At 48.2% G+C, this 141,032-nt stretch overlaps 4 protein-coding genes and 1 pseudogene across 11 annotated transcripts in view; 3 read left to right on the top strand and 2 right to left on the bottom strand.

Moving 5' to 3' along the window:
- Window positions 1-3,164: 3,164 nt before the first annotated feature.
- Window positions 3,165-3,694, bottom strand: LOC311589102 (large ribosomal subunit protein uL5-like; annotated as a pseudogene). Its single transcript has one exon. The product of its transcript is annotated as a large ribosomal subunit protein uL5-like (transcript).
- A 10,538-nt stretch (window positions 3,695-14,232) lies between these two features.
- Window positions 14,233-78,339, top strand: GATA4 (GATA binding protein 4). 3 transcript variants are annotated; one of them, XM_084767112.1, is made up of 8 exons: window positions 14,233-14,488; window positions 38,456-38,995; window positions 42,389-43,492; window positions 73,614-73,783; window positions 74,604-74,729; window positions 74,941-75,028; window positions 76,486-76,640; window positions 77,565-78,339. In XM_084767112.1, the coding sequence occupies exons 3-8, from the start codon at window positions 42,880-42,882 to the stop codon at window positions 77,745-77,747; spliced, it is 1,335 nt and encodes a 444-aa protein (XP_084623238.1). In that variant the 5' UTR covers window positions 14,233-14,488; window positions 38,456-38,995; window positions 42,389-42,879; the 3' UTR covers window positions 77,748-78,339. The 3 variants fall into 3 exon arrangements, with proteins under 3 accessions (XP_084623238.1, XP_084623240.1, XP_084623239.1); XM_084767114.1 differs by lacking the exon at window positions 38,456-38,995; XM_084767113.1 differs by lacking the exon at window positions 14,233-14,488 and having other exon boundaries at window positions 38,288-38,995.
- Window positions 78,340-83,795: 5,456 nt separating this feature from the next.
- NEIL2 (nei like DNA glycosylase 2) lies at window positions 83,796-96,990 on the top strand. 4 transcript variants are annotated; one of them, XM_084767728.1, is made up of 5 exons: window positions 83,796-84,134; window positions 86,910-87,049; window positions 90,876-91,219; window positions 93,356-93,552; window positions 95,936-96,990. In XM_084767728.1, the coding sequence occupies exons 2-5, from the start codon at window positions 86,912-86,914 to the stop codon at window positions 96,247-96,249; spliced, it is 993 nt and encodes a 330-aa protein (XP_084623854.1). In that variant the 5' UTR covers window positions 83,796-84,134; window positions 86,910-86,911; the 3' UTR covers window positions 96,250-96,990. The 4 variants fall into 4 exon arrangements, with proteins under 4 accessions (XP_084623854.1, XP_084623853.1, XP_084623855.1 ...); XM_084767727.1 differs by having other exon boundaries at window positions 84,054-84,178; XM_084767729.1 differs by lacking the exon at window positions 83,796-84,134 and adding an exon at window positions 84,380-84,471.
- A 3,361-nt stretch (window positions 96,991-100,351) lies between these two features.
- Window positions 100,352-126,660, top strand: FDFT1 (farnesyl-diphosphate farnesyltransferase 1). 2 transcript variants are annotated; one of them, XM_084768268.1, is made up of 8 exons: window positions 100,352-100,585; window positions 110,374-110,471; window positions 111,579-111,762; window positions 115,987-116,115; window positions 118,562-118,753; window positions 122,816-122,992; window positions 123,792-123,944; window positions 126,081-126,660. In XM_084768268.1, the coding sequence occupies exons 1-8, from the start codon at window positions 100,487-100,489 to the stop codon at window positions 126,300-126,302; spliced, it is 1,254 nt and encodes a 417-aa protein (XP_084624394.1). In that variant the 5' UTR covers window positions 100,352-100,486; the 3' UTR covers window positions 126,303-126,660. The 2 variants fall into 2 exon arrangements, with proteins under 2 accessions (XP_084624394.1, XP_084624393.1); XM_084768267.1 differs by lacking the exon at window positions 100,352-100,585 and having other exon boundaries at window positions 110,059-110,471.
- A 3,102-nt stretch (window positions 126,661-129,762) lies between these two features.
- CTSB (cathepsin B) overlaps window positions 129,763-141,032 on the bottom strand; it is a 20,939-nt gene continuing 9,669 nt past the window's right edge. The window contains exons 2-10 of the mRNA XM_084768269.1: window positions 138,860-139,010; window positions 138,250-138,335; window positions 136,641-136,764; window positions 135,854-135,972; window positions 134,052-134,137; window positions 133,666-133,809; window positions 133,084-133,200; window positions 131,073-131,201; window positions 129,763-130,645 (exon numbers count right to left, since the gene is read on the bottom strand). Coding sequence (XP_084624395.1) covers window positions 130,548-130,645; window positions 131,073-131,201; window positions 133,084-133,200; window positions 133,666-133,809; window positions 134,052-134,137; window positions 135,854-135,972; window positions 136,641-136,764; window positions 138,250-138,335; window positions 138,860-138,985 — 1,029 coding nt within the window. The 5' untranslated portion in view covers window positions 138,986-139,010 and the 3' untranslated portion in view covers window positions 129,763-130,547. The remainder of the gene's footprint in view (window positions 130,646-131,072; window positions 131,202-133,083; window positions 133,201-133,665; window positions 133,810-134,051; window positions 134,138-135,853; window positions 135,973-136,640; window positions 136,765-138,249; window positions 138,336-138,859; window positions 139,011-141,032) is intronic.

Here is a 141,032-nt window from a genome sequence, read left to right on the forward strand (position 1 = left end):
ACCTGCCCAGATACTGGCGTTTTTATCTACAGATTCATTCGCAGGCTTTCTTCAGCTTTATCTGTGACTTAGGTGTGACCAAATTGTCTTGCATGTGCAAATGCACAAGTGCGTACGTGCGTGAGTGTGTGTGTGTGTGTGTGTGTGTGTGCGCGCGCGCGCGTCGCTCTCTCTCTCTCCCTCCCTCCCTCTCTCTCTCTCTCTCTCTCTCTCTCTCTCTCTCTCCAAAGACCTGTGTATGAGCATGCCATGAACAAATGCCACAGAGAAATGGTGACTTGAACTCCAAAGAGGAAAAGAAGGAGGTAGCAGCAACATGATTAATGTATTTCATAATCAGCCCATAGCCGCCGACTGCTGTCTATTCCAACAAACTCTGGCCTGCTATCCGTCAGTCCTAACCCAGGGAGGGCGAACCCCAGGGCTGTCCTGATAAGATGCAGTAACTGCGGTCAATCATCCTACACCTCTGGACTCAGTTTCTCCATTTGTGAAGGAGAGAATTATATCCAGCAGTTGCCCATCCATCAGGACGATGAATGATCCACATTACGCCAAGTGATCCTAAGACAGGAAGGCTGGTGGATTAAATAAAGAGCTACAAAGAATCATGCCCAAGTGAGGCTTATTTATGAAGTGCCTCGTGAAGGCAACAGATGACAATAGCAAGGCTCCTCAATCAGAAGAAGGGAGGAGGGAGGAGGAGGGAGGGAGAGAGAGAGAGAGAGGAAGAGAAGAGAAGAGGAGAGAAGAGGAGAGAGGAGAAAGAGAGAGGGAGGAGGAGGAGACACATACAGAGAGAGAGAGAGAGAGAGAGAGAGAGAGAGAGAGAGAGAGTGGAGAGAGAGAGAGAGAGAGAGAGAGAGAGAGAGAGAGAGAGAGAGAGAGAGAGATGGAACTTGACCAAGACAAATTTCCTCACTCTAACCTCCCTCCTGTGATTAGTTCAGTTCAAGTGTTGGGAAGAATAAATCTGGTAAAACACTGGTGACATCAAGCCTGCATTCAAGCCAAAAAAGTGACACTTGGGGGTGATGAGGTGGATCACCAGGTACAAATACTTGCTAAGCAAACCTGGAAATCTGAGTTTAATCCCCCAAATCCACAGTGGCAGGAGAGAACTGACTGAAAAGTTACGAGCAAATGCACACACACACACACACATGCCCTCACTCACATGCACATACCACAAAAACATAATCATCTTCTCATTATCATAAATAAACAAAAGGCTTTATAAAGTACCATTTGGAAAGAAGATTTAGCAACACAGAGAAACAGTGGTAGGAAATGTTAAAGCACCATCTGAACACACTATTAAAGTTTTTATACAAGTTCTCTCTGTTTTGTATGCAATGTGGAAGCCTACATATGTGAAAATGTAAACCATTCGGCAGCTCTCACCTACCATATGCTTCTGTTCCTACAACCATTTCCAGAAGGAAACCACTTTAAACATAGTCTTTCCAGACCTTTCGAGACACAAGCCTGGACCCATGTCTCTGTACTTAACAGTCTGCTCACTTAAAGGAGCCAGCGGGAAGTCTTGGATGCCACACTTGCACTGCCACTGTAGCAGGGCATATACTTCCCACTGGGCCTCCAGGAGACATGCATGAACATATGTCTTCAGGAAGACTTACTCCCAAGAAGTCACTGACTCAGCACGGCTCCTTTTGCCCAGCCTCTAAGTCATACATCTGTGTGGTAGAGGGAGCTTCTGAGATGCCAGATATCAATGCATGTGAAGGACCTGATAAAACAGGAGTTATGGGACAGTGGGGAGAGTGGGCACTGTGTCCACCCTTTTGATACATAGAAGGTATTTCTGGAGTTCACTGCTCTGCATGACCCCACCAAAACCTGTATTTGTGAGGCGTTGACAGTTTTGATTCTGGGTCAAATAATTTCCTGATGTAAACTTTGGAACAGACTACTCAAGGCAAGCAAACGTATGCAGGACGCCATATAGATCTTCACTAAAGCCATTAGCAGATAATTCCATCCCTTAACCGCCACCCCCCAGACCACTTTCACATCTAGGGTTGCAATCTTAGCAACCAGTAAATCATATTTCCTACTTATATTGTATGGAGGGTAACGTTTTTCATATTTATGTTTAAAACAAAACAAAACAAAACAACTACACTATTGAAGACTCTTGTGTGTGCGCGCCAGGGACCAGTGCAGAGACAAAAACTGTATGTGTCGCTTTAACAGAAATGACTCAGTGAAGGGACTGTTGAGTAGCATTCTAGTTAACTATTATTTTAGAGTTGCTGTGAGAGACACCATGGCCAAAAGCAACTTGGGGGAGGACAGGCTTTATTTCAGCTCACCCTGGCAGGTCACAATCCATCACTCAGACACTCAGGCAGGAATTGAATCAGAAATCATGGAGGAGCTCCCTGGCTGGTCCTCATCTGGCTTTCTTATTCAGCTCCAGAGCCCGTACCCAGGGATGGCTCAGCTGGGTCCTCCCGAATCAACCAACAATTAAGCCAGTTCCTCATAGACATGGCCACAGGGCAATCTGACCTTGCAATCCCCCAGTGGAGAGGCCCTCAAATATCTCTGGGCTGTGTCAGGTTGACAGCTGAAGCTAACTAGGACACCTACATTTTGAAGAACTAAAAAGCCAACATAATAACCCTGAGATATCATCAGGGCAGAAACCCAAAGGCAAACGTCACTCCTGGGGTTGTACAATCCATAGGAACCACTGAGATTATTAGCATTTGGACACCTAGAGGAGAGCCTGGCAGCTGACCCCACACTGCTGAAGGAGGCGTGATTGACAGGTGGGGCCTGCAAGGGTAGGAACAATAAGATTCAGCTGCGGTGTGTTGCCAGGACTTTGAGGCTAGACAAGAAGCAAGAAAGAGACAGGAAGCAAGAAAGAAGGGCTCCCGGCCCCCACTGGTGCTAAGTGCGACGTGTGCTTCATTCACAGTCTGAACCACACATCCCAGGGCAGACGAGAGAAAGGTGGGCCTGAAGCTCAGAGATTAGAACTTAAACTTGCAACCAGCGCAGATTAATATTTTTCCTATTTTGCTTTCTTTTTTCAGTTGTTGTTTTGTTGTTGTTGTTGTTGTTGTTGTTGTTGTTGTTGTTTGGTTTTGTTTTTGTTTTTGCATTTCTGAGAAATTTTTATTGGCCATTTAGATAAAATGTATTTGCCAGGAAGGATGGTCCATCCCACCGCGCTTCTGCAGGGACCAGCGCATGGCCTCCTCTTTGCTGATCCTGTGCTTGGCCCCAATGCAGCCTGATCCTGCGCCTCTTGTCTGCGATGCTGAAACCTGGCCTACCCAGCACCACATAGAAGTCCGGGCCGTAGATGCCAATTCTCGGATCATATTTGAGGCCCAGATCAATGTGTTCTTGAATCCGGACCAAATTTTCCAGTATCTGAGAAGTTATTTTTCTGTAATTCATATTCCCGCACCTTCAGGCCTTTCTCCAGAATTTCTTCTGCTTTGGTTCCACTGTGCAGTGAAGAGCGATCTTTTCATTTCTCCTGATGCCGAAGGACCTGGTGGTGTACTTGGCTTTGGGAAATACAGGTGTCTGGCCTGTGAGCTGCTCCAACACCTTGGCTGCCCAGGTCAGTCTGTCTCTGCTCTCTGCCACACAGATATTGAGGCAGAGATGGCGGGTGCGAAGTTCCCGCATGGGGTTCTCCTTTTCACCTTGACGGAGAACAGAAGAGAGACCTTTCAGTTGGTTTTTAAAAATAGTATCACTTTGTAGCCCAGGGTGACCTTGAACTTCCGGCCTCCCAAGTGCTGAGACTGTAGGCATGCACCACTGCACCTGACTTCACACTTCTAATTTTCCCTTTCATTTTTCCTGTGGTATCACGTTGGCTTGCACCTAGAGTAAAGCAGTGGTGACATCTTTCTTTATTCCTGCCAACGCTGAGGGTGAACCTTGCACTTTTCTCAGCCTTAGATCATCCACTTAATGTTACTGTTGACTCAGGTCAGACACTCTTATCACACTATAAAACTACACTCTAATTTCTTCTCTTATGGGGAGGTTTGAGACAGGGTTTCTCTGTGTAGCCTTGGCCATGCTGGACTCACTCTGTAGACCAGGCCAGCCTCATACTCGCAAAGAACTGCAGGCCTCTGTCTCCAGGACCTGCAAGTGCTGGGACTAAAGGTGTGTGCCACCACTGCCTGGCTCTAATTTCTACTAAGAGGTTAATTTTAATCAGGAAAAGATACTAAATTTTATTACATGTTTTTCTATTTTGTTTCCTAATATTTAACCACTTGGCTTTCAAGAAATAATGAGTATTTAGCATTGCTGTCTTAATTTTTAATACAGTGCCGATTTCAGCTTGAGACCATCCTGTTCATTTAAAACTGTTACATTAGCCAGGCTCATGCCTGTGACCTCAAAACTTGGAGGATGAGGCAGAAGGATTGCCATAGTTGCAGCTAGCCTCCGTCTCAAAAACAAAACAAAATTGCAGGCTGGACATGACAGTAGCGTAGGCCCTTAATCCCAGCACTTAGGATGCAGAAGCAAGCAGATCTCTGTCTGTCTGAAGCCAGCCTGGTCTACATAGAGAGTTTCAGACTGGCCAGAGTTGCACAGTGATATACTGTCTTGAAGAAGAAAAAGAGGAAGAGGGGAAAGAGGAAATAATTTGTGGATGAAACTCAATGGTAGAGAGGCCTTATACTTGAGTAGCATGTACAAGGCCCTGGGTTCAATCCACAGCAGGAGAAAAAAGTGGGTGCAACAAGAAAGGCCCCTACAGTTAAAAAACTTAGGGGTCTGGAATAGAGTTCATCAGTACAGCCTTGGATCCCATCCCTAGCATGAACAAAGAATTTGAATTTATTTTATGTTGTCCTTCATTTTAAAAACTCAAACCACACAACTGCTACTGTCCCGAGGATCTCTGAGTTGAGTCAAGCTTTAATTTTGTCCCAGATTCAAGGGATCAGCCCACCATCTCCGTAGCCTTCTGGCTGCTTTATAAAATAAAATGTTCCTAGTAAATTCTCAGACCAAGGAGCTTCGTGTTGTGTTCCAGCGACAGTAGTGGTTACATATGTCTATTTGAGATAAGGGGATATAGGAATTGGCACACATTGTATTAGTGCCCAATTCCTGGTTAGAGAGTGTGCAAAACTTGTATAGGAAGTAATCATTGAGGCTGGAGAGATGACTCAGCAGTTAAGTGCCTGCTGTTTGTACAGAGAACCCGGGTGTGGCTCTCAGCACCCACTTACAGGGGCTCACAACCAGCTGTACCTCCAACTCCACAGAATCCAATGTCCTCTTATGGCTTCCTAGGGCAATGGAGCGTGCGCGCGTGCACACACACACAAATAAATATATGTATTAAATCTATTTTTAGATATAATAGTTGAGGAGGCTTGAGAGTACATGGCATCTGCCTTTATTATCTTTGAAACTTCCTATGAATCTTTAACTATTACAGAATTTAAAGATTCATATACATGTAGACATATGCATATGTATATGCCCACCGGTGGTGAGCCAGCAGCCAGCTGGCTTTCCTATGGGCAGAGCTGCAGGAGGAAGGGTGTGTGAGCTGCAGTAAGAGTCTACTTATAACTTAATAGCACATCTTCTTTTAGTGAGAAATAGGTGATGGTTAGGGATTGGAATGGCATGCCTTTTCCCTTTTAACATATAAAACCTCAAGGAAATGCTTGGCCTTAAACAGCTGACCTAAGCAGAAGGAGGTTTCAGTCTGCTCATTAGTGCAGTCATCTCCCATGAGTCATTTTTGTGTGTAGCCCCATGTTAGTCAGTATTCAGTCTGTTTTAACTGTCAAAATTGATTTTCAGATTAATCTAATAGGGGTTGAGGTTGTAGCTCCATTAGTGCTTTACATGCACAAGGTCATGGTTTGATCCCCTAGTGCACGCGCGCGCGCGCGCGTGTGTGTGTGTGTGTGTGTCTGTGAGAGAGACAGACAGACAGAGACAGAGAGAGACAGAGACAAAGACAAAGAGACCTATTAACAATGTAGTTCATTTTAAGGATTCCAAATAGGCCATTGATGCCCCCTGAAGATGTGCAGTCTACCAAATTTACAATCCCAGTGGACAGAATGATCTTTTAAAAACATTAGTTTATTTTTATTTTATGTGCCTGAATGTTTTATCTGTATTTTGTATCAGAAGAGGACATTGATCTCCTGGAACTGAAGTTACAGATGGTTGTGAGCCATCATGTGGGCTCTGGGAATTAAACCCAGGTCCTCTGGAGGAGCATGCAGTACTCTTTTAAAAATGAAGCATTTCTCCAACTCTAACAGATGGCTTTTTTTTTCATTCTTATCTTTGGTTAGAGAGTCCAAAAACATTTTTGTATTGATCTTGAATTTTTTCAAACATAGGACACTTGATCCTAAGCCCCAGAAAATGACAGAGAAGATTCCACTACTTGAGGACAGCAGAGAAACCATGTGTGGAGTGCAGTGCCACCACCCCTGTCCCCCAAAAAGTTCTCTTGGTCCTTAACAAGGAAATTTCCAGATGTTCTTTGCCCCTGAAGACCTTATGTTCCAAGAGAAGTAACCAGATAAACCCAAATGCATAATTGGTTCATAAACACATGAGACAAGAGGCTGCACGCTTTCGTGGCGCTGCCTTTGCCTTGGAAAGACACTGGCCTGACTAGGACATCAGTAGAGTGGGATTAGTGAGATGCTGGTCTGGTACCCAAAATGGAGGGGCTGGGAGACTCCCAGGAGCAGGTTCAAAGGAACGTATGAAAAAACATCTGCTGCTCAAACGCATGGGCTGTGGGAAGGATCAAAGAGGATAAGAGATGGAAACACTTGTAAACTGGTGGCGGCTGCAGCACAGATAGCTGCTCATATTACTCATCTGAAAGTGTGAGTAGAATATCCCAAACCCAACGAAGAACATGGTGGGCAGATCAGAGTCAGCCCTGCACAGGCAGAAGACAAGAGTGGGAACCAGAAGCTCTGAATGCAAGGCCTTCCTGCAAAGTTAAGGCCAGTTAAGGAAGCTGGGTGCATGTCAGTGGTACAGCCCTTGCCTGGTATGTTAAGGCCCTGGGTTCTATCCCCAACACACACACACACACACACACACACACACACACACACGCATTCACACAGAAGGCATTTAGTAAGTTCAGCTATGAAGTGTACCTCAAAGCTCATGTTTTAGGGTTGGCTCCCACCCGATGGATCTAATTATTGAGAGGTGATTGGCACACAAGGACTCTGATATCATCAGTTGGTCTGTTGAATGGATGCCTAATTTGATGGCGTCACTGGGAGGTGACGGAAAGTAGGACAGGGCCACACTAGGAGGAAGTAGATTCCTGAGTCCTGGAAAGACATACCTCCTCTCTCCCTCTGCTTCCTGGCTGCTATGAGATGGCCACCCTGCTTCTGTGACCTCTCCATGCAGTGCCACAACACAGGCCCACAGTGGCCAGGTCAAGTGGCCGTGCAATGAAACCAAGATCCAGAGTAAACCATTCTGTCTTTTAAATAATTCCTCAGGAATGTGTCACAGCTGTGAAAAGCTGATACGGGGAGCACACACAGCGCAGTGGAAAGCTGGTGTGAACGGCCCCTAGCTCCAGTCCTGGAGTCTCCAATGCCACTGAACAGAGGCAAGGAAAAGCTGGTGGGACTTAACGTGCATCTTAGAAAGCCAAGGCAATGTGGAGTCAGACTAACAACGCTCTGGGAAGTGCTCTAACCAGACACCTGGGAATTTAGATACGAAACTATCCGTGAAGATCCACTGAAGCACAGCCCAAAGGGACAGACATGTTTGGGATTTAGACATTGGTGCTGGCTGCACAGTCTTGGATGCACTAACACCATTGACTGCACTATACATGTTAAAAGCATAAATCATTATCTCATTTCTACAAGAGAAAAGAAGGAAGCAAGGAAGGAAGGAAGGAAGGAAGAAAAGAAAAAAAAGAAAACTAATGCATAGTAGGCTAGAGCCAAGAGATGATATCAGTCTGTGCAAGGCAGGAATACGAAGTGGAGTCAGAGCCTGACCCTGTCCTCACCTCTGTGCGTGCTTCAGGGACTTTGGGAAATTACAGAATCACTGAATTCTTCCTGAAGCACAAGAGCCAATAAAGTGCCACACACTAACTGAGAGTTAGTCTCTCAGGGCATCCTGGTCTCACGCTGCAGCCATGTCAGCATGCCACAGATGACTGTCAGCTACAGACAGCACTGAGCTCCTGGGCCTACAGAAGTCGTGACCCACCGACACTCACCTGGCTTTCCTGCCTTGGACACACGTTGGTGTAGGTTCCTGCAGCAGGATCCCCAACATCAGTGCAAACCTTTTTGCTATGGCTACTACCTGACCAGAAGTACTTGGGGGAGAGGTGGTTCCGGCATACAGCCTAAGAGGGGATGTAGTTCAGCCATCGTGGTGGGAAAGGCACAGCTACAGGGGCATGAGGTAGCTCATAAGGTTGCGTCCCCAGCCAAGAAGGAGAGAGAGAAAAGGAAGTAGGATCAGGCCAGAAAAACCTTAAGGCCTCCAGCGATCCACTTCCTTTAGCAAGACTCTACCTCCTCGGTGTTCCACAGCCTTCTGAAGCAGAGCCACCAGCAGGGAACCAAGTGTTCCAACACACGAGTCCGCAAGAACACTTCCCATTCAAACCACAAAACCCATCTTGCCCACATATAATATTCATAATAATAACCCTACTGTCAATGTTTTTAATGTCAGGAACCACAGACTATGTGAATCTTAGCAGGAGCCCTGAGAAATAAGAATTATTACTGTATAGGGTGGTGGTGGTGCACGCCTTTAATCCCAGCACTTGGGAGGCAGAGGCAGGTGGATCACTGTGAGTTCGGGGCCAGCCTGGTCTGCAAAGTGAGTCCAGGACAGTCAAAGCTACACAGAGAGAAACTCTGTGTCAGAAAAAAAAAAAGGAAGAAGAAGAAGAATTATTACTGTACCTATTTTATACTCTTGAAAACGGAGGCTTAAAGATATATACACTAATGCCAGACATGATGGTGTACAGCTTTAGTCTTAGCACTTGGGAGGCAGAGGCAATCAGATGTCTGTGAGTTTGAGGCTAGCCTGGTCTATGTAGTGAGTTCTAAAATAGCAAGAGCTATGTAGAGAGACCTTGCCTTAAAAAACAAACAAACAAACAAAAACAAAAAAGATTTCCATTAGTGAGCTCACACAGAGGAAGAAATGGAATATCTGGAGGCTGTCTCTGGAGTCTAGCATAAGTGTGAGACCTTCTAAGGAAAGGCTAGCCCTGTCAGAGAATGAAAGAGCAAGAGGTTAGAATAGGTCTCCTTGTGCTGCCTACACTACTTTACTTTTCTTGGTTTTTTGTTTTTTGTTTGTTTGTTTGTTTTTTGTTTGTTTGTTTTTTTCGAGACAGAGTCTCTCTGTGTTAGCCTTGGCTGTCCCCTGGACTTGCTTTGTAGACCAGGCTGGCAATCAGCCTGCCTCTACCTCCCAAGTGCTGGGATTAAAGGCATGTACCACCACACCCGGCGCCTACACTACTTTTAAGCAACGAACATAGAACATTTTGATAAGATAAGCCAATAAAAAAGTGTGTGCTCATATGTGTTCACAGCTGTACTTGTGTGTCTATATGCAGGTGTGTTTGTGTGTGTGTTTGTGTGTATGTATGCTGGTGTGCTTGCATGTGTGTTGAAAGAATAAGGAGAAAGAGCTTCAGATGGGGCTTCTTCTCTACGTCCCTCTGGCCACTCACATGGGTTTTCATCTGGTCTGCCTAGGACTCGTTATATAAACCAGGATGGCCTTGGAGCCACAGCAATCCTCCTGCCTCTGCCTCCCAAATACTAGGATTACAAGAGACCACCACCACACCCACTCAAATGTGGATCTGCGTGACTTGCGCTTTGGTTGGTATTAGTACCTACAGCTCTGCCAGCCTCGTGGCTCTCATGCCTGGATTGTCCCTCTGGCCTAAGGGGACAAGCACAGATTCAAGTTGCCTTCACTGGAGTTAATCAAGATCAGTCAGTCCCATCACAATGTCATCTAAACTTCACTAGGCAATGGCTTTCCTTCTCTCTTCAGAATCAAGCTGGTCTAACTATGGCCATAGACCCACAGGCTAGACCGAAAGATGGTCAAGTGTCAGGCCCTCACAAGATACATTTTGCAAGTTCAAAGTCATAGGAAACAAAATCATGCTTCTTTCTGCTTCGCAGCCTAATGACTTGGTGTAGAGAGAAATTAAATCACAGATGTCATGAACAGCCCCAGGTTTCCTGACCCTTCTTTTCATAGCTTGGTCTCAACCTGGCTAAGCAGCTGAGGATGACCTTGAACTCTTGGTCTTCCTGCCTCTACGTCCCAAGTGCTGAAATTACAGTGATCCACCACATCCAGTCTTTGTGGTTTTTGTTTTGTTGTTTTGTTTTGTTTTTAAGAAATTGGAGCACAAAAAAAAATGTGTATTTTTCCTGAATACTGGAAGCCCTGCAAAGGCTATGGAAAGCCCAGATTCCTGTGGTCACATGGAGATGGCGGGGCTGACAGTTGAGCCTGGGGGCTCTTGCTAGTGCACTACAATGCCCAAAGTTTCCTGTGGGTGTTCTCTCAGATCTGATGCAGTTCTAGAAAGAACTTCACATCTGACCTTCTTGTCTACAGAGCTTCTCTCTTACAGAACTCCTCAGAAGGCCTGCCGTCTCCCCTCAGCAGGATGCCAGCTGAAGTAAGTACATACCACTGCTCCCAAGATGGAAAGGCAAGACCCTCTCCAATTTTAGGTCAAAACTCCATAAAAGGCAGAAAGTATTGTAGCAGTAACTCACAAAATGACACACAGAATTACCATCTGGTTCAGCATCTCCATTTCTGGGGATCTTCACAAAAGAAAGGAAAGCAGAGTGCAGAACAGACACGTGTACACAAGCAGAGTGCAGAACAGATACGTGTACACAAGCAGAGTGCAGAACAGACATGTGTACACAAGCAGAGTGCAGAACAGATACATTTACACAAGCAGAGTGCAGAACAGACATGTGTACACAAGCAGAGCACAGAACAGATACGTGTACACAAGCAGAGTGCAGAACAGATGTGTGTACACAAGCAGAGTGCAGAACAGACATGTGTACACAAGCAGAGTGCAGAACAGATACATTTACACAAGCAGAGTGCAGAACAGGCGTGTGTACACAAGCAGAGTGCAGAACAGATACATTTACACAAGCAGAGTGCAGAACAGACATGTGTACACAAGCAGAGTGCAGAACAGATACGTGTACACAAGCAGAGTGCAGAACAGACATGTGTACACAAGCAGAGCGCAGAACAGATACGTGTACACAAGCAGAGTGCAGAACAGATACGTGTACACAAGCAGAGTGCAGAACAGATGTGTGTACACAAGCAGAGTGCAGAACAGATACGTGTACACAAGCAGAGTGCAGAACAGACATGTGTACACAAGCAGAGTGCAGAACAGATACGTGTACACAAGCAGAGTGCAGAACAGACATGTGTACACAAGCAGAGTGCAGAACAGATACGTGTACACAAGCAGAGTGCAGAACAGACATGTGTACACAAGCAGAGTGCAGAACAGATACGTGTACACAAGCAGAGTGCAGAACAGACATGTGTACACAAGCAGAGTGCAGAACAGATACGTGTACACAGTGTTCGAGCACTGTCACTCTCGGTGGCTAAAAGTAGCAACATCTTCCCTGAGAAAGAACACACCAAAACCAGATGGTCAGCCATGAAAACATGTATGCAAGTAGCATTAAACAGGCTATGCAGGTTGTACTTATTATTTAGGAATAACAAAGATAGATAGATGATAGATAGATAGATAGATAGATAGACAGATAGACAGATAGATATACACACATTTGCATGCAAAATCAATTAATGAAAAAGAAGCCATGAATTTGAAAGAGAGTAAGGAGGAGTATATGGGAGACTTTTGAAGAAGGAAAGGGAAGAGAAAATGATGTAATTATATCACAATCTAAAAAAAAAAAAAGTAAAGGAAATATTTTTTAAAAGTTGGAAACACCCCAAGTAGCCATCAGCAGATGGATGGAGAAATTGAATGTGGTCTGTACACATGGTTTAGCATCATTTGGCCCTAGAGAGAATGGAAACGCTAGCAGCGCGTGCTACAACATGGATGAGGTATAAGGACACAGTGCCAAGTGACACCTATGATAGATAGGTGTCTGTGGTCACCAAACTCACATAAGCAGTATAGTCAGAGAGGCGTGGGTGTGTGCTGGTTGAGTGCTTATTGTAGAACCACAGGCTAGACTACAGAATGGTGGAGTTTCAATTCCCCTCCCCGCTCCCCCCTCCCAAAAAAAAACACTTAATAACTCCGGGGTTTCTTATACGAGGCTGAGTCTGATCCCTTGTAACTCCATCACTCTAAGCATGACATGGTGATGTATGCCTATAATTGCAGGTGGTGGCAGGATCTGGAGTTCCAGGTCATGCTACTTAGCATGTTTGAAGCCCAGCCTGGTCTCAGAAAGAAGAAAGAAAAAGAGGAAAGGGAGGAGCAGGGATAGGAAGGTGTGAGTAAGGCAGGAGGATTGGATGTCCAAGGCCAGCCTGAGCTACATAGTAAAACCCTGCCTCAGATCAAAACTAGGGGACAAGAGAGATGGCTTACAGATTAAGAACATTTGTTGTTCTCCCAGAGGACCAGAGCCCCGATACCAGTGGTTTGCAACCACCAATAACAGATACACACTTGAACACGTAACTAAAAACAAAAATAAATCTTAAAAAATAGAAATAGGGTGAAAGCAGGCCTGGGGTGGAGTTAAGTGGTAGAACTCTTGAGAGAGAGTCTGGAGACAGATATGGTTGTGCATAAATGTCCTTAATGCCACTGAATCCTGCAGTTTAAAGAAGTTGAAGCAGTAACTTTTGTGTTGTGTTTATTTTATAATAACAACAGTACAACCCACGTGACCAAAGCACTGCGCTGGTGACAGCCTGCTAGACAGAAAGCCTGTCCCCCATCATGAGCAACTCACTCTTCGGGAATTTTAATGACCTGACGCTTTGGGGAGTTTTACGCGAACATCTTCCTGTGAAATACTTTCTGCAAGTCATCTGGTAAGGGCAGCACGTAGAGACAGAGGGCCGTAGTGGACACCTTATTCATCACTCTGAAAATATTCATAACAAACTTCTTGGAAGGGAAAGGCAGTCCTGTTTCTCTTACATCTTCCCCTTTTCTTCCAGGCCTTCCCTCACCTCTCTTTCTCTTCAGCTTGTATTTTTTCCTGATGGATTCCTCCCCCTCCCCCTTCCCCCTCCCCCTCCCCCTTCCCCCTCCCCCCCTCCCGCCACCCAACCTGGCTTTTCAGTCCCAGGTTTTTGTTCCACATTTGGAGACCAGTAATAACCTGTCTGGATTCTTCCCACCAATCAGGGACTGTTTCAAGGACCCCAGGACTCTATGAACTGGGAAATGCATTAGCATTAACCTATGAAGGCATTGTGTTTATTCTTCTTGTTACTATTAAGACGGTTCCTCTGGGAGACACCAACTCCACAGGGGCCATCTACCCTGAGTAAAACCAGAGAGATCTGTTTTCCTGGTTCCCACGGCTCACTCTGCATTCCCGGGTCACTTGGGGGCCAGTGGCAAAGGAGTCCCACATCCCTAGAAGTATTCAAGCCAAGCAGACAGTCACCTAGCAGAAGATTCCTGCTCAGGGAGGGAACAATCCTCATTCTCTTCCTGTGCTAAGAAGCCACTGCTCATCACCCGCTTAGGACTCAACTGACGGGGAGTCCGATGCGATGCGGGCTCCGCCCTCCTTTGCTCCGTGACTTGGCCACCTCTTGGAGTTCATTCGCCTCACTCAAGGTCATGATCTGCACGTAGGAGGATCTGCTGCCCCTAGTGCTAACAAACAATGCTCTAAAATGTCCACTGCTTTTCACTGCCATACAAGACAGAAGAGAGGGGACTCTGCCCACCTGTAGGACCACTTTTCTAAGGGCAGCTCTGGGGTGCAGCAGCAGGTTCGGGGGAGGAGCATCTCCCTGTAAATGGTGATGTCCTAGGAGTGTTCCATCTGTGTGAAGGCCTTCTGCAGCCTCAGCAGAACCTCATTAAGGTAGATTTGTTTGTTTGTTTTTTTTAATATATAAAATAAAATAAAATTATCCAGCCAGGGCTTTATGCCTTGCCAGGGCTTACTTCCACTTCCACACATACCAACAAGAAAAAGCCAGCCACAGGGACTCGCTGAATTAATGAATCACTTCTCTTATCTATTTTTGCTGTTATCTAATTCTGAGAGGAAAGCTGGGAGCTGAGGGAGACATAAGCAAGCTCACAACGTCTCCCTCCCACCCAGCTGAAACAGGCTGGAATCTCTGGGCCTACAAGCTGATCCAGTCACGGGAAAGCTGGCCTCCAGCAAGCCTGGAAGAGCTTCCACCTTGGGTGAGTCACTTCCAAATGGCTCTCCCGGACAAGGGAAAGCCAGGAGGAGCTGTTGAGGGATGGAAGCCATAGGAGTACTGTGTGTGTGGCAGAGAGGAACCTGGGAAAGGGGGGAGGGAAAGGCTTCCCAGTCCAAGGCACCCACCCAGGCTTGGTGCGGTGAGAGGTGGGAGTTCTTCAGCCTTTTCCTAGAGGAAAAAGAATGGATTTTTTCAAAGACAGCCTGCTGAGGTTCTCTCTCTCTCTCTCTCTCTCTCTCTCTCTCTCTCTCTCTCTCTCTCTCTCTCTCTCTCTCTCCTTCCGATTCCATCTCTGTTATTCTTTCTTACAGTTGGCTGGCATTTTAGTTTCTCTATTTCCTGGTTCACTGCCTGACTCCTGTAGTTGGAAATTACATAGGTCCCCCCCACACTAAGGAAACCCTGGGGAGTGAAAGCAGTCTGACAAAAAGCAGAGGCCAAACAAGATTTAAGCTAGTGTTATTTGGGCCTTTTTTTCCCTCCAGCAAACCCAGATCTCATTGCTTTCCCTGGGATTCCCTATGCCCACCTGTGTCCTTTTAAGAACCACCCTGGAGAACTGAGGTTAGCCCTTCCCGGCCATGGCACAGGTGCACCTTGGATGCTTTGGGCCCCCGGAAAGTCTGTAGAAGATCCCCAGGGGCTGCACTGGTTTCTGGGTGAATGGCTCTTTCTGAATTTGCACCTCCTTTTCTTTGCTCAAGCAGGCCAAGGGTCAGCCAGGCGCTGTGTGGGTTTGATTTTTCATTGATTCTAGGGTCGGACTCCAGTGGGATAGAGGTAGATCCCTAAGGTATATGGAAGCAAGTGTGTCTTTTTTTTTTTCCCTGCTCACTCTATGGGGGGAGAAGCCTGGGCTGTTTGTTGCTTTTGCAGCTGCGTCAAACCTACCTCTCTTTCTTTCTCATGACAGGGGTGCTGGGTGGTGCACTTTGAATCCTATTTGTGGCAGAGAAGCTGAGGAAAGGGCTGAGCGAGAAGGCAGCGAGGAGGCAGAGGCAGTAGGCAGTAGGCAGTAGGCATCTTTGAATAAGGAGACCCCAGGCCTTGGAAGAGTGGCAAATAACCCGGGTTCTGCCAGGCCAGCAAGGTAGAGAGCTAGCTGTTCAGACCACCTCTGCTTGCTCAAAGGTTGACAACAGACATCTGGGCAGATTTTAAATAGCTGCCTTTCCTGCTCTTCTGGCGTTGGGCAGGATTTGATGTAAAGTGTCTAGGTTGCTCTGGTGCGGGACACATTGCCTCTGCGATGAGGTTGTATTCCCCTGCAGCTAGCATGAACTTTCAGCAGTAAACTAAAAAGCTGCCTGGAAACTTACAGGCCCCCACTTCCCCTGTATCGCAGCACCTCACTCAAGTTCCTTCTATTTTCATTCCCCTGTATACTCTCCAAAACTAAAAGAAATTTGAAGAGTTAGCTGGGGAAAGAATGGGGAGGGGATGCTTATATGGATTGGGGAAAAAAATGCTTATACTGTACACGGCTCCAAGAATTCTATGAGTTATGGTCGTTTGCCGTCCTTGTCCACACTGTTGTTATTGCTGTTTAGTGGTTGCAAGCGGTTCGTTTCTGCTATCTTTATTTATGATAAGTCAGTCTTGGATAAAAAGGTATTTGAAAGTCTCCTTTTAAGGGCTTATTGCCACCAGTTTCGTTCTTCTAGGAACGGGTTCCGAGCACGGTATTTGAATTTTTGGATCACATTTAGAGAGGTCCTCAAGACAGTTTTCTGCGATTGGCACGGGAGAAATATTGATGGGCTGCTCTCTCGGCCCCTGTTGTGTCTCTCGGGAGGGCCAATCAAATACCCATTTCCAAAGGCTTTCTAGTGCTGGTTCGTTTGCACAGGAAAGGAAGTCACGGTTTGCACCAGTGAAGTCTGGGGAGGTTCAGAGCTGGGAACTGCCCAGAGAAAGGGGTTCTGGGCTCCAGCCATCAATCTCCAATTGTCTAAACAGAGCGCTAAGTGGAGATTCGAGGCAATTATCCGGATAATGGGGGAGGGGAACTTTCACCTGCATTATCTGAATCGAAAGTGTGGTATAGGGGACAAATCCTTAGTGTTTTTAGGCCCTGGAGGTTCTCAGCGATCTAGGGAATTGGGACTGCTTTTCCGTAAGTTCTGGAAAGAAAAAAAAAGGGAGATCTCTAGAAAGGCTTGAAAAGCCATCCTGCGGCGGGGGGGGGGGGGGGGGGGGGGGTCGCCGCGGGACTCCAGGATCTCGAATGATAAAAGCCCAGAGCGGATCTAAGGTCAACAAACCCGGCGGCGTCAGGCTTGGGCCGAGGGATGGCAGCTGCGGGGAACTTCGCTCCTGCAAGTCAACTAAAAGAAAAGGAGCTTTGAGCTCCGATTCCGTGCGGCCTGGGGAGGGAGTGCAGGGCGCAGCCGGGAGAAGCGGCTGTGTCAAATGTCAGTCTGTCACAGAAAAGCTCGCAGGACCTAATCTGTGCCCGGGGGAAACTTTGCACGGTGTGCAAACATCCCCACAAGTTAGGCTTCGAAGGAACAGGAAGCGACGCTCTTTAAAGGAGTGGGTGCGATTTGGGGAGGGAGATGGAGACTCTCAAATAATATGACCGCAGAAAACGCCTCTGCACGGCCCAAAGAGACAGAATTGTCCCCAAATGAGAAAAATTACAAAGAAGAAAACTATATTAGTAATGTTGCCAAATTAAATCCTTGTTGCGTGGCAATAGGTGGCTCACAAACTCCTTTTGCATCTTTGTTTGGGTTCTTTTTTCCCACTCCCTGACCAAGGAAGAGAAAGATCGACATATGCCCAAAGAGGCTTGCATTAGCCACTAAATAACTCTTTTTTCAGAGAAAGTCTGCCCTCGAGGCGCCCAGACCCTGTCTCACAGCCCTCGGGGAGCACGGCCATAGAACCTGCAAACTGAGCTGCCTGGGGTTTGCTGGACCTCCCCACAGTGGGATGAGCTGTCGAGGCAAAGAGGAGCGAAGTGGCAGCGGCTGAGCAGGTCCCTTCCGCGAGGCAGGGAGGGCCCCCCAAACGAGGTTCGTTGCCACTTTCCCGCGCCAGTCTCACCGCTTAGCTCTAAGTGGAAATTTTGAGGCCCAATTGCTCGGAATGCGTTTTAACCAGTCTAGCCCGTTGGCGGCTCAAGTCCCTTGATTAGGGGGCTGGAGGGAGTGGCGAACGAAGGCAAAGCGGCTCGAGAATACTAGCGGGCCCGCTTCCTCACTCTCAGGCTTAGTGAGCTAGGAAGCTTGGTCCAAGAGCTAGGAACTCTTGTGACCAGCCTGGGCCACCGTGCTTTGCGCCCCAAACTCCTTAGCAGAACAAAGCCCCATGGGCCAGGTATCCTGGGACAGCAAGAAGAGCCGGCATAGCTGCGCCTACGGTCTGCAAACCCTCTCCAGGGGTCGCGTGTGAAACCCACGACCTTCTTTCCTTTAGCCGTTGTCCACACTATTCAACGGAGAACCTCGTAGGAAGCCTGGCCCCCATGTCTCCCTAGTTTGCTACTGCTGACGTGAGGACCCTAAAAAATGTCCATCCAGAATTGTTCGGTGGCAGCCCGCTGCCACAGAAAGGAGAGAAGAGAGCCGTAGGTTTAGAGGTGATTTAGGTCTGTGGTCGAGCAATTGCCAAGCTCGCCTCTCAAAAGTGTCCCCCAACTTGATTAATCTCAATACCCCCCATGGAAATCACACAGCAGAGGGTCTTAGCCACGCCGGGCTAGAAGCCGCTTTACGCATATTCATTTCCGCCTTTCTCCAGTCGATTTTGGAGCAATACAGAGGGAGTCACGATTAATACTTTAATATTAAGATTAAAGTTACAGGGCGGGATAAGCGGCCAGAGAAACTGGGCCTAGGGAAAATTCCTTCAACTCGCTTCTCGCGTCCGCAAATCAGAGGACTCTTTGGGAAGTCTGTGTCTCTTGAACTCCGCCGAATCTGGCTTTGTCTAGGAGAGCGGGATGATTTGGCATCTGCGTGTCGCCGCCTCCTCCAAGGGTCAGGGAAGGACATTGTCCCACTACTACTTTCTCCATTCGCTCCCTGTTTCTTATGAGAGAACTCGATCTTTGTGAAATGCCTGAGCAGAGCACCCCAGTACCTTACAGTAGCCAAAAGCTGGAATGGTGGCTGCAACCCGACTTCCACCCCACGGTAGCCCTAAGCAGCTACACGCCAGGCTCAGTGCGGCTGCGTGGGTGGGCGCCAGCGCCAGCGCCAGCATCCCTCCCAGGACCTAATACTGTTGTTTCGTTAGATACCAGAAAATGGTGCTTCTGCCTCCGCTTCCGACTTGTCATTCTTAGGGATGTATTTATTCATTCTGAGACACTCTCCGTTTTGCTTGGTTTTCCCATTTCCGGTTTCTCATCTCCCCCCCCCCACACCCACCCACACCCACACCCCTTCCTCTTCTTTCCTCCTTTCTCTTACTCTCTCTTCTAACTCTTAACCGGTTCCCCCATTCTTCCCTATCCCGCCCCCCAATTCTCACTCTCCTCTTCTAACTCAGGTCCAGAATTTTCCTATTCTGGCTTAATAAAAATTGTCTTCTTCAGGCCCGGCATGGTAGCCCATGCCTTTAATCCCAGTACTCAGGAGGCAGAGGCTGGTGGATCGCTGTAAGTTCGAGGCCAGCCTGGTCTACAAAGTGAGTCCAGGACAGCCAAGGCTACACAGAGAAACCCTGTGGTGGGGGATGTCTCCTTCACACACCGCCAGAAGTAGTGGTGCATGCCTGTAATCCCAGCACGTAGGGAGTCAGAGGACAGCCAAGCCTACATAGAGAAACCCTGTCTTGGAAAAACCAAAATCCAAACAAACAAACAAAATTGTCTCCTTCGCTTGTCCCGCTTTCTTCCAATTTGGCTCCTTTTGTTGTCACATTCACTTCCTGCCAACTGCCTCCAAATACACACCGGCTGCCTTTGCATTCCCCCAGGGATTTGACTGGGTCCTTCCACTTTCAATGGGACATCGCTGTCGTTAATCCTTATGATAAATTTGTTTTTAATTTTCATGTGTTGCTCTCTTGCATTGGAGAAATCAAAAGCCTTCCCATGATGGATTATTATTTCCATTTCCATTTCTGAATATCGAACTACAATGTAGCTAATTCGTTTTTTTCTCTTAAGGAGTTTCTGAAGCTTCTATGATAGCTTTCCAAAGGCTCCATGTATGATTTCCCGGCTCCCTGTCCCCCTAAAATTTGGGGCCAGATGCTTTATCCCACCACGGTATTTATTATGGCTTCCCACTAGCACAGGAGATTTTTACAGGAAAATGATAGAGAGAATAGCCATTCTTGTTCACCAGCTAAGATTGTATTTGCTTTCGGTTAGATCTCCGTGGTTCTATCAGGGTAATGGCAGAACAATTAGCTGTTCCTTGTAGATAAATAATGATTTTAAGTGCTTATTGTTTGCTTTATGTGGAATGTATTGCTAGATCATACATGAGCATTTTTACAGAATAGTCTTGATAATGGATGAGTCGTGCTCTCAGAAATTGACTGGAGGCAGGAAAAAAAATATCCTCTGAGTCAAGAAAAGAAAAACATTTTCTCTTAAGAAGGAAGCAAACAAACAAACAACCAGTAACTCCTAAAACAAACCTATAACAAACTTTTAAAAACCAAGGTTATTAGCCCAGCATGGTGTCTCCCTCCTTCAATGACAGCCTTTGTGGAGGTTGAGGCCCGCAGGGGCTGCTCCACGATTTTGAGGCCTGCCTGGGTTACAGATTAAGGACCACCCCCATCTCCAAAACAAACAAAAGGGGAGAGGAAGAAAGGCTACTGATGAGTAGAAATTTGGCATAGGAAACTCAGAAGGGACACCAGGCAGGAGGAGGAACACTGTGTCATCTCTCGTGATTTGAAACAGCAAAATTAAAGAAAGTTGGACCCGATACTAGGATCCTTAGACTCCGATGCTGGGACTCTTAGACCCCGTTCAGACAAATCACGAAAGGCCACTCGGGGAGAGGATGCCTCAAAGGGATTCTGGACCCTTAACGCCGCCACCAAACAGAATCTAAGAGTTCCTGTGTTGGTCTTACTGTCTAAACTACACGCAGATCCACGTGACCAGGAACTGTGGGGAGGGGGCTCTATAGAAGACTTGGGGTTTAGTTCTGGGGAGGCCAAGTGAAAGGGTCTTGGTGTTCCGCACTTTCTTAGCAACGTCTCTGGGTTTTTTTTGTTTTTTGTTTTTGTGCCTTCCTGGTTCCCCGGTCTTCGACCACTACCACCACCACCGCCGCTGGGGCTGGCTTCGACTCTGATAACGGAAGGGCTGCTATCTAATCTGGTCGGCAGCAAGAACAATCCATTAGCCCTCAGTATTTAGCATTCGTCCGGGGTGGGGGAGGATGGAAAGATTGTGCTGCTGCATCCCACTGCAGACTGGGTTGTGTGCCATTGGGGATGGGGGGGGGGGGGAACGAATGAAACAAAACTCTCGCCAATGAAACTGTGGTTCTGGGTACCGATAAGTCATATTTTCACCCATTACCTTACCCCTTTGAGTTGAAGGGCTAGTTTGTTCTTTTTTAAAGGGATCACACTTTTTTAAACACTCATGCTAAAGACGCGGTGAGGTTCCATTTTCCACCACGGTTCCTTGAGGCTGCAGGCACCTGAGTCTATCCATTCATTCATTCATTCAGCAACTCGTTCATTCATTCAGCAAACATTTGCAAAGCTTCAACTTCATGCCAAGCATTGTGCCTTGTACTGACAGGTTAAATTATTTGCCCAAGATGAGGGTTATGCTGACGACTGGGGCGGGACCCTAAATCAACTACTGCAATCCCATGACTGAATGTTTCTCCCCCCCCCCACCCAAGGCACACAAATCAGAGACGTGGGGAGTGGGAAGGGCTCCAGAGGTTATCTTGGTCAGCCTTCCATTCAATGCAAGAATTCCCTCCCCAGAATGCTAGGGAAGAGGCCCCTTACTCGGCCCTCCACCACCACCACCACCACAGGGAGCTAAGCACGGATTTCTGGGGATCCCTCCACCCCACCCACTTTGAAAGTAGCGCAGCAGTCCAAGGTCCTCAGCTGAGACACAAATCTAGGCTTGTTCTTGCCTAAATTCAGAGTGCCAATCCCTTTCTACCCCTGTGACTTTGAGCTCCCCCTGCCTTGTGCACCAGGAGCCAGAGGCTACAAATACTCCCACCCAAGTGCCACCGCTTTCCTTCTGTCTTGGAAATGGAGATTCCTGGATGGCTGGCACTGCCCCCTTGAGAAAGCTGACTTTCTTCAGTTGCCCACAGGGAATGGATGCTGCCAGGTCAGAGAAAACACTGGGCAGTAGCCAATGTCCAGAGCCTGGATCTAATGTAGCTCAGTGACAAGCTAAGTAACCTTGGAGAAGTTATTTTTGTAGCATATTCTAGAAATAAGATGCAAGAATGTGCTCAGTAGCTGAGCCTGCCACCTTTTCCAAAGATAAAATTGATCTCTATAAGTAGTCTAAGGTTACAAAAAACAATTTATGGGCAACAAAGAACATTCTGGAAGCTTTCCCGCCACTTTACTGGCTAGTTATCTTAGGCAAATTACCTAAAATCTCTGTGCTTCAGTTTCCTGTGTTTTAAAGTCCTTCTAAACTGAAGCCTCTTTGGGTTCCCAAAATAGTCAATAGTTGAGGGTAAAAAGCATTTGGCTGGACATTAATAGCCTCCTTGTTTTTTCTTTCTCTCTCTCTCTCTCTCTTTTTTTTTTAACTCTCTAAACTTATGGCTTACAAACGCTTCAGATATTGAATATGTTTAATAAGAAGCAGACATTTTCCTAAGTTGATGAACATATCTTTGACTATCTTATCCAAAACTGAGTGCTGTGGGATGCACTGTAGAAACCGTGGCTGAGGTCTGTTGGAAGGCAGCAGGTCAGTCCTCACGCAAGTCCCTGCGGTTCCTTGCCTACAAGAAAATGCAAAAACTTAGGACTTGACAATCCCACCTCAGAAGTTTAGTCAGAGGAACAAAAATTGATAGCAGCATGCATTATAAACATTTATAATTTATTTTGTAAACTGCTAAAGTCATAATATGGTTATTGTTGTATTTTCTTGACATATTCGGTGCTAAAGCAAAGTCTCATGGTAGTCTTTTATCATTTTTCTAATTGTTTGCTACCTATGGTATTCTGAGCCCCCTTTGTGCTAACTGTGTGCTTACCACTGAGCTCCAACTATTAAATTACAATGGATTGGGAACCACTCCTCAGGATATAAACTCCCTTGAGAGGCAGAGTGAGGAAGCATGTTTGGAATGGTTCTTTCTAGAGGAGTGGATATGAGTGGGGTTCTGTTGTTAGACTTTCTTCATTTTTAAATGAGTTATGATTGTGTTTGTTTCAATTTTGGAGGAAAAAAAAACTTTCGTGAAAATAATGAGGAGGGCTGAGCAGATTCTGAGTGGGCCAGGCAAAGGCTGTATAGGCCCCCAACTCAACTTGGTCAGACCATACAACAGTCCTGGATACTTCCTGCCTGCTGAGGTTGCTGCCTGAGGTGGTGATTTCTACAGAGCGCCTCCCCTCCGCCTGCAGGGAGGCTTCCCCCCCCCCCACCCCGGCCCTCCAGACAGTCTGAAATCTCTGCTGCAGCCTTGAGTTTCTGAAACTGAAAGCATTCTGTTCTTGTAACTTTTCTTCCAACTCACACTCCCTTTGCTGGCAGGAAGGTCTGAGGATGCCAGCCAGGTGCTGGGCCATCTGGGAAGCCAAGTTGGTTATCCCAGTCTGGGAAGAGGAGGAGAGGGTGCCTTGGGGGCTAGGGGAAGTCAGACTTTCAGCCATGGCCAAGAGGCCAGAGGTGTTCAGAAAGAAAGACCTTGGTGAAAAGCAGAGAATTACAGCCAGGACTCCAGAGACCAAAAGCACTTCAGGGTAACTAAGCACCAGGTGCTTTTTTTTTTTTTTTTAACCTTGAAATCATCTCTTAGCAATTTTCAGAGTCTGGCAGTCCTGTCATTCTGTAGTCAAACCATGGGAGGGAAGAGGAGAGCAGTGACAAAAAGAATGGGCAAAACCAAACTGCAGTGCAAACCCTACTTAACTAAGGGACGACGCTTCAAATGATCTTATAGCTGTTGCTTGAGTCAAATTAATGCTTGCAAAAGATGAAGATACAGGCAGCAGGTTAAACCCTTTCCTGGTCCCTTAATTAGCCAGCTGTACTGTAACACGCTAGGCGGTGTCCTAAAACACCACACCGATCTTTTTCTCCAAGTTCGGCCTTGATTCTCCCCGTGAGCAGATGATTCCTACAGTACTGCAGAACTTCAGGTTTCCGCAGTGTGGCTTCAACTCCATCTCGGTTCATCTCTTCCCATCTCTGCCAAGGGAGGCAGGACCCAGCCAGACACTGCAGTCATCATGGTCAGGCCCTCCCCTCTCCACAGCACTGGCATTGGGGGGGGGCGGGGGGGGCGGGGAGCTGTCTTGGAAAAAGAGTCTCACAAGGGCAAGGTCCAGACACTTTTGCTGACATCCCAATTCTGTCCTGTATTTGAGGAAAGAATCAAATCCACATCAGAAAGTGGGCCGTTTATATAACCCTGTTGTAGCAGAGCTGCCATGCCAGCAAAGGAGACCAAGAAGTGAGGAGAGCAAGGCCAGGTGGGGTTGTATCTACCCAGCCCTTGAGGAAAGCAACAACAAACAACAACAACAACAACAACAACAACAACAACAGAACAGAAAAGAGTACCTCATGTCTATATTTCAGAGCTGCTGGGTCTGTGAGCGTGACCCTGGCTGCTGTTCTCACTAAGGTGCCATTTAGCATTCAAAAGTGTCTCTTTCTATCAAATGGCCACAGACCTCAGAGAAGCTTCCTAGGCATTCAGTGTTTGTGTGATATTAAAATCATTTTCACTTCTAATCCAAAGAGAGCAAAGGACAATCAAAGAGCCCCTCTCCTGGCTCTGTCCGAGGGACTAGCCCCCACCCCCTCATCTCAGCATTGAGAATGCTACTGGCACTTCGGCTATCCAAGTGCTTCCAAGAATGTGTCATATTTGCCCCTCCCTGCAGCCCTCTGGAGTAATCAGTGTGGGTAGTACTGTGATGGTTGAGGAAACTGAGACTCTACTCGGGGGTTGTCCTGCCAAAGGTCGCATCACTAATAAGTAACAGAATTAAACTCTAATGCTTGCTTTAACTACCCCCAAGCTGCCTCCCCGCCCTCCATGATGCCCGGGATCAGATGGCCCTTATCAACTGCTTTGTAATTGCTCTAATAGGGATTATCAGGATCCCTCATTTTGCCTATCCCAAAATCATGCAGTTAGAGAACAAGCACAGCTCTAGGTCCTTAGGGCTGGTGGAAGCCTGCCCCGCCCCATCCCTTCCACAGGCGCGGCCTAGAGGGTTAAAGTGATCTGCCAAAGGTCAGACATGTGTAAGTGGAGAGTGACCAATATCATTTTTAAAAATTAGTCAAAAGAACTGCCTACCAAGCCCATTTTTATGGCTTATTTTAAGCAAGTTAATGAGTATACCAGGCACAGCTTTAACTCCCAACTGGGTAAATGCTGACACTCGTTTATAGATTGAGCAGATAAGTAGCAATAAGGAATTATTCATCTCTCATTTATCACCTAACCTCTGCAAGTACAAGTTATAAAGTGAAGCCAATAGCAGTTGCAGCCCCCAACACGTGGGAGGTGAGAACAGCTAAAACTGCACAGTCTACAAAGCTGTGCGTTTATAGTGGCCGAGGCCCAGGTGGTCCCCTGAGATGAGGAAAAGGAAAATAGCCAGGGATTTTATGTGCACTTCACAAACACGTTTTACTTATATTTTTGGTTGTGAGCCTAGCCTTTAAGGGCTGAGCCATCTCTCCAGCCCACAAACAAGTTTTAAAAATTAATCTTTTGGGGGTACGTATGCCATGTCACACACATGGAGGTCAGAGGTCACCTTGAAGGAGTCAGCTCTTCCTTTCCACTACGTGAGTTCTGCATATGGAATTCAAATGACCAGGCTTGGCAACAAATGCCTGTACCAACTAAACCATCTTGCCAGCCCAGGCATATTTCTTATACAGAGCTCTTATTTGGTTTTCATATGAACTCGGTAACTAATTCACTCTTCTAAGTGATACTGAGCACCTATTGCATGCAGAACACTGTGAGGAGTTGCATTATTAAACACCAACTGTTTCTGCTACCTTTTAAGTTTAATGAGATAGAAAGCACATACCTATAATCTCAATCCCATGAGCCTTTGGGATGACCTGCTTGTATAATGTCCCGGGTCAGCTGGAGTCAAAGGAAGGCGTGCCTGGGAATGAACAGGAGGAAAGAGAAGGCTGCCTGTCAAGTCTAGGGGAGACACAGCCTTGTGACCAGCCCTCTATCCCCAACAGAGAAACATGAGAGGAGGCTGAGTGACATCACAAATAGAAATGACACCATGTGGGGCTGGAGAGATGGCTCAGTGGTTAAGAGCATCAGATTGCTGTTCTAGAGGATGCGGGTTCAAATCCCAGCACCCGCATGGCAGCTCACAACTCTCTGTAATTCCAAGATCTGACAACCTCCCACAGACATACATGCAGGTAAAGCACAAATATATATAAAATAAAAAATAAATGTATTTTAAAAAAAGAAAGAAATGACACCATGAATTGATAGCCTCAGCCAAGAACCTAACCCCAAAGGCCATGAAACACCGACAGCCTGGGAGATCGCTGATGGAATCTGTCCGTTCATTGTTATCACATTTGGACATATGTTGAAAAAAAAACACGAATAAATCAACCGACAATTTGGGGAGGTGAGCGCTAATGAATTTGCACATGCTATTCAGGAAGCTAGCTCGCTTCTTTATTTATTAATATTTTATCAGTCCCAGTTCACCAATGGTGGACCTCAGGCCAAAAGTTCAACATCAATAACAGAGAAACCTGCAAATCCAGTGAGTGACTTTGCTCCCAGCAGCAGTAAGACCCCCACTTCAAGGCACCGCCACCATGTGGCTTTGTTCACTGTTCAGTGTGGGGCACTGTTCATGTCTTCAGGCATATGACCACTGACTCTACTGGAACAAGAACAGGGAAGAGATTTACCAGAAACTCCAGACTCCCTTGGCTCAGCAAATTCAAGCTACTGCGTATGCAGATGGTGAAAATACAAGTGCAGGGCGTGCTGGTAACTACATGGGGCAGCAGAGATCCACTGGGCCTGTCTCCGGTAACCCAGGACATTGTGTCACCCATGGATCAACAGTGAGAAGGAAAACAAGGCAGGCCCGGATTACTAAGCGCTAGTGACCTCCCTGTGCCCAGTGCCTTTTTTATGAGCACAGGAATCTACATTGATCCACAGGACTGGTTGGAAGAGAATCTAGAAACATAACGCAGGCCCAATATTAGAATGGCTTGTCCTTGGTCTAAGGTGGCATAGGATGCCCATGAGCCTTTACCAAGTCACCAAGCCTCCACCTGCCCACCTCCATGCCTTGCTGAGCAGATCACTGGGACAACTGTCTGTGAGGGATAAAAGCTAAACCAGGTTCCCTGGCCTTCAGGCCCATGTCCCTCTTGCCAGCCCTTTTCCCCTGGGCATTACATTAAAGTAAAGAGTATTCGCTCTTGGGATTTATTGAAATGAGAAGCAGGTTGATGACCACTGAAGACCCCCTAGTCATGGCCAGCTACAGGGCTAGCTGTGCCACCAAAATTTCAGTGACTCAAAAAAGTCTGTTAACCCTTTGGACGCTAATTACATTGTTTGGATTGGACGGAAAAAGCCAGGGTCCTGTCAGAGAGGCTGGCCCAGAACTGATCAGTGGGCCAAAGTATCTGGGATCATGTGACCATGACTAACAGGAGACTCTGGCTCAGTGGCATTGTTCCTCCACGAGCCTTTCTGAGCTGGCATACAGTGAGAGAGACCCTCAGGGTTGTTTCTGCTACACCTCTGACGGTGGAGGGTTGCTGGAGTTGAGGAATGCTTGCTCCAGTAGAGACCAAAGAGACCTTGCTGTCTTCACCTGCGGATAGACTTGTCTTTAGTTACTGGCCTATCTTATCTGTCATCTGTCATTGTATACACACGCATGAACAATAGTCATTGGTGTGGTGAGGGCTAGGCATCCCACGCCGCGGAATCAGCCTTGGCCGGGGGCGGCGCTGCAGAGCGGGAAGAACCGAGGCCAGGGCTCACTGGGTCGGGAAGGAAGCGAGGCCGGCGAGCGGGGCGCCAGGCTCGGCCTCCAGCGCCCCCGAGCCGGGCCCGGGGGCGCGCCAATGGGGCGCTGCCGGCGGCCGGGGGCTGACCTCGAGCGCCGGCGAGTCTGCGCCCTCCCACCGGCCTGCACTCGCCTCCCGCCGCCTCGGGTTAGGCGGCGGCGGTCAGCACGCACCTCATCAATAAGACCTGACAGGCCGCCGGCTCCGTAGCCATCCATCATGCCTGGCGGTGAGGGCGCTGGGCACGCGGGGCGGGAGCCACGGCCTCCGGGAGGCTCGAGATGCTCCGTGCTCGCGCCGCTGGGTGGCAGGCAGCGCTATTCTCTCTGACAGAGAATCTCCCCGTTCTGCTCCCCAGGACTCAGATTGCTTAGAAATGATCTGCGCAACCCACACATTGCATAGGTGGGGAAACAGAGGCCCGATCCGGTGCCGGCACATCTGGGGCCTCACGATTGTATCGAGACTGAAACTTGAGGCCAGCCTTCAGCTCCTCACCTGGGGGGACCCAGGTCACAAGCCATCCGCCACGCTGGCACTCGGTCCAGTCGTGACCTACGTGTGACAAGCGGAGTGGTCTAAGCCGCTTATCAGTAAAACACCTACACATTAAAAATAATACGTTTCTGGAGCTGGAGGTGCAGCTTAATGGGTAGAGAGCTTGCTTGGCATCCCGGAAGCGCTGGGTTCTATCCACAGCACCCTGCACTTGGCCAGTGGAGTCAGGAGGATAAGAATTTCAAAGCCTGGACTACATGAGACTCAATTTCAAGGGAAATGAAGAATTCTTTGAGTTTATTTAGCATTTCCAGTTTCGCACTCCTTTCCTCCCACGAAAGGGAACAGGCTAGCCCCTCATACTTATCTGTTCCTTATTCTGTTTGCAGGACTCGGTTCCTTACTGATGAGGACAGGTCGATGGTAGCAACTTGAGTTTGTCCTCACACCTGCAAAGCTAGCGTCGTCGTCTTCCCTAGCGCACAATCAGTCTCACCCCACCACAGAGAGCCTCACACCACAGCCCTGATTTTATTATTCAGGCCTTCGTAAGACAGTTAGAAGCTGGTGTGGCCCCATAGGGAGCCTTTCCTTTTCTCCCCTCTCCCCTCAAATGTGGATGGGCCAGGGTGTTTCAGCTACAGACCCCAGTACCCATTTCACTACTCTCTGTGTCTCTGTCTCTCTCTGTGTGTGTCTCTGTCTGTCTGTCTGTCTGTCTGTCTGTTTCTCTCTCTCTCTCTCTCTCTCTCTCTCTCTCTCTCTCTCTCTCTCTCTCTCGTTTTTTGAGACAGGGTTTCTCTGTGTAGCCTTGGTTGTCCTGGACTCGCTTAGTAGTCCAGGCTGGCCTCAAACTCACAGCAATCCACCAAGCCTCTGCCTCCAGAGTGCTGAGATTAAAGGCGTGTGCACCACCACTGTACGGCTGCACTACTCTGTTCTTTTCTTTCCCAGCTCACCTTTTATTTCCCCACTGCTTGGTTAGCAAGCCCTCCAGAGGCTTGGATGAAGTACCCCAGCCCAGAAACTGACCAAGCCAAGACCGCTTCATTTCTAACAGGGGACACAATGTTTTGTGGAGCTTGAGGTTGTCTTGGATACAACTTTTCATAAACTTCCCCTGGGTGTAATGACAGTGGCAGGGCATCCTAGCACAAGCAGAACTACAGACCCACCTCGGGAGGCAGGACATCGTCTTGTACTGGAAAAGGCTGAGCTCCCAGTGGTTTTTTCTTTGTCTTATTGAGCACCCCTAGCAGGTAGAAAACCTGTTAGGCCCTCAAGCTTTGAACTTGCCTCACACAGAACTTGGCTGCAGGGGTGGGAAAAAAAAGAGTCTTGCTGACTGTCCAGGCTTCCAAGCCCCAGTGTACTTCTCCCAGGTAGCCCAGGGGTTGCTGGCTTCGGGACTTTGGGGAAAGTGAGTCTGCAATAGCAAGCTTCTCAAGCGGCTAGGGTAGGATCACACCAGCTGCTGTGTTACCCTCTTCTGTACAGTCTTCTATGAAATATGTGTGTGAGGTGTGTGTGTGTGTGTGTGTGTGTGTGTGTGTGTGTGTGTGTGTGTATTGGATGTCAGTGTCCCCCTGTAGCCAGCTCTGTGCAGACAGGATAAGCAATGGGTGAGGACCAAGGCCAGAGTATGCATCCCTTAAAAAGAAGCCCAGAGCTTTCTGTGTATCTAAATCACTCTTCTGGAGTGTTGCAAGTGGGAGTCAAACATGTACCAGGGGTGTAAAACTCCCTGGAGACCGCGAACAAGGCAGAGGGGAAGAGGCACTGAAGAATTTTATCTCGCCTCCTGAACACTCTTTCTTCTGTTTTTTACTGTCAGATTTATTGGCATATGCTCTCTAAATTGTAAAGTTATTCCTTTTATTGTCTAGAGTGCTCTGTGTGTTGGCAAAGACCAATACAATCACCATGTCGGAACAGCCTGAATACTGCTCCTAATTTTCTACCTTTGATATACCCTCATGTGATGCTCCCTCGCCCTGTGGCCCTGGCTGACTCTGATTTGTCTTTAGCCACTACGGTTTTGTCTTTTTCCAGAATATTCAAAAGAATATATATTCAAAAGATATATATATTCAATATATATATATTCTTTTGAATCTTCTTTCATGGTATTAAATGCATTTCAAATTATCCATGTCCTTGGGTGTAGTTGTAAATCATTTACTCCTGTTGCTGAACCCTATCACATCACACAGTTGGACGTACAGTTTGTCTGTCTCCCACTTGAGCTTCCCAGTTTGGAGTAATTATGAACAAACTTGTAGGTTTTTTAAAAAGATACCAGTGATACCTTTTGGTCCATGAAAGAAAACACTGAGAAGCTGGGCATGTGGCTCAGCTAGAGCATGTGTGAAACTCCGAGTTCAAAGCCAACTCAGATAAAAGAAACTGGATGAAGCAGCCCACCCTGGTAATCCTAGGACTCTGAAGGTAGTAGCAAGAACATCAGAAGTTCAAGGTCATCCTCTGTCCTCAACTACATAGTACATTTGAGGCCTCCCTGAGCCACGTAAGATCTTGTTTATTATTTCTTAATTAAAGGCACACGCCTTTAATCCCAGCACTCATGACAGAGAGGCAGGCAGATCTCTTGAGTTTGAGGCCAGCCTGGTCTTCAGAGCAAGGTCCAGGACAGCTAGAGAAACCCTGTCTCAAAACAAACAAACAAAAAACAAAACAAAAACAAAAAATAAATGCATAAATAAATAGAATAAAGAAAGCTCATCCTACTCCATGGTGGCCCTGCTTGACAACCTTCAAAAGAGGGAGCAAGAATGGCACAGTCCCTAGCAAAGGCAGCTAGTGGAGGAGAGTGGGGGAACTAGCTTTGGAGCAAACTAGTCCCCCCAGTGCATATTCAGAAATTAATCTCGCTTAACTAAGGGCATATGAAAGTCACTAGCTGCTCTGTACTTCTCCACCCCGCCCACTGGAAAGCAGAGTGGGCATCAGGAAACGGGCATCTCTGGCAACATCCTGGGGGGCAAATTTGGATCCTGTCCCTCTCCCCAAGGAAAGGTCCTACTCTCTCTGTTGAAATGGGAAGAAGAGGCTGCTGCCTGGAGCTGGGTACTTTTCTCCGGGAGCTGAGTGCCTGGGTACCCATTTCACTCGCGGTTTCTTCGCTCCTTGGCTATTCTCCCTTCAAATCTTTGCGCCTTAGAAATTTGTCATTCTTCGAGGCCAGCCTGGTCTACAAAGTGAGTCCAGGACAGCCAAGGCTACAGAGAGACCCTGTCTCGAAAAACCAAAAAAAAAAAAAAAAATGTCATTCATTAGCTTCTTTGGGGAAGAACTCAAGTTTTAAGGAGAGTGCACCCTGTCCCTCATCTAAGCAACGAAGGAAATGTTGAAACTAGCCATGAAGCAAGTGCCAAGCTTCTGTCTGAACTGATTCAGTTCTGAAAACTGTAAGTGCCCAGTGGCAGCAGCCAGAACCCTAGTTCTCCGGAGCGTGGAGCCCAGTTCTTCCGGCTCGGCTTCACGCTCCCTTTCTACCTTCTGTGACCGCAAGGTGCCGGCTATTTCCCGACTGAGACACGCTGGAGAGGAGAAGGAGCCGCCACTCTAAGGGCACGGGCTGCAGTGGTGGAAAGTGGATGGACGTGCGCTTTGTTGCTAGTCCTTCAGTGGGAATCAGGGCCAGCCTAGAGGTGAGCGGTCTCTAGAGGGGACAGAGTTACCTCCAGTCCGCTCGCTCCGCCCCGCCCCCCAAACCCTTTAGCTTGGTGCCGGGCCAGAGTTGGAGCTGGCGGTTCAGACGCTGTTTTTGCACTTGGGCTTCGGGCTTCCTTGACCCTTTCCTGTCTCTCTGGGGCCGCCACGTAGCGGCGCCTGCTTGGGCGTCTTCTCTGGCTCCGGGTCACCTCTGGCTCTGCACGGGTGAGGTGAAGGGTGCTGGGGTCGGCAGGCGTTCTTTCCGGCCACCTCGGGGTGAGGGAGGAGCCCGCCTGTGAGGAAGTAGGTCCAGGCTGGTGCTGCCCCTGGAGTCTCTTAGGGTCTCCCCTGGTGTGTGCTTGTGCTGAGAGTCCCTCAGGGGGAAGTGCCGGTGTCCAGTTGTGGAGTCTGAAAAGAGAAGCCCAGCAGTCCTGTATAGTCTTGTCCTGGGTTGGTTCCCTCCCTTAGCACCTCTGGCTGGCTCTGTATCTTTGTGTGTCTGAAGACCCCACCACCATGTCCCCACACACTGTATCTGCCATTTGACATTCTATTTGATAGATAGAATTTTATAGACAGATCCTTCATTTTATGGGAAGGATCTAGCCAAGACAGCCCCAAGTTTCCACCCCTGGAAGTTCTGGGCACAAAACAATGTCCAAGAATAAATAAAATGCACCCCACCTTTTTTTCCCCCCTCTGTGCAGCCCTGGCTGTCCTGGAACTCGCTCTATAGACCAAGCTGGCCTTGTATTCACAGAGATCTGCCTGCCTCTGCCTTCTCAAGTGCTGGCATTAAAGGCCTTCACAACCACCTCCCAGCTGTACTCCATCTTCTTTTGGCTTTCCCTAGCCTTATAAGCCCTAGACCTCATACCTTTCCTCCCCTCCCCAACTGCTGGTCTCTGCCTGCTTTATTTCTGTCTCTCCCCATTTCTCTCCTTCCTCTTCTGTCTGTCCTCCCCACTTTCCAATTTCCTCCCTGTATTGGTGTCTGACAGTCCCCTTCCCTCCAGGATGTATGGATCTGGGCCTTTTGAGGTGTCAGAGCCATGCACCCAGCAGCACCCCCTCGGTGGGCTGCCTCTCTAAGATCTCACCACCTCCCTGCCAGTCATGGCTGCATTGCTGCCTGAGCTGGCTTCTCCAACTGGCTTCCAGGATCCATGCGATCCACACCCAGATATCAATTCTTTTAGCCCATTTTAGGGAATAATCTAGATGGTGGGCAATTCAACATTATAGATCTGTGCAACCAGATCTGGATTAGTACTCTGCAGATGTGTCTTCACTTGGCCCCAGGGACCTCCTCTGTGACCAGGTAGGAAGGCCATGTACCTACCACCCGTGGACCAAACCATTTTAAAAAGAGCTTTGTGCTCCCCCAGGAGCACCAGAGATGCAATTAGCAGCCCCTATTGCCTGGTGGTGCGTGGCTTTAGGAGGGAAAAAGGCAGAGCCAGGGCAGGGCAGATCTATGTGTTTAAGGTCAGCCTGGTCTGTATAGGAGGACTCTGCCTCTAACAAAATAAAACATACAGACCTTTCTTGCAAATTCAACTATTCAACAAATACCCATTGAACACTCTCTGCATATCAGTCTTGGTTTTCACCTCACCAAGCGTACTTTCTTGGGGATAAGGGTTATAGGTCATGTGAAAATGTGTGCCAGAAACTACAGACAAACGAATTTCTAACTTCAGGAACAAACGACCTATGGATAAATCAAATGGATGTTTAATAGCACCGTTGGGAATTAATTGATGGTGCTCTGTTTCTGGGTGTTGTGCTAGTCCTGGGTGACTTCAACAGTATGAATGAGGAAGAAGGAGGTCCCACACATGAACGAATGCAGTGCTAGGTCACCAAGAGTGATCTCAGAGGTGGCACCTTAGATCTCCAAAGAGACTGGCCCCTACAGACAGCAGTCTGAGGCGGTAGTCTCAGGAGCCATTGGCCACGCTTCCGGGGAACTCCAGAAGTAGGCAACTCCCTTTTTCTACTTTCCTGATGGATGCCCTTCCTTAAGGAAGGGTAAAGGAGTCCTTGGGGGAAGCCATGGGCGAGGGCGGGGGTGTCAGCAAGTCTATTTCAGGACTACAGCTCTGGGGTCCCAGACCCGATGGCAGGCGACCTTGCCAAGACTGGGACTCCTGACTGACGATCATCCTCCTCACCGGCAAAGCCTTGGCGTTGTGTACAAACTCAGCAAAAAATTTTACACAAGGCTTTTCAGAGTTTCTTAAATTATGAGATAGAAACAGTTTTGTTCTGAATTGATTTTGAATTTTTAAATGTTAGACACTCTCGATAAAGGAAATGTAGAGATTAAAAAAGCAAAATGTCTGTTACAAAAAGTATTTTATCGCTGCTTTTAGAATATTAAGAAGATACCCAGATCTAGCCAATAGACAGGACATTCTCCACAGTTGAGTGGAGATTGGGGACTGACTTTCACACGAACTCTGGTGCCACATATTTGACCATGTCCCCTGGATGGGGAGGCCTGGTGGCACTCAGAGGAAGGATAACAGGCTACCAAGAAGAGACTTGATACCCTATGAACATATACAGGGGGAGTAGGTCCCCCTCAGTCACAATCATAAGGGAGGGGAATAGGGGGAAAGCAGAAGGGAGGGAGGAATGGGAGGGTAGAAGGGATGGGATAACAATTGAGATGTAATATGAATAAATTAGTTAAATAAATAAATAAATAAAGAGTATTAAGAAGATGAGATTGGAGACTCACACATTTTACAACCTAGAATTTGAATCCCAACCTTTCTGTGTGATTTTTAAAATGATGGTAACCTTTGTCTTCCTCATTCTTGATTCACAATGTTGTTTCCCAAAGAAAAATAAGATGGGAGAGTGACTTGTAATTTAGAAATGACTGTAAAATATGCCACTAACTGGCCTCCAGACTGGAAACTCCAAGACATCTGTGAGGAAGGTACAGCTTCATTTTGTAACACTGAAGAGTTATTTAGAGCAAGGCTGTTAGAAAGGGTTACTTCCTCAAGATCCAACCCTGGCAAATGTAGGGCTGCTTCTGGGGTTTGTATGAACGGGGAATTCATGTTGGCCCAGGGCTGAAGGAAGCGCGCAAGTGTGCATGGGGGGGGGGGGATAAAGAAAGAGAGAGGGGGAGGGAGAGAGAGGGAGGGAGGGAGAGGGAGGGAAGGAGAGAGAGAGAGAGAGAGAGAGAGAGAGAGAGAGAGAGAGAGAGAGAGAGAGAGAACAAACACCCACGTGGCCTTTCAGGTTAATTGGTTCTTTATTTTTCCTTGAACAAGATGGGATGCGACCAACTACTCCGAATTTTCTGATTTGAGCCCCGGTGCTTGTGAACAGAATCTCACAGTGGTGGCTGACAGTCATTGAGGGAAAGGAGGTGGTGTCTGTGGTGCCAGGCTCCGCTGGGGAGAATGGAAAGACCCAGTAAGGGCAGGGCACAGCATTCGCTCAGTGCGGGTCACTTTGCACGTCTAACCCAATACCTTTGCAGGCCCACAGAGGCGCAGCTGCATCCCGGGTGTGCGTTCTATGGGACCAAGGTGAACTTCTGTAGTCTTCTCTCTGGCTCCCGTTTCCGATTACAGGACACTGGAAATTGTCCAAGCTCAGGAGCCTTTCCGGAGTTCGTTTTTCTCTCACTGCATGGCTTGAGAGTTGATTCCCACCAAACTGGGGGGTGGGAGTGGGTGGCATCTGCCTCCAGAAAAGCTGACAATGTGCTATCAATGTTGTCCAAATTACACAAGTCCCAGAGGGCGTACACTGGTGCCCAACTTGGTGGGGGTAAACCTCGCTTGGTCTCTGTGTGAAGTCCAACATCTGCTGTTTATTTTTTTCCTTCGAGAGTCCCAATTCTTCTGTACGTTGTGTTCAGCCTACAGTTTCGTTTCTGTTAGCTTGGAGATAGGCTTAAGTCTCCGGATCCTTCATGGAGGAAGAAATGAAATTTATTCTTTCATTCTGCAAAGATTGTTTAGGAGTTCTGCTCACCTAAGTCAGTCTTATTGCGGAAAACCTCAGACCTATGGCTGGGTTATTAGGTGCTCCAACCTCCACCCTGAGCAAAAAGATCTAAGAAGCGTGAAGGTGAGCCTGGTCCGTTCTGCCCATAGACCATGGGAAATGAGCAGCAGAAAGGGGGGCGTGAGTGAGCTTGGGCCACCCTCACCGGGCTATCCCAGTGACACCCTCCTTTAAAACAGCTAAGTCTGGACTTCAGTGTGCCAGGGCCCCCTCCCCCAGCAGCCTCCCTAGTCTGAGCGGAGCCTGGGAACTTCTAGAGGCTGCCGATAACCACCCCCCACCTCCCCAGCTCCAGCCTGTAAGGCCTTGAAATGCTCCTCGCTCCTGGCAACGCGTCGAGGTCGCCTTGGTCCCTCTGTTTCCAGCAGAGAAAAGGAGCAACTGAAAGGCGAGAGGCAAGAGAGGGAGGAAGGGAAGGAGAGAGGGAGGGAGAAAGAAAGAGGGAGGGAAGGGGAGAGGGAGGAAACGACGGAAAAATCAAAAGCGCCCAAGAAACAAGTCTGGTTTGACTCCCAGCCCACACACCGGGCGAGAAATTTGGTGTGTGGGTCCCAACGGGTGGAGGCTAAGTCACAGGAAGCTGAAACAAATGTCTCTGTCCCAGGCGCCTTACAGAGTCAGGGGATCGTCTTGGGCCTTGCGCTCTGAGCTCTCCGCCCAGCAGGAGATGCCTGCTGGAGACCTGGAGAGGAAAAGTGAACCAGGAGATCCCTGGCTGTCTCCAACAGCAAGCAAGAGCTAAGAATTGTTGGTGTGCGTTGTTAAAAGACCCACTGTTTAACAACCACATTGAACAAAGCATCCCTAGTTGGGGCATCTTCTTTGTAAAATGTTAGAACCTTTCAGCTAAGGATGGAGAAGGCTAGCTGCAGGACACCACCTTGCTAAGGCTCCTCCAGCAGAGAATGGCGCCTGGCAACAGCCAGGGACAAGGCCAACTCGGAGAGGTATCATACGGCCGCTCCCTGAGACACTAAGCCTCGGCTTCGGCTTCGTGTTAACAAACAAAACTGGAAACGCTAAGTCTGACTCACAAGCTTAACACATTTTAATCTATGAGGATCACTATATGGAGGGAGAGACCGAGATACACAGAGAGACAGACAGAGACAGAGACACACACACAGAAGGAGGAGAGAGAGAGAGAGAGAGAGAGAGAGAGAGAGAGAGAGAGAGAGAGAGAGAGAGAGAGAGAGAGAGAGAGAGAGACCAAGACTTTGCTTCCATGGAGCAGGGGTAGCTGAGAAGTCCTTGAAAATAAAGCAAGGATCACACCATTCTCTGCGGTCCTCTGAGAGTCTCAGATTCAAGTTTGTCCAGGGAGGGGATCTCTGATGCCCAAAGACAGCCCTTGGGATGCCCAGAATATGGTCCCTAAAACTTTACCAGACCTCTAACTTGCAGCGCCTGATTCTGCCTGGCACTGTTTAGGATGGGTGGGAGACTGGAGAAGAGATCCCAGTCATGGAGCTCAGCTTCTGGGATACGAAAGGACTTAAGCACCCGGGGTGCGTGACTCAGTCCAGAGCGAAGGCCTTCAGCAGCTCGGCACCCTTGGCGGCCTCAGTTTTCTCTCCTCCTAGTCTAGGGCCGCTCTCGGCCTTGGGCTCCTTTGGTTTAGAAAAGAGAATTCCCCCCACCCCACCCTACCCCGCGCAGCCGCCCTCGGTCCTTCCTCTGGGATTTTCCTGAGATCCCCACGGCTTGGCCAAAGTCCCACGGGTTTTTCCTTTCAGTCCGCTTCGCGTCCATGCCTATCCCAAGCACCTGGGTTGCCTTTGCACTGGCCCGCCGTGGCAATCTGCATCGATCTCCAAACTGCAGGAGCGGGTGACATCCTGAGCCTTCTCTAGCAGCGCCAGTTTCTTACCGGGTGGTATTCCAACCCCCTCCTGACCCCTCTAATCTTGTACGAAAAACTCGTGCTAAGGAGAGAGACGTGGCCTTAAAAAAAAAAAAAAAAAGTTTAGCCCAAAGCGTGAGAGCCCCAGCTTGCTGTTATCTGGGGCTGAAGGCTGTGGTAATCGATGGGTTATTTTTACGCGGTAATAGGGCCCTGTGATTGCTCTATTAACCTTTAGACCTGTCTGAGGGACTCTCCCCTCACAGCCCCGCTGCGCCAGGGCCTACAGGCACTGACGCCAACTCCAAATTCGGGTCTGACACCCTCCCTGCCCCCAATCTAGGGAGGGCACTACAGCCCCTGCCTGGATGGGCTTGTGCCGTGAAGAACAGGCTTCCCAGCCCCCACTTTGTCCATTTGATTGAACCCCAGGCGCTGAGTGCTACGGGGAGAACTGGGACAGATGAGAAGGGACAGGAGGCCGCAGGAGTTGGAAGCAGTGTAGCAGGGGTGCGCGTTTTGTTTAAATACATAAACTCCCGGGCTAGTGGCGCGTTCTCGGCGCCTTGCAGTCTCCGCCGCCGACTGGTGGGAAGGAGAAAAGGACGCTTGCGTCTCTAGGCACGGACCTTAAGGTCCAGTTCAGGTTTTAGTGCCTCCTGACCCTCTCCGAATCGCATTTCAAGGGCCCGGTGGTAGATCCGAGGCTGGCCAGGCACGCCTGGTGACCCAGTGCCCCACCAGCGCGACCAGGAGCCCAGCTCTGGAGGTCACCTTCCTCTCTGCCAGACCCGCCCCTTGCCCACCGCGGCTGGACGTGGACCACTGACGGTGGGGAAGAAAGAGAAGAAGCACCATCCTCGGCAAGGGCAGCAGACCTCAAGGACTTCGGGCAGAGCCTGCCGGGCGCCCATACTGAGCGCTTTATTTCCCGAGATATCCGAGCGCCTGGACTTTGCCTGCCGGGGGAGCTTTGGGAACAGCCCCGCTGGCGGAGGCCAGGCGGAGGTGCTGCCTGGCCGCGCACCCCCCGCCCCCCGCCCTTGCACGTGACTCTCTGAGGCCAGTCAGCGCTGGCGATCACAACGCGGGGCCCGGGGAACCGCGCCGGGAGCAAGGGACAAACCGGAGGCCCCGCAGAGTGGCCACCGGAGGCTCCGCCACTGCTGCTGCTCTGCGGGCTCCGAGAGATCGCGCCAGCTCTCCGAGCAGCACAGGCTGGCCAGGTAGGGTTCTCGGACTCCCTGATCTTTTCCGGGGCAGGCGAAACTGAGGGTTCCACCGCCTAGTTTACTTGGAATAGGGAGGTAGGTTAATAGGAAAGGAGCCGCTGGTCACTCCAGTGGCCCCAGATTGGCTAAAGACTATTCCGCTTTTGACTTTGGCCTAACAAGGACTTTAAATCGAGGGAGACTGATTAGAAGAAGAAAGAAAGAAAGAAAAAAGAATGGGTGTTCTTGAGGTGCTTTTGGATTGTTTAGGGGGATCCTGAACACTTTTAATCTGCCCTGTTTGTAGACTCTCCAATTATGCTTTGCACTGCACAGGGCCCGTGTAGCCTCTCTGGCCAACTGACCTGGGACAGGCCGCATAAGCCCACACTTTGGTTGGGGATCGTTCTCTGGCCTGGCAATGTCTAGTGGCAGGCAGCAGTGGGACCTGGGGGTGGGCTGGAGGTGCTCAGAGGTAGGCTTGTTGGCCTACAGACCCTTTCTGCGTTCTAGCCAGCCTCCTCGACCTCCAGCCTAGGACCCGGGGACTGAAGTGTGCAGCTTACAGCTAGCTAACTAATGCCCACCCACAGTGCCTAGGGGTGAAAGCGGCCCCAAGCCGAAACTCTGGCGGACAGCGGGGGTGTTCTGGCTAGCCACCTCTAGTTCCCTTGGTCCATATATTGCATCCTTTAGACATGGCCTGGGAGTGAGTGGGCAGTTGTTAATCTTGGGGGCGAGAGATGACTAGGTGGTGAACTTTCACCAGGTAGAAGAAAAGAGGGGCTTTTCGGTTGAAAGAGAGAAGGTAGTGAGGGGCCAGAGGGCCGCGCTTCTGGGAAGCACCTCGGGAATTTATTTCCCGTACCTTTGGAAAAGGAAGGCGGCCAGGAAGGACGCTTAGGACATTCAAAGAAAGCAAAATTGCATGGGGGAGTCTGGCCAAGCCAAGCGTCATTTACTGAGGACTAGTGTATTAAGTTGGTTGGTGACCATTCTCAGCGTGGCAGGACTAGAGCCGAGCTGTCTTGTAAAAGGACACATTCCAGCGCCGCCCATTTTCCAACTCTTAAAAAAAACAGGTTCCAAAAGGGATGTGGGCTAAATCGTGAAAAGAGAAAGTATTTTCTTTCCGTTTGGGAACTTGGGGTGAACTTTGTGGAGTGATTCAAAGGAAAGAAAAAAGCCTTTGCCGAGAACTAGACTTGTATGAGAATCTGGAGGTCACTGGGCCCCCATCACAGGTGAGACTCCACCTAAGGGAATAGTTTCTGGCCTTCCCAGAAAGAGGGGAGTAATTTTTCCACCCTCTATTGTTCTCCTAAGCCAACTTCAGGTTAAAATATCAGCCATTTGAAGCTGGGGGAAGCTTCTGCGCACAAGCTTGAGATCTCAAACTGATTTAGTGCTTGCATTTTTTTTTCAAGCTTGCAAGTTAACACTACAAGTGTCCTGTAAATTAAATTTCAGAATTCTAAATCTCTTCCTTTAACTGTATATAATCGAGAAAAGAAAACTCATATTACTTTTAAAAACAACAACAACAACAACAACAACTTCCTGAGTTGAAATTGCAGAAAGTGCAATTAATTAGGCTTGGTTTAAAAATTGAATAATGGGTATTTTATCAACATAAATCTGCTTACTTGCTTATTAGTGCCCAGAGATTTCTAGGAAGTTTTAAACTTTTTTGCCTTTCTTTTTAAAGGGAAGAGTTAGTGACCTCGGGTCAGGTTTATTGTATCCATCCTCCAGTCAAATTTGCTAGAAGGAAATGTCCAACCACCAAGCCAATAGCTTATTGTATTGCTAAAAGGAAATATCCAAACACCAAGCCAATGGTTTATTATGTATTTTGAAAAGGTAAATACTAAACAATTTATCAGTCACCATGTGACTGCATACTTGGAGATAATTCCATTATTGCTAGAGATAATAACAAAGACAGTGCAAAAACAGTAATGTGTATGTTAAATGCCCAGTTCCAGAACGTTTACAGTAATAAAGATGATGATTTATTGGAAGTATAAATTACATCCCAAGTATTCTCTTGTTATATAGTAGAGATCTGTAATAATAGCTATTATGTAGAATCTTCTGTGTGCCTGTTGTATATGTTCCTTGAATCTGATTATGAATGTTTTGTGTGTATAAAATTACAATTGCTACCCACAATTCTCCAATGACAATAAAACATAGATACCTTTATATTCGCACTTTACAGATGAGGGGCTGAGGTGTTTAAGGTTATTTATTCAGGGTCCAGTTTATTTTATAGTCTTGCAAAACAGAAACCAATCAAAAGTAGCTGCTGCTTCTTAAGGGGAAAATGTAAATGTATTGGGAGTTTCAAATACTGTAACTGCCTTCAAGTATGCTTTGATCATCAACAAGTTTCAAACTCACCTGTACTTCGGTGAAATAAGGAAACTTAGACACCTTTAGTTACTGGAGGAGCAGAGAGAATGGCTTGAAACAACAGGTGTGTTAGAAAAATACAACACCTCCCCCCCACACACACACACACTAAAACACACCATATTCTCTGGTAATGCCAAAACACAGGGTGCCATCCTTCATGTGGTCGGTCAAGCACTAAGAATCAATTCTGCTGTGGTATACCTTCAATTCCCCAGGAAAAAAAGACAGCCAGTGAGTTTGAGTGCTTCCCTGTTCTGTAAAATGACCTTGTTCAACCCGTCTGCTTTTCTGGTCCCCATATGCAGTCTGCAAAGTGTTTAAAATGTAACTATTTGCAGAAACATGCAGCTTGTCTGAGTTGACATCCACATGGTGCACAGTACGATGAAGGAGTTTCACAATCCTTTTTACGGTTTCCCCCCCCCCCCACACTTGCTCATTTATAAACATTTAGATTCTACCCCTAGGTGTTCTTTATTAACATTACAAACAAAACATTCATGGGTTGCTGGTTTTTATAAAGTTTGCCATCGCCCTCACCCCATCCACAGTTCTTGTTTGGCCAAGAAAATGTTTGAGGAGAGGTAGGGAGACAATTGAGGGAAGGGGGCGGGAAGCCGATAGAAATCTTCGGAGCCCAAAACCTTGTACTTTCAGAAAACCGAGGCAAAAAAAGCTGGGGAAAGTGCTAGGAGAATAAGGTAAAATTAAAGTCCTTCCTGATAAGCAATATAAAAATAATTGGCCCAGATCACCACCAAGAACTGAATGCCCGAAACTCCAAGTCCCTTAGGTTACCTTCTAAAATACTTCCCACTGACGGACTAAACAAAGGCCACACCGCTTTCGGCTGTACCGCGCCACCTCCGAACCCAGGCAAGGCAAGGGCGCTTTCCTCTGCTGTGCAGAAGAAGCGTTGGAAAACCCCAGCAGCGGCTCTGAAAGTCTTGGGGTGAACTTCTCTCACCGTTGTCTTTTCTCCTTCAGGACTGCGGCTACAGTGAAGGGAACGAGCCCGCTTCAACTTTCTGCGCTGGAGCCCCGCTGGAGCCAACAGCTGCGCCTGAGCGAGCAGCAGGCGGAACTCTAGGAGTAGGCGCATCCAGCCGGTGGGTGATCTGAAAACCTGAGCAAGGTGTTCGAGCCTAGCATCAACCTGGGCACTTCCATCCTCCGGGCCTTTAAGTGGAGTCGGCTTTCCGGCACTGTCTTCTGGAGCAACCACAAACCCAATTTGGGATTTCACCCCCCCCACCCCACCCCCAACAAACCAGAGCCTAGAGATTGCTGCTTTGATGTTGGAGTTAATTCGTATATATTTTGAGCGAGTTGGGCCTCTCCCCATTGATTTTTGATCTCCGATTTCGTGACAGTTCTGCACACCTGCATTTTAATTCTTGTCACTTTGATCTGCTGTGCCCCCGTGGCTCCTTGACCTGCAAGTAAAGGGAGGACACCGACGTGCAGAGCTTGGGGCGATGTACCAAAGCCTGGCCATGGCCGCCAACCACGGCCCCCCGCCCGGCGCCTACGAAGCGGGAGGCCCTGGCGCCTTCATGCACAGCGCGGGCGCAGCGTCCTCGCCGGTCTACGTGCCCACGCCGCGGGTACCATCCTCTGTGCTGGGCCTGTCCTACCTACAGGGCGGAGGCGGGGGCGCTGCGTCTGGAGGCACCTCGGGTGGCAGCTCCGGGGCCGCCCCGTCGGGTGCAGGGCCTGGAACCCAACAAGGCAGCCCGGGCTGGAGCCAGGCCGGAGCCGAAGGAGCCGCCTACACCCCGCCGCCCGTGTCCCCGCGCTTCTCCTTCCCGGGGACTACTGGGTCCCTGGCCGCAGCAGCTGCTGCTGCTGCCGCCCGTGAAGCCGCAGCCTACAGCAGTGGCGGTGGGGCGGCGAGCGCTGGCCTGGCCGGCCGTGAGCAGTATGGGCGTCCTGGCTTCGCCAGCTCCTACTCCAGCCCCTACCCAGCCTACATGGCCGATGTGGGTGCGTCCTGGGCCGCAGCTGCGGCGGCCTCCGCCGGCCCCTTTGACAACCCAGTCTTGCACAGCCTACCAGGACGGGCCAACCCTGCCAGACACCCCAATCTCGGTGAGTATCAAAGAGCCTTGAGCTCTGGGGCATTCAACTTTCCCAGCTGTGTTGGGGTTGGAGAGCATCTCTGATGCAAGGAGCCTTCAGGAAGGCAGCTTGGAAGCTGGAGGCTCGTGCTTGTGGGCCACTGTAGTGGTGATGAGTGGCCTGGCTACCAGGAGTCCAGCAACGTCCTTCTGCAACTGGTGGCCTTGTCTGCACAGCCTATTGGTGACAGTGGGAGGTATTGGGTTCTCTTGGGTCTGCTGGAGCAGTCTGGCGATGTGATACCTGGGATTCAGCCCCCCCCCCCCAATCCCTTCCTGTGAGTCCTCATCAAATCTGAGACCTGCGCCATTTGGCAGCCAGGTTGGAAGATCCCTCTGGGTGGCAGATAGATGACTTTCCGGCTGGCCGGCAGCCGGCGGTGGGACAGAGTGGGGGGTGGGGGGGATGAGTGGAGGGGGGTCGGGAGGGGCGGCGGCGGTGGTGATTTCACACCGGAAATAATGAAAGAGATCAGCAAAGGAGACCGCCAGAGGTGGGTTAAACTAGAGCCTAGCCCAGTGAGTCCTCAGGCATACTGTGAAGTCCTAAGGTGTCACTCTCCTGGTCAGACGCCTTAGATCAGTGGCTGGGGACAGGGCAGAGGGCCTTCTTTATAATGCCTAAATTAAGTGGAGATTTTTAAAGGGCCTCCTCATCTCAGGAAGGCCAGGTTACCAATAACAGTGGCCAATAGGCCTATCCAAGAGAGACAACGAACTTGTCCACTTACCCAATCTACTGAAGTAACTTTCCGAGGGGCCCTGGCCACTTGGGCTGGGGTGAGTGGGGGGAATGGGGGGGAAAGAAAGTGGCTGTGTACTCCTGTAAAGTGCTGAAGACCCTATTCGGGTGTAGAATATCTGGGAAGGCTTGGAGGTGGAGTTTGGACAGAGCTGGCTCTTGGGGAAGGGAGGAAGCACAGACTTGAGAAACAAAGTTAACATTTATTGACTGCCTACTAAGTGCTAAATCCTTTTGCGGTTGCTGTCACTTTGAAGAGTAAAGTCTATCCCTTGCTTGTTTGTCTCCTGAGTGAAGGCTCCGGCTTTGAAGAGGTTTAAAGTTATTCTCTGGCCCTGGGTGGCCATGGAAGGTCCCCCAGGAGGGGAGTCTAGCCAAATATACATCACAGGTAAACTGATTAACAGTGGAGTGGTGCCGCCAGGGCTGGGTTTGTGGCTACCAATGTCCTCCTCCCCTGCAGGGCCGAGTAGTCTGCACCCAGAGGAAGGAAGGTCAGTGCACCAATGTGGCTCTGGCCTTTGAGACAGATCAGGGTGGAGGTTGGGAGTGGGCCCGCAGGGCCCTGGCCTGCATCCTTAGTACCAGAGCTCCCTCCAACACACCCCAACTCCTAGAAGGAATAAACTGCCCCACAATTGTAATTCCAGAACTGGGAAGGGTAGCCTGGGCTACATAGCAGTCCCAATCTAATTAAAAAAAAAAAAAAGAGTTAGAATTTGGTGTTTGGATACAGTAAAGAGTGAAATCCCCATCCAAAGAGGAAGACTTTCCTGTATTCAATATAAAAACAAAATGAAGTGACATTGTGTGACTGTACATGGGGGCTGAAGAAGGTTCCCTGAATTCCAGGACCCACATAAAGCAAGCAAAACAATAGGAGACATCTCCCCCCACTCACCCCTACCTCCCCCACCCCCCCACCCCCACCCTCATCCTTAACCCCACACTAAGGCTAACAGCTAAATGTTGAAAGAAGTGCCTGGGATTGTCATGAGAGGACAGCAGGCATTGTGAGACTCTGTTGTCATGCCTCAATGTATTGGGGGGGACTTGGAAATTTCAGCATGACATTCGGATGAGCCAGGATAGTTAGTTGTTTATTTTAATTAGATATGAAAATTGTGGTAAGATGTGAGTCATTGTGGTAAGGTACAGGAAAATGAGCTGAGAACAAAACAGAGAAAGCAGGAAAAAAAACTCCCTCTGAACCCTTGGAGGTGTCCACCTAGGGTGCCATCTGCACTAGGTCTTGTTTGCTAGGAAAGGAACCTGGACCTGCAGTTAAAACAAGGAAAAGAGGAGGGGGGGGGCAGGCATGGTGGCGCACGCCTTTAATCCCAGCACTCAGGAGGCAGAGGCAGGCGGATCACTATGAGTTCGAGGCCAGCCTGGTCTACAAAGTGAGTCTAGCACAGCCAAGACTACACAGAGAAACCCTGTCTCAAAACAAAAACAAAAACAAAGCAGAAAAACAAGGAAGAGAGAAAGAGACAAGTGCACTCCCTCACTCAGCGCATATGTACATATACAATATACGACACAGTAATACAACACAGTTCGTGCTTTGCTTCAATCATAGATTCACCCTGAAGGTGAATCTCAGAGATCGATTCAGAAGTCTGAGACATTTCTAGTTTGTGTTGAGGAGAAATAAGCAGATGCCATTTTCTTTTCTAGGAGGTTGGACTGTTTTGGTATTAACAGCCAACAGCCAACAAATTGCTGTGCTGGCTATTGGAATAAGGCAGAAATCGAGATGATAAAAGCCAGCAGGGACGTGTGAAAAGACACAAAGTTGGCAAGAAAGAAATTACTGTGCCCTGACTGTAAACGTATGTGAACTTTAGTTCATTCCAAGTTCAACAGACCCAGGACCCTGGAGCGACTGTTAGAAGCATTAATTAGGCACAATAATGGAATTCTGTGACCTTACCTAGTTAGGTACAGAGTCTTACTCATATAGGTGCCTGGCACATGCTGGGCACGTAGCAAATATTTGAGTAGAGATCTGGGAGGTAATTGCCCCAGGACTCTGCCCTGCCCTGGTCAAACCACACAGAATGGGTGTGGTGGCATACACCTGTGACCCCGGCACTCAGGAGGCTGAGGCAGGAGCACTGAGCACTCAAGGCTAGTGTGAGCTACATAGCAACCCCCTGCTTAAAAAAAGAAAAGAAAAGAAAAGAAAAAAAAGACAGACTCGGAAAGTTTCAGAGCAGAGAGAGCAGGAAGAGTGAGGGCTCTCGACACGTGGGACCACCGGAGAGAAAGCCGGGCTCTGAGCCTGTGCTGCTCTCGGTGAGCAGGTGCTAGGGTTGAGAATACTGGCGTACGTGCATGGCTGTGGCTGTGTAGAAGCACAGCGTGGGCCGTGCCTTGTCTTCGGGTTTTACTGGGCTTTAGAAGTCTAGCTTCCAATGCAGCTAGTCAAGCGGTTCTTATATCCCCGGGGCTGCATGTGTGTGCTGTAACATTCCTACAGCAGGGGAAAACGGCCATCTCTTTTTAAAGAATGCAGTGCCAAGAATGCTGACGATGTTTGCAAAGTTCACGGAGATGTACTCTTTAAAAATAATTTTTTTTTAAAGATTTATTTATTTTATATGTATGAGTGCTTTGCCTGCAGGTATGTGTATCCCATATGTGTCCGGTGCTAGAAGTGAAGTTGGAGGCCAGAAGAGGCTAGCAGGTGCCCTGGAGAGAGAGAGTTGTGAGTGTGTGGTTGTGGTGAGCCACCGTGTGGCTGCTGGGGTTCAAACCCCAAGTCCTCTGCAGGAAGAACAAGGTGCTCTAAACTTCTGAGCCGTCGTCCCACCATGAGATATAGTGTTAAAGTAGGAGACTTATGTTGTGTGTATAACATAGCCCAGTCTAGTTGATTTTTATACCTGTTAAGGCATGTTCAGACTTAAAGCAAAAAGGAGAGAGAGAGAGAGAGAGAGAGAGAGAGAGAGAGAGAGGCATTAGACATAAAAAGACCGTGAAAGGTATGATATGCTTACAGCTGTTGACTGAGATGTCTAAGAATTATAACTTACTAAGGGAAAGTAATTCTTTTGTTTCTTAGAGTAATAAGCAATCCTATTATTCTTAAAGCATTGGGGAGAGGGGGGAGGGGGGGAGGAAATGGAGTCAATTGAGGCCCTGATGAGAATAAAAGAAGGAAATAAGTGTGTGTGTAATGCTCAGCAGTATTGAACAATCCAGAAAGCAAAAAGGTGTCACTCTATCAGAGAGAGAGAGAGAGAGAGAGAGAGAGAGAGAGAGAGAGAGAAAGAGAGTGTGTGTGTGTGTCTGAGGTCAGCGGAAAATGCCATAGTGTTTGTTGGGTCTTTTGGGAACTGCTTTATCAATTAGGCCAGTTGCTTTCAGGGCCAGTTGGTTCACAGGGACCTCTGTGATCTCTGAAGTAGCCTGTTCGGCTCAAGAACAGCTTGTCAGTCTTCAAGAAAATCAAAGCTGTTTAATTTTCCGGTTGCCACCCTGAGCAGGTCAATCAGAGTGGGAACTGGTTTGCGGTGCTAAGTGGAGAACCAGTTAAATGGGGAAGGTGCGTTGAGGTGGCCTGGGGTGTGTCTCTGCCTCTAGCGACACCTGTCACTTGCCGGATTGTGTCCCGTGAAAAGGTCAGGCCACGTTTGCTGGCGGAATATGTTCAGGAGACAGTTCTAGATAATGCCCCTTTCTGTTCGCTTCCCTGTTATTTTTTTCCCCCTTCTTCTTTAAATGCAATAAGAAAACAAACATGCTGTGAGATTTTGGGGACCTATGGGTGGGAACCTCCATTAGTAGCGTCTTTGTGGAGAGTCGTTGGTAAAGCAGTCAAATCACACCAGATAGCCTTGACAGGAGCATTAAACTCCAAATAATTAAGTCTGAGGTACATACTGCGGCATATTTTTTCATCCACAATAACAAAGCCCAGAAGTAGCATAAATGCACACCATCAGGGGAAGGTGTTCATATGCTGCACACACACCCGAGCATAGAGGATGATGGGAGTCACCACTGGACCCCATGAGATCCTTTCCAAGACACTTGCAAGTGCTGGAGGTGTGGCAGCACTCTTCCTGGTGTCAAAAGAAACAGGGAAATACTATTGTACTCATTTGAACAAATACACAAATTATCTCTGAAAACCTTCCTCAAGCTATAGGCAAAGAATTGGTAACATTGATTGTCTATGGGGAGCCTAAGGGGTAGAAGAAGAAAGAAGCTAAAGCAGCTTGCTCTACCCATCTGTGCTGTATAACTGAAAACACTTTTGGTCACCTTAACCTCCCCTCCCCACCACACCCCGAGATAGGATTTCTCTGTGTAGCCCTGGCTGTCCTGGAACACACACACTCTCTCTCTCTCTCTCTCTCTCTCTCTCTCTCTCTCTCTCTCTCTCTCTCTCTCTCTCTCTCTCTCTGTGTGTGTGTGTGTGTGTGTGTGTGTGTGTAGACCAGGCTGGCTTCAAACTCACAGAGATCCATCTGCCTCTTCCTCCCAAGTGCTGGGATTAAAGACATGTGCCACCACTGTCTGGCCAGCTTAACCATTTTTGTGTTTTATAATTCTACCAAATAATAAACACACTATGTCAGGCAAGATGGTTCAGTGGGTAAATGAGCTTGCCACGAAGTCTGACTGACAACTTGAGTCTGAACAACCCCTTTACACGAGTGCGCACGCGCACATGCAATACAATATGTGTATTGTATACACATATACAATAAATAAACGCATAAAAACACAATTTTAAATCTTTAAGAGTACATTTGAACTCTGGTGGAATTTAGTTTTGATGTAGTTTTTAAACATATAATAAATAATAATTATTTTATTTAAACAAGAACAAATGTGTTATTTTTATTCATATACATAGATATATATGTCTACCTTACACACACAAACACACACACAGACACACACACACGAATGAATGAAGGCCAAAAAAACAACTTGCCACAGAGTCTGTCTTCTCCTCCCACTGTGTAGTTCTGGGGAGGAAACTCCTGTTGTTAAAGCGTGGAAGGGAGTGCCCTTACCGACCGAGCCATCTCGCTGGTCCGATAAGATTTTCTTTATCATCCTACATTCTACACGTGCAGTTCAGTGTCGGGTCTCAGCGTTGCTGTGCAGTGGATCTCCAGAATGTTGTTCATCCTGCAGAACAGCACCAGCTCCTCGGCCCCTCCCCTCCCCAGCCCTTCCATTCTACTTTCTGTCTCCTTCTAGCCTGTGAGCAAACCTTCTGGTACCTGGCAGTTAGTGACCACTTCTGGTTCTCCCACAGCTGATGTTAAGACAAGTACATGCTGGAAAACCACCAACCTTTTAAACTGGTCACCTAAACTAGCCTTTAAGAATAATAATAATAATAATAATAATAATAATAATAATAATAATAATAATAATAATAATAAGTAACAATAATAATATAAGAGTTGGGGCTGGATGAGATGGCTCAGATGGTGAGGTGTCTACTGTGCAAGCATGAAGACCTGAGTTCAAATCCCCAGTACCCACATAAAGCAGTGTTTCAAGCCTGTAACCCTGGTGCTGGGGCAGGGGGAGAGGGAAAAGCCAAGCTCACTTACCCACTGTCATTTACTGGCCAGTCTAGTTAATCAGTGAGCTCCCAGTTTAGTGGGAGACTCCATCTCAAAAATGAAGGCCAGAAAGATGGCGCCTGCCGCCAAGCCTGACAACCTGAGCTAACATCCCAGAACCCACATGGTGGGAGGAGAGAGCCCATTTCCCTACGGTGTCCTTCAGCTTGTACGTACACACCATGGCAGGTGCATCCCCTCTCCAAAATAAATTAAATTAAATTTTGTAACATTTAAGTGGTCTGGGCATTCGTGTCACGCATCTTTAGCCCCAGCACTCTGGAGGCAGAGGCAGGCAAATCTTTTGAGTTTGGGGATAGCCTGATCTACAGTTCTGATCTACAGAGCAGTCGGGGCTACACAGAGAAACCCAGGTGTGTGTGTGGGGGGGGGAAGTTAGGTGGACAGTGACTGAGGAGGACACCAGCATCACCCTCTGGCCTCTCTCTCTTTGTCTGTCTTTCTGTCTGTCTTATGCATGCACGCACGCGTGCTTGCGCGTGCACACACACATGCACGCCACTGTTAAGGCGTGGTGCTGTATTTAGAACAGAAAGCACTGCAAAGGTTCTTTATTGCTTCTGCTGGAGGGGTAAGGGGACTGTGAGGGTCTCCTTGCCTTTTCTAGCAGCCTGATTCTTTTGAGCTGGCCTGCTGCCCAGAAGAACTTCCAGGGAACTGTTTGACCTTTGGTAGATCATGACGAGGCCTCGTGGCGCAGTCTCTGAGTGGATTACTCACACATTTTATTGGCTATACCACTGCTCTTTTGCCACCTTCTGCAGAAAACAGGAAAATAATATGAGCAGGGATAATAGAAGTTGACCTTGAATCCATTTTAATCTATGTTAAAATATCTATTTATAGTCTTGTCTGTGAACATGCCTATAGTAGCAGCCTTTTAAGAGATGGTAGCCTTCGCCACACAATAGCCCACTGTGAGCAGAAGTTGGAAGACCTCAGCTGAGTAGGACTGACTGCTACGTTGTCCTTGGGGTGGGGGTGCTGGTCTCTGTTCGCTGGAAAGAAAGTGATACTCAGAAAGCCTTGTGCTCCCCACCCAGGCCTGGCAGCAAGCAGGAGGAGCTCCTCCTTAGGACAAAAAGAAACCTCTTTATATCGACAGCTTCCTCCTCCCACACTGCCTCGCTGAGCCATCCAGAACCACCAGGCTCATGGCAGCTGACTGACATGTTCCCTTCTACACGGTGGCTTTCCAGCTAGACTCCTTGCTTCGTGCAGGCGAGTGTCTCTGCAGGGCCTGGGTCTTCCTACGTCCCCATCCCACGGTTCCCACTCAGAGCTGACAAGGGCTGCGCGCATCAATAGGAGCCCCGGCCTTGCACATCCTGAAGTTGGTCCGCAGAACGTGAGAGAGATCCGCCAAATTCAGAGCTAGGTGTTCTTCTAACTCTAGAGGGACTGACTGACTGTTGTTGGCTGCCCACCCTCCCCGCATGGTGCTCTCAAAAACTCTTTCTAAGGAAATCTGTTACCTCTTCTTCATCTTCACCAGCTGCCTCAGAGGTAGCTGTGGTAGGCAGAGAAGGAAAAGGGGAAAAGTAGACTTGAGTTTGTTTTGTTTTTCTTCTTTACTATTTTCTTCTCTCTCTCTTTCTTTCTCTTTCTTTCTTTCTTTCTTTCTTTCTTTCTTTCTTTCTTTCTTTCTTTCTTTCTCTCAAAATAAAGACAAGTATGGGCTATGGTTGCAGACTAGAAATGAAACCCCAGGCTGGGAAAGGTTGTTCTGCATAAGGGATTGGCAGGTGGCCTGTGGCTTTATCTATTGCTGTTTTCTAATCTGCGTTGGACCAGGATATTCAAACTTCTTATCTCCGTGAACTGAATTTGGTTTTCTGGCTTTTGGCATTTTTGCAGGAGCCCAGTACTCAACTTACTGTATTTAAAATATCCTTCCTAAGGCCAGGCGTGGTGGCACATGCCTTTAATCCAAGCACTCGGGAGGCAGAAGCAAGTGGATCACTGTGAGACTGAGGCCAGCCTGGGCTACAAAGTGAGTCCAGGACAGCCAAGGCTACACAGAGAACCCCTGTCTTGAAAAACCAAAGTAAATAAATATAAATACAATAAATATCCTTCCTTACTAACAAGTCTAATCTAGCCAGGTAAGCAAGTCCACATTTACAGTCATAAAAATGCCTCGGCGAGTGGTATTTGTTGCTGTCTTTTACTTTGTGCTGAACAGCCACAGACTACTTTCTTTTCTTTTCTTTTCTTTCTTTCTTTCTTTTTTTTTTTTATGAGAAATGAAAAAAATCACACATTTAGGATGGGTGGGACTTTTTCTGGGTTATAAGCTATGTCCTGTGGGATCTCCCAACTTTGGATGGACTTATCTTCCTTTTTTCCCCCATTTAAACTTCCAGTACTACTTCCAGAAATGCAGTCAAACCCTATCGCCTTTCCTCAGAGCTGATCGATAGCAACAGGCGAGCAGGTTAATTATAATCGCAGAATAAACGCAGAAGTCTCAAAGTTCACCACTTTGCAATGTTTTCAGACCCCTGGGTGGGGGGGACCATGCCAAGAGGTGCTCATTGACCCATCCGAGCAGGTGTGGCAGTTTGAAGCAGGGGCAGACAATCGGATCTGATTTGGGACAATTCAATTTGTTTCTTATCTGCAGCTTTCCCTATCGTCTGAAGGCTGTCATTTCAGATAAAAAGGCTCATCCATTGAGCTGCACCACGGCAGGCTACATTTTCCTCTGATAAAGTTTTCTGGCTGCCTTATCAGATTGGGCTGAAGTAGTTATGTGTCTCTGTCAAGGTCTACAGGGACCTTTTCAGATATTTTATCAGGTGTTAGCTCAAGGAGAGCCACACACCCCCCCCATTTCTTTCTTCAACCTAGGAAAGAATGACCTGACTTCCAAGATCATAAATCAAACTGGGTGAAGAGAGGTAATAATACAAGTTGCCCCTCAAAATTGAGTAGGTGGAAAGACGAACAACAAACGTGACCTTTCCCTAGCTTGTAAGAACTTAACTTGACCCCACGGGAAGAATGTGGTTCTCATGGCTGCAGTTAGCAGGCAAATTCTGCTGACTGAGAAAAGAAAAAAAAAAAAAAAAAAAAAAAAAAAAAGAAAAGAAAAGAAAAGAAAAAAGAAAAAAGAAAAAGAAAAACCGAAAGAAAAAGAATGTTTTCCAAGTGAAGATGGCTTCAGAAGAACAGATATTTTTTTTCCCATCTCAAGAAAACTTTATCTTTCTTTTGTAAAAACTTAATGTATGAGAACATAGCAAAATGAAAAACTCCCAGTGTGTAAATTGACAGAAAGCTAACCAAGCTAACCAGTGCCAGGTAGCACTCCCCGGCTTTTTAGTTGTGTGTGTGTGTGTGTGTGTGTGTGTGTGTGTGTGTGTGTGTGTGTGTGTGTGTGTAGATATATCTAAATTTTTAAATCATCGTAAAAGTCACTGTTTAAAATCACTCGGCACTGGAGACAGTTTCTTTGAGATTAGTGAGCCAGACTGGCTCCCAGGGACTGGTCCCTCAGTAAAGCAAAATTAGAGAATTACTCCCAAGAGCTGGCTGTAAGAGCCACCAAATACAGGAACATTTGTGTAAAGAGACTGTTTTCCCTCTGACAGAATCTGAGGGAGGGCTAGGCAACACAAAGCTAAAGCAGATTTATGTTATTTATTATTTATCATCACATATTTTTGTGCTGGGGACCAGATGCCGGGCCTGGAGCCTGCTAACGGTATATTCTAACCCAGCTATCCTCTTGCCTTATGTGTAGATTCTTAATTGGCCCCTTTGAAATGAAGTCCTTCTTGTAGGACGTGTTGACTTATGAGGCTCCCCTGGCAGTGAAATGTGAGCCATGGTGGATTCCAGGAGCCCAGCAGCTACATGGAGGTGACAGCTCATGGGCTCATGGTCCGGTGTCGTGGATCTGCGTGTCAGTGGGTTGGATCTCTTGTTTTCCTGCTGGGTGACTTTGAGCAGCTTACAAAGCTTCTCTTTGCTTGCATGCCTGACCGCATTGTAAATGAGGAAACCAGGCAAAGAAATGGTGCAAGGAGCTGCCTTAGAGCCCTTGGAAGACTTTTTAATATTTAATTCAATTTTTTTTAATTTTCACATTTAAATTCTTTTATTTTTTTATTTATTTTTGTCTTTTCTTTTTTATTTTATTATTTTTTTTACATATACATTTATATTATTACACATACAAAAGATTACCTATAGCAAGAAGAACCAGGACACATCAGGAATCAGATAAATGTTACATTCTTAGTGTTTTGGCTACTTGTATTTGACAGCCTTGAAGAAGACATCTTTTCCTATCTTGGTGCGTCTAAATTTCTGGATGTAAATCAATCTCCATCACATATTGTCGTTATCAACTTAGAATGCCTATCTAGACCTAAAAACATCTTATAAAACCAAGCTACCTGGTCTTCAACTCCCTCAGAGACTTGAGAAGGAATAAACTTATTATCTGAGTATGCCAGGAACTTAATTCAATTTTTAATAACACACAAACACACACACATGAGCATGTGCACACATGTCAGTGGGTGCCCCCAGTGTCCAAGAGAGGGTGCTGATCACCTGAAGGTGGAGTTATAGGGGCTTGTGAGCCACTTGGGTCCTTGCAAGAGCTATACGTGCCCTTAACCTCTGACTTATCTCTCCAGCTCCAAGGGAGCCTTTTAAAAATACAATGCACCTCCTGTGGCTAACTCAGATGGACCGTGTCTGTGCAGACCGTAGGTACCATAACATTGACCTCCACGGCAGCAGATGTGCATAACAGAGTCAAGAGGTTTCCATGGCTTCCTGCCTCATAAGCCAACAGCATATTCGAAATGACACACTAGATGCTGTGATCCTGTTTTTTTCTTACACATACTGAGACATGGACCCATTAAAATGTGAAATCGGCTTGGAGAAGCTATAGGTGGTGACCTTAGTGTTGACGTGTTGTTTTTTGATTTATTAATAAACCTATTCACTATCGGAGGTCCTAGGGGAGCTCCAGAGACTCATAGAGTGGGTGCCAGACACGTCCTTTCTTCCTAGGCCACGAAGCCAAGACTCTCTGTGAGCCTCACAGCTAGGCTCTGGAGACAGAAACATGAGCAAGAAGGGCTCTAGGTTGAGTTAGTGCACGCTGGTTAAGTGTCAGCAACTCACAGCAGGCAAGGGAGAAACAGAAAGTGGGCAAATCTAAGAGCCATAAAAGAGAAATCTCTATTATGCAGGAGCCCATGTGATACCTCCACCTGTCTCTGCACAGGAAGTAGAGGCCAAGCTTGCTGGAGAAGGGGCCTGCGGAGTCCTGCAGGCCAAATGGGCAGCCTTGAAGCTATCTGGTAACTCAGACAGTTCTGGGAATTGCAATCCTCCTGCCTCCGCTTCCCAGGTAGCTGGGATGTGACAGGTCGGTACCAACAGCTTTGACCTGTATTTGTACAAGTATTAGTGGACACTGTGGGGCGCATTTACCAAAGTTCCTGTGTCCTGGAAGGCTTACGGTGAAGCTGAAGGACTCTTGTTATTCTGCCTTCCTGTCTTATTCTGAAGGTCTCTACAAAACACCTCACTGTAATGTTAGTTTGTTTGAGACAGGGTTTCTCTGTGTTACCCTAGATGTCCTAGAACTCGTTGTGTAGACCAGGCTGGCTTCCAACTCACAGAGATCCGCCTGCCTCCAAAGGTTGAGATTAAAGGCTTGAGCCAACACAACCCTGCCCCAGCACGTCACTATAATTTTGATTTCAATTCTCATTAAACTACTCAGGCTGACCTTGAGTGTATTGCATAGCCCAGGCGTGTCTTAAACTTGGATCCTCCTGCCTCAGCCTCCTGAGCAGATGGGATTGCAGGCCTGATCAGTCCCTACTACAAATGGTATTGTTTTAATGCTGTCATCCCTTCCTCATTTGTTACCTGAAATTCTTCATTTAAAAAAAAAGCACACATTTATGGGGGCTGGGGAGATGGTTCAGTGGTTAAGAGCACTGTCTGCTCTTCCAGAGGTTCTGAGTTCAATTCCCAGCAACCACATGGGGGCTCATAATCACCTATTATATAACCTAATGCCTTCTTCTGTTATTCAGGTGTACATGCAGATATGCAAAGTAAATAAATCTTTTTTTAAAAATGCATTTTTAGCTTACTTAATATTTGGCTGCCTGGAGTGTAGCTTGGCAGGGAGAGGCAGAATAAATGAGTACTTTACTTTTAAATGTACACAGCAATAAATTCCCTACCCTAGCATCCTTCAGAGATTATTTATTAAATTTAAAAAAAACTAGAATTCTTAATTTCCCCCTTTAGACATCTCTGGTGTGTCTTGATCATATGCGCTGATTGTTGTCCAGATTATAGCATCTTTGCCAATGGGAACTTATTCAAATTGGCTTCTGGGTCATTTGACAAAATTTAATGCTTTTCTGGATCATGCTACACAAAGTTCCAAGCTTTTCTGATGAATGTTTTCCTCCAAACCCTGAATTTGATCAATTTCTTGAGACACCAAGGTTCTCTCCTCCTCTGAGGTACCGGAAACCAGTCAGAGCCTGTTTAGCTGCTTGTGGGGTGGTCGTCCAACAAAGGCTGCATTCTACACCTTCGTGTGTAGAGGCCACGTTTTGTGTATCCAGCCATCCCTTAATGGGCTCACGAAACGCTTCTACCTTCTGGATGCTGTAAGCAATGCTCCTACTTCTACATGAGTGTGCAGTCTATTCAAGTCCTTGCTTCTGTTTCTTTGGCGCCTGCAGCAGAAGTTGTATTGCTGGCAGTTCCACATGGCAGTTCCACGTGGCTCTGAGGACCAACCCATTTCCCACAGCATCTGCATCATTTTGCATCTTTCATGAATTCTCATATTTAAACAAAAAGTCTCATTTAAAAGTTCTTAATGCTTATTTATTGTATGTGGCGGGGGTGGGGGTGGGGGGGGCGGTGTGCCACAGCGCATGCGTGGAAGCTAGGACAATGTGCAGGACTCTGGTCTTTCCTTCTACCATGTAGGTTCAGGTCCTGAGGCTTGGAGGAAGCACCTTTTCTGTGATGAGCCATTGTATGGGCTCCAGAATCCTATTCTTGACAAACGAGGCATTAAGTGCTCATTAGCACCCACAGATTCTCATAACAATGTTACGAGCACATCCTCTGGGGAGCCCCACCACCACCACCACCACCACCACCACCACCACCACCACCACGCCTGTTTCAGTTAATTCTTGCCTTTATTTGCACTTTTTTTTTTTAATTTAGTTTCCCTTTGCAGTGCTAGAGACAGGATCCAGGGCCTCATGCCAGGCAAGTGCTCCACATCTGGGTTGCACCCCAAGTCTCTTTCCTACCCTTTAACTTTGGACTTGCCCCCACGTGTTTCCAGCTCTTGCCTTTGAGGTCCTTTGTAAGCATGAGTTGCTCACAGGCAGCCACACCCACCTCCCACCCTCCATGGGCAACCTACCTGAGCATTATGGGTATCACCGCACGTGTCTTGGGCATTCCCCCTCTCCCCTCCAGGAGTAGCAAAGTAGCCATGGTGGTGCTAGGTAAAGAGGGCCTTAAAAATCAGACAGAAGAAGCTCAGCCTTTATGAATGCAGGGCAGGTGAGACAAAAGCAGTACATTGGAAAATGTACACAGGAGTGTGTGTGTGTGTGTGTGTGTGTGTGAGAGAGAGAGAGAGAGAGAGAGAGAGAGAGAGAGAGAGAGAGAGAGAGAGAGGGAGGGGGGGAGAATCTTCAATACTTAATACATGGCCTGTGCTCTGCCTCTCTGTACTTTGTGCTACTGGGCTTGGCTGGTTTCTTGGTTTGTTTTTTGTTGTTTTTGAGACAGGGTCTTATGGAGCTTGAACAAGCATGCTTTGTAACAGAGGATGGCCTTGCACTTCTGATCCTTTTGCCTCCTCCTGGGATTATGGGCGTGTACCACCGTGCCCGGTTACTGCAGTGCTGGGGGTTTGAACCCTTGGCTTTGTGCATCGTAGGCAAACACTCTTAAAGAGTTAAAGCTGCTTCTCCATCCTGCTGCTGTCTTCTTATTTGGTGCCTCACTGGACTAAAGGTGTCTCTAGAGCAAGAATTAACACTTTGTTTTGTCTGCGACCTAGTCACCTGGTAATGTCCAGGTAAATGTTCATTCATGAAACAAAGTATAGAATTCAGCCTAACGTTGACAAACTCCCTCCGTTTCACATTGGTGCCACATGTGCAGTCTTGCTGAGACTGCATGCCTGTAGAGGGCCATCCTTGTAAAGGGGCCCTCAGGAGGAGAGGTCTTGAGGTAAGCATGCTTTTATTCATAATCTGTTTTCCAGGAAGAGAGGAAGAGAGGGAGAAGGTTGAGGGAGCTGTGAGGTCTTGTGAACGGAGCTAACATGAGGCTAAGAGGTTGGGGGTCACGCAGGATTCCCATGGCACGTCTCAAGGGCAATCGGGCACTGGGAATATGAGCAGCATTTTGGAAGAGGTGCATTTGAGGCCAGGGCACGGGGGGGGGGGGGGGCTGCCAGGTGGAGATGTCCAGGAGGCAGTTGGCCACGTGCTGGTCATCGCCGCCCATTGCCTCCATTTGAAACCTCCCTAACGGAAGGAGAAAGAGGAGACGGTGGCTGGGGTGGTGGTAGGTGCGCGGTGACATATGCTGACAGACAGGAAGCCCCAAACCCAAATTATGCCTTGAAAAACATACTTAGCACCCATTTGGGTTTCAGAGGGTGCCACCTGAACTCTTCACAGCCTGCCAGCCCACTGCCACGTTCCCTGGATTGTGTTTGGGCCCACACTTGGTCATTTCCCATCTTCCTCATGCTGAGTGGCGTCCAGGTTCCGCCGAGAGGAGGCAGTTGTATGTAACCGTGCTTGCCTTCCAGCCTCGTCACAACAAAGGGCTGAGGTCCTCTGAGATCCTCTGGAGACACAAACGCCCCCCGTCAGACTCTGTTTAGAGCGTGTAAGTGCCTGTTGATTTTGGAGGAGAGCTCTGCCTGCCTGCAAGTGCCTCACAGAAGTGACAAGACACTTTCCTTCAGGGAATGTTGATATTAAGTTTCCTGCCCTGTGTAAACACACCTCCAGAAACGGCATTAATAATGGAGAGCCTTTCCCTGGACAGAACCGAGGGATGGTGGTGAGGAGAAGAAGGGGAGAGCTGGCCACATGGAGAGTGTAGCCAGCCGTGTGCATGGAGGGGGAGCCCTGCTGTCAAGCCCTCTGTCTTCATTTTCAGGACGTTTGCTTAGATTCCTTCCTGGGTTTTCCAGCTTTTCTACTATTTAGAAGCTGAAAAAAATGAGTCTTCGGAGTAGGGAGCCAGTTTGGAGAATGACTCCTCCTGCTTTCACTCTTTGCAGTGTCCTCCAGGTTTCACATCTATAGCACGGGCTTGAGGGCTAGGAGCGTGGCTCTGTTGAGAAGCACTTGCCTAGCCTGCAAGAGCCCCTTTGTCCCCCAGCCGCTGTAAGATTGCTCTTCTGTAGCTGTAACCGATCTATACCTTTGCTAGGATGTAAAAGGATGGATTGAGCTGCTCAAGGGCTTTTTATTATCAAGCTGCCCTAGTAGGACAACCTGAGTGGGAAGAGGGAGGTGGGGGGGGGGGGAGGCTGACCTCAAAGAGTGTGGAGTTGCTGAGCTGGGTGGGTTCTCTGCGGCCCCTCGCCCAATAGCATTGCGAGGAGGTTTCACTCCATTTGCTTTGTATTTGATTTTAGATGTTTGCTGGGCTGAAGAATTCCGAGGCTAAAACAAATAAAGGGGAAGGAAAAGAAATCCAACGGAAGTGTGAAGTGTATTTAATATCTGTATACTTAAGATCTAGCTTAGCACCAAAATACAGTTTGGGAGAAAAGAGTGACTTTTCGTTTTGATTGCCAGTTTGATTGGATTAAGATATGCCTAGGGGAGGCTGGAGAGATGGCTCAGAGTATATATACTGCTTTCCTAGAGGACCCAAGTTTAAGTCCCATCACCTATGTCAGGTGATTCTCAACCACCCGTAACTCCAACTCCAGGGGGATCTGGATGCTTCTGATTTCCAAGGGTACCTGCACCCACATGATCATGGACAGACAGACAGACAGACAGACACACACACACACACACACACACACACACACACACACACACGGAGACAGATACAGAAAGAGCAAGACAGAGACAGAGACATAATTAAACAATGTTTAAAAATAAAAGTAACACTATTTGAAAAAGAAAAGAAACCCTCACGGCGCTGTAACACACCTGTGAGAATGCCTGTGAATGCTTCTCCAGAAAGACTGGTTAAGGAGGAAAAGCCCACACTGAATGTGAGTTGTACTATCCCATGAGTGGGGTCTTGGGCCAAATAAAAAGGAAAACAGGCAAAGGCAAGGTAAATCCCCTCTGTCTACTGCACTATGTAAGAAACAACTGCCATGAGCTCCTGCCACCACAAATGCCCTCTCCCACGCCTCCACGCCCTCGCCCATGATGGGCAATATCCTCTCAAACAGTAAGACAAAACAAATGGTTCCTCCTTCAATTGTTTCTTTCAGACATTTTATCCCAGTGATGGGAATCTAACTGCTATCCCAAAGCAACGGCAAAAATAGGTGACTTAAGATAAAAGTGACCGACTGCCATTTGAGCCCATGGGGACATGTAGTGGACTGAAGAGGAAGAGCAGGTGGCAGAATCGGAGGGAGTTGTATTTGAAACATGAGGCACACACAGGGCCTTCCGGGAAGATGGCAGAGTAATGGTTCCGCCCTCTCCCCTTCCTCTCTCAAGACCACTCCATCAAGTATAAATAAAAAGAAGATAGATGGCAGATAGATAGATAGATAGATAGATAGATAGATAGATAGATAGATAATAGACAAAAACCAAGTAAAGTAGAATTTTCACCACCAGTGAGGTTACAGTGAAGCTCCTGACTCCATGTTGGGATTTTCTGCCAAATGTAGTGAAAATCCAGGCCACAACTGAGGGAAAAAGCTGAGAGCCTGTTTCAGACCTCCAGCCGGGTGTTGGTTTCCCTGTTAATGAAACAAGTAAATGAGTTTGGAAATGAAATTAAGTTTCTTAGCTGAAAGATTATCAGCTTGGCAAACAAGATCTGCCTGGGGGACACCCATAAAACCTGTGGAAAGGCGTACAAGAACACTCAGTGGGACAGACACCCTAATCCTGGGCGCACACGAGCATTTCCTACTCCCCTCTCCTCCCCAAACAAGTCTATAAGCTTAATGCAGTCCCAGGAAACAGCCCAATAGGGTTTCTCAAAAGCAGCTTGTCAAGTTGATTATAGAATCTCCACGGAAGAGTTATTGTATGAGCATAGCCAAGATAACTTTTAAAACAAAGACTTTTAAGAAAAGGGAACCTTCCTTATCAGAAATCAAAACAAACTAAAGAGGTCCTGGCACAGAAACGCACACAGCGATGTTCATTACAGCCGTGTTGTGAGTAGAAGTGAAAAATTACTTGTTGGAAGCCAGCCAAGGGGTTAGGTCTGGGGAGGTGAGCACAGAAAGATTGGCATTAGCTCGGCTTCCTGTCAAGCGTCAGGAATAGCCGGACAGCTGTAGGGACAGCCGGACAGCTGTAAGGACTGGGAAACCAAACGCAAATGTTATGTACCTTTCTAGTGTAAAAAACGAGTAAGTCCTCTTAAAGGAGTGAAGTTGGAGAGATGGCTCAGTGGTTAAGAACACTGACTGCTCTTCCAGTGGACCAGGGTTCCATTCCCAGCATCCTCAGGGTGGCTCACATCCAGCTATAATTCCAGTTCCAGGGGACCTGATGCCCTCTTCTGACCATCACAGGCACTGCATGCATGTGCTGCACAGCCACACATGCAGGCAAAATACTCCAAAAGTGAATTTAAAATGTAGGTTTAGAAGAATGAAGCTGATTTGCTCAGATGTGGAAAATGTGGTGCACCTTCATGAAGAAAGTGAGCTATAGAAGTGTGTGTGTGTGTGTGTGTGTGTGTGTGTGTGTGTGTGTGTGTGTGTGATGCAGTCTCTTAAGATCTGTGTGCCCCTCTCTCTTCGGTCACCCTGAAGATACGGGCTTGGGAACGGGACCTACCATGAAGTCACCACCCTGCAGCCGTCTAGCAGATGGCTTTTATTCTGCCATTATTTCATACTCTGCCACATGGAAGGTGTGATCACCTTCAGTCTAAATGCCAGCAATTGGGCCAGCAAGATAGCCAGCTCAGCAGGCAAAGGGACTTGCTGCCAAGCCTGACACTGAGTCGGATTCCCAGATCCTACCTGGTGGAGGGAAAGAACCAACTCCTGAAAACTGCTCTCTGCCTTCCATACACACTCCCAATAAATAAGAAAATAATTAAAAATTAAGATCCCAGAATGAAGCACACATACATATCAGAATATGACTAACTTGCAGCTGACATGTAATGTGAACAGAAAAATGTCCTTACCATTGTAAGCTCATTGTAAGCTCTATGGAGATTTGGGAGATGTTTGTTACCGCATAAGCCAATGATAGCTGACTGATGCATTTCTGAACAGCGCCAAATCTAAACCTAAGTCATTTATGCAAACGCTTCTGAGCATGGCTATAACAAGTCCATTATGATTTAAAAAACACATTTTCTCCTATAAAGAAATATGTTCAAGGGATGCTTGCTTGAGGCATTGCTACAAACACATAACTTGGAAACAAAACAACCAAAACAAAACAACGTCAAAAACAAAAACCTCACCTCACTCCCAAAAGAGTAATGTGCAGACAGCACTATTAATCTGAATAATTTTTTCTAAATTAGAGAATGAGAACCTTAGCTATCTATTATTTATTTTATGTGTGCGGGTATTTTCCCTGCGTGTATGTCTGTGCACCATCCGTAATACGTGGCATCCCTTGGAGGGTAGAAGCGTTGGATTTTCTGGAACTGCAGTTACAAACACCACCTCTATGTGGCGCTCTTAGCAGCCGGGCCGTCTCCCCAGCCCCAGGCTTAATTCTCTAACACTCTCTTTTATTTAAAAACAAAAACAAAAACAAAAAAAACAGATTCCATGCCTAGACAAGCAAAGCATCAACTGACTGCCCAGGGTCAACTGCCAGAAGAGGCTCCAATCCCCTCACCCTACAGAGAAGAACATAGTTGTTTTGTTTTCCTCTAGCCATACTCAGAACTGAACAGAATCTTGCCAGCTCACACCAGACTCTGTATTTCATGCAGAAAGCTTGTAGCATTTCAGGGTAACTGGGTAGATTAGCAGGAGGAGATGTTAAGTGAAGCCGATCAGGGCTTAACCTTGGTTTGATTAAGTAATCCCTGAGAATCACCCCCCCCCCCCAGGGGGAAAACAGACTTGATGGGTAAATTTCGGCACTCCGGTTCCCCTCCCCTTCGAAAAGGCGTAAATCTCCACTGAAACACCTCCCTAGCATTCAGGGCAATAAAGAGGTCACATTATATCTCCATAAATCTCCCCTCTGGCTGGCTGGCTGCTGCCATTCTGTCCAAGAGAGGAAGTTGTTTTCCTTCTGACAGTGGCTGCAAGCCTGGAAGGAAAAGGCTTTCCCGAAAGACCCATTGTCTCGCCCCCAGGGGAGCGACCCTGGCAATTTGTTCAGTGTTTCCGTCTAGACTGCCAGCCTGAAGTACTCTGGACAGAGGCACAGAGGCTAATAGTCACGGTGGCCTGGCTGAAGCCTCCTCTCCTGGGAAAGTCCTGTCTCAGGCTTCCTAGGAAAGTCAAGGAGCCAGGATCATGTCCATGTGTGTAACCGTGCTTGAGCTGCCAAGCAGAGCCGCCAGCAATGGAGTCCATGTGCACCCCTGTGAGTGTGTGACACGCACGTGAGGGAAGCTAATAGACACTAGGGCCTGTGTCTGCCTGTGGAGCTAGCCTGGGACTCTGGTGTGGAATGAGGGGAAGTGAAAGAGGACAGGATAGCGGAGCTGAACGGAGAACCACTTAGAAAAGGGATTCCGTTTTCTCACTTTTGGAGTAAGATGCTTTTATGGGAAGGTACGGCAGGAGGGAAAAATCCAAACATGAAACCTGCCTGACTTCAAAATGCTGCTATTGCATGGAGCAGGGATGAAGGCAGTCTGTGGCATAGTTAGTCATATTACTCGCAAATAATTATTTACTGCTCATTGGAAATAAGGGTGTATTTAGAGAGAAGTCTCCCTGAGCCACCAAGATACCTCTCTAGAAGTGACTGGGAACACTGTTCCTGCTCCATCCTCCTGAAAGTCTGCATTGTGAATACAAACAGCGATCTCTAGGCTCTCTCTCCCTTTGGTAAGAGGGAGTGGCATGTGGTGCCCTGTCCTTTGCTTCTGATTTACACATGAGCCAGTGAGACTTTCACAGCTGTGTCATGTGCGCTCACTGAGGCAACCAGTGTGGCCTTCGCAGCCTTCTGCTACTGCAGAGGCTGCATCCGCTCCTCACAAGCCAGAATCTACACAAGGGTCCGTGTGCTCCCAGCACACATATCAAGACGTTGCATAGTCGGATCAGATTGCACATGACACTTATTCCCAGGGTATGGTATTACCAAGTAGCCACATCCCTGGGCTGTGCCAGGCTTCCTGTCACACCGCTCATTATGCATTTGGTGCTCAGTTTCCTGCCCCCTCCCCAGGGCAATGTAAAAAAGATGGAGGTAGGCTGGGAGGATGCTGGGAAGAGCCACAGGCACACAGTGATTAGGGGAGACTGGACCAGTGCTGGCCTTCGTCTACAGCATGGTCTGCAGCATCCTTTGATGAGCTATATGTCATTTTCACACTTGCTGGAACTGTGCCCTGTAGGGAGAGCTTTCTTTCCCTTTCCCTCTGCAGAAAACACAACGCCATGGTGGACACTTGAGCCAGATGAGGTTACAGCTCCCAATAGGAGAATCCTGGTCCTGAGGAGAAGTATTTGGTGGGAGGTATTTTCCCACTTACTTGTTTTCTGCGCACCCCTTCGTGGGCACGCTGTGGCACTCCTGTAGAGGTCAGGGGACAGCTTTCAGGAATCCGTCCTCTCCTATCCTATGGCTTCCAGGGACCAAACTCATCTCATCAGGCTTGTCAGTAAGCGACTTTACCAGCTGAGCCTCAGCACTGGCCGCTACTTTTGAGACAGTCTCATGTGTCCTAGGATGATTCAGTTGAGATATAGCTTTGGGTAGCCTTGACCACCTAATCCTCCTGCCTCCACCTCCTAAGTGCTGGAATTACAAGTGTGCACCACAACTGGATCTTTTCATCTATTTTGAGATGTGAATATCCAAGGAATTAAAGATGGAACAGTAGACGTCTCCCATCCTTCACATGCTAACAAGACTAATTTAATTGCTTTAATTGTTTAATTGAATTTAATTGTTTGCATACTTAATTATTTTAAATCATGTTTGAGGAATTTTTTTTTTTTTGAAACAAGGTTTCTTAGCGTAGTCTTAGCTGTCCTGGACTCACTCTGTCGACCAGGCTGGCCTTTGAACTCAGAGATCCACCTGCCTCTGTCTCCCAAGTGCTAGGATTACAGGCGTGTGCTGCCACCACCGAATGAAGAAGGAAATCTTAATATTTCTAATATAAATTATTTTTAATCTAGCCCAATTTTTTTTATTTCCTGACTGAAACTTGTTTTTCTTGCTTGCTCCCGATCACTGAGTGGTTGGATCATTTCCAGTATTTTGCTGTGAAAATATTTAAAATAAACATTTCTCCCTTTGGAGACTACTCCAGTGAATTATTGGAGCGGTGGTTAGTGCAATGTGGTGTTCTTTTGCCCAGACATATATCCATTATACACAGTTACACACACACACACACACATTTCATATACATGTGCATACAGGTGTGTTCTTGCAACCCCTTGGTGCTGCATAAATAACTCTCCCAGACCAGTACCAAGTGTGGCAAGGGGACTCTTCTGCCCCATGTGACACTTGGAGGTTCAGATATTTTTGGAGGTCCGTGTGTCAGTGTACACTGAGTTCATGTTGTGCGTGCCAAGCACTGCAGGTGGAGTGACCCAGAGGACAGCAGTATGGTGTGGGGGAGGGCACAATCAGGTCACTGACCTTCATGGGAGTGGCACTCACCCTCAGGTCACCTGTCTTCTCTGGACCTCGATTTTCTCTCAAGACTCATGAAAATGCATGCGCTTCATTTGCTGGTTTTAGAACCTCCTTCATCGCGGTACTCTCAAGGAGCCTTGCCATCTGACCTGAGCCCACAGGTGGGAGGGAGCCAGGAGCTGCACAGCTGTCAGATGGCCAGGTCGATGGAAGAGAGGGCACCTTTGGGCAGAGTCCAGGAAGCCTTTTGCTTGCTCATTCATCAGGACTCTGTGGGTGTAGCTGAGCCAATGGTCGTTAACCGGAAGCCTGAGGGTTCTGGGGTGTCACCACTCTTGAGAAATACAACAGTGGTAGGATTTTATGAAACATATTCTTAGCAGCCTTTGATAGCCTTATCTGGGACGTCCTTGCTAGGACCAAGGAAGTTGTAGCTTTTGATAAGATGGCGCTTCCTGTGTCCAGCACGGGCCCAGCTTTGCAGAGCACAGGCATCCAGCCAGGGCAGATTTGTTGCTAAGCACAAGTATTCTCCTGATGCTCTACAAACAGGGAAGCCTGTTCTTGCCATATTCCTGAAGTTCTGCTCGTGATGGTGATGAGACTGGGGAGCATTCTGCTAGTGGGCGCTCTGCATGGCAACGACACGAAATCTCCCTCTGAAAGCTTCAGAGACCCAGATGAGGCTGGAAAGACAGTGTGCTTGGGTCCTGGACTTCTCTCAGTCCTGCTGTTAACACATCTTGTTGAGGCTGAGTTTCGAGCAACAACCAGATATAGACTCTGGGTAGAGAGTGTTGGGCCAGGCAGAAAAGCTACAAGGTCAGTAGGTAGCGGCAGAAGATTCCTGTTTTCTAAGCCACAGCTATCGACCAACCCAAGGGCCTTCCCTCAATTGCTCCCTGCCCTGGGCTGACCTCTAACCCTGACCCAACAGTGACAGGCCAGGTAGGAGCAGGAGCAGGTAGTTGGGATTGTGGGACTTTCTAAGGAAAGACAGGTCCTTACCCTGCCTCAGATGCTGAAGTGGCAGGACTGTGCCTCTTAGCGATGAACTGAAGACACTTTTCTTTAGTCATTTAGTCTTCAATTTTCCACTCTGTCTAACTCCCTGTCTCGCCTCCCCTCTTTTTTTTCCTTCCTCTTCTCCCTTCCCTCCCTCCCTCCCCCCTCCTTCCCGCCTCCCTCCCTTCGTTTCAGAACGTCCTTGCCTGTATATGATGTTTCAGGACCCAAGTCACATTTAGAGTTCCCACAGGCCTGAGGCTTGTCCCACATGGTCATTGGCACTATGCTTCTCAGCACAGGAGCCAGAGGCCAGGGAGGCCTTCACAGTGTCCACCCCAAGGCCTGGCTCTGGAACCACTTCTGTTCCACAGTCCCCTAGTTTCTAAAATAGGTGCTTTAATCCCATCTGAGCACCATGGGAGCTGTGGCCCTCCCAGCCAGCCAGCCTCCTGTCATGGGCTTCTGCTGCGGCCTGATGAAGCCCAGAGGGCCGGGGCTAGCTCAGCGGCTGCCAGAAAAACCCCAGGGCTTGTTTGTCTCTTGTGCTCCAGACCCAGGCGCCAGCCAGCCGCACAGATGGATCAGGGCCTGTCAGGAAATCCAGGCCCAATGTGCTGAACTTTGGGTGCATGTGATACTGGGGTTCAGCCTGGGACATTTGAGTGGAGCTGCACACTTCGCTCCTGAAGACCTCCCCCTCCCCAGTCCCAGGGAAGGGTCCCTTGTACACAGCTTGGGCTGCATGTGGCTTTTCCCCCAAAGATTTTTATTTTTTAATTTTCTTCCTCTTCTGGCCCTTTCCCTAGCCCTGAGAGCCCTGGGAATGGACATCATCACTGTGTGCTGTGCCACCCCTCTCTGAATAAATGACATGGTGATCTAGAACAGCAGAAACAGAGAGAGGGTACTAAAAGTCAGATTTACTGCAGTCTGCCACATTTAATAGAATTATTTGTTTTGAGCTGTGTGTCCTCAGCTGGGCCAATAAACTCTTGGACAGAGATTTTTGCTCTAATTTTTCCTGACATGCCTGTGTGTTCAGCACTTGACACACGGGTCAGCATTTAACAGACACAGGGTGAAAGTCTGAGCTGCAGAAGTCCAGAAAAACACCCTCTCAAGCTGACAGACAAGCATGGAGCAAGGGTTCCTCCAGCATGGGCTGTGGAGGAACAACATGGGCTGTACTGAGTGGAATCTGCTCTGTAACCTCAGGTGAAAGGCGGAAGGTCACACCACAGCAGATGGCCTGTGTGGCCCTCACACTACAAACTGGCAACGCAGCATTGGCTACCTGGGATTTTCCCCCAAAGGTCAAGGCACAAACCCTGCTCTCCACAGTGCCCAGAGGAATGCTACTGGCCATAACCTGGCTTCCTTCCCTTTATCTCTCCTTTTCTTCTCCTCCTCCTTCTCTCAGTCCACGGTTGCTCCCTGTGACGTACTGGGCTCTATAGGATGGATAGACGGGTAGGGGTAGACTGAGTCTGTGACTTCAATTGCATCAGCCTCAGAGAGGTCAGGGCCCCAGTTTCCTTCTAGGTGCTTGGGTGTCTGTAGTTTGCCATGTCTGGGAATATCCATCCTGTTAACAATGTATTCCTGTTTGAAAGAGAAATGCTTAAAGTAGGGCAGGGGATGCTAGTGGGAGTTAGGTGCCCATCTTTGGGATTAGGAAAAAAAATTTCCCCATTTCCCATGAGCAGCACTTCTGAGAACTAGACTGAACTACTTTCCTAGACTGTGAACTTTTGCTTCCAGTGTTTGTAGCCTGCAGCCTCAAACTTTGAGTTGGGAACCCTATGGCCTTATCCAGAGAAAGCATAGTTTTCCTAGTCTTCCTTTGTGTCCTCAACTGTTCCCGAGTTGTCTCCTTTGTCCCCGGTCTTCCTCTCCCTCTGCCCCTCTTCTCCAACCTTAGAACAATAATCCATCATTGTTATCTTGCTGGGTGTTTGCAGAGCACTCCACGGCCATTGTTGTAAGTTTTTCCTCTTATTTGCAAAGTACTTTACAGCTATTATTACGAGACTGTCCTCTCAAAGTGGAGGGATGCTGACCCACTCACTCTCCAGGGCTGGATTCCCACTGCTCCCAGTGGGGTGGACCAGGGCCTGTACTGGAGAGGGGTGGGGTGTCACCAGCTGGAGCCTTGACTGGACTCTCAACCTGCCCTCTGGGAAGTTACACCCCATGTCTTTCCTGTGAAGAGTAAGAGGTGCTGATTTGGGGCTCACAGCCTGGTACCCATTCTCCCCCAGAGTAAGTACAAAGCTGCAGAGATGGGCTGCACTCTTTCCATTCCTCAGCCCAGGGGAGCAAGGGGAGTTTATTTCTGTGTCAGACATAAGAGCATAAGATTCCCCGCCCCCCTCTTCCCGGGGTGGGGGGGACATTAAGAGCTGCTTGGGGATCGCATTTCTTCTTTTTCTAAATCAGAATTTTTAAAATGAGCAGTTATGATGTTGTTATAGACCAGTGCTCTCATGAGAACAAATGCCCCCACAATTAGTCCCTCAAAGCTGCTCTCTGTCTGTCTTTGTTGCTGTCACTTACAGTTCGCATGCAGGCCAGCATCTCCATTATATTGCTCTTTGTGTTAACTATTAAAGTTTTCACGTGAGGTGGCTTGGTTGCTTGAGAGCGCTTGTTACTCTTGCAAAGGGCTTAGGGTTCGCTTCCCAGAACCCAAATGATGGCTCAGAACCAGCAGTGACTCTAGTTCCTGGGGGTTCAATGCTTTCTCACCTTTACAAGCACCAGATGCACACACGGTACACATGCACACACGTAGGCAGAATACTCACACACACAAATAAATAAATCTTTTTTTTTTTAAATAAAAGTTTTTCCGAGCAGTGGCGGCACACACCTTTAATCCTAGCCCTTGCGAGGCAGAGGAAGGCGGATCGCTGTGAGTTCGAGGCCAGCCTGGTCTACAAAGCTAGTTCAGGACAGTCAAGGCTAACACAGAGAAATGCTGTCTCAAAAAAACCAAAATAAATAATTAAATAAATAAATAAATAAAAGAAAAGTTTTGTAGCAGGCATATCGCAGTGAGTTCAAGGCCAACCTGAGTCTAGGACAGCCAAGATAACATAGAGAAACCCTGTCTCAAAAAACCAAAAGAATAAAAATTAAAAATTAAAAAAAAAAGTTTTGTGTAACATTCCATCGAACCTGTTGGGCAATAAGATTTTGTGGTGGACTACATACACACCTATGCCTGGAACCACAGTCTTTGCTTCCTGCCCAGTTCTCACCTTTGTTGGTGAGTTACATTGACAGGTCTATCTGGGTTGGTGTCTGCCACAAACCCCACACCCAGTTGAAAGTTCTGAAGATGGAATGAGTCACCTTGTCACTCACTATTGATTTTTAGGGCCAGTTTGTTAAACTAGATCATTAGCATTCTGAGACCAAGGTAACCCTCTTAGCTCCGGTGGCATCTGCTGGCCTGCTTAAACCACAGGTGTTTGGTAAATATTTGTGGGTGACAAATACTTATTGGTCAGTGCCCGGTGACTTTACCTGGGCAGGAAAACAGTTGCTAGAATGCATAACCTGTTCTCTGATGTGCACTCGCTTGGCCTCCCCAGGTCAACCTGTGTGTTGCATTCTCAGAGCAGGGAAGGGTAAGAGCAGCAGAGAGGACACATCTGTGGATGGTGCTAATTTCCTTTGATGATATATGCCCACTCGTAATATCCCGAGTGTGAAGAAAAGCCGGGATCTCCCTTCTCACAAAGAGGGATGGATCATGAGGGGTTTCCACCCTAGGGCTTAAATGAACCACTGTGAAAAGGAAACTTGTGTGAGCATCTCTGAGGGAAGCGTTGGAGATGCTCGGTTGGAGAAACAGACTTGAGACATTGATGGAATGACAGGATCTCAGGTTTTCTCCTGTAGTACAGGATGGGTTAAAATGAATGGAGAGAGGTACAGGTGAGACAAAATTGTCCACAAATTGTTAGAAACCAGTTGATGGTTACATAGGAGTTTATTTTATACTCTGCCATCTTCCTTTATCTCTTCCGAGATAAAGAAAAACAGAACCAAAGGCTTCCAAGAGGTTTGGATTAGGACAGTGAGCATAGTCCCCGATCCCAGGGTGCGATTTAAGCCGGTCAGCAGTCTCAGTTTAACTTTGAGGCTGTAGTGCCATCTAGTGTTCATGGCAAATAAAAGGCTGCCATTGCTGGCTAGCTCCTGGCTCCTCTGGCTATTTATTGGCTCTGTGAACTCCTGGCCTTCCTACCGCTCTCAGTAGTGGGCTTGAGAGAAAAGAGCCAGGCTGGCAGGCCACAGGCAAGGTGCTGGTGTTAGTGCTGCTGTTGATGGCCCAGCAGAGAGCAAGCCACGTTCAAGAGTCACCTCCAGAGGCAGGCGACCTTGATGAAGGGCTTTCAGTGTGACGCAGGTGTAAAAATAGCCTCCCTGTGCTGGCTTTCCCTAACTCCCTGGCCTGAGCAAACAGCTCCCCACACCTGTACATTGTTTGCTTGGTACAGACACGCTGCTGCCTGTTTGCAGGTGTAAATGACTGTTTGTGTACCCAGAGCTGTGGGGAGGGCGACCTACCCTCTTCTACCCCAACATTCCCTTACTGTTGGTTACTGAACAGTGGGGCTGGTGAACCCCAGGGCTGGGGCCTGAAGGAGTGACGGACTCCCCTTTAACCCTGGCGGCCTCCCTGGAGAGCTCAGCATTGCCTTTGGTACGAGGACAAGGGCGATCTGGAGACCAAGGTGGCTGTGCTTAGAGACAGAAAACTTAGATGGTGTGAGCCAGAGAGACTTCTGGAAGTTTTTAACCAGGCCTTACATAGGCCAAAGGGAATGAGAAAACCAACCATACCTCTCTCGCTCAGGCAGTGAGAAGGGAAGGGGTAGTGAATGAAAGATGACAATGACAGCCTTCTGGGGGAGGGCGGACACATTTTATGGACTCTAAAGCACTACAGATCACAGTAGACATCTTTATTGTATGCTTCATATACAGGGAAACAGAGCAAAGAGTAACACCAGATCACACATATGGTTAGAAGAAATATCCTAGATTCATTTCTGTTGCTTTGGCAAAATACCCTGACAAAAAGAGACAGAGGGGAGAAAGGGGTTATTTTAGGTTGCAATTCCAAGTTACAGTCCATCCTTGTGGGGAGTCACAGCAGCAGGAGCTTGAGGTAATTGTTCACGGCACAGTTACCCTAAGAGCAGAGAGGTATGGATGCACGCATGCTCACACGCTTGCTCGCTCGCTCGCTTGCTTTGCGCCGCTTTGTTCTGCTCTTGGCGCAGCTCAGGATTCCTCACATAGAGAATGCTGCTGCCTACACTGGGCTGGGTCTTTGCACATCGATTAGCTTAATTAAGACAATCTTCCATACATGTGCTCATGGCCAGTCTCATGTAAACCGTCCGACTTTCTTCTGAGGTAAAATTCAAGTTGACAGTTGTCCCAGGTGTCAAGTTAACAAAGCTAACTGTCCCAAGTGGGGAAACTAAGCGAACTACAAATTGAAGAATGTAAATAGAACTCTAGTCTCTGTGACCTAAAGTTCTCCTAGGATAGTATTCGGAGTAATAGTCAGAAACTCAACAGATTTACGTAGGGAGGCCGGTGTTTACAAAACAAAATAGGAGGAACTGGACAGAGATTAAGCAGTTCTTGAAGAGCAGGAGTGGAAGTGGGGGTTGGGGGAAGCTGGGGGCACTGTTCCGTGACTATATCACACCGTGCTGGAGGGCGCTTATAACCCATTTCCAGTGTGGCAACACATTAAGGCATTAAGCAAACCGAAGAAAAGCAAGATAGGCTCGGCCATATTGCTTGACCTCAGCTAGGCAAGAGCACGTGTTCACACAGGAGGTCTTACCAAGGACAGAACACAGTAACATGCTCGAAACACTGCTGTGACCTGTATGCTCTCCACATGTTTGGGTGCTCATTCCCCTATAATACCAATGCCTTTACTTTTACAATTATTATGACCGCAATGCCTAGGGATGCTTGAACAGAAGACAGACTTATTTTAGCTTATGATTTCATAGGGATTCGGTCCACCGTGGCAAAGGAAACACGGCAGAGTGGATAGGGCCGACAGCGAACTGTGGAGAGTGGACAGGGCCGACAGCATGCTGTGGAGAGTGGGTAGAGCCAACAGCGTAGTGTGGAGAGTGGGTAGGTCCAACAGCATACTGTGGAAGTTTCAGAGTGCAACAGACCAGAAAGCAGGGACAATGGGTCCCAGTATAACCTTGAGACTGCTGTCAGCCAGGCCCCACCTCCTAACCGGGTTCCACAGCCTCCCAAAATAGAGCCACCAGCTGGGGAACAGGTGTTCCTGTGGGGACATTTCATGTTCAAATCATCGACACAGTTATAATTTTGGAAAGGAAAATGACAAGAGGGGTCGGAGTAGGTTAGGTGGATGGACGCTATGAAGACTCTGGGGGCAAGATCTGGACTCAGAAACGGCCCCTCTAGCCTGGGTAGCTGACAACTCTTCCTCGGGCAGTCCAGCTGTATCTGGATGGTGGGCAGTAAAAGCCACTCACCATGCAGTCCCTACTGAGGAAGAAAGAGTGGCCTGGAGAGACCTCTTGCCGTGCCTTCTAGGTGAAAGGTCTCCAAACCAAACAAATAAATAATTACCTGTGTCCTTTCTCTTGTGTCCTCCCCCAGTAGATATGTTTGATGACTTCTCAGAAGGCAGAGAATGTGTCAATTGTGGGGCCATGTCCACCCCACTCTGGAGGCGAGACGGGACAGGACACTACCTGTGCAATGCCTGTGGCCTCTACCACAAGATGAACGGCATCAACCGACCCCTTATTAAGCCTCAGCGCCGGCTGGTAAGAGAGCGTCTCTATGCTTAGGCCCACCAGCCCAGAAAACAGTCAGCTTCTCCCTTCCTTCCTGCACTTGGCTTTGAGGCTCTTGCTCAGCTTGAAATTTTGGAATTAGAGGCTATGGACTGAGGGTTTGGGTAGGTAGGAATTTAAAAAAAAAAAGAGCCTCTCACACCTTTAGGGTGAGCTTGCACTCACCCCAACGATCCTGGCCCAGCTAATCCATCCCCATCACCACTCAATGGTAGAAAGTAAAGTTCAGAGAAGTGAGTGGTGCCAGCCACTGGCCACAGGGAGCCAGATCAAAGCCTCCCAGTCTCCAGTCCCCTTAGTCTTGAAGGCCAACATAAACTAGAAGCCGCCTTATTTTCAGCTGATCACCTAGAAAGACCCAGAATTCAAGAAGACAAAGCAGTACGTGTGGGTCCTGGCTGGGAAAGCCTGGCACTGGGGCAGTGTAGTTGCAGCCTGGGTCTGTGCCCCGTTTATGCCACCTGACTCTGACCAATACCAACCCTGGTGTTATGACAGGGGAGGGGAATAGAGGCTTCTGAAGCTTCCTCATTTAGGTTCCTCAAATCCCTCACCCTAAACACCCTCAGGTACTGAGATTCAAGAGCTCCCCCTTGGGGAAGAGTTTCTCTGTTGACAGTGCCCAGGTCACTCATGCCATACCCTGAGGCTCTCTCTGGTTTGGCTTGCATCTGTTTCCATGAGTGGTCTAGGTACCCAGAAACGGTGCGAAGACTGGCCCGAGGGCTCATATGAAACTATTCTGGCCTAGTACTGCTAGACACAAAAACACTTCCTTCCTATGTTGTAGTCCGCTTCCCGCCGGGTAGGCCTCTCCTGTGCCAACTGCCAGACCACCACCACCACGCTGTGGCGCCGTAATGCCGAGGGCGAACCTGTGTGCAATGCCTGCGGCCTCTACATGAAGCTCCATGGGGTGAGTGGATGCCCTGCCCTGCTGTGTCTATGCCCTACCTATACCCTCTCATGCCCTCCTCCCTTCCTATTCTGTGGGTCTCACTCATCTTCCCTTCAGAAGAGAATCCATTTGCTCCTTCTTTCAAAAGCCTTCATTTGTGTGTGTGTGTGTGTGTGTGTGTGTGTGTGTCTAAAATGGAAAGCCATATATTTAACTTCCAACCCTCCAGGTACCCAGGCCTCTTGCAATGCGGAAGGAGGGGATTCAAACCAGAAAACGGAAGCCCAAGAACCTGAATAAATCGAAGGCACCGGCAGGTGAGGAATAGATCTGTGTGTAAGTGTGTGAACAAGTCAGCAGCTCCCAGGGCATATGACAGCCGTGTCTGCTCCGGAGAGTGGCCAACGCAGGCAGCCAGGGTATGATGGTTCCCTCTTCCTCCACCCACTTCTCTCAGGACAGCCTAATAACCCAGTAAAGGAGTCAGCACCATGAACCCCTCCCCCCAACCCCACCCTCCCCAACTCCTGTCTTTTATGCTGTAACGAAAGCAGACAAGCTCTCGTTAGCCATGCTCCTGACAGGCTGATGTGTAATGTCACATAGTGCTCCAAGCTTGCACAAGTCCCTTCAGAGAAGCAATTTTTTTTTTAATCCCGTGAACCTGATAAGCAAACTGAGGGTCCAGTGCAATGGCTTACAATCACATTGCTATTGACTGGGATCTGGAATGTTCTCCCGGATCCATATGCTCTGCCATCTTCATGGTTTCTATGTAGCTCAGAATAGCCTTGAACTCATGACCCTCCCGCCAGAGCCTCCTACGTGCCAGGTTCATAGGCATGAGCCACTATCTCAGGCAACGCCCTCTCAGTTTCTAGATTAAGAAGGTCATTAACGGCTTCTACTCAGTGCCTTCTTTGCTGCACACCACCAAATGAGGATTAGGACCTGACTGCGTTCGGTTGCAGAGGGGATGAACCGGCTAATGTGATGGACACGTCACCTTCTCGCACCAGACAGGCAGACTCACCAAGATGCCCATTTTCACCACCAGAGGCCTGGAAAGCATTCTACTTTCTTATATTCAACAGGGCCTTCTGGAAGAAGCTTCTGCCACTCCCCAGGGGTCCTGCCTTTTTCTGCCCCCCAGGCTGTCACTGTAGCAGTGCCCCCCCCCCACTAGCATCCTTCCTCCCATGTGGCAGGCAAGGGCCATTTGTTATCTCCATTTATCCCAAGCAGTGCAGCTGTCCATACTTGGTCACAGAGAAATTAATAGAGTTAATTGTAAGTTGTTCCAGAACCTTCTGGCAGGATCCTGAAATCTATAGTATTTGCATTTAAAAGTTACACCAAGAGTGTGTAATCCCAGACTGATGCGGTCATCAGGAAGGTGTCTAATGGATCTACGGTCATAATGGAATCACCGAGTCATTTGAAAAAGTTCCCTTGGGGGCTGGCGGTGTAGTTGGGTGGGTAGAGTGCTAACTCAGCACACAGGAGGTGCCACAGGTCAGTAATCCCAGCACTCAGGAGGTGGAGGCAGCAATATCATAAGTTCAGTGGCATCCTTAACCACACAGTGAGTCTGCAACTAGTCTGGGCTCCAGCAGACACTGTTTTAAGAAGGCAGAAGAATCTCCTTGGAATTCTGATCCTTCCTTCCGACTTTGAGAGGCGCTGTTCTCCTTCCCCAGCCTCCAGCAGATGTCAGTAAGGCCTCTGCTGTCCCTGCTGCTGAACTGGGTTCCCTGCCTCTGCCTCCTCGCAGGTCCTCCCGGAGAGAGCGTCCCTCCCACTAGCAGTGCCTCCAGCAACTCCAGCAACGCCACCAGCAGCAGCAACAGCAGCAGCGAAGAGATGCGCCCCATCAAGACAGAGCCTGGGCTGTCATCTCACTACGGGCACAGCAGTTCCATGTCCCAGGTGGGTAGGGTGGCAGGGCTGATAAGGAGGTAGATTCTCCATCCCCTAGTGGCCAGACCAGCCTTGGGAGGTGAGCTGCAGGGCTTGGCACAGCCTGGCCTCCGAGCCCTCGCCCCACCAGTTGCCGCAATCTGGACACAAATAATGCCACTCAGCATCTTCCCTGTGCTGTGCTGTGGCCTTCGGGGACAAGAAGAGGGACCGCACCCAGGGTGCACATGGCAGATAGCACAACTACTCCCTGAGTCAGTCTTGAGTGTTGGGGTTGGAAGCAGACTTGAATTCGAGAGCTTGAGAAGCTTTGACCTTGGCCTTGAAAGCATGTCAGAGGAGGCCAGAGGGCCCTGTTAGTATGGCACACAGAGGAACACAGGAACCACAGTGGACAGGTTGGGGCAGACATGGGCAGGAAGCTGTTTTCATGAGTTCCAGCTTCCTGAGACCCTCAGGATGGTCCAACAGGGGACCATGGCCTCCTGCAGGTATGGTGGCAGCCCTGTACCTCTGCCTCTTTAAGGATGAGGAACTCACAGGTTCCCTTTCCCAGCCCCCATTATCCCTAATTGTGAAAGGCTGTTTGAGCATTCTACCATCAGTATAGAGTGATCCAGAGAGACCTTGGTTCCGCAGAAGCAAGAGTGTTAGGACCCTTTCAGGATGAAGGGAATGACCTCAGTCTGACCTGGAAGACCTCTCTCTGACCCGGAAGTGGTGATGAGGGTGTCTCTTGATGCTGTTAGAGCCTTCCGAGAAAGCACAGCAGCACGGAACTCCTGGGTTGTGGCTTAGAAGCCACTGGGGAGCCCCTGCAGCTGGAGGGCCCAGGGGAGCAGCTGGAGTCTTACTCTCATGTCCCCTCCCCCAGCCCTGATCCCTGGGGCCCCAGGAGCATCCTACTGACTCACTGTGCTCTCTGCCTTCCAGACATTCTCTGTCAGTACCGTGTCCAGCCATGGGCCCTCCATCCATCCAGCGCTGTCGGCTCTGAAGCTCTCCCCACAAGGCTATGCATCTCCTGTCACTCAGACATCGCAGGCCAGCTCCAAGCAGGACTCTTGGAACAGCCTGGTCCTGGCTGACAGCCACGGGGACATAATCACCGCATAATCAGCCTCCCCTCTCCCTCTTCAAATTCCTGCTCGGACTTGGGACCTGGGGGGGGGGGGCCCAGCAAAGTCTGAGGCTGGGGCACCCTGGCCAGCCCCTTTGTCTGGGAACAACTCCCGAAGAACAACTGGGTAGAACTTGAAGTTGTTGACAATCGCTTAGGGATGTGGGTACTGGGTTTCTACAACTGCCTTTCCCAGGTGGACCACTGGAAAGAACCTGCATTCCTACAGACAAGCCCCCCCCCGACCCCCTCTACTTTGCTGCAAGCACAGCACCGTGAGGCTCTTCTTTCTCCTTCTCTGCCTGCCCACTCAGGATAAACACACAAGTCTCCTTCACCCCCCAGATCCCCACCCGGGTCTCTAGGGGGCGGGGCTTTTCCTTTGTGCTCCTAGGGTGGCTGTAGGGGCTCAGGCTTAAAGACATCCTCTGTAGCCTGAGCAGGGTGTCCACTTGCTGAGGACGGGATGTGGCAGCCTTTGCCCTTGTCCAACACTCCCCTTGAGGCATGACACATCCCTTGCATGGCCCCACATACCAGATCTGACTCCAAAAGTGCTGAGTGCAATCAGATGTTACTGAGTGCTTCCTGGGGGAGGTATGGGGTGGTGGGGGTGGGGGGGAGGGAAGGGGGAAGGAAGGCACATCACCCATCACACAGGAGAGCTTCATCAAACCACAGTCCGGCAGTGGTGGCCTCTCCTTCCTCTCCCAGGGACATCCAACCCTTTTCCTCTCCAGCCTGGACATCTCCTACCCTCCGCAGAACTAGCGCTCAGGTGTGTAGTAGGCGAATACCACTTGGTGCTACTCCTAGCATCCCTTTTAACCCCTTCACACACAGGGGTTCCAAGGAGGAACAAAACATGCTACTACAGAAGCAGCTCTGGGGACTGTGCCCCTCGGCACCGTGGGTCCCTCTGGAGGTTGTTCCTACAGCACCATCCCGCTCCAGGACTCCAGCTTGCTTGCTCTGAGCCGGCCAAGCCATGGCCTCTCCAGTCAGGCAGTTACCTGGATCCGGGCCTTTCCCCAGCACGAAAGAAGAACAGAGTCTCTGCAAGATAAGTTCAAAGCAGATACAACAAAAGGAAACTTGGGGAAAAGGCTAAGGTGACAGATGGAAGAAGATGTCTCCGGGCCCGATGAGATCGCCGTTGCTTGTAGCTGTCCTAGAATTGGCCTTCTCCCCTTACCCCCACCATTACTGACCCCCCCTAAAGATTCTTCCTTGTCCTCATCACCCACAGAGCTGTAGCCAACTGTGGCATTCCCTTATTGTACCCCAATCCCCCAGCCCCAACCCCTAAACCTTACTGGCCGTAGCAGAGAATAGCTTTGAACCAAGAGTCTAAGTCACGGCCAGCATTTACACTTGTGTCCTCCCTCAAGGCCGCCTTCCCATGATCCCCTCCTCCACGACCCGTTAACATTGTCTTAAGGTGAAATGGCTGTAAAATCAGTATTTAACTAATAAATTTATCCATATTCCTTCTTCCCTCAGACGTTTTTTTCCTAGGAGGCCTGATGCTCTTGTCCTTTTTAGTGGACCGAATAGCCCAGGCCACCTCTACCCAGTTTCCCCTCCAAGGTTTGGGCAGTTGGTCCTTCGGAATTGGTGGTGGAGGCTGGTGGGAGAATGGCACTGTAAGATCTCAGGACAGGGGTCATCTTCCTGGAGTGACGGGGGCACCGTTAGCTGGAGCTCCTCTGTTCCCCATCTTCTCACATAGATGTCATCTCTAGAGCAACTAGATGGCCCTCTATCCCTCTGTCTCTGGGTTTAGGACACATCCTAAAGGACAGGCCCCACGGGACAAATACTTAGCCTCACTGAGACAATGACAAAGCTCTGTCTCCTTTATCTGTTTTGGCCTCACCTTCTCAGGCAACAAGACTTCCTATTTGCTTCACCTCACAAGTATGAGGAACATGGAGGCAGCATTGGTCTCATTTGGTCCCTGTCACGTTGGCTGGGCTTGCATATCACTCATCTTCAGGGCTACCCTACCTTTCACTTGGTTTATGCCAAATCTACCAGGCATTCAGGACCCCAGATCTCATGGCACCCTGACTATTTTCTGGTAGTTAATAGCACACGCAGAGACACCATTCTGTGTAGGACCAGAAAATCTTTTTAAACGTTTTTCAAAATTGTTTAGTTAACTGTGTGGGAAGTGGCACACGTGCCCCAGCACACCAGTGAGGTCAGAGAACAACTCCTGGGAGTCTGTTCTCTCTTTTGCACCCTTACATACGGTCCAGGAGATCAAAGCCTGGGATGACCCATCTTACTGGCCCAAGGAAAGCATTTCAACTCTTAAAAGAATAACAGCAAATCCCATTCAACTGAGAGCTATTGTCAGTCAGGAAAGATGAGTCCCAGTAAGAAGACGGATTCCAAACTGTTGGCCAGAGGAAGTTCATGATTTGGGGTTAGGGCATTTTAGCTTAAAACATTTCTATCACTTCTCTTTAGAAATGGATTTTGGAAAATTCCACACAGTCTCAGTAGATGCCTCTTTCTGATTACAATCATAACACGTGACTCTCTCCTTTGCTTTCCCCAACCAATCAATCCTTAAGGAACCTGAGTTGCTGTATCCAAGAGACTATAAAAGATGCAGATAGGCCGGAGGGTGAACATGGTCTCTGTCATCATCAGCAACAACAAAGATGCATTTCTAAATTGTTGGGACATGATTGGGGTGAGGCGGAAATTGATGGGCGGTGCGAAATGATGTCATTAGAGTAAATCACTCTCTCAAGGGGCAAGTCTACATAAGAAATCACATTGTGGGGCTGGAGAAGATGACTTAGCGGTTAAGAGCACTGACTAAAAAAAAAAAAAAAAAAAAAAAGAGCACTGACTATTCTTCCAGAGGATTTGGGTCCAATTCCCAGAACCTATATGTCAGCTCACAACTGTCAGTAACACCAAGATCTGACATACATTGAGGGCAAAGCACCAGTGCATATCAAAAAAACTTTTTAAAATCATATTGTTTTGTGGTCACATTACCTTCTGACCAAACCTTCTGGAACCCAGGCTAAGTAGTTATGTTGTCAGATATGCGCTGGCCTTGGCTTTTGAGGAGGAGGCAGCTTAGCTGTGATTGCTTCTGGTTGGACAGATAGTTTCTCATTGAATATTCATTAAATGGAGTCGGAGGATGACTAGGAGGAAGCCCTGACCTCGAAGGTTGACATGCTGACTCTAATTGTCAGCTCTCCCTTGCCATAACAAAACACTGAGACAATTAACTTAAAAGAGAGTTTTAGGCTGGTGATGTTCTTCAATTGGTAAAGTGCTTGCCTGTGCATGAAACCAGATGTGGTAGTATATGCCTTGTTACCCCAGTACTCACGAGGTGGAGGATCACGTGTTCAAGGCCAGCCTGGGCTACATGAGATCCTGCCTCAAACAAAATAAGAAGCCCTGTTCTGAGTGTCTGGTATAGTCTGGGCTTAGAAAAGCTGTCTATCAGATTAACATATTCAAGCTGGCCTTAGGGTGCCCCAGCTCTTAGTGGGACAAATAGAGCCTGAAGAAAGCCTTATTTAGTTGAATGAAGGTTGGATAATTTCTAGTAATCTCTCCATCCTTTTCTGGAGGCACAAGTCTAGACAATACTAGAATTTAATGGGGTTACTGCAGCTCAGTGGAAACTGCCTCAAAGGTCTCTAACAGCCGGCCTGGGAGAGGTGGACAAAGACAACCTAACTATAAAAAAAAGAATCCCAGATCATGGTGGCATCAGAGATCATCTGAAGGTCCAGATCCTCTAGTGCTGCCATCGAGAGAACTTCCTTAAGACCACAGAGCTGGTGGGAAGAAGATCACATTTACTCACTTCCCTCTCTCCCTCCCTCCCTCCCTCCCTTCCTCCCTAGACTAGGGTTCCATGAAGCACTGCACTTGCAGTTCAGGTATTCACCACACGGGGGCGCAGTCATTCTCGTCTCCCTTTCCACCTCCATTATAGGCGGGTTTTTCAAACCCTTAATCTGAGATCAGCCCCAACCAAATTCTGCTACTCAAAAGCATTGCTGTTTACTGAGCCCTACTGCCTGCCAGGCGCTGACAGCTTTAGCCTGCCTCAGAGAGAACATCTGGACATCTTTGCAGACACGTTTTGCACACAAAGATTTCAGGTCTCCTGTCGAGGCTCACAGAACCTTCGATAGAACCAAGATGTAAAAACCTGTCTACTGGACCCCAGAATTCCATTTCTATAGAACCTTGCTAACTGGGGAGCCCCTACACAGCCCGAGCTGAACAACCTTTAGCTTATGAACAAGCATGCCTCCCATAAACGTGACCTCCCAGCACCACCCTCCAACCTCATGTGGTCCCTGCACAAGCAGCATCCGTGCCACCGGAGGCGTGTCTGAAAGGCACATTTCTGGCCCTGAGACAGATTTCCCCTAATCCACACTTCAGCATTTCTGAATGATTCATACACATCTTAAGAGACTGCAGAGAGTGGCTTTATATCTCTAACGCCATGACACAGATGTCCCACTTAAAGACTAGATTTGGGTATTGCAACTGGCTTGTTTGCCCACCGTTAACAAGGAGGCAGTCCATGTGGGGACTTTCCAGGGTATCTAACGCTTGGTATGTGCTCAGTAAACTAAAATTGTGTTTATACGTGACAGTAGCAAACTATAAACCATTCGTTTTCTCAGCTGTAGAGTGCCTTGGTCTCAGAAGAGATCTCTTGGGTGCCCAGCTCCTATTCCACCAGATAAGGCAAGGATTTAGGCTATGGTTTCTGGCCAGCACAGCTAGTCTACAATAGAGGTGTGTGTGTGTGTGTGTGTGTGTGTGTGTGTGTGTGTGTGTGTGTGTGTGTGTATGTGTGTGTGTGCGCTCGCGCGCGTGTGTATGTGTGTGTGTGTGTGTGTGTGCTCCTCTGGAAGCTGCCAGCGGAAAGCACTGTATCCTGTACAAGATGTGATTCTCTTAAGATGTCAAATGCACAAAGAAGAACTGCACACTCCAGTGCTTCCACAGGAAGCAGGGACCCCCTCTATGAAGCAGGGACCCCGCCTCTGCAAATGCTGTGCCCTCAAGCTCACCCTCAGCCTCCAGGGGCGCTTCGCACCTCAGATACCAGCTATCTCCTCCTCTCTGCTTCTTGCTCTAGGCCTGCAGCAGGCAATACTGCTCTGCTAACTGAACTGCTCCCTGAGGCAGGGCTGTCTCCCTGTGCTGGCCGCGTCCTCCTCTGGCCCTCCGGTAGCAGGTGCAGGGACTGACACCCTAGTCACTTCTTGAAGGCCCGCTCAGAGTTCGACAAAGGTCCCTTAACTTCCCGGAAAGTGCTGGCTCCCAACTCTATTTGGAATCCTATCTTTGAATATCTTGCCACTCCCTTTAATCTTCCCAATAAAAACTTCAATACGTGATTAAAAAATATAATAAAGTAAAAGTGTGTAGTAAAAATTCAAATATTATTAAAATAATATGAAGTAAAAGTAAGTCTCATTCTTTAAAAGCATTACAGTGCGAGCTGTGTTTAAAATCCCAGTACTTGAGAGACCGAGGATCACCAAGGAGTTCTAGTCTAGTCAGGGTTATAGTAAGCTCCAACCTAGCCTGCGTTATACTGCGAGACTTTCACCCCCCCCCCCCCACACACACACACCAAAACAACAACAACAACAAGAAGCCTTCACGAAGAGCGTGGAGGGACTAAACCGGCTGTCTTGGCCTGGACCACGCAAGACCATTGCAATCTGAGTGCTTGCCTTTTCTTGCTACCAATCCTCTCTATCCCAGACCCTTATTGGCAAGCCTGGAAGTGGTAACGGTGGGCAAGAAGGTCTGAGAGTTGTGGAAGGCTCAGGGTGGGGGGTAGGGTGGCGAAGACCCCTCCAAGAGCACCTCAGCAAGAGTTTGCACCTCGGCCCAGAGCTGCGCCCCCAGTGGCCACTGCAGGGAGTAGACCACAGCACCCCTCCCATCTATTGTGGGAGCCCAATAGGAGCCCACAGCCCCTATCCCCACCCCCAGCGCCTCCAGGAGAGAAGCTGCAACTCCTCGTCTCGAGGTGAACCCCACCCCCAGCACCCCCAGGGCAAAGCTTGCAGCTCCTCCTTGTCAGAGGCTCCCCACCTCCAGAGCTCCCAGGAGAGAAGCCCGTGGCTCCCCATCCACCTACTCAGACGAGCTTGGTCCGGGGAGAAGCCCGTGAGTCCCGGAAGTAGCTTCCTGCCCTTCTTGGGGGAGGAGGAGCCCATCGGTTTCGGTCCACCCTGCCTCCAGCTCTCCAACGAGGTGAACCTGTCTTCCCGCCCAGTTCTGGAACTCACAAGCTGATTGTTGCGACCGCTGAGACCGGTTCCCAGAGAGTAAACTCCGCGGGACCCGCCTAGGTACCCGTACTCTTCCTCCCTGACCTCTCCGGAGGACCACACAGGTGCACGTTGTCAACACTTTTATTCCCCTTTTAATCTTTGGTGAAAAGTCAATTACAGAAAATTAAGCAGCATCCCTTCCGTACACGCGCAGCCTGGTCCTATGTTTGTTTTTGTTGATCACGTTGCCTTCCGCCCATCCGGGCCCTCGTAACGCTCACACGCCTTCGCCCCCCTTCAATCACACCGAGGAGTTGGGAAACGCTGTTGGCCTAAGACTCTCCCTGGCTTTGGGAGAACAGGGACCACTTACCGCGCCGCCGCCGGCCACCTCTCCCTAGCGGACAAGCCGAAGGTTTCATCTTCTCCCTTTCCTGTCCATCAAAGCATGCCCGAGGGAGAGTTGTTGTTTTGTGGTTTTGAGACAGGGTCTAAGTCCTTACAGTCAGGCCTTGCGATAGACTAGGCTGGCCTCAAACTCCCGGAAAGCCTCCTGCCTCTGCCGGCATTTTTTTTTTTACTTTTTTTTTTTTTTAATAAATTCATTCATTTTACATCTCAATAGTTATCCCATCCCTTGTATCCTCCCATTCCTCCCTTCCTCCCGCTTTGCTTTCCCCCTACTTCCCTCCCCTATGACTGTGACTGAGGGGGACCTACTCCCCTTGTATATGCTCATAGGTTATCAAGTCTCTTCTTGGTAGCCTGCTGTCCTTCCTCTGAGTGCCACCAGGCCTCCCCATCCAGGGGACATGGTCAAATATGTGGCACCAGAGTTCGTGTGAAAGTCAGTCCTCACTCTCCGCTCAACTGTGGAGAATGTCCTGACCATTGGCTGGATCTGAGTTGGGGTTCGATGTTTACTGCACGTATATTCCTTGGCTGGTGCCATAGTTTGAGCTGCAACCCTGGGCCCAGATCGCCGGCATTAAAGGTTTACATCACCATGCCCATCTGGAGAGATGTAAGGTTACAGTGTAGTGCGCTGGTGGTCTTTTCCAGAGCTTTCTTTGATGGAGGCAAGGACTCTGACTTTAGAAGTGGTTAGGGTGTCAGTACCTGGCAAGCCACCTTCCGGCCCAGCAGTTAGCTCTGAAGGTCTGAGTAGCTGAACTGTTAGCACATTTCCAAGGGTGTGAGTGGGACTTCAAACGTGATGAATTTAGTCTCAGCGCTACGGAGGCCTTAGTAGGGTTTGAACATAACCTAGGGGTGAGGATGCAGTCTGATAAGGACGGTGCTGCGGAGGTGGAGGCGGAGAATACACAGCAGCCTACAGGCCAGTTAGGCATCTGGAGCATAGGCAAACCTGTCTCAAGACAGAAAAGAAAACAGCACTATTGAATGTGTTGCTTATGAAGCTATGAGGATTTATGGGATGTCTAGGGCAACCCGATTCTTCGATTTAAATATAAGGTGTCTTAGTAGGGAGGGTGTTGTCTGTGGCTCACACTTGGGAGACTTGGCCAGGGGGGTTGTTCAAAAGGCTTCCAAGACCAGCCTGGGCTACAGAGTAAAACTTAAACACCAACACCAACAAACAACAGCCCACCCTGGCTTTTAGGGACACCAGCTGTGTGCCTCTGTTTAACCTTCACCATAACTTATGAAGCTGGTTCCTGTGAGTGGCAGGTAAGGTTGGGTAGAGTTTGCTTAGTGACATCAGGAGGCAGGCCACTCAGGCTATCTCGTTCTGGTGCCTTTCGGTGACTTTGGATGGTTGAGGACAGGGAGGGAAGGGGTGACAGGCAGTCCCTGCCTTGCCTTCACTGTGGCATTTCAGCGGGCAGGCAGAGTATGAGGAGGTAACGCAGTTTGGCAGCTGCCCTCCCTGCCTGGTGTCTGCTTGTCACAGTTCTGAGCTCTGCCCCCATTGTGGTCACAGAGAGCCATTTTTTTATTTAAAGATTTATTTATTATTATGTATACAGTATTCTGTCTGCATGCATACCCACAGGCCAGAAGAGGGAATTACATCACATTATAGATGGCTGTGAACCACCATGTGGTTGCTGGGAATTGAACTCAGGACCTTTGGAAGAGCAGGTGGCGCTCTTAACCACTGAGCCATTTCTCCAGCCCCCAGAGAACCATTTTTAGAGATCTAATAACTGGTGTTTATCTCCTTTACCTGAGGTGGTCCTGGGAGAGGTGGGGCCAAGTATGGGTAAGTCAACATGGGGTTGGAATGGAAATTTGAGGACAGCTAGGGCTACATAGGACCAGCTCACCCAGAGCTACAGAGCAAGACTCTGTCTCAAGAAACCAAACAAATAAGGAGTAGATGACCACTGAGGTGGCAGTGCCGCTGAAGTAGACAGTGCCCGCTATGTGACACCAGGCACACTGTGGTGAATACTGTTTGCTGTGTGGATAAGGGACCAGGAAGAGAAACCATTGAAGGGAAGCTGGCCCTCGCCATGCCCAGCTCAGTCTTCCCTGAGATCTGATCCCCTTACCACAAGTCAGGCTCCAATTTTAGCATCTATACTCTTTTTAAAAAGTATTTAGTTATTATTTATTTATTTATGAGTGTTCTATTTGCATGTTTGACAGAGAGGGCATCAGATCACATTATAGATGGTCGTAAGCCACCATGTGGTTGCTGGGAATTGAACTCAGGACCTCTGGAAGAGCAACCAGTGCTCTTAACCGCTGAGCCATCGCTCCAGCCCAGCATCTATACTCTTAAAGTGGGTGACCCATACTGTCTCCTTGGGGTGCCACACGGTCAGACATGCTGGAGAGGATCAGGCTAAGTCAGTGGTCTCCTTTGCCTCTTTCTGCCTGCAGAGATGCCAGAAGGGCCATCTGTGAGGAAGTTCCACCACCTTGTCACCCCTTTTGTGGGCCAGAAGGTGGTCCAGACAGGGGGCAGCAGTAAGAAGCTACTCCCTGCCACTTTTCAGTCTCTGTGGCTCCACGATGCCCAGGTGAGTTTTGCTTCCCCGGGTCTCACTTGGGTGTGCTGGCTACATCCCCTGGAGACATCCAGCCAAGATGTCTTACGATAGATAGCCTTTCTTTAAGCACTGGCCAGCCATGCTAGGACTGCATATGGCTCTACTCTCAGTATGATGTTTCCTGTCACAGTGGACTGGGGGGTTGTGAAGACCCTATGCACAATCTGGAGTTCTCTCATCGGCTTAATTTCATCTTTGGTGTGGTGCCACCAAGGCCCGTAGGCCAGCTGTAAAGGAAGGAATGAGTCCTGTCAAAGATCAGGATTCAGAAAACGTCCTCAGTAGAAGTAGGAATTCCTTCAGGGCACTCAGGGACTCCCTGTGGATGGTAGGTACGCTGTCTGTCTCTCTGGCCTTTGCACCCAGCCCCAAGTCCATCTTTGCCTGTACTGGCTACCTGCAGCCCAGTTAGTTCCTACCCCTAATATGGACGTTTCCTCTGCTTAGGCACATCCTTTCTTTTTTCTTTTTCTTTTTTTCTTTTTTCTTTTTTTTTTTTTTTCTTCAGCTGTTTCCATTCCCACCTGTTCAGTCTACTATGGTAATTTTAATCTCTCTTCAGATTCTACTTGGTCATGCAGTCCTGCCTGTTTTACACTGGCTGAGAGATGAGTCCTCCATGCTTCCGGGATATCTTCTACTTCCTCCTGTTGCTTCCTTATTGCCAGAGTCAGTGCTTCATGTTGAGTGTGGAGGCAGAAACAGGGCAAGGCTGTGTCCTGGTCAACCTGTCTTCTTCTTGCTTAGCTATGAGCATCTGCATGTAGGAGGTGTGGGGTGAATTTTATACAGTAACACTACACTTAGGGTCTGCTGCTGTTAGCTGGGTGATCTGAGGCAGGTTGTAGTGTCCATTCTGGAATTTTGGTTTATTTAACCAAAACAAAAAACAAAAAACAAAACACAGAAATATTATAAGAATATATTTTTATCTTAATCCCAGGTGTGGGGAGATGGGGCTGCTTTCGACTGTCCGCAGGAGCTGATTATGATTTGCCTCGTGCTCTAGCAGAGGTGTGGTGTTGCCAGCTGCAGGTAGTTTCTGCGATTGTGTGACATTTGAAATTCTGGAAACTTTTCTGAGGGTATATAAGTGTTAGGGCCCCGAGACCCAAGAGGCAGTGTCAGTGATTGTTGGTCATTTAGGGACGGTTGGTTGTGATTTGTTAGTAGTTATACTCAAAGAAGAAGAAAATAGATTCAACGATCTCTCTCTCCTCTCTATCTTTTCTCTCCTCTCTAGTGATAGGGAGTGAAACCAGGGAGAAAAAGGGGGGGAGGGCGGGTGAAGAAGAACTCTGAAAATGGCAAAGACCCAGCTACAGCAAGTTCTCAGTTTCTTAGCTCTGATGTCTTCAACTGTAGATGAAGTGTGTGTGTGTGTGTGTGTGTGTGTGTGTGTGTGTGTGTGTGTGTGTGTGTAGGGGTGTGTATGACACTTTGTGGTGGCTTGAGTGAGATTGATTCCCAAAGGCTCATATATTTGAACATAGAGTGCTCCACTACTGCTCTGGCACCACGCCTGTCTGCTCCCTACCATGATGATAATGAACTAGCCCTCTGAAACTGTTAGCCAGCTCCAGCTAAATGCTTTCTAGAGTCGCCTTGGTCACAGTGTCTCTTCACAGCAGTAGACCACGGACCAAGACACACTTATCTGTTAAAACTCTTGTAGGAGCAGACTTACACCCCACACAAGGCACGTTATGTAGCGGATAAATTGCTAGTTCTCTTCTTGCGCTGCACACGTGTGTGCGCGCACACGCTCCTCACGGGCTACGGAAGCGGTCTTTGAGTGGAAGATGTCTCATAACCCTGCATCTGTAGTTCATCTTTGGACACGTAGGCTCCAAATCATCTCAGTTTAGGAGTCCAGGTCTTCCAAACTTTTGGCTGCTGGCCTCTTTGTAGAGGCTGTCCTACATGGTGTGAGTCCCATGGCTTTGGTGTCCCAGCACTTACTTTGAGAGCTGGCACAGAGCTGGCACTTAAATATCACCGAATAGATTTGGGAACAGATGTGCGGCAACAGAGCTGGAAGGGCAGTGGATCCTGTTTCCCAGGAAGCAGAGGAGACATCCATGCTGTGGGACCCCTGAGAGGCCTAAGCTTAGGGCTGCCTGACGGTGCTTTCAGGAGTCTTTTCACCTGAGGAATATAGATTTGCATGAGGAGGAAGGATCCATATTTTCATGAGGAAATTGCCCAGCAAGGCTAAATCACGAGAATCATAGACGTAATTAAGGCCCAGTAATGGCCTTGATGAGAAAGGGTCCTTCTGGCCCGGAGGGGGTGGGGCTTGGGGAGAAGATAGTTTGTGTGTGGCAGGGGCAGAAGTGTGCAAGGGTGTTTGCATGATTATGCCTGTGTACACGGAGGCTGTCAGTTGATGCTGGCTGTTTTCCTCAAGGGTTCTCTCCTCTTTCTTTTCTTCTTCTTCTTCTTCTTCTTCTTCTTCTTCTTCTTCTTCTTCTTCTTCATTTCTTTCTTTTCTTTCTTTTTCTTTTTTTTTTGAGGCAGGGTTTCTCTGTGAAGCTTTGGCTGTCCTGGACTCACTTTGTAGAGTGAACTCACAGAGATCTGTCTGCCTCTGCCTCCCGAGTGCTGGGATTACAGACGTGCACCAGCGCTGGGCTTCACCTTTTCTTCTTCTTCTTTTTTAAAAATTTATTTATTTGTGTATATAAATATTTAGGCATCTTTGCATGTCTGCCTGCATGACCGAAGGGAGCATCAGATCCCATTACAGATGGGTGTGAGCCACCATGAATTGAGGTCAGGACCTCTGGAAGAGCAGCCAGTACTCTTAATCACTGAGCGATCTTTCCAGCCCTTACTTTATCTTCTTAAACAGCACGTCTCACTGAGTGTAAAGCTTACCACTTGGCCAAACTAGCTGAAGAGAGAACTCCAGGGATTCTCCAGGCTCCACCTCCCAGTGCTGGGATTACAGGCTCAAACTGCCATACCCAGGCAGCAACTGCACGCCCTCTCCCTCTCCCCAGTTCCTGAGGCCTCACCCTCAGACTTATCTAGGGTCAAAGTGGGTGGGATGGCCCGGCTGTACCGTGTGTGTCACCGTCCTGTGCCTTCTTCCGGTTTCCCAGATGGGTGCCCTGTCTCTTCTGCTGAAAGTAGGGGGGTTTGAGCTTCCCCAGTGAGCCATCTCTGTGGCCTGGACCTTGAGCTCTCAATCTTCCTGTCTCAGCCTCCTTAGTGTTGAGGTTACAGTTGTGAGCTGCTGCGCTCACCAGATTGCAGTCTTTTGTTTTGTTTTGTTTTGTTTTGTTTGTGAGTTCTCTTGTGGTTGCTAAGTTTTTCCGGATGCCATCTGCTGGGTACGGGATGCTTCTGGACTTCACGGTGTTCTTTCTTTAGCTGGGATCAGACTTGGTGTGTGCACGCCGCTTCGCTCCAGCCTAGAAGGATGAGTCATGACATGACTAAAGGATGACCATTTGTAGACTCTTTTGATGACTTCCTGAAATCTTTGGGAGCATGCCTCCTTGGTTGTTGTGGGTGGCTTTGCTGTCTGGCATAGACCTGTCCCATCACTAATCCAGCTCCTTCAGGTGCTTTCAGGCATTTGGAAAGCCATGCACCTGTTGCTCTCGCCTCTGGGGCAAAAGGGCAAAGGTCAGAGAAATCCTCTGTGCTGGGGAAGCTCTAAGGGAGCAGGGGAGGGAGCCAGACTGTTGGCACCTAACTGTTTGTGACGCTTCAAACCCCTGGGAAGGTCTCTCAGACTCTGATATATACTTGGTTTTGTTTGTTTTGTCTTGTTTTGTTTTGCTAGGTGCATGGAAAAAAATTATTCCTTCGGTTTGATCCAGATGAAGAGTTAGAGCCACACAGCAGCAACCCACAGCCCGTAGGACGGGTGTGGAAAGAGGAGGCCATGGGCCCAGAGCTGGCTTTGGGACCCAGTGCTCAGGAAACCTCGCCAGGCCCCTCTGGATCTGGGGAGCCTGTCCCCAGTGGGTCTGATGGCCCTTTTGGTCTTGGGGGACAGAGCCCTTTAGCAGATGCTCAGAGGTGGCTGGAGATGAGGTTTGGCTTGTTTGGCAGTATCCGGGTGAATGAATTCTCCAGAGCAAAGAATGCTAACAAAAGAGGTGACTGGAGAGACCCAGTGCCCAGGTAATGGAGTGACATGTGCAGGGATCCTAGTAGGGTCTTCAGTGTCCATGTGGTTTCCCTCTGTGACAAAGCATGGCATTGACTGAGGGAGGTCACGCTTGGGCATGTTCAGGCTTTGCTATCCAGGAGACAGAAAAGGAGCCTGCTTATCCATAAGAACCGGACTGTAGTCTACACGCCACATGATTGCAGCCACTTGAGTCTCTGAGAGAACAGGATGGGGTTTCCAATCTACACGGCACTTGAGGGTGAACCGTCTCAGAAGAAAAGCGTATATCTAGACTCCTCTGCTCGGAATTTAGGGATATGATTATTTATTTCCCAGTTATATAGTTCCTAGTAATTTGTGAACATTGAGAACAGTGTTGTACATATGTGTAGGGTTATTTCCTTAGAGGCAACTCGCAATTGCTGGAAAAAAATGAACATTCAACATTCTTTTTTTTTTTTCCTTCAAGCTTTTAATTAAATACTAACGAGGACGGACTCTGGTCAGGGTCCACCCTGGAATTCCAGGAAGTCACCAGGAGTGAACATTCCTATGGCTGACTTTGCCCAGTTCTTACTGGCATTGGGCTATTTGTATACACGTTAGCAATAAAGATGATCTGTTTCAATATTGTTTCATGAACATGTGCAATGCAGCGTGCAAGTGGAGGTCAGAGGACAACCTCTGGGAGTTGACTCTCTTTTACTGTGAGTTGTGCCCATCAAACCCAGGTTAAGATTTCATGGCAAGCCTGCCAGCGTGTCTCAACAGCCTCATGCTGCACATTTTTTAAGCTTTGGGATAGTAAGTTTGGTAGCCTGTGTTAGTCAGCATTGTTTCCAGACAGTGTACATCTTTGATTGTGTTTATAAAGCATTATGGCACTTGGAAGTTTTTAAGTTTTATGTAGTCAATGGTCACTTCTGACTTTCATTTTAGCAGAGGATTCCCCTTTTACTGAGTCACAGCGTGTTCTATTTCGTAAGTTTGGTGGGTGGTTTTATGGTACTGTGCCTTGTTGCTAAGCAACGCCTTGGAGCCTCACCTCCAAGCCTTGTCAGAGTGATTTTTATTACATCCATCCATCCATCCATCCATCCATCCATTGTGTGTGTGTGTGTGTGTGTGTGTGTGTGTGTGTGTGTGTGTGTGTATGCGCGTGCACACACACATGCCATGGCACATGTGCTGACATCAAAGGACAACTTGCAGCAGTTACTTCTGTGGGTCCTCAAGATCAAACTCAAGCTGTCAGGGTGGATGGCAAGCACCTTTACCCTCCGCTCCATCTTACCAACTCTGATGACTAAAAACAAAAAGGAAAGAAAACAAGAAATATTTGCTGGGCTATTCTATGACAGGAGTCTTCCCGTATAGCCTAGGTTAGTCTCAAATTCATAATCCTCCTGTCTCAGACTCCCTGACCACTGGGATTATAGGCATGAACCACAGTACCCAGATCCTAGCTTCAGGAAATTGCCTCTGCCCTTCTCAAGTACACGGACTAAGTCAGATGTGGACTCAGGCTCCCCCGCTGCTGGTGTGGAGGCAGCTCTTGTTGGATTAGCTATCCTACAGAGTGTCCCGTCATTTCCTTACCAGAGTGTGTGAGACGTCTTTTCTCTTTTTTACCATTTCTTTATCTTTTCCCTAATGCGCCTGTCCCACTCTGTTGAGGTTACCACTAACCTCCTGGGCTCAGACTGGCAGCTTTCCAGCTGTCGACATGCGTTGCTATAATGTAATTAGAAAACAATGTATAGGCATGTTTGGCTTCATGCCTTTTGGCCGTGAGATGTTTATGATTCAGACCATGAGTCCTTAACTTTCCAGTTTGATCCAGACTACTATAGAAACTTAATGTGCAGCAAAACTGACTGTAGAGTATAAACTGCGTATGTGTGATCTGTCCAATGGTATCTGTGTGTAAATGTGACCTATATAGTGATCATTGTATGCACATGTGACATGATTATACAGTGGTGGCTTGCATGTGTGAGCTAATTATATATACATGTGAACTGACAGGACAGGGGTCTGCTATCAGCATACATGGTATGCATGAGTTGACTGCACAGTGGTTGTTGTAATGTATGATCTCATTATATGTGAGAATGCTGTACGTATGATCTCTTATCTCTTTTCAGGCTGGTCCTCCATTTTGGTGGGGGTGGCTTCCTGGCATTTTATAATTGCCAGATGTCATGGAGCCCTCCCCCAGTGCTTGAGCCCACCTGCGACATCTTGTCTGAAAAGTTCCATCGTGGACAAGCCTTGGAAGCTCTAAGCCAGGCTCAGCCTGTGTGCTACACTCTATTGGACCAGAGATACTTCTCAGGATTAGGTATGACCTGTGCGGAGGGGAGGAGCCCCACTGAGTTGATTGATGGAAAAAGATGCTCAGGACCCCTATCCCAGTTCTGCCAACACTCTTGGTTTTGAGGTTGGTTTATCATCTCTCGATTTTAGACTCAGAGGTTACATTCGGCAGGTCCTCCCTTCCCTGGCAGAGCACTCACATCATGCGTGATACTGTTTACGCCTCTAGAGTCAGTGGGACCTGGGAAAAGGGAGCCAATAAATAAGATGGACTAAAGTCTCATGCAATAGCCAACTTTATTCAAAGTATCCAACAACTCATACTCTGAGGGTTAAGAGAAAGGTCACCTGAGTAAAGTCCTCGTGAGTTCAATCTGTATACAGTCACAAGGACAAGCCACACATGGCAAAAAAAAAAAACACATTTTCCCATAGAGACATATAAACAAATAACAATTAGCGAGTTCTAATGAAACGTGAAATAAACTCACTTGTATCTGCTGCACCTGGAAGGAGCACGAAAACACATTTCAGGAGCAATTCCATGGTTTGAAGAAGCCGAGGTCACAAGACTCTTGCCTTGTTTTCCCATAAGCACTCAGAACTCTCCTCGAGTGACTCCATTTTTGGACCGTGTTCTGACTTAACGGGACTGTCAGTTATGAACCTCCTGTTGGCATATTGGTGTGACCTCTTAGCAGAGGGGTCATGTTGTGCACCTGGCATCCTCTAAAGTCTGGACTGCTCTTGGGCAATGGAACTTCCTGCCACCAAAGCAGAGGCAGGCATCAAGACAGCTCCAGGCTCATAGAAGGCAAGAGAAATGAAAAAAAATTTTTTTCCTCAGATGATAGGTGAGAGCTGTACACAAGCTTTACTAATACATGGCTTGGGCTGAGCCCAGAGCATTTCTATCTAACTATCCCTAGGCACGGAAGTTTCTAGCTTCTGTACAATTTAATCTTCTGCAGGCCTGGACTGTGAAGGCTTCAGCTTCCAGCCTCCGTCTGCTAACCCAGGCCTAGAATTTTTTTCAGCCTCTGAGACTTACTGCTGAATAAGCTCACCCTTTCTAGTTCTTTCTGAACTCTGGCTGGCTGGTTCAGCTCAGCTATTCTGGCTTAAACTCCTCTCCAAGCTGACTAATTCAAATTGGCTTCTCTCAGATTCTTTCTGAATTATTCTGCCTCTTAACTCCATGCACCGAACTGCACCGGAACTGCCTGTCCCGTACTCAACCAACTGCACTCAACCGTGCTGCACTGACTGCATGAGCTCTACTGTATTCCTCTACTGTACTCTTTGCTCCTTCCTCTCCGTGTACTGCTCTTAAGTAACTTCTCTTTCCTGTCTGTTCTCATGAGAGTTGGGTGTATCCTATCTCTGACTGATTCTGTCAAATCTTCTTCTGATTCGTCACTTTGTCTGTCCCTCAATTAGACACCATTGTTTGGGATTAAAGGCGTGTATTTCAGCCAAAGGGGTTAAAGGTGTATATTAAGGATGCGTCTGTGTTCCAGCGGATCACACAGACCTAGGTCTTTGCATGTGATCCTTTGCCAGAGCAGCCATGGCTGCAGGATTAAAATTCCTCTACAAGAAAGAAGCAGGTCGGTCTCTGCTCTGGAGATCTGAGTAGTGAAACTGGTCATTTCCAGTTGAGACCAGAAGTGTGTAGTCCTTAGTACCAGGAGGACAGCTATCACCCACAGGTAGAGCAGTAAGTGCCACCACAACTGGATGTTAAAGCATGGTATTAGCAAAGCTGCATCCTTATACATCATGTGACTTTGCCTGCCATGGGTGTAGTCATTCTAGGAAGGTGGGAAAGCCTTGTGCTTTCATGGGAGAACTTGTGGAGTCTGTCTCTATGCCAGAGGAGCAACAAGGCTTCCAAAAGTGGCGTTTGGATGTGTACAGAAAGCTGTCTGCACGATGACACTGGTGACAGCCAGCGTGACACACATGACTCGAAGGACTCAGGCACACAGAGCCGTCCTCACTGCGGTCCCATGAGATCATCACATGTTAGCTTTCTCCTTTCTTCAGATGAGGAAACTAAAGCAAAGGGCACCTTGCTGGTAACTGGTGCAGCTGAGATGAGCCCTCCAGGTAGGCTGCCACGCAGGTTTGCTGGGAACCTATAATTCTGTGATTATGAAACTCCGGGGGAAAAGTCAACTGCCTTGTGTTCTCACTTACTGTCCTCTCCTTATCGAGGTCATTGCTCCGTGACCCAGCCAGCTGGACTCCACTCATCATAACTTAAGACAGGTTGTGAGTGGTGTGGTGGCACAGACGTATAACTCAACCCTTGGAAGACGCAGGCAGGGGGATCCCAGGCTACAGAGCGAGTTTGAGGCTGTGGAGACAGCGCTTCCTGCCCTCATGTCTGTCTTTGTTTTCAGGCAACATTATAAAGAACGAAGCCTTGTACAGAGCAGGGATCCATCCCCTCTCCCTTGGCTCGCTCCTGACTCCTTCCTCCCTGGGCGCCCTCGTGGATCACGTGGTGGAGTTCAGCACACATTGGCTTCGGGACAAATTCCAAGGCAAGAAACAGCACACACAGATCTACCAGAGGGAACAGTGCCCTTCTGGTCACCACGTCAGGAAAGAGATGTTTGGGCCCCCGGGTGGGCTTCAGAGGCTCACCTGGTGGTGCCCTCAGTGCCAGCCCCAGCTGTCGTCTGAGGGGCCACAGAATCTGCTGTCCTCCTAAAACACTTGGACTTTCCCTTGGAACTTGTAACCTTAGAGATCCAGATACCATTGTGTCCTGAGAGACGGGTGTAGGCAGGGACTGAATTACAGATCAAAGATAGGGTCGGAAGGGTCTGTATTGGCGACATTCATCTTCATTTGTGCCTGAGTTACAGTTTTCATAGCGATAGATGTTTTCTTTGTGTAGTTAATTCTGTGTAATCCCCCCATGCTGTCAAAATCCTGACAGTGGTCTAAGGAAAACTGCCTGGAGCAGCAAGCAAGTACATCAGGAAAAAAAGAGCGAGGGGGCGGGGCATGCGAGGGCAGCTTGAGGGTAGGGAACAGCTGGATGGGACAGCTGGGGGGAACAGCTGGAGTATACTGTACTCTCAGGCCACTTTGCTAATGGTGTTCTGTGTTGTGTTTTGGCAACTGGGTGATTTTTGAGTCTCTCCGTATTCTTTCTTCTTTCCCATGGAGTGGTCAGAGATGGGGGCAAAGCCTCAGAAAGGCACTGCTGGTCAGCCTGCCTGCTGCCTTCCCACTGGCTGAACTCCAGGGTGGACCTGGGTGAGGGGGAGGGCATTCTCAGGGACTGTGAGAAAAGCTGGTGGTTTATCCCTTAAGTTAGGAGTTTGTTGACTATTGATGTTTAAACAATCCATGTGTCCAGGATCGTAGAGAGACAACCTGTCAATTTGTTACAACAACTTTATGGAACTGGGGTAGCAATTGAAAATAAAGCAGTGTGATATTTTCTGTTGTCTTCATTAGGCAGAAATGGATTTTTTATTTTTTATTTTTTCTGTTTTATGGTGCTGGGATGAAACCCAGGGCTTTACTTGTGCTAAGCAAGGGCTGTGCCACTGAGCTACGTCGAGCCCTCACCCTTGGTGAAGGTGGCCTTGCAGGGTTGGCCCGATGAATCCACTCAGGAGCAGGAGCAGGGTAGGAGAGAAATAGAAACTGTCCTTCTGCCCTGTTGCCCTCCTCTGGCAGATGGTGTGTTTTTTTTTTTTAATTTTGTCTAACCCCCCCCCCCACCTCCCCAGCGCTGAGGACCAAACCCACGGCCTTGCACTTGCTAGGCAAGCACTCTACCACTGAGCTAAATCCCCAACCCCGATAGTGTGATTTTTGAGAGACATTGAAAACAGTGGCTGATGTTTCCTTACTTTCCTCTCTGAAATTCAGTTCTTTTAAAAAAGGGTAAGCCCTCAGTAGGATGCAGTGGCACACGCCTTTAATCCCAGCACTTGGGAGGCAGAGGCAGGAGGACCACTGTGAGCTCGAGGCCAGCCTGCTTCTACAAAGTGAGCCCAGGACAGCCAAGGCTACACAAAGAAACCCTATCTTGGAAACCACCCCCCAAAAAAAAGTCGGGGGAGGTTAAGCTCTCAATGCAGGGGACTTATTTTTACTGTCCTTACTTATATGTGCGTAAACTGAGGTCTGGGGGAGGTTATGGAATTTAAGACTACACAGTTAAACTGAGTGTGGTGGTACACGCCTGTAGTCCTAGCTACTCAGGAGGCTGAGGCAGTAGGATCCAGTGTTTCAGGCCAATGTAAACACTGCCTCAAAGGGAAAATAAAGAGTAAACAAGGTTTAAAGCCACTGTCATACTTAAGTCTGCCATAGCAAAAACCAACCAAACAAAAAACCAAAAACCGAAAGCTCTCCCAGCTGTGCTGTAGATGCCCTCGATATATCCCAGGGTGAGTGGGAGATGGTCACAAGGGTGGCAACAGAGGTGTCTCACATCAAGCTTTTGGGGACTTGGAGCACTGATGATGTGCGGGTAAATAACAACAGTTACCGGTGCAGGATACTATGTATGGTGTGCTGTTACCCAGTGCATCTCCAAAGCTGACATTACATGTGTGGAGCATCTCACTAACTTCATGGTGGTACATCCCAACCATGGTGAGTTGATGACTGTGTGCATCATCAAGCATGCCTTTGAGATCATCCACCTGCTTATCGGTGAGAACTCTCTGCCAGACTTGTCATTATCAACAGGGGACTCAGCATGTGGCACTGAGTGAGTGGCCCCACCACACCCAGGGAATCAAGCCCTCTGGCCGCTGCTGGACCTGGGTGCCTATGAGGCCACCCTGAGGCAGGTTAAGTTCCTAAATGCTACCATGGGCTCTTCTTGGGTGAAGAATGGGGCCAAGTCTAACTGACGTCCTAGCTGTTTCTAGAAAACTGATATTTTGAATGGAAATTAAAAAAAAAAAAGAAGCATGAGTGATTGGGCTGTCTTTCACTTCCCACAAATCTGCAAGATGGAAGCCTAGGATCAAGGCAGCTTCAGTTATCTGATGAGAGTCCCCTTCCTGGAATACAGATGGCACCTTCTAGAACACCGTGTGCATGCGTGTGTGTGTGTGTGTGTGTGTGTGTGTGTGTGTGTGTGTGTGTGTGTGTGCGCGCGGATGTGTGTGTTGGAGGGTTCTTCTGATACTTTTTTCTTGCAGTCAGGACACCAATACCTTTGGAATTATCTTAAGACCTGCCTTCATAGCCTTGTTTATATACAATCCTTATCAAGCTCCAGTCTCTAATACTTTAGAATGCTTTAACATTCACACATACAGTAATGGCTTTCATTATATTTTTATACATGTAGATAATGTATTTTGATCATATTCACCCCCTACTCTTCTCTCTTGTCCCCCTCCCACTCACTCTCCTTGATCTTCCTCCTAGTTGTCGGGTTTTTTTCTCCTTGATCAATCAGTAGGTTTAATAAGCAGTACTAACAGAAGCATGGGCAACTTGCTAGTGGTCGTACCAATAATAAAATCTCTGCCCCATAAGAAATGTCTAAGTAGAAATGGGACTAGTTAAAAGAGTAAGGATTGACAAGAGTGAAAGTTACATGGATTAAAGGGGAATATAATCAAAATACATTATATACATGTATGAAGAGTTCATAATAGAACTTGTGTTTCATTTATGCCAGTAACTTTTTTAAAAAATCTTATTAATTTATTCATATTACATCACAGTTGTTACCCCATCCCTTGTATCCTCCCATTCCTCCCTCCCTCCCATTTTCCCCTTACTCCCTTCCCCTATGACTGTGACTGAGGGACCTCCTCCCCCTGTATATACTCATAGGGTATCAAGTCTCTTCTTGGTAGCCTGCTATCTGCCAGGGGTCCTGTGCAAACTATGACACCAGCCAAGGACAATACGTGCAGTAAACTTTGAACCCCTACCCAGATCTAGCCAACGGACAGGATGTTCTTCACAGCTGAGTGGAGCGTGGGTCTAACTTTCATATGCTAGTAACTTGTTAAAAAGCCATTACACTAGCGATTAACCGCCTATAGATCTTCAGGGAGCCTTTCCCCGGCCTTTGTAATACTTAAATGGGGAGAGGGTATTATTTATTGTGCCCGCCCCCGCAACATGGGGTTCAATCTTGTGCAGACTTTGCGCGCCCTAATAAATCCTAATACCATCCAAGAGTCATCGAGAACTGTGAGACTTGGAGCTTCATCGAGCTCAGGAAAGCCGCAGGAAACTCTCCTGGGAGGGAAACCAAGACTCTTGCTTTACCTGTTTTCAAGCTTAATTTAAAAAAAAAAAATCATGAAATCGATTTTCTTTTGAAAACCTAGCTATATTCCTTAGAACACCGGGGGATGCGGAACTTCTGCTTACGGTGTCCGGCAGCAGTTCAGTCTCCGTTTCCAGTGCCCGCCTCCCTCCTAGACTGACTCAGATTTGCTAGCCCATCCCGTAGGCGTCGCACAGGTAAACTCTGACTGGGGGCGGTGGCCCGCAGAAGCAAGCGGACCCCTCCCACAAGCGCCTAGGCGCGTGTGGACCGAGCCGGCACTCCACACCCCAGGACCTCCAAACGTGCTGCTCGCTGCCCGCCCGCCTCTGACACGCAGCCCGCAAACAAAAGCTCTCTTCTGTGCACCAATCGCGCTCGCTGGCTTCTTTCCAGCCCTCCAATCAGATTCTAGGGTGTGGTCATCGCGCCAGGCTCCTCCGGCCGCCGATTGGCCCGCGTCTTCCTGGTGCGAGCGGCTCTGGCCAATCAATGCCCGTCAGTCCACTCCGCGCGTCCTAGCCGGGCAGCGCGAGCGGCGCAGCCCGTTGAGGAAGGCGGGAGGTAGGCGAGGCATCCGGCCTGGCCCCGCCTCCTCGCCCTGTCGGTCCCCGGCATCTAGACACCCGTGGGAACGGCAGATCCCGACAGGTGAGCCCGGTGCCTGACAGTCGCCAGGATGGAGTTTGTGAAATGCCTAGGCCACCCGGAGGAGTTCTACAACCTGCTGCGATTCCGCATGGGAGGCCAGCGGAAGTTCATACCCAAGATGGACCAGGTAGGCCCGAGCATCCCTTTCAACCCTCGCGGGGCTGTGGATGCTGCGCACACCGGAGATGTCCGGAGGACGATCTCGGTCGCCCTGGTCTCCTGGAAGGCAAGATCTGGGCCTGGGTCGCGCATCCAGGCTGGACCCTGTCCTCTTGACAGGCCCCGCCCCCCAACCTGTCTTTAAGGTTTCTGCCTGTTCCAGCCATTGCTTTTCATGGTTGTTTGGCTGCGCACTTTGTTCTAGGAGCTTGGGGTTTATTTTCACTCCAATGGGTGCATTCCAGAATTGAAATTAGATAGAAGACGCTTGAGAAAATTTTTGTCAACATCAGGAACCCTGTAGGAATTATCATGTGCCTATCTTTGGAATGAAAACTTCCTTCGCACCCACACAGCCCTTCCAATTTTCACTCATCAACTCCCTGCTTCCTCACTTTTCTGCAGCCACTGTTTTTTGTTCCTGGTTGCTTCCTACGTCTTTTGTTGTGCGCACGCACATTATCTCCAAGTTCTTACTAGTAAGTTATTGACTGTTGGAAGGGCAGAACTTGGTTTGAGTTTGAATTTCATCGGACTGAACCCTTTGTTAAATGCGTACTTTTATGACAATATTTTGTTCTTTAAAAAAAAAAGTAGCTATTTCATGAACACACATCCGACTGAACCCAAAAAACGTAGCTATTTCATGAACACATATCCAGTTGAATTAGTGGGTTACATCAAAAACTTTAAAAGTGTTCCCCTCCACTGGAAATATCAGGCACTGTATTTTATTTAAAGGTATTCTTAATAGGCATCCTTTATTGGAACCCTCGTAACTTTCTTTTTTTTTTTTTAGCAGCTTTAGCTCTCTCTGACAAGTGCTCTGTGCCATTAAACAGACACTTAGGGGAGACCTGCACGGTGATAGGTGCTCTGTTAGGTAAGGCATGGATGACAATGTAGTTAGAGCAAAGACAGGTAGGATCCTCAAAGAAATAAATGCAAAGAGTACATTTCAGGGGAAAAGAAGGTACACTTGTCAGATTCTTGCAAGGATAAGTAACTAAAAGCAAAGAGTCCCTGCTTTATAATCCAAGTCCCTTGGTCTCCTCACAGCCCCAGTGACAGTAAGTAGTTCATTTCCCCTGGGGAGGCCAGGTCACTCTGCCTTCTCCAGATCATCCCTACTGACCCCATCCTGCCAGGGCTCTTAGAAAGTGTTAGAAGACTGTAGAAAGCCGAGGATGACGTTCTGACCTGCAAGGTCACCCTACCTGCCTTCTCTAGCCCTCCGTAACTTATAGAGCTCCCGTAGTCTTGTATTTGGTTCCTAAAGTCGCTTTCAGATGTAAGAGTCTGTATTTCAGTCTTGTTCTGGTTTAAGATTTTCTTCCTTGATTCTGGACTTTATTTTATTTTTTTTTCAAGACACGGTCTCACTGTGTAGCCCTGGCTGTCTTAGAACTCACTTTGTAGCCCAGGGTAGCCTTGTATTCACGCGGAGTTCCCCTTGGCTCTGATCCCCATCTCTGCCTCCTGAATGCTGGGATTAAAGGTGCGCCACCACCCCTGCCAACTCTAGATTTTCACCTACTTGAAAATAAGAGTCTTCTCCTCATGTCGAAACATGTGAAGATGACTTGGTGAGCAGATCTGCCTTGGGGAAGCATTCAGCCTTTTAAACCAGGTGACTTTACCTGAGTATGGCAGAATAGTGACTGTCATAAGGAAATGTACAGGAGTAGGGAGGAAAGTCACTGCCTGCTAGGATGGAAGTTTAGTCTTCCTGGGGTTGCCGGAAGGAAACAGAGCTGTCAAGTGTCTCTGGCTTTTATGAATAAATTCAGTATTAGTTAGATTTCTTTGAGCACTGACATGTGTACACCTGACCTCACGCATGCGTATAACAAGTCCTTTTCAAAATGCAGATATGTTAAAAGTGTTGTAGAAAAGTATCTGTCAGGTGTGTGTGCGTGTGTGTGTGTGTGTGTGTGTGTGTGTGTGTGTGTGTGTGTGTAAGGCACACATGAAACATAGACAAGAACTGCGTGTTTGGACTTGGGTCTCATTGCCCAGATACCTCATTGCACATTTACAAGTGTTCAGAAATCTAAACGCTGTCATTTTGGAGGAGTTTGAGTTTTTAACTGTGCAAAGTCGCCACTACTTGTCAGGATTTTTGCGGGGATCTGGACCCTCAGATAAGGCATCTCTGCTTATAGCCCAGGCTGTCTGGTCTCCTGACACCTGGGCGGAGGTGTGGCCACTGCCTTCTCATTCCAGGAAGTTCAGGCTTAGGAAGTTTTGGACTGAACATCCACACTTTGTTCTGCTTTTAGAGCCAAAGGGCGATTAGACTTTGTTTTGGATTAAGACCCTGAATTATTAAACTCCTGTTCTCTAAGAATACTGATACAGAGCCTGGTGTGGCGGCACACATGCCTTTAATCCCAGCATAAGGGAAGGGGTGAGGGTGGATCTCTGTGAGTTCCTGGTCAGCCTAGTCTACATACTGAGTTAAGGGCTAGCCATAGATACATGCTTTGGAACAACAAGACCAAAAAAGCATTGCTACAAACTTGCATCCTTTCTTTAGGTATTTGTCATATGCTGCTCTTTCTCGGTCCTGTACCCAGTCCTCCTTTTTCTTTAAAGTTTGGCTTCCATAATTGCACGGTACTGGGGCAATTTTGGTCTGGCTACTTCAGAATTTCTTTCTTTCTGTGTGTGGGTGGTGGTGGGGGGGTTGTTTGTTTGTTTGTTTTGAGACGGTGTCACTGTGTGGCCTTGGCTGTCCCGGACACCCTTTGTGGACCAGGCTGGCCTCAAACTCAAAGCAATTCGCCTGTCTCTGCCTCCCTGAGTACTGGGACCACAGGCATTTGCCACCGTGCCAGGTTTACATACATTTCTTTCTTATTGATGCCCTTATTTCTAATTCCCATACTTTAAGATGGTTTTAATGTAAAGTGATCTGTGGGTGTTTTGATTTTTTTTTTTTAAATGAGATAGGGTCTGTCACTTTGTAGCGTAAGCTGATCCGAAATTCACTTTGTGGTTCAGGCTGGCTTTGAACCCTGAGCCTCCTGAGTGCTAGGATTGTAGGTTTGAGCCTCCAGGCCAAATTAAAAATGCATTTCGTTACAAATCATCTCATTGAGCTGGACGTGGTGGCGCATGCCTTTAATCCCAGCACTTGGGAGGCAGAGGCAGGTGGATCGCTGTGAGTTTGAGGCCAGCCTGGTCTACAAAGTGAGCCCAGGACAACCAAGGCTACACAGAGAAACCCTGTCTTGAAAAACCAAAAAAACAAAAACAAAACCCAAAAAAACCAAATCATTTCATGCAGAAAAATACCTAAAACAACATAACAAACCACTGTATCTGAGGTTAAATATGTATTCTGAAATATTTACTTCATTCTCTTCATATATGTTTTTATTAAGAAATTAAATATTCAGAAACAATTAAAACAGTAGACTATGCAGATCTAGCTCAGAGCTGAACACATGTGTAGATGGCAGGAAGTGGACAGTCCCTGCAGACAAAGCACCTCAGCATCTGACCTTGGCCTGCCCACCCCATGCCAGTGTTCACTTGGCTTTTTCAGGCAGTCTCCTCAAGCTGTGGGCTTAGAACTGTGGTCACTCCAGATCCCTAATGACACCTGTCTGGGACCTTTTCCTCCGTTACTGTGCCTTGTTGAAAGACTTGAAATTGAGATTGTATGTCTTGCCTTTTAGTTAGAGAGTGCCATAAAAATAAGCTAATGTTTATTAGCTCGTGGAACGTGCCAAACACTGTTTTTCACACCTCCCATCTGTTCCAGAAACATCCAGTCACCCTTTGAGGATGTTTTCCTGCTTTGTAGATGAGGCTCTGGTTGGTTAGTGAGTTACCTAAGGTCCCGGGCTATGGAGTGGCTGCTAGTGACTACAGAGCTTGTTGAGTCTCTTTTTTTAAAAAAAGAATCATTTTTATTTTTTAATTTTGTGTGTGTGGTTTGTGTGCCAGTGTCTGTGTGGGTTTGTGGAGGTGAGTGCAGTACCTTGTGGAGGCCAGAAGAGGCCCCCAGATGCCTGAGGCTGGAGTTGGGGTGTTGTGAGCTGCCTGATATGGATGCTGAGAACTGCACCCCACTGAGCTCTCTTTATCCCAATATGCTGTTCATCTTTAGGGTAATGAACCACAGAAGTACATTAAGCAGCCTGCCCAGAGCCATATGACTTTAATCCTAGCACTTGGGAGGCAGAGGCAGGGGGATTTCTGTGAGTTCTAGGCTAGCCCAAGCTAGTTTGTGAGTTCCATCCAGGTCAGAAGATGCTGTCTTATAGCTATTTGTTATCTAAGTGTATCACTTAAAGTTTTTAAACTGAATATTTGAAGTGTATTATTACTGCATCTCTGTGTGTGAGTGTGCCCATATGCCACTGCGCACACGTGACAATTGTAGGACAACTTTGTGGAGTTTGTTCTCTCCACCACCTACCTGTAGGAGTTGGACTCAGGTCACCAGTCTTGTTCAGCAAGCCTCCTAATCCACTGAGGCATCTGGCCAGCGTCTCACTTAGCTTTTACTGAGGACAAACCGTCCCAAAGCTGAGGGAGGGCTGCAATTGTAGAGTTTGCTTGTACAACATGTGCTGCTTCCTGATACCAGTGAACTACTAAAAGATGGCGAGGTGGTCAAATATGCAGTGGGTAGATCTTAGCCTAATTTTAGGAAACCAAAGTTAGAGGCTTAAAGTAACAGCTGTTTCTTAGGCCACAGTTGTCTGGGACAGCTGGGAGAAGCTTCTGGTGTGGAACAGCTGGAGCCATTTCTTCTTGGCCTGCTCAGCTGACAGGCAGCTTGTGGCTGATGAAGGAGTGCTGCTAGATCAGCAGGCGACAGCCAGTGTCAGGGAGCCACATCCCATCAGCCTGCAGGCTTGTTCTGGGACTCACAGGCACTGCAAGGAAGTAGACTCCATACCCACACTTTTCAGACTTCAGCATGAGTCACATCTGTTACTGACTGATGTGACCCCCCCCCCCCAAATGTCACCAGGGCAGCTTGGTATGAGAGGAGAGGAAGGCTTCTTCCTTATGGACAGAGTCATAAATTATCGTGGCCATGGTTATAGTTTATTGCACTGCATCACTCTTACTATTGTTGCTGCCGTTTTGAGCATTACAGATGTTTTCCTCACAACTCTTGAAGTGGATGTCTGGGATGCCCAGCTAGGCCTGCACCTCTAGTCTTTCTAGCTTGGAGGTTGTTCAGCTCAAAAGGCTCAGGTGTTGCATAAACCCAGCTAGCAGGCCAGAACTAGTGTGTATAATTTTAAAAGGCGGCAGCAGCAGCAGCTAGACAAAATACTTGGCTTTTTGTCAAACGTGTTCTGTTGGGACAGGGAGGTTTCAGGCAGAAACAATTACCAAAAGGCATAGTTGCAAGAGGTCGGAGTGGTGAGGTCAGGAGAAGGCAGGTTTTTAGGGTTGTGATCTAGAGCTGGGGACTATTTCTCTTTTTCCTCTGTCGAATGAGATCAGTGGAGATTGTTTTCCTCTGTGAAGGGAAGAAGGGGCAGAGAAAGTGACCCTTGGGCTAGTCCTCCTCCCTAGAGAAGTTGATGAGCACTTTGCAAGCTCCTGTGAGACCCACCCCAGTGTTGAGAATTGAACCCAAGGCCTCATGCGTGCTAACCAAGTGCTACCACATTCTGTGGTGCGTGCTATTCCAGAAGTGGAGGCAGGAAGATCGCATGAGCCCAGAAGATTAAGGCCAGGGGAGATGTAATGGTAACACCTTGGATGGATGGATGGATGGATGGATAAATAGATAGATGAGGAAGAAAGAGACAGAGAGAGAAGATAGAATAGTTTAACGTAGCTCTAATTAGGGGGAACAAACAGGAAGATTCATTTCCCTTCATTTAGATTTTTTTTTTTTTTGAGACAGGGTTTCTCGGTATAGTCCTGGCTGTCCCAGAGCTCACTCTGTAGATCAAGCTGGCCTCGAACCCTCAGAGATCTGCTTGACTTTGCCTCCCGAGTGTGCCACTATGCCCAGATATTTCCCTTTGCTTAACATTCCTTTCTTAAGTAACAACAATAACAAAAAACTAAAGGACGTGTTCCCTGGGCAATATTGAGAGCTGACTGTTTCTGTAACAAAAGATTAATGTGGGTTCAGGTCAGGCGTGGTGGTGCAGGCTTTTACTCTTTGAACAGGCAGTGAGACATTATCTATTAAAAAAAATCTAGTTCTAATAATTTGTCTTTTAGTGGGCATATTAGCACATCTGAATGCATTCCCCCACGTGCAAGTTGTGTGATGTTACTCAGAGGCCACAAAATGGCCTTTTCTAAGGAGATCTGGTTTCTGTCAAGTCTAACTCTTGTTTAGCCAAGCATGCTCTCCACTGTAACTTAATCTTAGTGTTTCTTTATCGTTGGTAAGACAGAATGTAGAGGTAGGGGCCTTAGCCACAGCCTGCCAGCTCCAGGCTGGGAACGAAAGGGGTTTTGTCTCTTTTGTTGTTGTTTTCTTTTATGCCAAAGGTCTTGGGGTGTAGCCCAGGTGGCTTCTTCAGCCTTTACCTCAGCCTACTAAGTACTGGGTCACAGCTTGAAAGGGCTTTTTTCCCCCCTCTTTCTTCTTAAAACTCAACATTATTTGGCAGTAGAACCTGATTTGATTGAGGCTGGGGCTTCATTTGTCCTACTTGATTTAAATATTTGGTTCTTTTGCACATCTTTAATCCCAGTACTCTGGAGGCAGATCGCTGGAGTTCGAGGCCTGCCTGGTCTACAAAGCAGGGCAGCCAAGGCTAGCACACAGAAACTCTGTCTCAAAAAACCAAAAATAAAACAATAAAAAAAAAAAAGAATTGTTTCTAATGAGCCATGGGGTCCTAATCCCCAGTAACAGGCCTTTATGCACACTTTATGGTTAAAACACTAAAAGTATCAACTCTGCTAGCTGTGTGGCATTGACTGTAGCCTGTTAAACCTTCCTTAAACATACAGTAAGGGTTAAAGGTAATGTTTGTATTGTACTTGCCATGCAGTGCCTAATAAAAGGCAGTTATTAATCTTGCTGTCCAATTCTGAGGTTCATGGGTTTTGAGGTTTGGTTTTTCTCATCCTAAGCAAACCTGTCTTATTAAAAACAAGGGGAAGGCTGGCAAGGGTGGTGCTGGGAGCTGTCACCTGGAGCCTGGAGCCTTGGTAGGTCTGGGAGTTCAGCCTCATTAATGAGTCGGCTGTACCCTTGCCCTGAATGCCCTTGAGCCCTGTTTTCCCTCACTGGAGAGTCCTGGGTGTGTGTGTACTTAGCTTCAGGCAGCAATTTAAAAAAAAAAGGCTCTAGGGACAGTAGCTGTGACATACAGGGAGCCCATGGCCATGAGATCTTGCCAACACTGAGAAAGCAGCACCATCCTTAATAGGATTGTTCTTAGTCATTTTAGGAACCTGTTGTTCAAGGTGACATACTGAAACCAGACACACACAAAAAGAAGTGATGTGGAGGGAACCAAGAAAGCAAGCCCTGTTGCTTGTCTTCTTGGGGTGTCAGGGTGGGGAAAGTGTTCCCCAAGACTGCTCTTCAAACCCAGTGCCACTGTCCCTTTGCAGTCCTGGACTAGTGGTTCTCAGCCTTCCTAATGTCACAACTCCTTAATACACTTCCTCATGTTGTGGTGACCCCCCCAACCATAAAATTATTTTGCTGCTATTTCATAACTATAATTTTGCTACTGTTATGAATCATAATGTAAATATCTGTTTTCCAGTGGTCTCAGGTGATGTCTGTAAAGGGTCATTGGCTCTCAAAGGTGCTGTGACCCACAGGTTGAGAACTACCGCCCTAGGCCATCACCTCTGCAGAAGAAATTTGTAGGGCAGTGAGCTGTGCAAAGAGCTGCTTATCCTGGGTGTGGTAAATCATAGCTGTAATTTGAGCAGTGAAGAGGCTGAGGCAGGAGGCTTCCCATGAGTTCCAGGCCTGCCTGGGCTATATCAGAGCAAGGCACTGACTCAAAAGAGAACAGTTACTCAGTTGTTTTTGTTGTTGTTGTTGTTGTTTTATATGAAATCTTGTCGTTCTACGCTTTGAAAGAGTTGGTGAATTGTTTTACAATTGTCTGAATGTATAGTGTTAGTCACTGAAACTCAGTGGGCGGTTTTCACGTGCTGGCCTATGAGCTGTGTTTACACATGTTGCTCTATCTGATCACTGAGAACTAGCCTCCACTGATACAGTCCATTAGAAATGGCAATAAAACGGAACTTTAAGAGACCGCCTTACTGTTTAGACAGACTAATGTGTATCCATGTTAGGAAATGTAGGAAATACAAATAAAAAAAGGACAGGGCTCACAGGACTCATCAGGGTCCAAGGTTCTCTGACATTGCAGTGCAGCTGTGGTTTACCTTCTAGCAGAAAGCTGTGTTTCAAAAGCGACTCCCTCGTTAGAAAATTGTTCCCCATTTATTAAAACGAGTGGAGAGATTTGTAGGATTCCGTACCTTCAGCTCAGTTTTCCTGCTCCATAAGACATTCATATGGTGCCGGGTGTGGTGGTGTACTCCTTTAATCCCAGTACCCGGGAGGCAGAGGCAGGCGGATGGCTGTGAGTTCAAGGTCAGCCTGGTCTACAAAGGGACCTGTTCTAGGACAGCCAAGGCTGCACAGAGAGACCCTGTCTCAAAAACAAAACAAAAACCACAACAACGAAAAGTTCATATAGAATGCACATACAGCACAACACATAACACAAAGCAGTTTTGTGCTGGCCTTTGTAGTAAGACACCTTCCAAACCTCCTGATCCTTGCAAAGTCCTACAATGCTTCTAAGAATTTTAAGGTTTCTGGCAGTCTTAGCAGGGGTAGGGACTGCAAAGCAGTACAGTGTTTGTGGAAAGCCAGATTCTCTTAAGAGAAAAGGATTGGCAGCATCCAGATTATGTACAAGAAAGAGCGGGAAATTAATAAAGGGAAATTTAAGAGGCTAAGAGGTTACGTGTTCAGATTGGTCGCTTTCAACCAAAATTGGTCAGTGCAAAGACAGACACATTGCTGAGTGTGTTTGTCCATATGTGTAATCCCAGCACTCACCGAGGTAGAGGTAGAAGGATTGTACAAGCAAATTTGAGGTCAGCCTAGTGTACACAGCGATTTCCGACCTACATAGTGAGACTTAGCACAAACACAGAGAGAGCACTTTAGTTTATCAAAAGCCAGTTGCGTTGGGAAGAGGAGTCGGGGAGCCCTGCACACATGGTTTTTGTCTAGAAATGACCCTGTCACAGAGTGGGAAATCCAGTTTCTCAGAGCTGAGCCGGGTCCGCCCCCTTCTTCCCAACTGTTTGTTGGGGCTAGAGGGAGGCACAGAGTAAGGATGGGCCAGGGGTTTGTGCCTCGGGGCGTGGCCAGAGGCAGCAGGGGGCGTGGCCCGGGCCTGCACGTGTCCCGTTGTGAGGCTCCCTCTACTCTGGCGAGTGCTAGCCTTGTTGGATCCCGCCTGGCGGTGGGCGCCTCGCAGCGGCTCTTTGGGGCTTATGGAGGAAGGGCTCCGGATCGCACTCCCCATGGCAGCCGCCGGCAGCACCAAGGCCATGGCCCTGGTCAAGCGCACCTTGGTGCTGAGCCCGGTCGCCGCCGCTCCCAGGACTCCGGGCTCACCCCAACGGTGCTGCTCCTGGCCCCCCACCGCCTGGCCTTGCAAGGACTGGTCCCGCGGGCGGAGCCCGGCTGCTAGCTGCCTGCCCCAGTCTCACTCCTGCTCCACATCTGCTACCGCGGTGTGTCTTCTCTGCCCACAGGACTCACTCAGCAGCAGCTTGAAGACCTGCTACAAGTATCTGAACCAGACCAGTCGAAGCTTCGCCGTTGTTATCCAGGCTCTGGATGGGGAAATTCGGTTAGTGGAAAGCCCTGACTGGGGGAGGACTGCTTTTCCAGGGACCTTTGAGTCACTGCAGTCACGTTGACACACCGCTTAGAATTATGGGTTTTTTGTTGTGGCTTAGGCAAGACTACCTCCCCCCACTACACCCGCTAGTGTTTACTTGCAAATGCCCTTACAGGCACCTGGCCATTAACCAACGTCCTTTTAGGCTAGCCCTTTCAGAGAAGGGGGTGGGGCAGCCATGTTTATTTCTTTCTTTTAGTCCTGGCACCTGTGCCTGTCGGAAGCAGGCCAGACATTTCCCTTGGCTTCTGTTTGTCACCTTACATTTCAAGCATACTGAGGCTTCAGAAGTGCCTCTTGTGCACATTTCACACAAGGTTACAGCATTTACTGCCCTGGGAACAGCATTCATGCTGAGAAGCTTTCCATCTGCAAAATACTAGTTCCCACTAAACATTGGCCGCTTGGTCCTTGATGTGCACTGGTTAAACATAAAGCATTCTCGGAGCGGTGTTGCATCCACCTGCTTCGGTTTTCATTTTACTTTTTATAAATGGTGGCGTTCTTTACTCCCATTTAAGACACGAAAACGAATGTAAGTGCTAAGCATGACAGGCTTTGGATATCACTTCTTAGCACTGTGGAGTTGGTTACTTGTAAGATAGCGTTAGAAAATGATCTGGCACAGTGAAATGACATTTCCTCAAGTTGGGTGAAGCAGGGTCTTACATTATGGTCCCCATTGTCCTGAACTCAGGATCTTCCCACCTCAGCCTCCCCGCAGCCGAGGTGACAGACATGAAGCACTACCCTGCTTTAAATGTACTTAAAAATAAATATTTGCAAGTAGAAGCTGATGACATAGTTTAGCAGGCTAACGCACTTTCTGCCAAGCCTGGTGGCCTGAGTTCAGTCCCTAGAACCCATAGTCCCCTGTTGTCCTCTGACCTCCCACACATGCTGGGGGATACTCTTATGTGTGTGCATGCTCTCTCTCTCTCTCTCTCTCTCACACACACACACCATACACATTGATACACACACGAGTAAATATATGTTTGGTTTTTTTTTTAATCTATGCTTGTCACCATGTTAACAGCCTTTCCCTCTTGGCAGCCACGCAGTGTGTGTGTTTTATCTGGTCCTCCGGGCTCTGGACACTGTGGAGGATGACATGACCATCAGTGTGGAGAAGAAGATCCCTCTGCTGTGCAACTTTCACACCTTCCTCTATGACCCAGAGTGGCGGTTCACAGAGAGCAAGGAGAAGGATCGCCAAGTGCTGGAGGACTTCCCCACGGTAGTGGACTCTCTTCTGAGTGGAGACGTTGATAGTTGGCAGTGCAGTTGTCAGCCCCCGAGCTAAGGGAACAGTGAAACGAATAGTTTGAGGGCAGCCGAGAGTCCAGAATCACAGCTTACTAATCGGTAATGAGGTATACAGTTCCTCCTTACCTCTGTTTTCTCTCTGTGTGGTAGAGACAGGAACAGCTTCCCACCTGTAGTGTTGTTAATACTCTTAGGATGGCATGGCTGTGGTCCTCACTACCCAGTGCTGCTGAGAAGTCCCAGGTCCATTCTTAGCAGAAGGATGCATTCACATTTCAGGCTTCTCAAAGATAGATCAGTGCCTGGAGCATAGTAGGTGTTCTGTAGGCGTTAGCGTGAGATGGGTTACAGGTAAAGCTCCGAGCATTGGGGGCCCTAAAGTTCATGTTATACATGGGCCTCCCTTCCTAGAGTTTGTGTGTTTAACAAAGTCACATGATCCCTGCTACCCTAAAGAGGGCATTTGTTTTGTATATCGTTTGCTATAGTTTTGGAGAACAGTCCTCCTAGGACTTTTACAGCCAGAGAATCTAGTCTCTCCATTTGAGTGGGAGGGAGTGGGGTGGGGGGAGGGGGGAGCCCAGCCAGGTTTGAGAAAGACTTTTTTTGAGCAAGAGCTGTTTCCACTTGCTGAGATCATGTTTTCATGGCCAAAGTCCAACATATAGTATGTTGTGCTGTGAAAGCTCAGAGGAAGTCTGTAGGGAACTGAGACAGCCCTTAGAGCTCAGACCTAGGGAGGTACTGGCCACCCCACCCCAGTGTAGACGAAATGCTGTGAGCCACTTGGTTACACTTTTTAATAACAGAAGTGGGTTTTGGTTTTGTTTGGTTTCTCATTGGTACTAGGTGTGGAACGCAGGGCGCTGTGATCACTGGGTACATTCTGTTACTGCTCTGCTCTGTAGTCTCAGCCTCCCCTCCCCCCAGACAGTTCTCAATACTCTGCCCATGCTGACCATGGATTCATCTGTGCTTTAGGCGGCCCTTGAACTTGTAACCCTCCTGCCCCAACCTCCTGAGTAACACTACCTCAAAATACATTTTTCTTTCTTTCTTTTTTAGTTTGTTGATTTCTGTTTTTTTAAGCAGGGTTTTACTCTGTTGCCCTAGCTGGCCTGGAGCTGGCTGTGTAGACTCCGCTGATCTTGAACTCCGCGATCTACCTGCCTTTGTTTGCCTAGTGTTGGAATTAAAGTGTGTGCTACCACACCTGACCCAAACTACTTCTCGTGCAGGGACATTATAAGGTCTGAATATTTTCTGGTCATGGGACAGTTTCCTTATATGGATCATATAAAAATTCAAGGTAGCCTCATCTTGCCCCCAAGAAAGAACACAAAATGTGAAATTGCTAACGCGATTTGGGGGAGATAGGTAATTTTCAGACCTTCGTCCAGTAAGTTTGTAAAGCGTGAGGCAACCTAACAGGAAGGGAATGTTCTGCTTCGGAAGGTTTCAAAGGTGAGCAGTAAACTGATCTTCTCCTGTTTGAGCCTGAGATTAGGGAGCAGAGAACTGTCCCAGGTATAGAAAAGGGAGCTGAAAGTATAGGCCCGATGTCACTTGTTAACCTTTCATCTCCTGATGACTGTGAAGCATCGGGAAGTTGTGCTTTGTACCTGAAAGAGAGGGAGGCCCTCCCATTCTGGGCATCTGCTTAAGACATGGAAAAGGTGGGTCCCGAAAGGTTGTTGAGGAAGTCTGGTCCTGGAGTAGCTTTCTTTAGGAGTAAAGGGTCCCTCTCAGTGCTGCACAGAGCTGCTGCAAGAAGGGATGGGAACTGACTTGTGCCTGTTTGAAACAAAACTGTAAGGCATTTTAAAGTCAAACCCAAAAGGTCCAGATTCTTGCAAAGTATGCTTGTCAAGGTGGGGTAGATAGAGTGTACTTTAACGGACAATTTATTAATTAGCCCACTTGATAAAATTTAAAAGGGTTTTTTGGCCACATATAGTATGTGGACCTCCATTTGCATTCACTTTTGTTCTGAGATAAGCCAAGTGAACTCTCTTTACCTGATGCATATCTGTGTCCAGGGAACCCATGAGCCTGCTGCCTCCTGTTTGTCTGTCTCAGCCTTTGGAATGTGCCAAAGGCTTGTACTTACACCCTGTGTGGTGCACCTTAAAGTACCTGTAAAGAAAGTCTGCATTTTTCTGCATGTAAGGAAACTGAGGTATGGAGAAATGGAAGTCCCTTGCCTAAGTGGGGAGTCAGGGTTGGAGTACAGGGTTCCTGGCCCAAGAAACCCCATGCTGACTTGTGCATCTCTTTCGCTGCCTCTTTAACTTTTTGCTAACTTTAAAAAAAAAAAAGATTTATTTATTTATGTATTTCTTATGTATAGAGTGTTCTGCCTGTATGCCAGAAGAGGGCACCAGATCTCATTATAGATGGTTGTGAGCCACCATGTGGTTGCTGGGAATTGAACTCAGGACCTCTGGAAGAGCAGCCAGTGCTCTTAACCTCTGAGCCATCTATCTCTCCAGCCCTTTTTTTGCTAACTCTTTAACAGATTGGTATCTGAGTGAGGTGTGGCAATGAGGCAGGAGGATTAGGAGTTCAAAGCTAGCCTCAGCTAGGAAGTAAGTTTGAGACCAGGATATTTGTGAACTTATCTGAAAAACAAACAAAAAAACCTCAAAGGACAAAAAAAAAAAAAGTTAAAACAGCCAGCCAGGCACGTTGAAAGGCAGGAGGACCAAGAGTTTAAGTCAGTTTTGAATATCATGATGAGAGTCTGTCTTAACCGGTGGAGGGCAGGGAGGCGTGCCAGGACAACCAAACAGCCAGTGTTTTCATCACAGCCTGTCCAAGCCCTCTATACAGGGAGGAGTTTGTTTGGGAAGTTAATGGAAGTGCTACAATCCTCTTGGCCTGTTTGAGACTTGACCTTTATTGTCCCAGGTGACTGACTGGCCAGCAAGTGATACAGGGACCTGAGAGAGTGCCATAGTTGTGGCTTGGGTCCCCTGAGGGCTGGGGAAGCCCTTGTGGCTTGTGTGGTCACACAGCAGAACCTGGAGAGAAAAAAAATGGAACTTCCCTCAGGGTTCCAGGAAGACAGATTTCTCCCTTACTTTACTGGGTACTTTTTGTTTTCATTCACTTAAATTTCATAGTAAATTCCAAAAGGCTACTGAAGATGATGGGGTGCCCTTTAGGGTGTTTGTTTTTCTGCTCCCTTCTAAGCAGAACTGCCATAGCCACAGAGCCCTGTTGCAAAGAGCCTCTGAGTCCTGGGGACACACAGGGATTCGAGTCCTGGGAGAGCAGTAGATGCTTTCAGTCCATGTAGGAGTTGCCCTTTGCCTCTGACTTGGATCAGCTATCCTAGAAAGAAGAGAGTTCTGGAAAGACCAAATTGACTTTTATGTAATTTGAGGAGGGAGGAGTTTCTAGCTGGTGTTCATCAGAAATGACATGGTGGCTCTGTGACCAGCTGGTGTGCCCCGAGGAAGGCTTCTAGCTTTATACAGCTCTCTCATGTGAGGTCTTAACATTGCCTGCTCACAGTTGCTGAGTGTTTCACGTTAACAGCTCAGCTGTTCCTTTGTGAACTTTCATGGAGGGCCAGGTTGTGGAGGTCTAAGAGAGCCTCAGGCAGGAAGATGGTGAGTTAGCTGTCAGCGTGGGCAGCATAAAGAGACTTTGCCTCCAAAATAAAAACAAACATTTCATTGTGTTTATGTTGTGTGTTGAGTACTTCCCCCCCCCCCAAGACAGGGTTTCTCTGTGTAGGCTGTCCTGGACTCGCTTTGTAGACCAGGCTGGCCTCGAACTTACAGAGATCCGCCTGCCTCTGCCTCCCTGAGTGCTGGGATTACAGCTGTGAGCCACTGTGCCCAGTTGTATGTTGAGAACTCTTAAATGCTTTTTTGAGCTTAAGATTTGTGCAGTGGCAGTATATTTCCAAAGCAGTCAGTACTACACTTCTGTTTGGAGCTTGGGCTTACAAGGAAGACAGTACTGGGCAGCAGACATACTGCATTAAACTGAACCCCTTGAGTAATTTAAAGGCCTGGGGGTGAGGCACACACTGGCTTCACCAAGTCCTCGGGGAACCTGGCCGATGCTGGGAAGCTGTCCAGTCACTGGCGTGTGAGCTCTACAGGGTTGTAGGTTTCTGTTTGGTCCCGTGAAGTGTATAACCTGGTGAGGTTTTTTTGTGTGTGTATGGTCTCTATTTCAGATCTCCCTGGAGTTTAGAAATTTGGCTGAGAAATACCAAAAAGTGATTGCTGACATCTGCCACAAAATGGGATGTGGGATGGCAGAATTTGTGGACAAGCATGTGACCTCCAAACAGGACTGGGACAAGGTCAGTATCTGTAAACAGGGTCCACATCTGCTAAGTTAGACAGCCGGCTGTCCCCATGGGGAAGCTCAGAACAAGGACAGCATGGTGTCCAGATGTGGCTTTTCTGGTTTCACTAACATCTGTTAATGTGACAGCGAGGCCCTACAAGGGCTTACTGTTGCAAAGTAAATTGTGAGATTGCTCCAAGTGGCTGTGAAATTTTAGGTAAATGGCCAAATACTTTTCTGCTATATAAATAGCAGGGCTTTTTAATTTTTTTAAAACAATGCTTTGTTTGTCGTTATTTTCTTTTCCATTATGGAATACAGTGTATGCACATGCTTTAATGTGTGGGCACCAGAGGAGTGGTTTCTTCTTTGGCATTTAAAGTAGCTTAGCAGTAGAGTGCTTGCCCAGCATGTTCAAGTCCCTGGGCTTGATCCGCAGCATTGCCAAAAAAGGCAAAAGGAAATATAAAAGTTGTATTAATGCATCTTCATGCCTTCTTTCTCAAATGTCTGGGAAGGTTAGCCATATCTAGAGAGGTCCTTCTCACTCTTCTCACTAACATGTCCAGAGAGTGCACACAAGAGAGCAAGAGTCAGAAGCCCCAGCCTGGGGCTCATTTATAACTTCCACTAATCCATTTATGAGGATGGAGCTTTCATGGCCTTCATCTCCCAGGAGGCATCCCCATCTTAGCACTGTTGCCCTAGAGACCTCCCAACTGTTAGAGCAACACTGAAACCATAGCAACTGCTAACGAATGGAGAACTGAGTTATCCCTGTCGTTATGGTGCATCTTCCTCTGTGGGCATGGTACATCTTCCTGAGGAGACTTGGGAGAGAGGAGATGAAGCAAGCACAGTAATAGCTTGTCTGGCCAGAGTTTCTTTCTTACCCACAGTGTGGGATACTGGCCAGGCTAGGAGTTGGTAGGCTACAGTAGATTGCTCATCTAGACAAAGGGACCGATATAGCAATGGCTTGCTCACTTATTTGTTGACCTCTTAAACACCTGGAAGGTTTGTGTTTGTATTTCTTACAGCGCTTAGGGTCAGATCTTGACATAGGTGTAGTCAGACCCTGGTCTCTGACCTCAGCACTGAACAAAATAAAAATAAACCCCAAGCTTGGCCAGGAATGGTGGCACATGCCTTTAACCACTGCACTCAGGAGGTAGAAATCTGTTTGAGTTGAGGCTAGCCTGGTCTACATAACAAGTTCCAGGACAGTGAGGGGCTGCAGAGTGAGACATTGACTAACAAAACAAAACAAAAAACCTCAAAGGTATGCCTTTGGAACTGCTGCTTATAGTGTCCAAGTTAGTAAAAGTGTGGTCAGCGCTAGACCAGTTCCTGAATTTTAAAGTTAAAAATCCTGGCCAGCTCTCGGCATGGCTCATTCAGTGCCCACCCCTTTCATCTGCATAGAGCTGTTTAGGAAACATCATAATTGTTGAAGTTCTAATCAGATGTCATTGAATGTATAATGAGTTATTTTCCCTTCGGCTTTGAAGGCAGATGAATTGTGGGTCTCTATTCTAGAAGTGTTTCTACTCGAGAACTAGTATCTTGAAATGCATTTTTCTTAGCACTGTAGTTGCATGCGTGTTTTCCTTTTCTTTCTTTTTTGGTTTTTTTGAGACAGAGTTTCTCTGTATCACAGCCCTGGCTGTCCTGGACTTGCTTTGTAGACCAGGCTAGCCTGAAACTCACACAGATCCACCTGCCTCTGCCTCCCCGAGTGCTGGGATTACAGGTGTGCCACCGCGCCTGGCTGCAGGCGTGTTTGACTGTCACCAACTTACCAGTTTTTGGAGGATGGGGGACCAAGTGCTTTCATGGGAAATAAACTCTTTGGCAGTTAAACGTTACATTTGCCAAGAAGCTTTGGGAGATCTTTTCAGAGGTGTTTGTAAGGCTGGATTCATAGCTCTGAAACTTTTTAGCCAGCTATGACTGCCTAGTCCTGCAATCCCAGCTACTCTACTTGCTGAGTTGGGAGGATCTCAAGGTTGCAGCCTGCCTGGTCTGCAGAATATGACAGGAGTAAAGTGAGTGAGATCTGCCTTTAAAAAAAGCAAAGCAAAGCTCTGCAGTTCAAACCCTAATACAAAAAGAAAAGAAAGAAAGAAGAGATTTAAAATAAACACCTTGGGTCCTGGTCCTAGGCTTTGCAGATGAGTGCTCATGGGCAAGGCAGTTGGCCACTGTGGTTCTCAGTTCTGTCATCTGTGCAGCGGGGGTGATAACAGTGGGTCCTTGTGGATGTTTGCCTGCAGAGTGCTCGCACAGGGCCAGGAACACGCTGTAGCTCCATCTTGATTGTATGTGTACATGTGTTTTAATCAGAAGGAGAACTCAGACATATTCTGCTCTAGACTTGGTATTGTATTTTGTAGCTGATGGTGCCTGGCAAGGCCCTTCTGTGCCATTAAAGTACTTTACACAATAATCTTTTACAGTATTGCCACTATGTTGCTGGGCTGGTGGGAATCGGCCTTTCTCGTCTATTCTCGGCCTCAGAGTTTGAAGACCCCTTAGTTGGTGAAGACACAGAGTGTGCCAACTCGATGGGTCTGTTCCTGCAGAAAACAAATATCATTCGTGATTATCTGGAAGACCAGCAAGAAGGAAGAGAGTTTTGGCCTCAAGAGGTAACTGATACGGGGTACTTGGAGGGAAAAATTCTGGGCTCTGAAAAATGAAATTACTTAACCTAATGGTTGTAAATGACTAAAATAAGTCAAACTACCCCAGACAGCATCAGAATGGATAGAATACGCTAGGTCATTTGCTCTGGGTAGACCAGCTGGCTTCATCCAGGGATTCAGGTGCTGTAATGGCGTTGACCCATTTCTCTCTGGGCAGACTTCCCCCATGCCACAGATAAGTCTCATCACTCCTGGCTTTCAGGGCTCAGGTTTCTCACTGGAGCCAGTGACAGCCTGAGTGTCTGACTGCAGACCTGCGCTAATTAGGTCTGCCCAGCACAAGAGGGAAGGGTTGCACCAAGAAGTCTCAGGCAACAAGGGGTGGAAGGTGCTGCAGTTGTGGCTCACTGCACATGCTAAGGATGTGCAAGGCTGTGGGTTCAAATCTCCATATCTTAGGGTGGGGGGGCAGATGGGATGATGGGTAGGAAAAAAAACTACAGATGTCCATTATACCTGACATGATTTAACTAAACCATGAACACTGAAAAAGAGCTTGAAGATTCTGTAAGTTTTTACTGAGTTCACTCTAGGATTTCCTCTTGCTTTTCAGAAAGTGTTCTCCTAAAGCTAAGTGCTCATAGGAGGCAAAGGCAGGTGGATCTCTGTGAGTTCGAGGCCAGCCTGGTCTACAGAGATAGTTCCAAGACAGCCAGGGCACAGAAACCCTATCTTGAAAAACCAAACCAAAAAAAAGTTTCAGAGTGAGAAAAAAAAATGTATTTGCAGTGTGTATAACAGATGCAAAACTCATAATATAAACAGAACTTTTAAAGTTTGAGGGTTTGTCCACACTAGCCTTGGACTCAAGATTTTCCAGCCTCAGCTTTGTGGGTCCTGAGATGGCAAAAAAGAAACCATCCATCACAGAAAGATTCGTGAGTAGGGTGTGCACACTTTCCAGATGACCTTGAGAAAGGCTCCTGCCTGGCTCTCTCCTTTGGTGATGGTGGAGAGTGGTAAAGGCCTTGTCTGATGACGCCCTGGCATCCATGGCCACCCAGGAAGAGGACAGACCCACAGTCTCAAAGACACAGCATGAGTCCCATGCCTGTGACTCATGAACAGTAGTTCCTCGGCTGCAGGCTAGATGTGTGACAGAAAAGAGACAAATGTCCAGTCCAGAGGACTAGTCAGCTCACACAGCCTGAATAGGAAGAGACACCAAGATGGCATTTCTCATTAGGCAAGACCACAGAGTGCTGAGCTGCTAGTGCAGCTGTTTATAGTAGCGTTGTGTGTAAAGGTAAGGTTTCTCAATGTTTCAAATGTCTATTCACAGGAGAGCAAAGATAATATAGCCATGCTACTGTGGCATCGTCTCCAGATTATGTCCCAGTGAAAAAACCCAAACACAGACACTGGGCTGTGCTGCTGTTTAAATGATCGGTTTTCCCACAGTGTTTCCTGTAACCATGTTTTGGGTTTGGGGGTCCAGCTCAGAGGCTCTGTGCTGTTGTACATGCACGAGACTGTGGTTTAGACCCCTAGCCTCAACGGTGGGCAGGGGTTAAAAAGGAAGGAAGGAGAGAAAAAAGTAATCCTCTTATGAAAATCTTTTATAGCAGAGCCGGGTATAGTGACCCCTTACAATCCCGGAACCCTCCAGGTTGACGCTGGAGACCCTTGAGTTCAAGGCTAGCCTGCGTAAACACTTTTAAAAAAGGTATTGAAATACTGAAATTGGGCAGGGACTGGCAATATGCTTCAGAGGCAGAGTGCTTGTCTGGTACATGTAAGACTCTGGTTTCATACCCGGTACTGCAAAAAGCAAACAAAAAACTCCCGAAATTCTTAGATAAACCTGGCAACATGAAGTGCTAGTTGCCAATGCTCGTACCATTAATCTGATCTTTGATTTATTGCAAGAATATGCACTCAGCCTTGTTTTCTGGCACAAAACTCTCCTTGGGGTCTTTTATTTTACATTTTTTGAACAAGATTCACCATAGCCCAGGCTGACCTAAACTCAGGCTCACCCTGCCCTGGCCTTCGTGTGTTAAGATTGGAATCCTTTGAAGACTAACGGTGTTTTCCAAACAGTTGTCTAATGGCTGTGGGCTCCTAAGAGTCTCTGAGTAGAGGACTGGGACTCTCAGTGTGCCCACTGTGCCCAAGGTAGATTCCGCCAAGGAAAATTAGGTGACAAAAGGGAGAGGGGTGTTACAAAAGATGGAGGGACTGGAGATAAAATTGACCCCCATTGGCCATTGATTTAATTCATACCGTCTCCGCGGTGAAGCCGCCATCAGAACCCCAGATGGACAGGCATTGAGCTTTAGTAGCTGAGTAAGTGGAGGTGCCCACAGGGTGCACACTGGAGCGGGCAGGGAGGCTCTGTACCCCGTATCCCACAGCTCACTCTGTGATCTCTGGCCTATGGTCTGCATCCTTCATGGTAAGCACTGAACAGGTGACAGCTTGGGTCTTGCAGTGGACACCCGATCTAAGGGAACAGTCTTGTAGACTAAGCCTTCAGCCTGCTGGGTCTGATGCTGGCTCCATAGGATCTGCAATTTTCCCTAGAGGCACACTTAGGCAAATGACACAGATCACCAGGAAAATATTTTTGCCAGACCTATCATTGCAAAAAAAAAAAGCAGCGTGAATGAACACCATGGGATGCAGTTGGAGAAACAGAAAAATGGAGACATCTTTTAGGTCATGACACACCCCTTCCTTTAATAAATGGCTGGGGACACCTCCTCAGTGCTGTCCAACATATGTTGGGTATGGATTGGATTAATCGTTCATGTTTAGATGTGACCTGATATTTTATATGTACAAGAGGTTCCAGGAGCCGGGCGTGGTAGCGCACACCTTTAATCCCAGCACTCAGGAGGCAGAGGCAGGCAGATCGCTATGAGTTCAAGGCCAGCCTGGTCTACAAAGTGAGTCCAGAACAGCCAAGGCTACACAGAGAGACGCTGTCTCCAAAACAAAAACAAAAGCAACAACAAAAAAGAAGGTTCCAGGCTGGGAATGCAGCTCAGTGGTAGAACTGCCTAGCATGCATGAGGCTCTAAGTTCAGCATCCTTTTGGAGGTCATAATGTATGGATAAAATGATAAATCTAGCTCTACTTTAAAATAATCCATGAGTAGGATGCAGATGGAACAGATTGGCCATGTGTCAACAATTGTTGAAGTGGGTTGATAACACCAATACACATTCATTCTGTAAGGCTCCTCCCTCCCTCCCTCCCTCCCCCCTCCCATTCTACAAAACAATCTAGTCCCCTCTTTGGAGGTAGACTTGGGCTACGACTGGATAACATGGTGATTGAGCTTAACAGTTATGAGTGCCTGATACTCTCACAGGACCCAAGTTTGGCCCTAGCACCCCCATACATGTGGCGTATACACACATAGACACATAAAGTGTATAAAAATAGGCTGCTTCATGAAATTCTGGTTCCAAAAAACAGCAGCACCCCCTCCACTGAAAACAAACAGCTAAACTCACACTTCGACAATGCTGGGCCTGAGAGTTCTGCTCTAAGTTCAGGTTATTGGGCCCTGGAGATGATGGCCCTGCCACGCGCAGCTGCTCCTTTCCCCACACGGTCTTGCTCAACAGCATTCTTACCGGAATTGGCTGTCTTGGGTTTTGAACGGTCAGCTTGTGGTGCCAGGGTTGATTTGCATATAGCTGGGGGTGTTCAGTAAGAGACTCACAGCCTCCCGGCTAGCAGGAGGCCTCTGTAGGTTGAGGTCATTAGGATATCGCTTGGTGCGTGCTACATTAAGTGGCTGTTACCCGAAATCTTAAAAAGTGGATCTCAGTGAACAATGAAAGGAGTTCACTGTACATAGCACAGCTCTCACTCATGTTTTGTTGCCAGTTTTTGGTGCTGAGGCTGGAACCCAGGCCCCACTCACGCTAAGCTCTGCATGCTTAATGGTCTACACTGAGGCCCCTCCGGCCCCCGAGGAAATGGCATACTACATGTAAATTCTCCACCCGTGCACCTGTTGACTTGTTCTGTACTTCCTGACTGACCAGGTGTGGGGCAGGTACGTTAAGAAGCTGGAAGACTTTGCTAAGCCAGAGAACATAGATGTGGCCGTGCAGTGCTTGAACGAACTCATAACCAACACCTTGCAACACATCCCCCACGTCATCACCTACCTGTCAAGGCTCCGGAACCAAAGCGTGTTTAACTTCTGTGCTATTCCACAGGTATGGAGTCGGGTGCTAAAGCAGTGGGATGCTTGGGCTGGGTAGAATATGCCTTCTTTCCTGCGCTGCTGTATTCAGGGTCATGGTTAAGAAAGTGACTCTGGTGTATTCCCTCCCTATCTTAGGAGTAGGTGGTGAGTCACGGCATACTCCTTGCACCACATTCAGGAACAAGGTTAACTGTTCCAGAACCTTCCTTCTGGGTTTACCCTTTTTCCATCAACTATTCTAAACTAGCTAGATCATTATGCTAATAAAGCCTGCGCCTCAGCCTAGATGACCAGCATGCCGGTTAGCATGACACATACATGGCTCCCAGGTGAGGGCTCTTGTCACTCAGTGGTCTCCTGAGTGTGATTCCTGACGTCCCACATGGCCTGCACACATGCAACAACGTCTTCACTAACCTCAGTGTTTTATTCTTTTTTCTGTACTCAAGATCGCAGTGTCTGGTCCTATATATCCTTACACTTAGAAATTTCCTTTACCAATCGTTTCTGAAATTAACTCCCTCAGTTTGGTTTGCTCTTGTTATACTGACAGCTCTGAATGGTGCTCAGCTAAATCTGTATACCTAGCCTAGGTTTCCATCAGTCCAAGAATCATTAAACCCTGTTGTTAAGGGGGAGTTGGAAAGGAGAGCCCTACTGGCTGGCTCTCCGGGTACCGCTGCTTGGCTGGCACATGTTGGCTCTTTGGCACTTGTGCATCCCACAGGAAGGCTCTGCTCCCGTGAGTGCACACAGCACCTTTTGCTCCATCTTCATCAGCTGATTCTCCCGTGTCCTGTTGCCTGTAGGTGATGGCCATTGCTACACTGGCTGCCTGCTACAATAATCAGCAGGTATTCAAAGGGGTAGTGAAGATTCGGAAGGGGCAAGCAGTTACCCTCATGATGGATGCCACCAACATGCCAGCTGTCAAAGCTATCATATACCAGTACATCGAAGAGGTGGGTAATTAAACTATGGGTATGCATCCTCACGACTTAGTGTTCTACCTAAAGAGGCTAGTTGGCATCCCTTACTAGAAAATACACACAGAGCCTGTGAGACCCACAGCTGGAAGAATGGTGCCTCCTCCTGAGCTGCGAGATGATGTTTGAGGCCAGCCATGCTTGTTTGTGGGTGAAGGATGTAACACGGAGGCTAATGCAGAGCATGGCTAAGTGAATCTCATATTCCCGATGCTCATGTCCTGCCAGTGTAGTATATTCTATCATACAGACCTTGCTTGAAGAATTCCAATGGGGAATGTAGGCAAAGTCAGATTATTGAGTTATAGTCAACTCTTTTTGGTTTTTTGAAACAGGGTTTCTGAATAGCCTTGGCTGTTCTGTCCTGGACTCACTTTGTAGATTAGACTGGCCTCTTAACTCAAAATGATCCGCCTGCCTCTGCCTCCCAAGTGCTGGGATTAAAGGTGTGTGCCACCATGCCCAGCAAGTTATAATCAATTCTTAAGTGTTTTACTATTTTCTTTTGTTTTCCTGCATTTCTTATTTCTTATAAAACAAAACATACCTCCCCAAGCTGTGACAGCAGGCATAGGGAGTGCCTGGAGCACTGCAGTGTCTGCTCATGCTTGTCTGGAACTCACTGTCATCCTTCCTCCTCAACCCCCTAAGTGCTGGGGTTACAGGCATGATTTGGAAATTACCCAGCTTACTTAAGATCACTAATTTTAGAAAAGCATTTTTGAAAACCTATGAACTGGGGTGTAGAGATGGCTCATGGTTAAGATTGCTGACTGCTCTTCCAGGGGATCCAAGTTCAATTCCCAGCACTTACATGGCAGCTCACAATTGTCTGTAATGCCAGGATCCAGTACCCTCACACAGACATACCCACAAAATGCAATAAAAATAGATTTTAAGGCCAGGCAGTGGTGGCACACACCTTTAATCCCAGCACTCAGGAGGTAGAGGCAGGTGGCTCTCTCTTAAGTTCGAGGCCAGTCTGATCTACAAAGCGACTCCAGGACAGCCAAGGCTACACAGAGAAACCCTATCTTGAAAGACCATGAGCACTAAAGTTCCAATCTTATTTTGTGTGTTTCTTGACTATTAGAATTAAGTACTGCTGGTGGTTGAGTTGAGGGGAAAGGTGGCACAACAGCTTCTGTAAACTGCTGCCATAACTTGGCTACTGTTCCCTCCTTGTCTGGCTGATGTTGCAACTTCAGGGCAGAGTTGAGAATTTACAACAGAGTAGCCCAGATAGCTAAAAATAGCTTTGGGCCCTTTAAAAGAAAGCTTGCTGACTTCTGATCCAGGCTTTCTAATTTTCTTTAAAAGTTACTGGATTATTAATATTTAAGTTGATTTGATGTAGAAAATTTACAAATTGAAAAATTCAAATAGTAAAATCTGAGCTTTAACGTCAGCCTTAGGGAAAAGGCTATAAGAAAGACTTGTAGCCCCTGGAAATACAGCTCAGCCAGTACAGTGTTGGCCTAGCGCCCACAAGCCCTAGGTTTGATCCCAGCACCCACCACATAAATGAGCCATGGTGGAACATGACTGTAATCTCAGCATTGAGGTGGAGGCAGGCGGTTCAGGAGTTCAAGGTCATCCTCACTTGTATGGCAGGTTTGAGGCCAGCCTGAGCTACGTGAGACGCAGAATCAGTCAATCAAGTGGTGAGCTCTGGTGTTCCCACTACAATAAGCCCTATTTTTCTGAGCTATTTTTGCCCAGTTGCTGGCATTGGGATCTTCTCCATCCAATACAAGCCTCTGGTCAGACGCCTAACTGAATTACGCCAACATGCACCGGGCACTTACTCCACGGACCTGCCACTGTGAGGCAGCAGGGATCTGAAGGGGTGCAGCGGCTGCTCTCCTGGCACTTAGTGGTTCCTTGGTGAGCTTTGTGCACTGGACTGCACTGGGCTTCCTTGCTCAAAGGGCCTAGGTGGCACTGCTGCCTTAGCATAGCATAGCAACTGACTCCTGTTCTCAGGACTGGTTTTCTCCTTGGTGACATGGCATAAAGCACCTACCTACTGAGAACTGTTAAAAGAAACTGGGAATGTCTGTAAAATGGTGTATTTGAGACGTTAAATGGCTTTTCTTCTCTTCTCAACAGATTTATCACCGGATCCCCATCTCAGACCCGTCTTCTAGCAAAACCAAGGAGATCATCTCCACCATCAGGACACAGAACCTTCCCAACTGCCAGCTCATCTCCCGAAGCCACTACTCCCCCATTTACCTGTCATTTGTCATGCTTTTGGCTGCCCTGAGCTGGCAGTACCTGAGCACCCTGTCCCAGGTCACAGAAGACTATGTCCAGACAGGAGAACACTGATTTTGTTTGGCCGGAAGCCGAAGTTCAAGGGAAATGGGTTTTCCTTTGCCTCCAGCTGGATTTTGACTTCCCTTTCGTTTTCCCTCCTGCTTTCATCTCTCGGAGAACTGTGCGTGGGACCTTTAGGAACTGTGCAGAGGAAAGGACGTCTTGCCCTCAGCAGCCTGGTGCTTGCTGGGTTGTGGTCCCTCTGCCTCTTGTAGCCACTGGCAGCATGCTCACCCACTGCTGCACTTTAGATGGCGTGGCCATGGTGATGGCCACAAGATCTAGTGAACCTGGCTAGAGCGCTGATTGAATTTATTTAACTTGAAACAGCCTTTGAATACCTATCATAATAGAACATGAAGTGACTTTTCTTTCTGTCTGGTTCCTGTTTTTCTCAATCAGTTTGACCGTGGAAGGCATTAATCGCCGTCGTTCTAGGTGATGCTGCTAAGCTTCCCAAGAGTGCTGGCCTGTCTTCTCTTACTCAGAGAGAGCTGCTTTGGCCACTTGTCAGAAGGGTGGCCTCCAGTAAGGCTCCTCCTATAAGGGCTGGGATATAATTCACATGGCAGAACACTTGCCTATGTGTTCTGGGCATATGCACAAGGCCCTAGACTAGATCCCCCATGTCACAAGATAACAAACTAGAAATCCCTTGTAATGACTAAGTTTGTCAGGTGTACTTCACCTGAAAGCCCAGGCAGATGGCACAGTGATCTTAGGACAGGGTCGTCCGTCACCCCAACAAGCCAGTTAGCAAGGACTGGGAAGGGCTTGATGGCTGTCCATGTCGCTCGTGGTGGGTAAGCAGGCAGGAGCATCACTTTGCTGTTGTGGCCTGCCCCTGGCATTGCCTCCAGCCACGTCAACAGTCATTTGTTCTAGTTTTCCTCCCCACACTTTTAGGTTCAAGACAAATGACGATGGGAAGGGAGATCAGTTCTCCTGTGTTGGTAGCCTCGTTCTGAATCCTAGCGTGGCTAGTCGGCTACGTTGTCAGGATGGCCGCTGGCTTCCCACGTATCTGAAAACAAGTGTTGCAAGGCAGGACAGTGGAGAGGCTCTAGACAAACATGCTGACCTGTTTCCCACTGTAACAAGACACATGAGACCAACTCTTTACCCAGAAAAGGTTTATTTTACAGCTTAGGAGAATGAAAATCCAAGATAAGGTGGCCCCCACCTGTAGGCTCTGGAGGGCCTAATGGGAAAAGACATTATAGTGGTGAGAAGACATGCAGGGAAGAGCATATGCTACAGGAAACGAGGGAATCGACGCCCAGGCATTGCTAAGTCTGGAAGTCTATATAGCCTTGAATTTGATGGTCCCCCTGCCTCAGCCTTCTGAATGCAAGAGCCATGCTACTATTATTCTCAGAGCTTGGTCTCAGAACTAACTCTGGAAGACCAGCACTGGTCGCCCCCTCACACCCCCTTTGAGGACAATGCCTTCCAAACCTAATCACCTTGCATTGGGCCTCAGCCACCCCACTGCCATAATGTGGACCAAGCTTCCAACAAGATCCTTTGGGGGGGGGGGGACGACACTCAAACCACAGAGACATGTAGATACACTCTTCCCCTGGTCAGCCTACTGTGTATGCTGATTTCATCACTGAGGGACAGCATTATATGTAAGCACACATACTGTAATATGACTGCTGGGAACCACTGGGGCATGGAGACTAACAGGTCATTTGAGGCCCAGCCTTGAACAGCCCTGTTGAAATGCACAAATGTCTCTCTCTGTTCCTTCTTTCTAGAAGCTATGGTTCTTACCAGTAATCCCAGCTTCTGGGAGGTGGATGCAGAGGGTCAAGGGTTTAAGGTCATTCTCAGGGAGGTCAGCCTGGGCTACACAAGACGGAACAAGACCCTGGCTCAGTGACTCAGTGGTTGCGTGCTCTTCCAGAGGTCCTAAGTTCAATTCCCAGCAACCCCGTGGTGGCTCATAACCATCTATAATGAGATTGATTCCCTCTTCTGATGTGCATGAAGACAGCACTCATGTACATAAAATACATGAATAATAAAAACCTTTAAAAAGGGGTGGGGGTGGACAGACTCCAAAATACTCTGAAACTGACTTTTTCCCCTTGGCAGATAAAATAAGATGCCAAGCTCCACTTGGACTTCAGATAGCAGTTTTATTTATATCCAGTTATTTAGGATGGAACATTTCTATACAGCCATTTATCTGAAAGAAATTTAGTTGGGCATTCTGTATACTGACTACACCTGACAGACCTTTTTTCCTCCCCACACCATTTTGTTGTTGTTGGGCACTGAACCTTATGCTGGACAAGCCTCTTTGTACCACCGAGACATCCCCAGCCTGCTTTGACTGTCAGTGTAATCTACAGTATCTCTGCTGTATCCACCTGGTTCCTTCCACATCCATATCCAGCACCATTACAGCTAGAAACGCCTGCTCTCCACCTCTCAGGAGCCTCTGGTTATCTGTAAGTCGTGCCTGGAGCTTTCCCCTGCTGAGTCATTTTCCAGTCTCTGTGTGATAGGGGCAAGTGGCAGCCCTAAGGCTAAGGTTCAGTGCGTTATCACAATCACTCTGGAACCAAACTTCTGACCAAGTAGGTCTGGCATGGCACCTATCGAGTTCCTGTGTGGCATGAACACTGTTGGTCAGAGGACCTGTTTGAAGACCAGTGCCCAAACTGTAATTACTGCATCTAAGAGTGACCTAGTTAGGCCTGACACTGGCTCAGTTTGAGGCCCACAGGCAGAACAGGACTCTTAAAACACTGTTCCAGGTGACTGTAGCAAGGGTGGGACACGTCCACACTGAATCATCAGGCCCTGTAGGGAGGCTCAAACAGATATGCTCTTCTAGCTACTTTTAAAATTAATTTTCCAGACAGGTTCTCACTGTAGACCAGGCTGGCCTCAAATTCCCAGAGATCCCTTTGCCTCTGCCTCCTGAGTGCCCAACTGTCATCTTGTACCCAAGGAACACTGCCACTGACTTGGGCACAGGAAATAACCCACAGGAGATGGGTATGGAAGCCATCCAGAGCCATCTCCAAGCATGTACCCATAAGGTTTCTCTCAGGCCCCTTCAGCAAGTATGCCAATACCTCAGGCCCTTTGCTCTTAGTTTAGCCCCATCTCCATTAGCTCTGGGGGGTAGGAATGCAGATGCAGGTGAGCATTGTGGTGAGGCAAGAAAGGCAGTGTCGGAGGGAGCCAGATGAGACACATGCGGGGCCATCTTGCAGTACCTGAAGCCCCCCGCACCCAAGCCATGTTGCCTCAACCTCTGAGTTGCCAGCAGGGCCTGGCTTGATAAATAAAACCTCAAGGGCAGCTCCCTATCTCTAAGCAGAAGAAGCGCTCTAAGGCTTGAGCCCGGTTCTGGGTACGGTTTAGAGAAGGGTTGGAGGGATACAGGAAGCCAGGCACCACACCCGTCTCCAACTGTTCGCCTTGCCTCAGGAGGCCATCAGAGCAGATGTCAAGCAGGGGATAGAACTGGTTTATTGGCACAATCATTCTTTGTTAAACTGGCAGGGTTAAGTAGTGACTCTACAACAAAAAAGCAGGTTTTTCCCAGGCTAGTTTCACTGTGGTGTCTGAGGCCAGTGGGTCACCCAGCAAACCAGGACCACTTAGCCATACAATTAGGAGACAACTGGCAAAACCAGTGCAGCTCTTCATTCTCAGTTGAGGTACACAAAAGAAAAACCCCTACTGGAAGACCATCGACTGAGGACAAGAGCAGGGAGGGCTTCCCACATTACCAAGGGAGATGGACGCAGATGCTCCGGAAAAAGGTTGCTTTTCCCAGAGAACTGCACTGGGCCATCAGTGCCTGCCACAGACCCAGGAAGTGACTAGCTTCGAGGTGCACCTGACAGCTGGTGTTTGTCCTCATCTTAAAGTTGGCGTTCCACTCTTTTGGAAAACCTGCAGCCAAAGCCCTTGGGTCTGTCCTGCTGGGAAGCTGGGCTGGTGGGATGGAGGTGGCAGGGGTGGCAGGCGGAGCCACAGCGGCAGACACTAACAGCACTAGTCTAGGGGGAGGGTGCAGGCTGTGATCCCTGTCATGGGATAAGGCTGGGAGGGCAGCTCTGATGGCAGGCGCTCTGGTCCAGTCGCTCACGCCTTGTCAAAAGCTTCGTGTATGTTAGGTGAACTCAAAGAATAAAATACTCTCTTGTCTGCATCACTCACTCCCGGCACGGGTGGCTAAATGTAGAGGAAAAGTCCCTAAAGACTGGCCAACCAGGTCACAGCAGATTAGAACCTTCCCCAGTACATGTCAGTGCGTGGGATTCCAGCCACAATTTCTGATTCGATTCCACAGTGGTCCTCTCCTCTGAGGATTTTAAAGAGCCCTAGGGAGGCGGGGAAAAAGTAAGGCGTTTTCAAAGTATGCTCTTCTTCAGATGATGCCCCACTCTGTGGCCCAGGCTGGCCACAGACTTCATCCTTAGCCTAGGCATCCTGAGTGCTAGGGCTACAGCCACCATGTCCAGCAGCCTTGGACCTTGACCCTTGTTGATATGCTCAAGACTCGTCAGACCTAGGGTAAGCCACCTGGCCCCCAGCAGCATCTGAGACGCATCCCTCAGCTCCCCTCATATGCTACCCATGCAATGGGAACTGTGTACACAACCATGTGGGGCTGCTGGGTTCACAGATGTCTCTAGACCAAAGTATCTATACATGTAGGCAGGGCCACGCCTCAGGCCACAGCAGAGCGAAGGTGCTATGATGGTCAGACCCAAGGCTTGCAGTCTGAGGAAGGGGGCTGCCACTCACCATTATCACCCCAGTCAAGGTTCCAAGAGTTGGCGGCCAGCCAGTAAGGGACTCCGTTCTCTACTCCCCAGCCCAGGATGCGGATGGCATGGCCACCCAACATGTCACCGGCCTCATGCTTGTATACTCCTGAGGAAGAAAAAAGGCAGTTCTGACTGAACACAGGCCACTGCCTGCCCAAAGATTTCCCCACCCAGTCAGAAGTAACAGGCTGGAGATGGCGAGACGTCTCAGCAGTTAAAGGAGTACTGCCAGCTCTTCCAGAAGAGCCACGTGGCAGCTCACAGTCATCTGTAATTCCAGTTTCAGGGGGACCTAACATCCTCACACAGACATATGTGCAGGTGAAACCAAACCAACAAACAAATAACAAAACAAAAAGAGAAGTAACAGGCTGACAGGAACCAACTGGCCTCCAACATAGAAACCTCTAGAAGGCTGGAGGAGGGGCTCAGGATGAGCACTTGTTAGCGTGGCAAAGCCCTGAGCTGAATCTCCAGCACCAACAAAACCACAGCCCTTATCAGAGGGCTTCAGTGTGCGGTCTGAATAAGAACGGCCCCGTCGGCTCATACATTTAAATCAGTTACCAGGGATGGCGCTGTATGAAATGACTAGAAGGGGTGGAGAATGTGGCCTTGTGTGTCGCTGGGGGTGGGCCCAGTGTCTCTTGTACTGCGCACGTCACCGCCTGAGGATCAAGATGTCATTCTCAGCTACTGCTCCAGCATATATGGGCTGCCATGTCCCCTGCCGTGACAATAAGGGGCTCGCCCTCTGAAGCTGTAAGCCCCCATTAAATGCTTTCTTTCATAAGAGTTGCTTTGGTTATTTATGGTGTCTCTCCAGAGCAACGGAACAGTCACTAAGACAAAGAGTGTCTCTTTACGGCAGCTCGACACTGTCTATGACACAGGGTATCCACGGTATTAGGAGATTATGTAGCTATATGCCTGCATGTATATAAGGAGATGTAAAATGTGTGAGTGTGTTTGAGAAAGGGTCTAAAAAATCCAAGTTGGTCGCAAACTCACAATTCTGCCTCTACTTCCAAACGCTGGGATTACACATGGGTACCGCTATATCTGACTAAATCGTGTGTGTGTGTTTCAAACTCAGATATCTACCTGCCTCTGCCTTCTGGGTGCTGGAATTAGCAAGGTATAACCACCATGCCTGGCACTGTCAAAAATATTTCTGGAAGCCCATCGCATTTAAGTATGCAAATGTAAAAAGTGGGAATCCTACAAAAACACTGCTTGGTTGCCTTTAAAATGAAGATTCTGATAAACTCTAAGTTATGAAGCACATTTAAAGCCCAAGGGCCAATTATCTGATTTCTACCCTGAGAGTCTACCTACGTCAGGGATCATCTGCCAAGCATTATATATGGCTTGCAGAGCCTTCACTCCGTAAGCTCTGGTTCCTCTAGGCCAGTGGCTCTCAGCCTTCCTAATATGCTGAGACCCTTTAAAACAGTTCCTCGTGCTGCGGCGACCCCCAAGCGTGCAATTATTTGTGTTTCTACTTCACAATATGAATTGTAATGTAAGTATCTGATAAGCAGGATGTACCATCATTGTTATAAACTGAATCAAAGGGGTCTCAACCCAGAGGTTGAGAACCAGTGCTCTGGAGACCCCTTGACACTGTGAGCTGTTGATCACAAGCCACAGCTGTGGAATGCTGAGGTGATCTACACCTTTGCAAAGATAAAAGAAAGAGGAGTGACGGCGGCTATGAAAGGAAGAAGCACCAGCAAATAGGGAGCTGAGCTGGGCTGGCAGGGATGAAAAGGAACCCCACCCCTAGGGAGGCTCATGTGGAGACCATGCTCAGAGGGAGCCAGCGACACACTGCCACAGGCTGTCCAGACCAGAGGGCTGAGGAAGGAGACCAAGTCCCCAGGGCTCCACCCTCCCAAAGCCCCTGCCTTTCTTCCTGTGAGACCCTGAGCCCATGAACTCTGACCTCCTTCCAACCCTGGCTGCCCTTGGGGGTCAAAGGGTACCTGATTTGTAAGTCAAGAAGTCTCCATACACAGTAAGGGCACCCTCCACTGGGCCATTTTCATAGATTTCCTTCATGATCTTCTTCTCGTTGTTAGACACGCTGTAGGAGGTATACCCTGCAGAACAAAGCCAGTCAGGGGGAGGAAGTGCCTCCAGCCCCTCCAGCCCTCCAGAAGGGGGCAAGGAAGGCTTCCCTGGGTAAGGAGTAAGGAGAGCTATACAGCCCTAGAAGAGGCCAAGAAGACCACACGGTTTAAAGCCAGGTTCTGGCAAACCCCTTGCTAAGCAATTGTCTGCCTGGTCCCTTGGAGATCATAAGGGGCTGAGACAGGTTTAGAGTGTGAACCCAGGCTGATTATGAAGTGTGCAGCTCTGTCCAGTAGGACAGGTGTGAATACTCAGTTGCCCTTCTTGCAGCTCCTGGGGTCTCTCTGTGTAGACCGGGCTGGCCTCCATCTCTGCTGGGATTAAAGGTGTGTGCCACCCCCACCCCACCCTACCCCACCCCACCCCATCCCTGGCTCTGGACTCTTAACACTCAACGATACCAGCCTCTTCTTCCCTCGCAGGCCCCAGCTTACCGTAGTGCTTATCTTCTTTGTAGGATGGGGAATAGCCGGCCTCACAGCTCTTGACGCACTTAGGAGTCTCTCCCTCCCCAGTGCACTGGGGCCGGGAGCCATTGACATGATGCTCACACGGGGGGATGGTGTAAGGTAAGCAGCCTGACAGATGGAGGAGACAGGATGTCATCAGCCTGTGAGACCCCCCCTCCCCCAGGATAGGTAGAACTAGGGTGCAGCCATACCATGTCTACACCCTGTGGGGGCCGCTCCTGTATTGAGGGTGGTCTATCTATCTACCAGCCAGCCCGTGACCTTCCCCTTACAATAGAAAAAGAAAACCACCAACACTTGCCTAGGAGATCCACCTGAGAGACCGGGGTTATATGCGCACACTCACTCACCTATGTGAGAATTGTAGAGTCCACCAGAAACCAGGCCTTTGCTTACCCAGAAGCTCCATGCTGCAGAGGGATAGCCACCATTACAGCTGAAAAAGAATTTTTTTTTTTTTTTTGGTCAATGGCGCGATACTTCGTGCTGTTCCCACATACCACTACGTGGCACAGACACCAAGGTCATCCCCAGGGAGACACTGCCCTCACAGGACTCCTCCCACAACCCAACATTCCAATTCATCACCGTCCCTCCACCAGGGATTTAACTAACTTCCATCTCCATCCATAAGGCCACAAGGACTCTTTTTAACGTGCATATTAAACTGAGCTTCAATACTCCCCTTTCTGAAACAGTAGTTCTCAACTGCACCATTTCCTGGAGTATGGCAGCCCCTCCCTTATCTGTAGTTTGATTTCTTTCTTCCTTTTTTTCCCCTTGAGGCAGGGTCTCTCTATGTAGCCCTGGCTGTCCTGAAACTCGTTATATAGACCAGACCGAAATCTCCTGCTCAGCCTTCCCAAGTGCTGAGACTAAAGGCATGCGCCACCACACCCAGGGTAGTCTGACTGCTGAAGTTTTAGTGATGCCATCAACTAAGGTCCAAACATGTTAGGCGAAACTTTCCAGAATTCATTCCTCAGCTTTAAACTGCACATCGTTCTGAGTAGCGTGATAAGACCTCACACTCCCTGGTCCAACTCAGCACAGAGTATCAAGCATCTCCGTCCAGAGTGCCCACTGGGCCTTCGCTCCTATCACTAGTCAACTGAGAGCCATCTTCGCTATCAAACCCACAGCTGTGATGCTGCCGGGTGGGTTCAAGCTACCCTTGACGGCTAAGCCTAAGAGGGGTGATGCTGGCAGCTCAGACATGTCAAACGGAAGCTATAAACGCCTTCTTCAGGTGAAAAGGCACAAGTTCTGAATGTAATGAGAGGAAGAAAATCATAAAGTAAGGTTGCTGAGGTCGGTAAGGACAACTTCTCTGCCTTTGATTATGAAGCGAGGAGGACTCATGTAGGTTCCCTTGCCACCCACTGGACTCTGAAGAGACACAGCCACAGCGGAATGTATGTTCACCTAAGATGGAAACAAGCCTTGAGGGAACAGGCCAACACTGGGTCATGCCCCTGGCTTAAGGCATCCACTTGGGTTGAGGGCTGTATTTAGGAGAGCCCCTTGAGAAACAAGGTGTGCTGTCCCTCGCAGCTCTAATGCACTAGGCAGACTATGGAAGTGTGAGGCTCTGCCTGGTGAGACGTGGGAACTATACCCTTCCTCTCCTCTTCCTGCGGCTCCTAGACTATTGGTGTGAGGCCCAGGCGCATTTCTTTTGGAACTCTCAGGAGTATCTAACCTGCAACATTGTTACAGACTAAGGGCCAGATGACACTGGTGAGCACCTGAATTACAGACTGTTTAATGTGACCCCCCCCCAACCCCTCACCCACCCACCCCCACCCCCACCCACCTCCAGCCCCAACTATGGCCTGCCATCCTTACAGACCAGAGCAGTATGTGTCCCTGAGCTGGGGGTGGGTTAGGATTGGGGACAAGTGAGGACAAAAGCCAGACAGGAAACAGCAAGCAAGCGCGTTTAGAGCCCATGTCCTGCCAGGACTCTACCCCCACTGAGCTGAGGTTCCAAGAAACTCAATGGTAGCTACTCCAACAGTGTGCCTGAGTCCCTCACGTCTCCCTCTGTCGCAGCCATGAAAACAGCTTTCCCCTCCCTAGGGAGCCCTGAGTTACTCAGTGCAAAGGAGGACGGGGCTAGGCTCCCCAGGAACAGGTGGCCAACACTTACCCATCCCCACACTGCATACCACAGCAGGTGAGCAGGTCCTGAGCAGACACCTCCACGTTGACTTGGCCTTTGGTGTGGATGCAGATGCGGTCAGACATGGCTTCTGCTGCCCCAAATGCCTGTGGTAATAGTAAGTCCCACCTCAAAAGGAGCCCGCCTTGCTCGAAGCACCGAGGGCTCTCAATCTTCTGAATGATTAGACCCTTTCAATGTCAAGTGAGGCTCCTGGGCTCACACTTAGCATCAAAGAGACCAATCAAGGCCTTCTGCCTGTGGAATTGGCTCACACGGAGCAGATGGGAGCCAGCATGGGCACAGGAGAGCCACACAAGGAGCCAGTGTGACTGACTGACCCGTTCATATACGGGGAGATGAAAGGACTGTGTAGATGGCCACCCAACATTGGGAACATATATTTAATGCCATTGGACTGTATTAATTAGTTAAAAGGGTTGCATTTTCTGCCTTGACTATTCTGCCACAACTGAAAAAACACAAGACAGCTTGCTGACAAACAGAACATTCCTGAAGCTGTGTTGGATCAGAGATGCTGTTTACGGAGGGAAAGTGGCTTCACAGCCTGTGCACATGGACCTAGATATAAAAAAAAAAAACCCACTGCCCATTCCTCATCGTATGTCCACCATTCACTTTATCCTTGCAGTAAATCCCAACAAACAGTGAGGGAAAGAAACTGACTTCAAATATTTTCTCACTTGCCTTGTCACAGCTGGTCCCCTCCCTAGATATGCCGAATCTCCGCCCTCCCCAACCAGCAGGATCTTACCCAACAAGAGCCGCAGGACCCCTGGTCTCTAATCTCACTGATGGTCGGGCATTTGGGCCACTGTTTCCGTGCATCAAAATTTTCAGGTAGATCTATGTCCTCTATGTCCTCAGTAAACCCAACCCTGGGCAAAAAAAAAAAAAAAAAAAAAAAAAGACTGTTACAAACTGCAGTTCACTCCCTTACCCCTGAGAGACTCAGAGAGCAGCTGTCCCCAGATTAGGGGTCATCTCCTAGAGAGGAGGCGAGACACAGGCAGGTGGCATCCTTTACCACTCTGCAGTGGGGCTCAGCATTGTGTACCTTCCCTCCTATGCTTATTTAATGGAGATCGGTCAACTGTCCTACCCACGCGACACAGGTAAGTCTCCCCCGCTCCAACCCTATTCCTCTTCTTGTTCTTCTCCTTCTTCCTCCTCTTCTTCCTCTTCCTCCTCCTCCTTCTTCGGCAGGGTCTGGCTATGTAGCCCAGGCTAGCTTAGGACTCTTCATCCGCCCACCTTGACCAAGTCCTTAGTCTTACCTCATCACATCTCATTCAAGCCACCTGACAAGGATTCTCCAGGGTGATAGTTAGGTTGGTATAGTGGATGCGCAGGGGGAGGCAGCTGTGATTCGTCCTTTTCTTTCAGTTTGACTTAATCAGTGTGTGAGTGGTTTGCCTGTATGTGTGTCTGTGCACTACGTGTGTGTGTGGGGCCCTCAGAGGTCAGAAGGCATTAGCTCCTCTGGAACTGGGGTTATGGATGTGTTTAAGCCACCATATCGGTGTCAAGAACTGAACCCAGATCCTCTGAAAGAGCAACAAGTGCTCTTAACTTGTTGAGCCATCTTTCCAGGCCTGGCATTCATTCTATTTCCTTGAGGAGACATTTAGCAATGCCCTAGGGTCCATGTGCCTAGACGAGGTGTTACAGCTGTCTACAGACAGCATTCAAATTCTCCCCTCAGGTCTGCAGAAGTAGCTGACAGCTTAGCCCCTGTCAAGCATGTGTGCCCAGACTGGTGTGGGGGCTGGGTATAGGGGTGTGTGTCTGGCAGGAAGTTCAAGGCCACAGCAAAAGCCCCCAGGGCACAGCGTATCCGAGGACTACACTGTGTGTCTGTCATCAGATCAGAAGGGAGAGCGAAGCAGAGACATGCAGTGTGAACCTTTGCTTCTCTATGCAGTGTGCCTGGTTCTAAAGCAATGCCTTCAGTCTTCTCCCACCGCTCTGACTTGGACTTCCTAAAATACTACACAGTGCCCTGCCTAGCGCCTGACTTAAGACAACATCATCAGCATCCTTAGCAGACATCCCCAAGCCTTGCTGAGAACAATATCCACAGGGGAATAAGCACCCATTGCAGTTTTCCAGAAAAATGAAATATTAATGGCAGCTCCTATGGACTGTAGCCACACCTCAACTGCCACGCCTGGGGCCTCACGTGAGGATGTGAGACGCCTTGGAGATAAGGGAGCAAATCCAGGATTTGAGACAGTCTCTGAAGAACACACCGAGGGAACTCAGAGGGGGCTTCCTCTGTCTCTCCCTACACCCCAGCATTAGCACCACTGCTCACGCGCCAGTGTGGGGGGGGCATGTCTACTCCAGAATGTGTCACTCACTTTTCTGGCAGCTTGGGTCCACCGAGTTTGGTACCACACAGTCTCTTCACGTAGCTCATGTCAACGTTGTAGAAGTTGCGTCCAGCCTGGAAGAAAGTCACACCAGGACAGGTCATCCACTGACCCAAGGGGTTTCCCAAGATGGGGATGTGTAGGGCAGGGGTCCTCCCCGACTCGGGGAGCTGGGGAGCCAGGCAGAGTGATTCAGGGTCGGAGCGCAGCCCTCAGGCCATCGTGTGTTCTCTAATATGTCTTCAGTTGTTAGTGGGAGACCTGCCCCAAGACCTGGGAGGAAATGATGGCAGGGAAGTAGTAAGAAACCATCTCATCTTCCGTGGTAGCTTCCCCAGGGTCCACCTGGCTCTGGAGCTCACATCCCTCCACACACCTCCATGTACGAGAGTGTTCACACGTTTGTGTGCTCCCACGCACACAATGTGGAGACCAGAGAGGAAGCTGGCGTGGTCTGTGAGCTTCAGCTTCCAGAAAATCATGTCCTACGGCCAGTTCATCACCTCTGAAGCAGTGTGCACAAGGTGACCCAAAGCAGGGACCCACAGAGACAGACAGACAGACAGACAGACAGACAGGAAACCGCAGCACAGCCTACCCGCCACGTTGAATTCTGTTTGTTGACGTAGTTAATCAGGTCATCCGACAGTGGGTGGAAGGAAGGCTTGCTGTGGGCACTGGCCAGTGCCAGCAGGCACGAGAGATAGACCAAGGACCACCACATTCTGGGAGCCAGATCCTGCACCCACCTAGAAAGGACACAGGTAGCATCAGAACAAGTTCCACACGAGGGTAACTGCTCAGGCCTCCCGGCTGCCTTTACAGTCCCTCTGTGAGAGAAGCGTGGTTTGATGGGGCACTGTGGCAACTCAACAGTATGGGTGTCACCTCCTGGCTATTTTTAAATTGTATGTACCTGAGGAACTAAGTCTAACAGATTCTCCCCAGAACAGTTACTTTAGGCTGGATGTGGTGGTGTAAATCCAGCACTGGGAGTCTGAGGTGTCAGTGTTCAGCCTGGGCCATGTGGCTATATAACCTGACTAAAAGTCAATCTGCGTAAGTCCTAAGAAGAGGCAATGCGGGAAAAAAAACTAAAAGAAGTAATGTTCATACGCCTCACTTAAAAACATTTTACGTTTATTTTGTTTGTATGTGCACATGATTGTGTACGGGTCGGAGGACAACTTCCGGGAGCTGGTTCTTTCTTCTCCACCTCAGGCTTGAGTCATCTCCCCAGCTCTGTGAGCCCCACTCCTGGCACATTTCAAGCCAGCTGCTAGGAACTAAGGAAGCCTACTAACTACGCCAGGGGCACCAGGCTCCCAGAGCTCCTGTGGTCAACCAAGGGCTTTGCTTCCTGGTCCTGAGAAGGAAAACTATTACATCAATACCTTGGCCCTTAGACCTTATAAACTAGCTCCAGAGTCAGGAGACCAGTCATTTCCAGCTCAACCTGTGAGTCACCCTCTTAGGCAAACAGCTAATAAAGGCAGGGTCTTTCCTGGGTGCTGACACGCGGCCTAAGCCTGGTGGGAGCAGCAATAGGTGTAGGTAGGCGGGGGCCCTGTCCTGACTCTAGGGCTTACAGGAGGGAGTGCTCTCCATCAAGGTCAAAGGTCAAAGGACATACTCCTGCCTACTTCCTCAGTGCTGGATCACAGGCATAATATTGTCCTGAAGGAAAACTAAAAATCCTCCTTTGAGCTCAAGCAACAGAGTTGTGTCCTCAGTGTTAGAACAACAGTCTGGTGGGTATGTGATGAGTTCGAGGCGGGGGGGGGGTCTGAGCAGCAACCCATCTGTAAGAACAATGTGTTGTACACGCAGCAAGTCTCCAGTGGAGGCCTTCACAATATATTATAAATATAAATAAATCACATTGTATTTATGTATTATAAACCATATTTCTATTATATATAATACCATAAAATGTATTATAAATAGATTAAAACCCACAAATATTATAAAATGCCAGGTGATACTGGCTCAGAAACATTCTATTAAAAAGGAGAAGGAGGAGGAAGAGGAGGAGGAGGAGGAGACGACCACTCAAAACTCATCTTGGGTGTGGGAAGAGTGTGCGGGGGCCAGGAAAAGAGGAAGTGACACACTCCTGCAAATGTGCTTGTACAGCTGGTTGCCTGTCCTTGGAAAACAAGGAGGGCCAACTCTGTACACCTGGCTCTCCCCAAAAAATTGCTACATGGTGCAAAGACCATAGAAACATGCAAGTCTGAGCTGGTTATGAGGCAATGCTTGCAATCCCAGGGCTCAGGAAGCCAAGGCATCAGGGGGCAAGGGCTCATGTCTAGCCTTGGCTATACTCTGATACACAGAACAAAAAAACGAGGGAAAAGCCCCAAACAAAACTAACTCTCTGGAAAGCCTAAAACCGGCATAAAACATAACCTGTTAGGCGTCACATTAAAATTAAAAGTCTTATGCTGTGATTTGTCTCTGCAGGTAAAGGTGCTTACTGCCAAGCCCAATGACCTGAGTTCGATCCCCTGCTTGATAAAGGAGCCAACTGGCTCTGACCTCCACATGTACACACATAATAAATAAACTTTAAAAGGTTTGTGTCCTAGATGAAACAAGACTTGAACATCAGCTGAAATGAAGCTGAGGAGTAGGTCATGGGCTTAGCATCCACGAGACTCTGGTTCCAACCGCAGCCCCACACACTCTCACATCAAAAACAAAGAGCATGATGGGAAAATGGATAGCGTGACTATAGAAAAAGTGCAAATGGTTAATGCAGACATGAA

The sequence above is a fragment of the Acomys minous genome, assembly GCF_964271855.1.
Source record: "Acomys minous genome assembly, chromosome: 18".
NCBI classification, from domain to species: domain Eukaryota; kingdom Metazoa; phylum Chordata; class Mammalia; order Rodentia; family Muridae; genus Acomys; species Acomys minous.

Excerpts from the sequence above, each read along its gene's own strand:
- GATA4 (XM_084767112.1), top strand. The coding sequence starts at position 42,880 with ATGTACCAAAGCCTGGCCATGGCCGCCAACCACGGCCCCCCGCCCGGC. Across the intron at positions 75,029-76,485 it reads TAAATCGAAGGCACCGGCAG|GTCCTCCCGGAGAGAGCGTC; the intron begins GTGAGGAATAGA and ends GCCTCCTCGCAG. Across the intron at positions 76,641-77,564 it reads ACAGCAGTTCCATGTCCCAG|ACATTCTCTGTCAGTACCGT; the intron begins GTGGGTAGGGTG and ends TCTGCCTTCCAG.
- NEIL2 (XM_084767728.1), top strand. The coding sequence starts at position 86,912 with ATGCCAGAAGGGCCATCTGTGAGGAAGTTCCACCACCTTGTCACCCCT. Across the intron at positions 87,050-90,875 it reads TGTGGCTCCACGATGCCCAG|GTGCATGGAAAAAAATTATT; the intron begins GTGAGTTTTGCT and ends TTGTTTTGCTAG. Across the intron at positions 93,553-95,935 it reads GAGATACTTCTCAGGATTAG|GCAACATTATAAAGAACGAA; the intron begins GTATGACCTGTG and ends CTTTGTTTTCAG.
- FDFT1 (XM_084768267.1), top strand. The coding sequence starts at position 110,110 with ATGGAGGAAGGGCTCCGGATCGCACTCCCCATGGCAGCCGCCGGCAGC. Across the intron at positions 111,763-115,986 it reads TGCTGGAGGACTTCCCCACG|ATCTCCCTGGAGTTTAGAAA; the intron begins GTAGTGGACTCT and ends TCTCTATTTCAG. Across the intron at positions 118,754-122,815 it reads GAGAGTTTTGGCCTCAAGAG|GTGTGGGGCAGGTACGTTAA; the intron begins GTAACTGATACG and ends CTGACTGACCAG.